We start from the raw sequence: 144,179 nt of genomic DNA, 5'->3' as shown, positions 1-144,179 counted from the left end.
CCAAAAACCTATGTTTGTGGTTCTTAAACAACCTTACCACTGAAAGACCTGGATTATACTCCAGGTTGGACACTTATACTATGCTTCCAATGGAAATGGTTTCTTGGTTATGAATATTGTCTTTCCCTTTCTTCTATAGTCTTGGAAATGTGTAGATTGTGTGAAGTTTTAGAATCACTATTTTCAACACACTTAGCATGGACCCATTTGATAATAGAAGAAATCTATATTCTGAAAAAAAAGGCCCTTCACCAAGGCCTAAAGAAGTGATAAAATAGTCTCTGGAAAGAAATAACAGTCATCCATTAGATTATTTTTAAAAAATACTAAGAATAAGTTTAGTTAGTAATGCATTACTGTACTAGGAAAAGTGATATAAATGCAATTTCAATTTTTAAAGTTGTTTCTGATTACTACAAAGAGAGTATAAAAAGCTGGTTACATGGGCTGGAGTTGTGTCTCAGTGGTAGACTACTTTGCTAGCATGTGCAAAAGCACTGAGTTTGATTCTCAGCAATACATATAAATATTATTTGTTTTATTTTTTAAATACATGACAGCAGAATGCATCGTAATTCTTATTACACATATAGAACAATTTTTCATACCTCTGTTTGTATATAAAGTATGTTCACATCAATTCATGTCTTCATATTTGTACTTTATTTTTTTAAAGAGAGAGAGAGAGAGAGAGAGAGAGAGAGAGAGAGAGAGAGAATTTTAATATTTTTATTTTTTAGTGCTCGGCGGACACAACACCTTTGTTTGTATGTGGTGCTGAGGATCAAACCCCGGCCGCACGCATGCCAGGTGAGCGCACTACCACTTGAGCCACATCCCCAGCCCCATACATGTACTTTAGATAATAATGTCTATCACATTCCACAATCCTTGCTAATCTTTACTCAACACTCCTACACTGGCTACTTCACATAAACTGCCTCAGGGATTTAATGCAGTAATCAAAAAATTTTCTGCAGCCTATGCAGTTCTGTTGGAATGGCTATTATAAAAAACTAAAATTGTCATGCATGGTGGCATATGACTGAAATTCTAGAAGCTATGGAAAATGAAACAGGTGAATTGTTAGTTCAATGACAGCCTCATTAACATAACAAGGCTACAATCAACTTAATGAGAGTCTGTCTCAAAATATAACATAAAAAAGAATGTGGATGTATCTCAGTGATATGCAACTCTGGGTTCAATATTCAGCACCAAACCATATAAAACCAAGCAAATATCTCATAATTAATAGGGATTCCACAGTACACAAATATGTAAAAATGTTGGTGACATTTTTAAATACATTTAATAAATATATTTTAAATAAATTTAATAAATATCTTTTCTAAAAGGGTTAAGATTCTTTAAAAGCCCTAAACAAAAATGCACATAATCCACTAGTAATAACTTGGGGTAGAAGTGCAAGGTCGTACATGCCTGTACTCCCAGTGGCTTAGGAGAGTAAGAGGTAGAAAACTTGGGGTTTATTCTCAAGTTAAAGACCAGCCTCAAGAACTTGGCAACGTCCTAAGAAACCCAGTGAAACCCTCTCTCAAAAATCAATCAATAAATAAAAGTGTTGGAGATTGGGTATGTAGCACACTGGTAAAATTCCCTGGGGTTATTCTCCATTATTTAAATAAATAAAAAAATATAAATAATAATTCTTGGTAAAAAAAAAATGCCATACAATCTGCTAATAATAACTCTGGGTATATATGTAAAAAATTTGGAATCCTTTTGCTAAATATATTGCCACACATCTATTTTTATTGTAACTTTATTCACAGTATCTAATAAAAAGAAACAAATGAAGTACCTTTTAGATAGAAAGTATATCATAAAATGCCTTCCAGTTCCAACACATCCAATTAGTCCATCCCTTCAGAAGCTACATACTTAAAATTCAAACTGGTCCCTAGAATGCAAGACTCAGATAGTGGTGTTTTCTAAATACTCCAAAAAATTTGGAATCTCTGAGATCCTTGTTTCAGATATTCTAAAACTCAGAACTAGGTCATATGGGAAGTCAGAATGAGAACACAACACACAGTAAATTCTTTAATGGGGAATCTTAACTCAGACACTGTCATAACCAAAAGCAGTGTTGGAGATAAAAAATAGAATCTGTTTCACTATTATGTATTCAAATCAAATATATATTAGAAAAAAGTTAAGGCTACTGGTTAAAATCTACCTATAACAGGTATTAAAAATGTAGCAGGGGCTGGGTGTGTGGGTGCAAGCCTGTAATCCCAGTTGCTGAAGAGGCTGAGGAAGAGTTATCAAAAGTTCAAAACCAGCCTTAGCAGAATCGAGGTGCTAAAAAACTCAGTGAGATCCTCTCACAAAATAAAGTAAAAAACAAAACAAAACAAAAATCCTGGGGATTTGTCTTAGTAGTGAAGTGTTCGTGAGTTCAATCTCCAATATCCCCAATAAAAAATGTTCCAGGGGGCTAAGGCTGGAGCTCAGTGGAGCTCTTGTCTGACACATCTGAGACACTGGAATCAATTCTCAGCTCCAGATATAAGTAAATAAAACATAAGGTCTATCAACACCTTTATATATATAGTACCAAGATACTGACATGGACTTTGATCTAATTTGCCTGTACTTTAGCCCTTAAGATTGAAGTTGGCAAGGCATAATGGTGCATGCCTGTAATATCAGCTGTTTACAAGACTGAGAAATAAAATTAATGAATTCAAAACCATTCTCATCAATGGTGAGGCACTAAGCAACTCAGTGCAACCCTGTCTCTAAGTAAAATACAAAATAGGGGTAGGAATGTGGCTCAGTGGTAGAGTGCTCCTCACTTCAATCCCTGGTCTCTCCCCCCCAAAAAAATGGGACTGAGTAAATAATTCAGCTTGCAGAGTTCTTGCCTTCTAAGAATGAGGCCCTGGGGTCAATCCTCACTACAGAGAGAGAGAGAGAGAGAGAGAGAGAGAGAGAGAGAGGGAGAGAGGGAGAGAGAGATTGAACTTGCATGTAATTTAAATTCAAGTTAGTCCCACTTCTATTTTTTCCTGCCACACCAGAATAAAAGCATTTCTTTAAATGTTTGGAATGTTTCTGTGGGTTATTTATTTATTTATTAATTAATTTATTATTTACTTATTTTTATTTGGTGCTGAGGATCGAACCCAGGACCTTGCATGTGATAGGTGAGTGCTCTATCACTGAGCCACAACCCCAGCCCCTTCTGTGGGTTATTTTAATGAAATGGTCTGACCATAAATAAGTAAATAAACAAATTAATTAATAAATAAATACACCCTCAATTGATGACCAATTACAGTTTTAAAAAAAAAATTTAAATGGGACATATAAACCGCATTTAGGAGAGATTCACTCTTTTTAATGTCACCTGATATTATTCTGCTTTTTTCTCATGTAAAAATCTCAGAATGATAAATTAAAATCTTTTAAAAGTGCCCTCCAGTTCTTGAAGAAAAACATTATAAATGATGCATACATTTGAAATAAAACATGGGGAAATAATGATTAATAATGCTGAAAGTGGAATTTTTAGATAAACCAAAATTTCTCAGTTTTCCATGAATCTGGGTGCTTGTTTCATAAATTTTGAAGAAAAAAGATTATTTAAGCAAGAAGAAATAGAATGCCCACCATGTTGTATGAGGATTGATATCAGAAAAAAAAATCATTTTTGTGTGCCATCTTAGAAGTTTACTGATGGTTTTGGGCAGAACATGGAGCATAATGCATTTAAAATAGGCTTTGGAAAAGGCATCCTGACTACCATATGGGTTCACTTTTATTCTTTCTGTGACCCATCCTTTTTCCTTCAAATTCAATAAGGAATCACTCCTGGGACAAAGGACTTTGTAGAAGGTGTTCCCACAAGTGGGATTCAAGGTCTTTTACTTTTGAAATAGGCCTTAATGGTGCTCATTAACATCTTTCAGTTAGCCACCAGGTGTCTTTGAGTGAGGCCCATTATCTGCATTACATGGTCATTATTAAACTTATTCTCTGTGAACAGAGAACCCTAGTTTTGGATATGTCAACAGAGAGCTAGAAAACTAGGGGCTTATTCTGAGACCTATGGAGAGATAAGCTGAAGTTCTGGATTTCAGGTTTTTGTTCTGGATTTGAGATACTGCTTCTGCTACATTTAAAAATCTCAGGACTCATGAAGAGAATGAGTTAAAAGCCAGCATCATCAAATGTGTGAGGCCCTAAGAACTTCAAAGTGACCCTGTTTCTAAATAAAAATATTAAAAAAGGATGGGAATGTGAATCAGTGGATGAACACCTCTGGGTTGAATTTCTGGTACCAAAAAGAAAACAACAAACAAACACGCACACACAAAAAAAATAATAAACAAACAAATAAACAAACCCTCATGAGTAACAAGCACTAAAATCAGCAGACTCTCTCATGCTTGAATACAACAAATGAAGTTGTGGTTCTCTCCTGGTAATTATCTCAGTCTTCATTATGCATTCTGGAGACATGCTGGAATCATGGGACATGGAAGCCCACAAAGGGCTTTAGAAAAAAGCTGGAAACACCTTACAATTATGGAACAAAATGCCCAGGTTTTCAACTGCTGATCTAAGCCTCACTAGACTAGTCAGAGGGAGGTGAACGCTAAGTTACCACAGAGAGACCCTCTGGCCACAAGACTCTGGAGAGGACCATGAGGACTCCCTAGCCATGACTACCAGTTTCCACCATTGCCACTTCTTCAGCTTTAAGCCACCTTCCTACCCAGTCTCAAGATAACAAGGCACACTTACCATTTCCTGGCTCTCAGGGTTCTCAGTGTTCTCCCTGTGATTTGTTTTCAGTTTCTGCATAGCACAGACACCTGGGCTTGGATCCAGGACAGAAGCCTACAAAAAGATTGAAAAAATGGTGGGCTCCAGACACCAAGAGAACAGAAGATTGTGGACGCCCTCCCCCTCATCACTGGCTGCATGAGGGTTGGACAGTTCTCACCTAAGAGACTGATTGGTCAAGGCTTCATGCCCTGCCTCCAACCTGAGCCAAGTGGGTGCAGAATCAAAGGCTGAATGACAGGCTGCTCCATTGTCACTGTTAAAAGACTATAGATCAGGGCTGAGGATGTAGCTTAGTCAGTAGACTGCTTGTTTTGCTGATTAAGGCCATGGATTCAATCCCTTGCACTACGCACACACACTCTCCTCCCCCCCAAAAAATAAGTAAAGGACTTTGGGGACTAGGGTTATGGATAAGAGGTAAAGCACTTCTCTAGCATGCATGAGGTACTGGGTTGAACACCCAGCACTGCATTAAAAAGCCACCCAAGAGAGGATGTGGCTCAAATGGTACAGCACTCCCTGGCATGTGGGGGGCCCAGTTTTGATCCTCAGCACCCCATGTTGTGTCCGCCAAAAACTAAAAGTAAATATTAAAAAAAAGCCAATAAACAAACTAGTAATGACATTTGCCAGAAATGAATGAGAAATAAATCTATATGAATACTCTGACCTCCCTCTCTATATTCATGTGTCAATAAGCAAGAAGGTAAACTTCTCTGTGTCTAATCACTAAAATAAGGGGATAGTGATCGTTTTATTCAGTGGGAAGTGATTAAAAATCATTATTATGTATAAAGTACTTTAAATGTGAAAAATCTATTTTGGACATGTATAATGATTTTGGACATGTATAAAAATATTGTATAACTAACAATAATTTGTAATTTTATTATATAGTAGTTAATAAGAACCACAGAGATGCTATACCTATAAAGAACAGTCATTCTTTTCTTTTAATGAAAAAAAACATCACCATAGTTTGAACTTATAGTTATTATGAAGCTAGTCATACTTAAAATTCTTTCTCCATTCAGTATTACTATTTCAACAATGTTTGTTAGTTTATTTTCAAAACATTATGGTGTTTCTTTTTTTTCTTTCTTTTCTTTCTCTTTATTATTGGTTGTTCAAAACAATAAAAAGTTCTTGACATATCATAATTCATACATTAGATTCAAGTGCATTATGAACTCCCATTTTTAGCCCAAATACAGATTGCAGAATCTCATCGGTTACACATCCACATTTTTACATAATGCCACTAGTAACTGTTGTATTCTGCTACCTTTGCTATCCTCTACTATCCCCACTCCCCTCTTCTCTCTCTACCCCAGCTACTGTAATTCATTTCTCTCCTTGTTTTTTTCCAATTTCCCTCACAACCTCTTATATGTAATTTTGTAAAACAATAAGGGTCTCCTTCCATTTGCATGCAATTTCCCTTTTCTCTCCCTTTCCCTCCCACCTCATGTCTGTGTTTAATATTAATCTTTTCCTCCTGCTCTTCCTCCCTGCTCTGTTCTTAGTAGCTCTCATTATATCAAAGAAGACATTTGCATTTGATTTTTAGGGATTGGCTAGCTTCACTTAGCATAATCTTCTCTAATGCCATCCATTTCCCTGCAAATTAAATGATTTTGTCACTTTTTAGTGCTGAGTAATACTCCACTGTGTATAAATGCCACATTTTTTTATCCATTTATTGAAGGGAATCTGGGTTGGTTCCACAGTCCAGGTATTGTGAATTGTGCTGCTATGAACATTGATGTGGCAGTATCCCTGTAGTATGCTATTTTAAGTTCTTCAGGGAATAGTCCAAGAAGGGCAATAGCTGGGTGAAATGGTGATTTGACCCAGATTTTTTCAATCAAAAATTCTAAAGTATAAATCATCTACTATGACTGTTTAGCCTAAAGCAAGATACTTATTGAATACAGTATAAGAAGAAAGCCATAATTTTTTCAGAAAGACAACACTTGTAAATTCAGGTACTATCTATAGTTACTGGCTTGGTTAGGTATCTAATTGTTACTATCTATAGAAACCAATCAATTGAACAAAAGTTTCAGGCAATTAATACCTGAGTAAAATAGTGCTTTTGTTTATGTAGTAATACTAAGTTTTTATATCTTTCTTTTCTAACAAGCTGAACATAGCATCAAAACCCCAATCTCTCAATATACAGGAATTTAACCATGACTTTTTACTGAACAACCAATTTATTCAGTTAAGTGAGTTTAGTGATTGCTGTCTGAGCCAAAATGTTTTTTCTCTGCATGCAAATCTGGGTCAGCTTCATGTAACATAAGGTCAAATGATTATAGGAATCCTCAAAGTTCAGCACTGCAGAGAAACAGCATGAATAATTTTCTTTCAAAAATGTTAAAAACTGATGTTACCAATCTACCATTGCATTTATTAAAAATCACAATGTTTTACCCAGGAGACATCTAATTTTCTGCACCACAACTCTCTTTAAAAGGCTCCAGTGTAAATTCATTGCAGAATGTATTTCTAGGTAAATAAATAATTTGACCCATGTATGAAATTTTTGAATAGATGCCAATTAAACAGGAGAGAAGAGCTGAAAAAATAAATTGTCATTTTAATTTTAAAGTAGTTGATCTTGAGCTATTACCATTGACAGTAGTTAGAGAGTCGGGCCATTTCTCTATTGAGGGCTCTTAATTTGTGAAAATAGTATCATACTATCAGCACAGTAGAAAACACCTCTTTTGAATTCTCTAAGGCAAAAAATGTATCATTTTCTCAAGTTTCTTTGAGTGAATAATTGTCTCAAAAAATTTCTACTCTAAAATAGTGCTATTATATAGTCTTGCTCAATCCACTGTTTTCTCAATAGACTGAAAACCATTACACATTGTTAGCAGTCTTACTTCAAAATTCCTTTGGTGGTATTCCTGAAAAATATGAATACTGAGACCTTTTACTTCCTACAGGGAAATCCTCTTCCATCATCTTATAATCCTAATAAAGAGTGGAAAGAAGTATCTTGTTTTTCAAGTTTTTATACCTATATATGTTTGTATACAATTATATATAAAATTCTTTAAAGTAATTTATATATATACCCACACATTGCCTACATAAAAATTACTTTAAGGATAATACGTTTAATATACCTGGAGAATTTAACTGCAATGTGGTCTCTTGTACATGAATTCATGTAGCTGGTTTCAGTGGTACACTCCAGAGTCTTGGGATGCTGAGGCAGGATGATTGTGAGTTCAAAGCCAGCCTCAGCAATTTCGCGAGTCCCTCAGCAACTGAACTCAGTGAGATCCTCTTTCTAAATAAAATACAAAAAAAGGGCTGAGTATGTGGATCAGTGTTTAAGCATCACTGGGTCCAATCCTTCGTACCAAAATAAATAAATAAATAAATAAATAAATAAATAAATAAATAAATAAATAAATAAGGAATGCATTCCTGCAATCATGTAGGCATGCATAATGAATAAGTACATGGATTCAAGTTTAAACAAAAATAAACATGGTAAAATTTTACTAAACTCCAATAGTTGGTAAAAAAAAATTAAAGAAACTAAGTGTTAAAATACTTACATATTTACTGGAATACCATGAACTATTATCAATTATGTTGTAAACATTGACAACATGAACATTTAATAAACTATAATGTTATCAGAATAAAATATTTTTTAAACATTACACTTAACATTATCACTTGCTATATAATAACAGGGAGGCATCATTTAATCTTAATGCCTTCACATTTTAGGGTCTAAGTTTTAGATAGAAGAAGACCATCACTAGTCTTTGGCTATGTGGGCCTACAGATACCTAATGTTAAAAAATCTACAGAATTTACAGTTATTAAATGAATTAATTTGGGAGTATTATGACTATGGGTAATTAATTTTTTCTTTGATTTACCTTTTTTTATAGACTTCACAGGATGTTCTACTATTGTAATAAGAATATTCCCTTTCAAAAAAAATTTTAATACAATTAAAAGTAAATTAAGCCTTGGAATAGATTTAGTTTTTAGTAATCAAAAAAAAAAAAAAAAACTTCGGGGCTCAGAAGGGAATATAGTACATGGGTTGAAAGTTTGCATTTTAGAGTTATGCTTTTCTGAGTCTCAATTCTATCTCTGCCTCTACTACTTAACAAGGAACACAGCTCTCTAGACAATGGTGTTGTAAACCTCAAATACAATAGTGCTTGCAAGGTACTTGGCACTCATAGTTAGTTTCAAATGATAGTTGCCTTTATTATTACCTTAAAATCTAATTTTAATAAAATGAACAACCTATAAACTATTAGGCATTTCACACTTTGTACTCTTTTTGACAATAAAATATTTCTAAACCTTTAACTCATACTTGGACCTGGGCAAATACTCACTCAATTTATGTTGTATTTTCCACTTAACATATTATTCTAGGGTAGTGAAAAAGGCAACCAGTTCTCATGGCAATGACAAACATGTCTACCTGGAAGTCATCTTTGATACTGGAAACTTGAAACTAATCATTCCTTTAAATAAGAAACACAACCCTTCATTTGAAATACAAGTTATATTATACTCACAAACATATAGACAAAAGTGTTAGGGAATAATTGGTTCTGGTTGTTTTTCCTTTTCTGTGAAGGTGAGGATTAAACCCAAGGCCTTACAATTGCTATGCAAGTGCTCTACCACTGAGGTATACTCCCAGTCCCAAATATATGTATTGCATACAATCTCTTTAAAAAATCTCTTATGTACGTCATTAGTAACAAAATATGCTTATTACAAGATGAATTTTTTTTTCAGAGTAGAAATTAGAAATTTATAAAAGGACAGCAGAAAAGACTTCTCCCAGAGAAAGAAGGGGACCCAAAAGGTGGGAATCCGTGGAAGGGCTGTTCTTTCCACTTTTTATAGTTTTGGTGATGGAATATAGGTTGAAGGGGTTAGGACACAGGTGGGCCCAATTATCACCTGTTGGGATGGGCTTACATTTCTCTAGGATGGGCTATCTCTGAATCTGTTGGGGGCTGTTTCCTGAGCTCCATTAACATTTCTTTGAGGTGGACTTTGGCCTAGGGCCTTTTCAGGACTTCATTAACATTCCATGAATTGTCCTGCATTTTCCCTGAGTCATTCCCAGCATGGCCTTCATTTTAGATTTCACTGGATATTAAACCCGATTTACCTAACTACACTTACTACCTAACTTTAAATCTGGCTTCATTCCCCCCTCTAATTTGGGAACTCCTTACTGGTGTAAGCAAGGGGGGCGAAGAAAATCTTTCTGGCCTCTTCAGGCTGAAAAGGGACGGTGTGGGGCAAGCAGTTTGGAATCTCCCTTTAAAAATTGGGTCTATCGAGTGGGTCCATGATAGAAGACTGATTGAGAAGTAATAGACTGGAAGGCCATTTGAGTGATGGGTGGTCTACAAGAGAAACAAGAATTCATTAGTACTGGAACCAGATTGATGCAGCAATAAATCCCATAGCACAGGAATATGCCAATGCGTATGATGGCAAAGACAAAGACTAACAATGTTTTCCACCAGGAAGTACCAAGAACCAGCAGCTAAGATATTGTTTCCATGACAAAGTTGCTGAGGACATGGCTTCTATCTGACCAGGTAAATCTTCTAGGATATTCGTCACATTGCCAGAATTGTCAGGGGTGTAAACACAACATTTAACTTTTAGGGTTACAGATGTCCTTTTCCTTAAGATACAGTTTAATATCTTATTGTCATCTGAGCTTGCAAAATCCTTTTACTAGTATGACCTCTGTGTCTAATAGAGAAATATTTAATTCTGTTACTTAGGGCTGGATAACCATACTAGCAAACATTAAGCCTACCTGCGTAGGTTAGAAATAAAGGCCTTGAACTAAAAAGTACTCTGGCAGTTTCTTCTGATAGATATCAGGCATTCCTGTCTGAGAATCTCTTTTGAAGCTTCTTGTTTACTTATTTATAGAAGTAACATTTAACTATTATTATATTTAAAATGCCCAGGAATAGCTGTGTTTTGGCTTTGACTGTCTTTGCTAAGTGTTTAAGATGAAGCAAGTCAAACTGACTTTTGTTTCTATCTATTGTTAACAGTCAGCTGAGTTTCCTTGAGAATATCGGGAACTTGCAGCAGCTTCTCAGATCTGCTAGTGCCATTTGTGCTAGGATGGGTCCAGGCCTTGCTTGACCATGTGGCTTCCCTCGGAAGCATCAGGGATGTCTCCATTTTCTGATGACCCTCCTCTTCACAGCAAATGCACTGATTGGCTTTCTGTCCTCCACTGGTCTCATTAATCTCCCTGATCGGGAGGTTATGTGGCCTAGAGTGGCAAATCTCTCTGGAAAAGTCCCCTATCCCCTGACTTAGACTGACTCAGAGGGCAAGAGCCAAATTTTTAATTTTAAAACTTAATCTTTTCTTAGTTCAATATTTATTTCCAGATAATCATATGAATAAATAAATCATGTATGCTAATTTTACCATATGCAATGTAAATAAATTGAATCATCTTCCAGAATAATTAAGATAAAATCCCTTTGCATAATAGCAATTTTTACCATCCAAATATCTAAAATAATAGCTTTCTTCATTTTCATACCTCTTAGTTTTTAAGTAAGCTCATGTGTTTTAAAATAATACTTAACCTTACTGATTGAATATAAGTCAATGAAAAGTAGAATCTTTTAATTTGGCAACAGTAAGAAAACTTTTGAAATTTAAAGGAAATTAAGCTTTTTAAAGTATTTCTTCAAAATTTCCCAAAATCAATATTACATAAGGTAAAATTTTTATCTTTCTGATTTCCAAAAAATACTAGTTCATCCTTAGGTACATTATACCCTAAAACAAAATCCTGACTCAATCAAATATATTTTTTTATCTTTAAGGGTTCTAAAATGGTAAGATATTTCTTACTGTTCATATAACTGGAAATATAATAATTATGCTTAAACATTTTCACTTTAGATTCTAGATTATAATATCTTGTATTTTCAAAAACTCTCCTAGTAATTGAATTTCTACATTTATCTCAGTTTTTAAATACACATATTAATTAGTAATTCATACTTTAATATGTAGCATGTTATAATGAATTAAATGCTTAAAAATTACAAGAAAATGATAGCGAGGGTATTTTAAATGTTCTAAAGATAAGTATCTCCCATTTATATTGCTTTGCTACCTAATTTAAAAAATGGAATTGCAGACTCAATATAGCAGAGTGAATCTGTGCTACCTCATCATGCACAGATTTTTCTAGCTTCATAAATGACATTATGATCTTGGATTTGGATTTCACTTTTCTGTGCGCTAAAGAACTACATCTTGGGTTAACTGAATCTATTTCACAAGACTGTTGGAAAAAAAAATTCAAAGTGGCTTTATAGAAATATACTAGACAAATTTAAGATACAATCTATTAGAACTTAATTTTCTTTATTTCCAAATGTTACATTACTGGAACTCATATGCCAAAATGCCCCAAGACAATTGATACAAATCCACTGAGAATATGACATTCAGAGAACTGTAATTACTGGTTAGTAATTCAATTTTCCTAAGAGGCAAATACTGGATCACTTGCTCTCCCAGAAAAAAAGAAAGGATAAAAAAGTTTTAAATGAAACTTGAATATGTAACTTGGACATTTTACAAAGTAGTTCATATTTTTTGGTTGTAATTTCTTCATGGATATGAACTTGATCTTAAGAGATAATATCCCTTATAAGCTCATCACATTTATTTCTTTCCTAAGACATACAAAAACAGAATCACTTAAATATTTAAATTCTTAATTTTTTTTTACTGTTAGAAATATGTCACTACAAAGAAGCACATATTAAGCTGCATACTCTTATGTACATATTATATCAATATGAAAAAGCATTTATTTTTCTTTTGCAAATTTATTATGTAAAGCCTAAAACAAAACAGCATTAAATATTTTTTTACAATAACTCAGGACCTTTTCTTAAGTGTATTCTTAAGTTCTTAAAAATTTCTTAAATCATTATTTATCTTTAAAGATTTGTGAATATACTTAGCTATAATTAGAGAAGAATTTAATTTTGCTATACAAAGTTTATGGAAATAATATCATCTCATGGGAAGGCTGGAATATTTCAATCTCTGTCTGACTTTTGTTGTGTGTTTTCTGCATCTGCAAAGGTAAATATAACTCAATAGTTCTTGTTTTATAAGCTAGCCATAAATTTGTAAAATTGGAGAGACCATTAAGTGTATTTCATACAAAAAAAAATAGTTTTAGATCCCTACATATTCTGGACCCTTTATCATGTAGTTTTTGTACTTTGGACTTTTCAGATATTGTCTATTCCATATGATTGTTCAGTCAAGTGTGAAACTTCTTTGAAATTCAAGGTATTACATGATTTCTTCTATATAAAATATTTTCTTTAGAAAATTTTACAAACCCTTATCAAGTCTGAAACCAAGGTTGTAATTTTAAAATGGGAATGAATACTTTATGTTGAATTTATTATCCCACAAAAATAATAATGCATAAATATCATGTTTAAACAATCATGGATAAAACTTCTCTGAAGGCAAATCTTAATGTGTCTACTCATTTGGAGCACAGTCTCTCTCTTGTAAGAAACAATAGAGCAAATGCAGAGATTTTCCTATACAAATCGAGACATGCCTGATTGAACTGTGAGGAAGTCTCAGGAGATGTCTTCCTAAAATATCATCTGTCAAGAAACTTTAGTTTTAAAGACTGGAATTGAAAGATCTCAGACCCACCCGTGAGGAATTCATGTTTACATACATCTGTGCCTGACAGTTGGCTGGGTGTAAGAGCCAGAATTCAAGATAGGCCCAAAGAGGAGCAGATTCATATTTCTGAAATCTCCTTGACAGAAAAATATTTAACTGTAACTTGATATTGTCTATAATGTCATTTCCATATACCTTTTGAAAAAGATACCACCAGAAAACAACTAAACATTCTATAATACATTTCTCTGTTTTTTTGCAACAAGGTGAATTCACCTTCCCATGGCTTTCTCAAGATCATAAATAAGAAGCACTGCATGAGAATACACAAAGAAAGCAAAGTAAACTAAGGACAAGATGAATTTCCTGTCTATTTTCTTCATGGTGGTAATTTCTTAAAATATAATAATGGAATTGTTTAGTTTCATCTTTAAGTATTGAAATTGATGAAAAGAATTTGACAACACATAAAAAATATGTAAGCTAGTATGTGACTAGAGATTGCCATGTAAACTAAATGAAATGATTAAATGTAAAAATGAAAATGTAACAGGACTTATATAGTCTTTGTGTTTTAACAAATTACAATTTTCATTTTGGGTATATGTGGATATTATTGTACGTGTACCTTAAAAACACATTAATTTTCTGAGGGCAGACCATTAATTGGGTCCAATTCACTCTTAACATGAATTGTAAACTCTCTATTATTCAATCTTCCCTCAGTCTGATAGCTGTGAACTCCCAGGTTATCATGAGTATGGCTAAGATGCACTGTGCAGTGCTCATTCAACAATTTGCTGCTGTGGTGCTTGAGTTCCTGTGGTTCTTGATGCCTGAGGTAGTTTTTATTCTTTTGCCCAGCTTACATTCCATACTTTATTCAAAGTTTTAGAGAAGTATTTCAATGCCATCTAGAAACTATCTATTTTCTTAGTAATGGACCCCAACAACACATTGCAGTAATACGTTAAATTTATAAATCCTTCAAAGCTTTTAGTAAGTCTTTCTAAGAAGGACTGGAGATTTGTAAACTCACAGAAATGCAATAATGTATTATTGATTTTTGTTAATGATATGCTCATACTGATTACAAATTTCATAGTGTTATAATTGAATATGACATGTAGTAACAATACAGTTACATAGAAAATGACAAGTAAATCAGTACTATGTATAACTATTTCTAATATACATGGCAAGTTTGAGGCTACATTTATTTGAATTTGCATTTGTCTATCCAATAGATAACCAAATTATTTTTTCAAGCTTTGTGTGTATGTGTGTATGTGTGATGTGTGAATGTGTGATGTGTGTATGTGTGTATATATATATATATATATATATATATATATATATATATATATATATATATATATATATTAAAAATATTTCTATATACTCTCACACTCTAAATAATATTACATAATATTATTGTGGTAATATTTGCTTACAAATGAATAATTAACAACACATATGATTTATATCAGAATATATTCTTGAAAATGTTCTGTAAAATATTTTAGCTGGATAATTTAAGTGTATAAGCAAAGCTGAAATTTAAAATTTAAATTCCAGGTAAGATTATGATACAGTAATTTTAAAAAAATACTATGTTAACAAAAAATATAAAATGGCCCAGGAATTTTTAATGATTTGTGTGCAGACCTTTGTAGTTAACCTCAGAAACACAAATCTGAGCTAGATGTTTTTAAATAGCAGATGATTATTAACCAACTTAAAAGTCTAATGGAAATTTGTTCATAATTGTCTATTATTTAAAAGCAGTGCTCTTCATAGGTTGAATCTGGTGCTACCAGAATCATTACACTAGGAAAAATACTAACAAGCATAAGCTTCTTCTAACCTATAGATATTTTCTGACATGTTGCTCACCATCTCTAGCAGTCAGAGAAATGCAAAGCAAAACCATCCTAAGATTGGCAGCCATTAGGAAGTCAAACAACAACAGGTGCTGGCGAGGATGTGGGCAAAAGGGTACTCTTGTACATTGCTGGTGGGACTGCAAATTGGTGTGGCCAATTTGGAAAGCAGTATGGAGATTCCTGGAAAAGCTGGGAATGGAATCACCATTTGACCCAGGTATTGCCCTTCTCGGACTATACCCTGAAGACCTTAAAAGAGCGTACTATAGGGATACTGTCACATCGATGTTCATAGCAGCACAATTCACAATAGCTAGACTGTGGAACCAACCCAGATGCCCTTCAATAGATGAATGGATAAAAAAAAAATGTGGCATTTATGCACAATGAAGTATTATGCAGCACTAAAAAATGACAAAATCATGGAATTTGCAGGGAAATGGATGGCATTAGAGCAGATTATGCTAAGTGAAACTAGCCAATCCCTAAAAAACAAATGCCAAATGTCTTCTTTGATATAATGAGAACAACTAAGAACAGAGCAGGGAGGAAGAGCAGGAGAAAAAGATTAACATTAAACAGAGACATGAGGTCAGAGGGAAAGGGAGAGAAAAGGGAAATTGCATGCAAATGCAAGGAGACCCTCATTGTTATACAAAATTACATATAAGAGGTTGTGAGGAAATGGGGAAAAAACTTATTCTAACCTATAGATATTTTATGACATGTTGCTAGTATAAACATGGTGGTTACTTATTGCATGAGGATCAGAAAAAATTGGCAAGCACTTTACATTAACTGTTATTATTATTTGCAAAAAGTTAAATACAAATGTCAATACACACACATATATTCTGTGATAAAATTTCTTTGATCTTACATTTATTTTTATTTTCTTTATAATGACATTTATTTTAACATCTTCTATAAATCAGGCAACAGTAAGAACCACTTACCCCCTCGCACGTATGAAAACACTTGCTTGTTAACTGCTAAATACCTGGCACTTAGAATGTACCTCATTCATTTAATGAGCTCAAAAATAACCTTTGCAAGAAATAACTGGTGGGGCTATGGTATTCAGTGATAGGGTTTTAATCCTCAGCACCACATTAAAAAAATAAATAAAAGAAAGGTATTGTGCACATCTGTAACTAAAAATATTTTTAAAAAATAACTGATGATTACATTATAACACTACTTTTCAACTTTATTTTGTTCAACAACCTGAGTTAGCATGCCCTTATCAACCTTCCTGCCTATATCAATATAGTGTTTCACAGATAAACTTTCTTTCTCACATGAAGTTCCCTTTCAGAAGGAAAATGCATCCTATTCCCTGGTTCCTACACTCATTGACTTTTTTTTCTTCCCGAAATCTAAAATTACTGCCAATAATTTTTACAAAGCCACATGAACCCTGAGAACTGAAATTGTAGCAGTCTTGAACTCAGACAGTTAGCATGAAAACCAAAGAAGGCACTGACCTTCTGGTGGACTCCCCAGAAGCACCCAGTTAGGAAAAATGAGCTCTGCTTTACATCACTGACCATCCAGTGTTCCTAGCTAAGTTCTTGAAACCTTCTATTCAATGCCAATAAAACTCCAGAAATTATTCCTTCTAACTATAAAACTATTCCCATTGACAACTTCCCTACCCCTTCTAAATCTTGCCTAACCACTGTTCTACTCTCAACTTTTAGACGAACAACAGGTTTAGAGTTTATTGTTTTTCACTGAGTCTTTTTACTGAAAGTAATGCTTTTACATTTTATTTGAAATAGAGATAATAGATAATAAATCTTGAGAGCTTCTGAATTAGATCATTTAAATAAACAACTCATTTTAAAAACCTAAAAAATGGGTAACAAACAAATAATCTTAGAGAAGATATTACTTTAGATGTGGATACAAATGTGCATGTCCAAGTGTGTACAAATGTTCATGTACACAGTAAAAAAAAGAATTGCAGGGGCTGGGGTTGTGGCCAGTGGTAGTATGCTTGCCTAGCACATATGAGGCACTGGGTTCAGACCTCAGCACCACATAAAAATACATAAAACAAAGGCATTTTGTCCAACTACAACTAAAAAATATTTAAAATAAATACATGAATAAATACATAAATAAATAAAGAGAATTGCAATTCAATACAAAGAAGAGGAATTTTTCAATGAACAAATTTGATTCATTTCAAAATCAAATTGGATCTTGATAACATACCATAATAAATCCCAGATGGATTCAACATTTTTTGGGGGTCACCCCACCAGCTGTGATTACAGGTGTGTGTCACTGCATCCGGAAGACTCAACACTTAGATGACAAAATTAGAATGAAAGAAGTGAAATCAAAGAAAAAGATGTGGATAACTAACATTGGAATAACTAACATTGGAATAACTAATTTTGCAATTGAAAAGAAGGTTGTAAGACTAAAAATAGAGGAGAAATTCACAAGTTTATTATATTTTGCAATATACATAATAAAACATTAGAATCACTGAACAGACTCATATGGAATAAAAGAAATAAAAAAATATATAATATCATATATATATATGAAATTATCTATAACTTTTCCATATATACAACCTATAAATAAATAAATATTTTATATAAATTTATATTTGCATGTGTATGTATATATATATATATATATTACTATTTTAAATTTATATATGTATGTGTGTATATATATATATATATTATATTATATATATATATATATATATATATATATATATATATATATATATATATATATATATAACTTACTAATTTGCTTAGGGCCTTACTAAGTCTCTAAGCCTGGCTTTGAACTTGTGATTATTCTGCTTCACCCTCCTGAGCCACTGAGTAAAACAAGTTAAACTGATATAAGAATTTTCACTTCCTAAACTTTCTGCAGAAAAATTTGCCAAAATTTTGGAGTATGTGTGTACTTTTATTAATCTGTATACTTTTGATCTAGTAATTCCAATTTCAATCATTCTTGATATTCAGGTTAAATATTTATATAAAAATGTGTTCTATAATTTAACTTGTATGAATTATAAATAATAATCTATTGGTTAATATCTTACACCTTATTGCTATGATAATATACAGCAAAATAGTTTCAAAATATATTTGAAGATTATTGATCTGGAGGGACATTTGATTACAAATGCTCAAGTTAAAAAATATAAAATATGTTCATTGGGTGTTTGGTCATATATAGACACATAAGCATATAAGTTTAAATTTACACTATTTTAGTATTTAAAAAGGAGTCTTCATAAACACACCTTACATACAGATGTATGATAAAACACTAAAATACAAGCCATGTTAAACTTAAAATACAGGTGAATTTATTATCATATTTATGGTTTTTGTTTTTCAAAATGCTAATTGAAGGATATTTAAAAACTTCTCCACTTTTAAATAAAAGTATTGTTGGAAGACTGTATGACAGAGGTTGTCTAAGTAATTCTTTCATGATGAATTGAATATACGTTGGAGGCTATGTATGAAAATGGGTTGTCTCTCTGAACTCATGAAGGAATTTAATTACAAAAATCTTATGTCAATGATATTAAAGAAGGTAGAAACTAATTGGACTATGGTGTTTAGTGGTAGGGCCCTTGAAAAATGTTTAGGTTTGATTACTTCATTAGGATGGAGCCCCTTTGATGGAGTTCTGGTGGTTTTTTAAGGAGAAAGAACTAAGATATAGATTTGAGAGATACACAACATGGCCCCTGCCATGTTGTGATGCATCCAAGAGGGACACCTCTCAGAGCCTTAAACCTGTAAAGATCTGAAATATCTGAAAGATGGGATAAATGGCCATGACCAGAATGCTGATAGAAATACAGACAGTAAGGACCATGCTTATGAGAACTCAGATGCAAATGAAGATATTCTACTGGAAACTGGAATCAACAATTGTCACACCTCTGCTGTGAATGTGGCTGAACTGTGTCCATGCTCTGAAGCTTATGGAGGGCCAAATCTAGAAGTGATGGACTATAATATCTAATGGAGAAAATATGTAGTCAAAACAGCATTCAGTCTCCTTCCTGGTTACTTTAAATTGTATTCTATAGAACTTGGAACCAATGGGATAATCTAAAGCTGAAATGTATAATTTTAAAGAAAAATATGGAGAATTCACAGCCTGTTTAGGGAAGGAGTGAGAAAAAGCACATTTGTGACAGAAGGGTAGAGTGGAAAAACCACTTTCTAAATGGAATGTGCTCATTAGTAAGACAATTGGGAAAAAGCCTAATTTCTTGACCACTGAGACACATCTGCAGCCCTATTTTGTATTTTATTTAAAGACAAGGTCTCACTGAGGTCCTTAGCACATTTCTTGTAAAAATATATATATATTCTTTAGTTTTAGGTGGACGTAATATCTTTATTTTTTTATGGTGATGAGGATGGAATCCTGTTCCTCACATGTGCTAGGTGAGTGCTCTGTTACTTGAGCCACAACCCCCACTCTTAGCTCCTCGCTTTTGCAGAGGGCAATTTTGAACTCACAATACTTCTGCCTCAGCCTCCCAAGCAGCTGGGATTTCAGGTGGGCATCACCGTGCCTGGCTTTATCTTATGTTTGAGGCGAGGTCTTGCTTATGTTGACATGGTTGGCTTCCAACTCCTGGGCTCCAGTGATTCTCATTGTCACAGCCTCCTGTACAGCGGGGACAGCGGGGACTACAAGGTCATGCCACCATGACTGGCTTCTTATTTTTTAAACAAGGCTGTTCCAGAGCTGCGTCTGGGGCTCAGTGGTAGAGCTGCTTGCTTAGCTTGCATGAGGCACTGGGTTCGATCCTCAGCAGCACATAAAAATAAGTAAAATAAACATTAAAAAAATACAACAACATGATTTAAAATAGACAAACAAGCAAGATTGTTCTGATGTCCCAATTTAACAGATGAAGCCATGGAGGCTGGGGCTGGGTAACTTGCTGTAGCAGACGCTGTGGGTGCTCCACCCATGACACCCACCTATCCTGCTCAAGGCTCTGACGGTGCAGGGGGGATAGAGAGTCGAGCCATGTTATTGGTAGAGGCTGGGACACATACACTGGCAGAGGCTAAGCCACTTTCCTAAGTTTCCCCACTTTCCCTGGGGAGTCTGTGTCTTGCAGCATGACAGATGAGCCATGTCTTGCAGGCATGGTGGACTGTGTGTGGACAGTCAAGGGGGTGGGACTGGAATGAGGGTGAGCAGGAGAAAATAAGGTCCCTGTGGCCTCCAGTTTTCCCACTGTCATTACTGGGTTTGAGAAGCCTAAGCCATCCTGTGTTACAGAATCAGAGCCCCAAGCCTAGCACCCCAATTGCCATCCCAAGCAATCCTCCCTGGGAAATTTCTTGTGGGGTGTGCTGCCTGGGTTTTTTGGTTTTGTTTTGTTTTGTTTTGGGGTTTGGTTTGGTTTTTCAAACACAGAGCAACTAAAACAAACACATAGCAATTAAAACCTCCAAGTGAGGGCAGCCACTGTCCTCGGGCAGAGGGTGGAGCACAGTCGGCCCCTGGGAAGCTTGACCTGTTGTTCCTCATTGGAACACGCTGGTGGACAGTGGACTTGTCTGTGTTTCGAGTGTCAACAAAAACAAGTTGACTTACAAAGTACTAAAGTCCCAGATGTGGTGTCACACACCCGCAATCCCAGTGACTTGGAAGGCTGAAAATGGGGGATCGCAAGTTCCAGGGTGGCCTGGACAACTCAGTGAGGCCCTGTCTCAAAAACAGTAGGGGCCACACACGTGTGGGAGGCTGAGATGGGAGGATTCCAAGTTCAAAACCAGCCTCAGCCTCGAAGAGGTGCTAAGCAGTCAGTGAGTCTCTGTCTCTAAATAAAATACAAAATAGGGCTGGGGAGGTGGCTCAGTGGTGGAGTGCCCCTGAGTTCAATCCCCTCCCAAATAACAGAAGGGGCTGAGGGTGTGGCTATGTGGTCAAGTGCTTCTCAAGTAGGTGTGGCCCTGGGTTCAAATCCAGTACCAAAACAGAAAGAGGGAAGAGAGAGAGAGAAAGGAAGGAAGGAGGCAGAGAGGAAGGGAAGGAAAGAGAAAGTCCTGAAGTGGTGCTGAATGAACGGGTTTGGAATTGTTACCAACACAGACCACAGCGTGGTGCAGTGACAGGAGGAAGATGTCTGTGTCTGTCACACATGTGGTCGAACACGCAATTGACTATTACCAGGCATCAGAAACTAGAATGGCAGTTTCCTCTGGGAAATGCAGGAGGGTGGCTGAGGGTTGTTTTTAATTTTATCCCGTAAGCACTCATGAGCAGTCAGTGTTTTTAAAAGTGTGTGTGTGTCCTCATTACAACCTCTGCCCCATCCCCACGGTGCCCATATTCCCTTGGGGACAGGGTATTGTGGTGCTCCACCTCGACCCCCACTCTCCAACCTGTCCCTGCTGGGTGGTGGGGCCCTGGAGAAACTCTTGGCCTCTCTCGACTCCCATTTCCCTGTGGTACAAGGTGAGACTGGACCAGGTTTCCCCCAAGACCCCTCCCATCCCAATGTCCCATGTGCTGTGAATTGGTAAACCCAATCCAGGGCCCAAAGCTGGTCTGATGTGCAAAAAACCTCTCAACCCAGCCCACCCCACGACCCCGACCTAGGCCACTGAAGCCTCCCAAGATGTTGGGACAGCACACCCAAACAGCAGCAGTGCTTGGGCAGGTGTCCCCGCCTCCAGGCAGCCTCTGCCCTGCCTCTGCTGCCAGCACCCTGACTGTGCCCTAAGACCCAACTATTCCCTGTGCGGACCTTGAGGGACTCTCCCTTTTAACGCAGGATAGTGCATATGCTTCCCCAAGCCCTTGTTCTGCAGCCCAGGGACACAGCGACACCTGGACAAGGGCCTCTCCCCACGATGGGGTTCCCTGGAGTGTGGTCCATTCCTTAGTCCCCTAGGGTCTGGAGCCAACCAAGCCCTAGTCCTTCTCCCATTCATCCCAGCAGCTCTCCCCGGCCAGGAAATCCCTCTTGGGCCTATGAGGTCACCTCTGTCATGTGCACCCTGAACCCTGAAGGACAGAAGAGCGCCCTGTTACTAAGACAGCCGCTAAGACCAAGCACATCTCCACACAAATCCCACCCAGGAGCTACCTGGGAAGGGTGATCTCAGCAGGCCCGAGAGCCTACAGCCCTCCACTCCGCCCTGGAGAGTCAGGCCCAGGCCCCACCTAGAGGAAGAAAGCAATCTCTTCCTTCCTGGAGGGCTGTGGGTCTCACTGAGAACCCACTTTTTTTCCCTGGAGCCCAGAGCACTCAGGAAGCAGCGAGCACAGGAAGGGCAGCCTGCACCCAAGGACTGGCTAGAGGCTGCCAGGAGTTCCTGGCTGGTTCCAGGCTCCCCCAGCCATTGGGAACCCAGGCCTGGGATGGACAGGGCCTTGGAAAAAGTCACAAGCTGTCCTCAGCAGTTGAGGACATTGGCCAGAGCCTATAACATTAACCTTTACAGATATCACCAGTAAATGGGAGGATTCAGCCCCTTTCCTGAGAGGAGCTGCAGAAGGGATGAGCTGCAGGGGGAGCCTGGCAGAGGAGGTTACACTTGCCCTTTCCATCAAAGGGACACAGGCTGGGAGTGGGAATGGACAGGGGTTCTCCTTTCTCACATGGGAGAACCAAGACTCAGACAGAACACGCTGGGTCCTGAGAACTACAAGAACCCCCATTCTTCAGGATTCTCGTAATAACCATAGCAGTTGTCTGGGCTACAAAATGTGGCTTGTGGAGCTCGGTGAGCAATTGTTACACCTGCAAAGAACCACAAGGGTCTTTTGACTCGATGGGCCTCGTGTGCATCTCCCTATCCCATCCAAGGGCAGCGCAGAGCACCACCGACCCTTGCTGTGCAAGAACTCAGTCCAGGGCTGCCAGATCTTTTGATCACCTGGAGCCTGGGAGCCCAGCCCGGGTCAGCCCTGGGGGAGGTAAGCCTGGTCCTGAGCACAGAGCCTGAGGAGGACTCCCCTGTGTGTGCCGATGGCCTTCAAGGAGGGCTAGTGCAAGAGGTGGCAGGGTCTCCCAGGGCACTGGCCTCCCCTTTGCTGCAGGACACCTCTCTACACCCACCTCCTCCCAAGCCACCTAAGGGACAGAAAAAGTAGTTAGGGCCTCATTGTCTGCAATGACACAAACATGGGCTCTTGGCCACTTGTAGCTCTGTGACCTCTGGCTAGTTACTCAGCCTCTCAAAACTTCACTTTCTGCATCTGTAAAACAGGGGAGGAGAGCCTCTCTTTGTAGGAGAATAATGCTGCTCATCAAATTCCATCATTCCTATCTATAAACACATTATGGTTCCAGAAGCCTTGGCGCATGCCTGTAATCCCAGCAGCTCAGGAAACTGAGGCAGGAAGATCACCAGTTTGAGGCCAGCCTCAGCAACTTAGAAGACCTTGTCTCAAAAATAAAGGAGGTGGAGGCTGTGGATAGAATTCAGCAGTAAAGCACCCTGGGTTCAATCCCCACTACCACAAAAGAAATCAAAATAAAAAAGGTATTGTCCCTTTTCTGTTGTAATACACCTCAAGGCCCTGGCTATGGGGTTAACACAAGTAGTTACCTGGGAGTTTTCCAACCCTGGATAAACAGGGAGTCACCTAAGCAAAATCTGATGCCCAGGCCTAATTCAGAAAGGAGAGAAGGGAGACAAGGCAGCCCACCTCTCAGCCTTGCCTTGGCTTAAAGTGGGAAACCACTGATCTAGTCTATTGGCCTCCAGACGGATAGGGAAACTGAAGCACAGAGAGGTGGTGTGACTGGAGCAAAGTCACACAGCAAGCAGGAAGCAGGGCTGGACCAGAAGTTCCATGCTGACTCCTGCCTGCTGCCCCAGCTCATCTAACCCTTAGTTTGTTAGCAAAACTCAAGGCCTCCAGGGCCAGACACAAAAGGGGCAAAGAGGACTCGACTGCACTCCGGAGTCGTGGAAACTGGCAGGACAGTGCCAGCGATCCTTGCTGTGTAAGAACTCAGTCTGGGGCTGCCAGATCTCCTGGTGACTTTGAAGGACAGTTAGAAACGTGAGTTTTTGTGCAAACTTTCCTGAATCTTAAGAATTACGTTCTAGGGCTGGCGTCGGGGCTGAGTGGTAGAGGGCTCACCTAGTATGTGTGAGGCACTGGGTTAGAACCTCAGCACCACATAAATATAAAATAAAGATATTGTGTCCACCTGAAACTAAAAAATAAATATAAAAAAGAATTGCGTTCTAATTCCAAGCAAATTTTTTAAATATTTATTTTTTAGTGGTAGTTGGACACAATACCTTTATCTTATTTATTTATTTATTTATTTATTTATTTATTTATTTTTAATGTGGTGCTGAAGATCAATCCCAGGGCCTTGTATGTGCTAAGCGATCGCTCTACCACGGAGCCACTGCCCCAGACCCGAAGCAAATTTTAAACCTGAACAACCAACCAACAAAAACCTGTAGCTAGGTGCGCTTCTCTGGTTACCAGTTTGGGACCTCAGTTCAGGATTTCATGGTAGAACCTGGGGATAATTTTTTGTCTACGAGTCAGGATAACATGAGAGGTTCTTGGAAAGTATCTTTCTCTATAAATCAGTGTCTGGTCCTGGTGGCTCATATTCTGCCGTTACCTATTTGCTCCTGTGAGCCAAACAGTGCTCTCCCCGGATATTCTTGCCAAAAGGTTTTGAAGAGTTTATTACAAATATCGTTGTCTAGAGAACAGATTTAGGTACTGTCCTGGACCTGGAAGAACAGAAAAAATTAATGAAAAGTGCACTGCATCCTATGAGAGGGAGGAACAAAAAAGGCTGTGCTGTGGCATCTTCAGCCTCCCTCCATTGCTTCCGTGTGTAAGAGGGTAAACTGAGCCCCCTTGTGGAGCAGACCCTGAGGTCACATATCTATCTCAGAGCCCTAAGACCCTTCTTCCCCACTGGGTCAACAGTGACTTCTGACAGAATTACTGGATGCCTCTCCTGACTCCCTTTGCTTCCTGTGGATGCACCCACCATGCCCTCTGCTCCTTCATCACTGCATCTCCTGGTTCATAGGCTGTGCTCACCTAAAGGGTCCCGGGTGGGATGCTGCTTCTAACGTGCTTCCCCTGTCTTCTCACCATCCACTGTTCTTATGGGTTGGGATCCACTCACTCAGCCTGACTCTGCCTCACCAACTCTGCCAAACAACTAAGCCCCACTATGTCCTCTCCACTTTTTTTCATAGGCTCCACCCAGCATCTGGCCTCTTACCTGCACTGTTCTGCAGAGCCATGCCCACTCCACCCATTTGATCTTCTACATTGTGTCCATGTGGCTCATCTTCCACAGACATATTTAACACTCTGGGAATGCAGGATTTTCTCTCTAGCTCTGGAACCTTTGTAGTATGGCTTGTTTGTTATAAGAATACCTCAATATTGTGATTAACAATGTTTCTCAAAAGTTAAAAAATAACATTAAAAAAATCTGAGGATGAGGCTCAGTCGTTATGTTCCCCTAGTTTGAAACCCTTGTACAAAAGAAAGAAAGAAAAAGGAAAAAAGAAAAAAAAGAAAAAGAAAGAAAAAGAAAAAAAGAATAAAGAAAGAAAAATAGGCAAGTAAGAAAAAAATGTGGTTCCTTTTTCTTATGTTATGTGTTACAAATTTAGCATTCATGTTTACCTGTTGTGGAGGCTGTGAAAAGTCAGTCTTTCATACATACTTCCATGCCCACACGTGACCTTTTGCTGTAAGGCTATTGCTTTATGTCAAGGTCTATAATTTACCTGCCACCTCACTTAAATTGGAATTTTTTTTCAAATCCTAGGTTTCTCTGGTAGCAGGGTTCTTCTTCAGTCCTTGGAACCTGACTTCTTTCTTTAGTGCTCATTTAGTTTCAAGTTTTTTTTTTTGTTTGTTTATTTTTTGTTTTTTGTTTTTTTTTGGAGAAGACACACTTGAAAATCGGGGACAGTAAAGCTTGCTTAAACTCACTGTCCCAATGGCCCATCAGTGCAGAAATGGAGATTGGGACCAGTGTCAGCCTGTTGTGGAATAGTTCTCAGGAGAACCATGGGAGCCCTGAGATTTTGGACTTGAGTGTTGGCATCAAGAGAAAAGATACTCACTCTCTGTGAACATTCTGCAGCAGATGAGGGACCCTGGAGATGACTCAGGCCTAACTCTGTCACAATGGCTCAGATTAGGTACTATAGAGGTTCTGTGTTGTACTTTCCTTCCATCCCCAGAGACCTGAAAAACAATTGGTGACAAAGATGGCTGGTTTTCTTGACCTACATTGTTCCTGAACCTGAAGACAATGAACAGAAAGCAGAACAAGGAGGAAAATCAATGCATCTGTCTTTCCAATACTAGAAAGGTAAACCCATCAAATACTGAAAAATATTTCCTTTTACTTGAAAATCAAGAAGCCCAGTGATTGGTAGTCTGGGCTGCTATGGCTATCCAGCTATTCAATCATGCCCCAGGGCCCTTCCTGTTTTTCATTGTGCCATCCATTTAATACAGCAATCAGGGGAAAAAGAAAAAGGGAAAAAAAAACAAAGAGCAAGAGTCCCAGTTGCTTCCAATGTTATCTCATTGGCCAGCACAAAATCACAGAGACCCCTACCTGCAAAGGATATTGGGGAATGCAGTTGTTTTTCACTTTTACTTTGGGTTTGTTTTTGTATTTGGTTGTGGGGACTGAATCTATGATTGCTTAATCACTGAATAACCATCCCCAACCCTTTTTAAATTTTAGAGACAGATTTTTAGGGCTTTACTAGATTGCTGAAACTGTCCTTATACTTGTGAGCCTCCTGCCTCAGCCTCTATAGTCACTGGGATTATAGGCATGTGCCGTTAGGCCTGCCTGTGTTTTTTTAGGTGCTGGAGTTGGAACACAGAGACAGGCACATGTGAAATTTGTTTACTACTGAGCTGTAATTTCAGCCATAAACTTGTCATTTTGAATTATTAGCAACCCATTTTAAAAAAATATAAGGTCCCAGTGGAATGAATGAGGGATACCTGCCACCTGGACCTTAGCAACCAGTTGTGCTGGTGTTCCTTAGTGCAGGCCCAATGCATACTCACAGGGTGGCATAAAAAGATGGGCATCAAGTGAAGAATGGGTTCGGATGGGCTGTGAAAGTAGAACTGCTGGATAGGTGGCAGACTGAGATACTGTTCTTTCATGTGTTGTGATGGGCATCTCAGGTGGAGAAGGGGTAGAGCGTGAGTGCATTTTGGTGGTTACACACTGAGATACATCCCCATTTTTTAAAATATTTTTTTCTTAAAATATTTTTCCCCTGGGATGTCAGGCCTGCACCACTGAGCCAACTCTTATACAATTTTTAAATTTATTTATTCCATGGTAATATTGATCTATTGAAACTTACAATATAAAAACATACTTACAATATATTCACTTATTATAAATAAAGTTATAAGAAATAGAATATGTCATCTTTATAAAAATAGATGTCACAACACTTGTTCCCAGTGACCAAATATGACCCATAAAATGTTAAACACATATGGACATTTGATTTATATATTTTATTCTTTTTTCCATATTTATTATTATAGACAAGTTCTAAACACTAAATGAGTGAATGCAGAGGTTTATGCCAATTTCCCTAATTACTAATTGAGAATAATATTTTATTTTTCCTAGTAGTGACATTTATTTTCCCACAAATACAGCATGTGGAATTTATGTGTTGAAGCTGAAAAGTTAATTACACAGAAACTGAGAACAGAAACACTTCCCGGATTTATAATAAGAATGAGAAACTGACTGATTGTGTGTAGGGAGTGCAAAAACAATTAAGTCCAGAAAGTAACTCTTAGGTTTTAGAGTACAATAAGGTGATTACATTGTATAATAACTACTTAAATAAATCAAAATAGCCAGAACTTAGAAAGTTTCAAACACAGAATAATAATTTTAATGAGATGAAAATTACCCTGATCTGATAATTACACACTATGTACACATGCCGAGTTATAATAATGGGTCTCATATCCAAGTACAAAGAGTAGATTCCAGGTAAAAATAAAAATGAATAGAAGTAAATTCTTTGATGTTTTAGCCAAATATCTACATTACCTCAGATTTTTAAATGGTATCCTATGTTCATGAATGTTTCACTGTTTTGGTTTTCCTTACTGTCATGTCTTTTAGATCTGCAAGGTCTAAAGAGTCATGGAATGATTTAGACTTATTTACATGGATTTCCCATGACTGTTATTTATTTTCAAAACTGGTTTACACTTTATTTTATTATTTTATTTTTATGTGGTGTTGAGGATTGAACACAGTTCCTCAATGTGCTAGGCAAGAATTCTACCACTGAACCACAATCTTAGCCCGGATGACTGGTATTTTTTAATATGTGGCTGGAAAAAACTAAAATACATACCTACTATTTCAGGTACTTGACTTAAAATACAACATGCCTTGTATAAAAAAAAATATTCCATCAGATTAACATCATTTTTTTTTGTATCAATTTTATGCATGGTTTCTTTACTGGAGAAATGCATCGCTTACTTCAAGCAGATGAATATTGGGACTCTTATGGAAGTTTGTCTTGTAGTCTTGGGTCAAATTCTTGTACTTTAATTTAAAAACCTTACAATGGAATGACTTTGAGTCTATCTGAACTGTGACTTTAATTACACCTTTATTTCAGATGACTAAGGAGAAAACAATAATAATATATTTCGACTGATATTCAATAGCTGGACTTTGGTCACTTGAGATAGTTTTTCTGGTCATGATAATAGCATATATGCAAGGTGGATAGCTACATTGGGGATTCAAAGACAGGCCTTAAATACTGTCAAAGAGCTTTCTACACATATTGCTAGAAAATTTTAATATCATGAAAATAATTTGAATCCACAACATATGTAGCCATTATGAAAAGAAAAGTTTTAAATCTATTAAATCACATAGATGATGAAGTACATAATTGAAAGATAATGGCCAGCATTTCTACTGAGTACTTTTTATTTCAGAAACACATCAATATTTGATCCTTGTTCTTCTTTCATACACAATAGCTCTAGAATATATGTAATAAGACTCCATATATGTAATACAAGATGATCAGATTTAGCACCAACATAACATTGAACTCAATAAAACATTACAAATACAAATTAAAAAATCATCTTAGAGGATATGCTTCTCAGTGTCATCTTAGATGATATATTAAAGGCATTAAGTCTGATAATAAATGGTCAAAAGATAGATCTAAAAAAATACATCTATGTGCACACCTACTACATTGAGATTCATTTTTTGAGAAGGTAGCAATTCTTTACTTTTGTACAATCATTCCATTTCAATTCATTGAAAATTGTAGAGTTTTCAATATATTCCTATTGCTTAATCAAGAAGAGAAAGATGAAATCAACTTAACACTCTACCTCAGAAAATCTCAAAAGAAGATAATATCAAGAAATATTTTGAGAATATATGGTAATTCTGAATCTATAAGAAAGGCTATGTACAGTGGGAGCACAGCTACTATTACATAATCCAGACATGATTTGGTAATAATATTCGAATGGCACCTGGAGAATAGTAGAGAGAGTTGATAATTGAAGTGGGAAAAATGTGTGTTGGGTGAATCCACATATATCCCTAATAATAGGATAGGCTGAGATTGATAAAGATGACACTATTTGAAATAAGGGCTTCTGCTTCATTTTCTCTTGAGATATATACTATTAATATGGAATTTGAAAATAAAGATCAACAAAATATATTATTTTATTAGTATAAGAAACATTTCCTCTGAAGTTCATCTTGAGATCTCAGCTAACACCATAATTTTCTTCTGCAACTTCACGTGCCTTTTCTAGCACAAGTTCTAACCCAAGAACTTTACCATTGGTATCTTGGCCGTAACATATCTAGGGATGCTGATAATGATGGGGTTTATAGTTACAGATGTTTTTGTCTCAGAATTTTGGAGATGACATCAAATATAAATTAATAATCTACTTTCACAGGTTTGGAGAGGGGGCTTCTCCATTTTTACCATCTGCCTGCTGAGTGTTCTCTATGACATACACCTCAGCCCCAGAAGCTCTTGTTTGGCAACGTTCAACCATATATTGTCACATCAGAGCCTGTGGTTCCTTGTTTCCTGTGGGTATTCTGCATGTATGTGACCTGGTGTGATCTTATATATTACTGTATGCTGAATAATCATACAGATGCATTACTTTCTAAGGCATTTATTTTAAATATTTGGGATGTTCCAGGAATTCTTTTTATAGGGTTCATGTCCTCAGGTCTTTCTAAAGTTCAATAAATAGAAAAACCTCTAACTAAAAAATAAATGATGTTATCACTATTAAAATGTGAACATTAATATAAATAAACAATATTTAAATCTCTCACCCCATAGGTATAAGGACTTAGATTACAAAGATCAATTTTTTGGGAGACACAAACTACCAAAATGCATTGTGTCCTTGGTGATCATTGTACTGGGAAGAAACTATTGGTTTCAGCATTGGACTCTCACCAAGCCATGGATTTATTAAGGGTAGGACACTGATGTTTTCTTCTGTAACCATGACATGGTATCAATCATATGTAAAAAGAAAAAAAAAATTACAGAAAGAGAAAATGGTTCCCACAGAAAAAGAAGGCATTACCAGCATTCTGTAATAGTGCAAAGAATATCCAAAATGTGGCCTCTGTCTACTGGGGCATCTACAGAAAGCATGAACTTGTATACTTTCTGGCAGAAAAAAAAAATGTTCTAACCTTCCAAAGAATTGGGCTTTATTACTTGAAATTATAAAAAGTAGCTGTGGATAAAGCAATATTTCTTGCAGGACTGAACATTCAATGTACATTTGCAAGAATATAAAATAGATTCCCAGAGCTATTCAATACAGAAAAATTGTTAATACATAAAGCTCAGGAATAGCCCAAATGTCCATCATTTGTTTAGTTCCAACTTTGGTCTATCTACACCATGAAAAGGTAAGATTTTTGCATATGTGGGTTGTTTTCCAGGTTGTTTCATTGAGTAATAAATAAGGGGCAGACAGGAAATACAGGAGCACTCCCTTTTGGGTAAGAAAGAAATTTACCTAATAACTTATTATTGTTATTGACTCCTACCAGAAGAAGAAACAGTAAGAATATATACTAAAAACAATTAAAACAGATGTTCATGAAGGGCAATGAGAAAAGGTTAGTGGGATGGAATAGAGTTGAGTCTTTAACATGGGTTTATATTTGAACCACATAAACAACAACCATGTTGAAAACATACAATTAAATCAATAAAAAAAATCAAGCCCAAAAGGTAAGAGTCTGACAACCCAATCATGAACCACACTATTCGGTTACTAATATCTTTTTTGTTTTTCTTTTTTTTAAAAGAGAGAGAGAGAGAGAGAGAGAGAGAGAGAGAGAGAGAGAGAGAGAGAGAGAGAGAGAACTTTGAAAAAAAAATATATATATATTGTTTTCAGGGGACACAACATATTTATTTTATTTTTATGTGGTTCTGAGGATAGAACCCAGTGTCCCGTGCTTCCCAGATGAGCATGATACCACTTGAGCCAGATCCCCAGCCCCTAATTAGTTTCCTAAGCTTGCCTGATTTCCAGGATCTTTTTCTCCAATGTGAACAATAGTTTACCTAAATTTTTTACCACATGCTTGTTGCAATGTAATATTTACTGATCAGTAATTAGCCAAAAAGGAGCCCAGGATTCATATGCAATGTTTAGTGTCAGTGCAGCAAGGGACAACATGGGTTTTATGCTTTCTCCATTAGACTGGAGTTTACAATGGAAGGGGCCACTTCTTATCTTGAGTGAGCAGCCTGGTGAATACACAGATACGACTATTAATATGCACTGAAGAATTCTTTGAAAGTTTATTGCCAGGAACACATAGAGGACTTGACAGTTACTTCCAGGTCCAGATTTCAGAAACTTGGCTATACACACTTGGGGCAAAATTACCAGTCCTACACCCTGTGTGAATATGTATTGTAATATTGTGGTAGTTTATCATAAGCCTAGGCAGAAAAAGGTTGGGTCTTGAAGGTTATACAGTCATGTGGGTAGAGCTATGGAATGGGATTAATGTCCTTTATTTAAAGAGAGCTGCAAAGAAACTTCTCAATTTATCCTGTGAGGACACACATGGTGCACTTCCTTACTCTCATCAAGCTGCTATAATAATTTATGGTAGACTGGGTGGTTTATAAGCCACAGACACTCATTTTTCACATTGTATAAGATCAAGGCACAAGGCTATTCAATGCTTGTTGATAAAATTTATAATGGGTAGAAGCTCCTGGCTGTGTCATAATGTGGTGGAAGAAGCCAGCTAGCCTGTAGCACCTGTTCATTAGAGCATTAATTCCACTGATGAAGTCTTCAGCCTCAGAAACTCAACACCTCTCCAAAGACTCACCTTCTAATACCATCACCTTATTGGAGAGAAGTTCAACCAAGATACTCAAAGGGACACAAACCTTCATATTACAGCTTTCTATGAAAAATCAGGATCTCAATAGTCAATAAATCTGTTGGAAAGTTGATCTTAGAAATCTGAGCTTTCAGAAGTCCACAAATAAAATTTGTTTTTTGCTTGTAAAGTATGTAGTTTCTAGAACTCCCTTAGAGCAGTCCAATCCGACTAAAGTATATTTCAAATGATGATATTGTCTTTTCAATTGTTCCTCCATTATGAACAGTTCTCTGATTTTTACACAGGTTATCAACTCTCTGGGCATCTCTCTCTCTCTGTATGTGCCTATGTACATGCACATACAACAGAAAGGAGTTTGGGACTTTCTGCCAAGCCCAATCCTCATATTCTGCATTTCTACATGTCAAATTTGAAAACCACCCGCTTGGCCCCATCCCTGCAAGGCAGGCCCAGGCCTCCTGTGGTGTTATTCTCTGAGCTACCTCTTTATGGTTGGAGTGAAGCCTGCTTCTACCCTGTACTCTGGACTCTGCTCTCTCCTCCTCAGTCTTTGCCTATACCCTGGTTAGAGCCAGGCCTTCCATTGCACCCGTACCTCCTTTTACTGCTCTATAACCTGATCATTATGTGCCAATGCTTTACCATGCTCATTTGTGCATTTCTTCCCCTCTGTTCCCACAGATACAATGAAGCTGCCATTTGCTAGCTGTGTGACCTAAATCAAGTTAACTTGACACAGCTGAGCATCTTTGTCCTGCAACATGAGTGTAAACATGGCTTCTGCTCATGGAGTTCTTATTGCCAGTGAAGAGGGCAGGGATAAAAGTCTCAAAAACAATGTCCAGTACATGGTCATCAAGGGCTCCTGATGTCATTAAATGTTACCACTATTAGCTGTCAATCTCATTTCACAACTTGGGAACATGAATCACTGAAAAGTAAAAAAAATAATAATTATACTTAACTTCACCTGGCCAGTGGGACCAGGTCTGCTCTGACTCTAGATTCTCTGTCCCAACCAGAACTCAGGGCCAAAATGAATACAAAGGTGCCACATTAATAGAGGACTAATGTAAACCTGGTAAAAGCAGTTTCATGAATGGACAAAAGGGAAAAAATTGTGGGAAGGAACCATATCCTATATCTGACACCTGGAGAATCAGGAGATTTTTACCTTCACATTGATTCCCTTCTCTTGAGAACAAAACTGTACTGAAAACAGACCCCAGAAACAGGTTAGTCATCAATGCAGACAATAAAGGACACTCTGGAAGTTACCAGGCTGTTTGGTGCATGTACAAGCAGTAAGAGCCACAGATCGGAAGACCTCAAATGGTTCACATGAGACCTCATTATTCCTGCATCTTCATTCCCTGGCTCACACAGTGGCAGGCTGAGCTTGGAAACTCAAGGTTCTGTGTGCTGGCAGGTGATATACCCAAAAAATAGCATCTACACATCTTTTCACAAGTTTACTCATTCCACTCAGCCATAAACAACAGAGGAATTATATCATTTGTGGGAGATGGAGGAACCTGGAGCACATCAAATTAAATTAAATAAATCAGCTGCAGAAAGTCAATTTTCAAGTGCATTCTCTGATATGTGAAAGGTAAAAAGAAAAATGGAGTGAAAAAAGAAGTGGATCTCGAAAAAATTGGAGAGAGAATAGTTGAGTTTAGATTGATGGAAGAGAGGATAAGAGAGATGATTCAGGCACTGAGAAATGAGACTGATCAATGACGTTATGCCCCTACATGTATATATTACAAAAAAATATACTAATAAATTAATATAATGTCCTAATATAAATGACATTTTTGGCACCTGTGACTGAAATTCAGCATGCTTCACAATTGAGCAACATTTCTTCACCACTCCTTTTATGTATTTTTTTTTTAAATAGGTTTTTGCTAAGTTGTTCAAGGCTTTGCCAACAGACAAAAAGCTGGGTGACCACTTTATGTCTTTGTAAAAATACAAAGGTCTGTCATCCCCCTGGCTTATGGAGCACTCACTAGGCAACAAGTGCCAACTATTTATGACTTCATTTAATTCTCATCATAGTCTTGAGAAGCAAGTGGCATCATCCCCATCTTTAACATAAATAAATAATAGTGGCGAGAAATTAAAGATCCATTCAGGCTGAGTGAGGTGGCACATGTCTGCAATACCAGCAGATTAGGAGGCTGAGGCAGAAAGATTGTGAGTTCAAAGCCAACCCCAGAAAAACTGAGGTGCTATGCAACTCAGTGAGACACTGTCTGTAAATAAAATACAAAATAGGACTGGGGATGTGACTCAGTGGTCATGAGCCCCTGAGTTCAATCCCAAGTACCAAAGGAAAAGAAATCTATTCAAGCCTTAAAAATATATAAAAGCCAGAATACAAATATACAATATGTATTCAAGACCTTGGTCCATTAACATTTATTTTATACTAATCATAACATCTAGGAACCTCCCTGAAAGCTTAATAAATCCAATGCTTGAGAGTACTCTCCAGAGATTTTTGTTTCACTGTTTGGAGCTAAAGTCCAGGTATCAGGATAATTGACTCTAATGCTCACAATTAGGAATGGAATCACTTTTCTATTAAAAATCAGGGAAGCACAGACAAAGAGATTGGATTCACCTGCTCAATATTGTGTGTCAAGTCGACAGGAAAACCAGGGTATGTGTATATACTTCTGTAGCTCTCCAAAGAGCTCTCTGTGGCTCCAAAGAAAAGAAGACTCCACAAAGCTGGAGGCGGAACACAAGCCAAACCCTCTGCCACAACTCACCCCACAATACTCCAATTCTCCTAGACAATAAGTGTGCATATAGGAGACAATTCCAGATGGTACCTTGGTGATCAATGGGCGACATGCAAAGAAATAGGGCACAACCAACTTTAGAAAAGGCAGAGGTGTGGCTGGGCCAGGGTGGGTACTAGTCTAGAGGATAAACTTTTCCAGGGCACATGAAGTCCAGGGCTTCCTCCTCCCCAAATGAGCCTTGCCTTATCACACATATGCTTGTTCAACTATTTATGCCCTTCTCCTATTTTATATTTCTCTTGCACATGGCTTTGGAGGTCTTGTGCTTTGGCATTTCTTATATTTTTTAATGCATCTTTCAAACTATCACAAAATCAACCATGAGGAATATTACCTGTATAGGTTACAGTTTTATTTTATTACCACTTAGCTCAAGTTTCCAAATCTCTCTGAAATACACTTTTTTTAGTTTTTATAATTTTATTATCCCTTTACATATTGACAATGCTTGTGATAAAGCAGTATTCTCTGATTTCAACACTTGGAATATCAGTGACCTGCTTAAACTGATTGTACTTTCTTTTGATTCTTCATCATAAGCCTCCTTTTTATTTTTTTACAGTATATATATCTTTATATATAGTACATAAAAGCCCAAGCTAATATTACATGGTTTCTCTCAGAGAAAGGGCAGGTACCTCCATTAGTGAGTATGAGGGATCATCACAGCTTCCTTAGTTTGGCCTTCCACCATGGGCTATGACTCAGCTCAATGTTCAATCTTCCTGTGATCTCCTCAGCCTGTGGCCTTCAGCTCATCTTCTTCTTTTAAAATTTTAGATTAATTTTAATATTTTACAAAGACCCTGAATGACAAAAATGCCAGTTTGAAAATGGTGGCATACATAAACAACACTACCTATAAATCAGGTGCTTCATGTGGGAACAAGCAAGGGAAGAGGAGCCTATCACACATGATAGAGAGAGGATCCTCAGAGCTATAGTGGAACCATTGGAGGATACAGAAATCCCTCACCTCAAAGTTGAGGCATTGTAAGTTGTTTAATGGGTCTGAACTAATGTTATCATACAATCAGAACAATAGCAACTGTGATTGGTACATGATTCCAATTGAGATGCCTTTCCAAATATGTCCAGAAAAATGTTTGGAGACCAGCTATCCCAGGATTGGTGTTATCAACCAAAAAAGAAAGTAAAATTAAGATACAGCTGACATGTTACACTGGGAAAGCCACAGTTCTGTGTTTTCCAGGGGGATGTTTGTCATCTTTCTATAGACATTAAAATTATAGGCCTGCAGGGAAAGAACTTAAAGATGTCTTTCCTTAAAACATGCAACTCTTGAGGCTATTACCTGCACCACATTCTTCCTGGCCTCATCCATCTGGGTAATTGCCTCTGCATTCTTAGATTCAGAAGTAGTGTGCAGTTGGGTCATGGAAAGGCTGTGGAAGAAGGGAATTTTAGCATATTGCTGAGGTTTCTTGTAGATGAAGAAGAGAGACTTCAGCTCCAACAGTTCAATGCAGCCCAGAAAACTTTGTTCTGTATGATACATTGAGGATATTTTCTTCTAACAATGTTTGCTTTTTAATTCATATCCTCCTAAAATGAGTCATTTTTTAAATAGGGATTGATGATTAATTTTAGTTTCTCATTTGTTCTAAGTTTAATGAGTTCTACTGATACAACTTACATATAGAATGTCATCTAGAGATTTTAAACATTACTTATTTGTATACATATTATAAAAGAAGACATGAGTTTTAACTTGATATTTTATAAACATTTATTTTATTTACATGTGGATCTGAGGATCGAACCCAGGACCTCACACATGCTAGGCTCACACCACTGAGCTATATCATCATCTGTAATTTAGCAAATTTATTTATAAACTTGCTTCTGTAATATTAATAAATAAAATAGAACTACTATTGATGTGATTTCTATAATTTGAGTAATTATAAGTTTTTAAACTTTTAGAAGAAAATGAGATTCTATGTTCAAAACTTCATTTCATAGAGGGCAATATCACAATGCCATAAACTACATATATTTCTTATAAAGTCTTTGGATCCAATTTAACTCAAAGAATTAAAAATTTCCTGACCCTGTACTCTCTCAGTTAGGAAATGTCAAATGAGAGGATCATAATAAAAGTGTTTGGAAGCACACTGAAAATTTTTGAAAATCAAATGAACATACTAGTAATTTCCTAATCCTGGATTAATAATACACAGGAATATAATTTCCAAGTTTAGAGGAGGAATATTGGTGTTGATTAGTTCTTTATGTATTAGTTTTATGTGTATATATATGTGCCTATATACACACATATGTCTTTTCCAATTTCTATTACAATGGAACTGTCTGACTCTAACTTTTCTTAAAGGAACATTTAGGTCAGTAGAATCTCATCCTACCCTGTCACTGTATTTCAATTTCTGATATTTTCACAAACTCAGGTTATTTTTTAGTTGTTTTTTTTTACTTGTTTGGTTGATTCTTTACATGAACAAGTAATTGTGAACCTGTCTCCTTCTCTGGTCACTGAAACACAAAGAACAAGATGACACAGAAAAGCCAAAGTTGTGGGGAAGAAAAGCAGGACTTGAATTTTACATAACGACATCAATCAGAGAGACAGACTGCCCTTTAGGAATCCATGGGTTTCCCAGTAATGAAAGCTTGGCATCTGTGAAAAAGCACTCTCTGGCTTTTTATTTCTTTACTTTAAGATTAAACAGATGTTAACTTTATGAACCATATAAATTTATTGACCATCAACTATGTGAAAAATTTAAGGCTAAACTCTTGGATGAAGAGTTCTTTAAGCCACTGTGCATTTTCTAGCTTTCATGGTAATTGCTCTCTAATTTAGAAACTGTGAAGAACAAGAATTTCTAGACAATTCTATAATTAGAAAGAGGCATATAATTTCAAACTACTCATATAAGCATATATTACATTAATACATCTGAATAAATGAAGCATGTGAGATCACAAAACAAAAACATGGTCCTAAAACTCCCCACACAGTTATGAAAAGTGCTGTAATGACAAAGCAAAATAATTGTCTTTTGGGTCCAAAGCATGAGGTTTCAAAGTCCTGTAGCTAATAAATATCTATACCCTCTTTATTTCAAATTTATTGCTGTGCATGCATTATCATAATTTGTTTGAAGGATCATGTGTTGATCTAGTGTTTCATTTCAAACAACTCTCTTAAAAGTACTAAGATTTTTTTTCTAATATCCATCACTAATAGTATTAGTACCATAGTTATATCGTGATTTTTGAGCCTAAAGGAGAAGTTTACTTAAAATTTAAAAATTATGTGTCACTGAAAAGGTAGAAGATATACTATATTAAAGCTGGCTTTATTGTCTAGGAAATAGAAATATCAAAGGAATTATTTCCAGGTATTTGGTCATTTTTGATGTATTGATCTGTGTATAATAAATAAAATTTAATTATATTTGCAGATTTATGGAACTATGCTTCAAATTAAATGTTCCTTGAGAAAGAATATTAGTGTTTTTAGCTTCTACATCTATGTCTAGAAAATTTACACAATATCATTAAAATTATATGTTTCCTGTAGAAATGCTATTCACTGTGTTGTATTTGGAGGAGATTAATGGATTTAGTATTTTTGCTTCAAATATGTTTTGTCAAAAAAAACCAGAACATGGTTATAAAGCTTTTTTTATATTATATTATCAATTTATGGTGACGTTTTTATTCTCTTTCAAGCACAACTATATATAAAAAATAGTGATTCTTTTTTTGGTGTCATGTTATGTTCCAAAATTCTTATCTTTTGTGAAAAAAAATGATAATTTTGTAGTGCAGAATTACATCCTTATAAAGCCTATTTTATTTCCTCCAATTTTAATCATGGATCTAAATTCATATTAAAATGTATTGAACATTTTTGACTGTGTATTATAAACCCATAAACTAAGCTAACTATTTTACTTAGAGACCTGGATCTTCAAATATACAATTCTATTTTACCCACAATGAATTAAAGTAACAGTAAAATAGAAGCATAAAATGAGATAAACATTCACAATGAAAAGAGGAGGTGATCTCCAGTGACAAAAGACTTCAAAGAACTTCTGGAAAACAGAAAGTATGGAATCAGATGAAGGATGCATTTGAGTTCTAATTAGGGCTCCCAAGGAGGGAGATTAAGACCATGACTAGGCATTTTGGAAGTCTCTAAGATAGGGTGCTTCAGATCAGCACAATGGAAATAAAGGGAAGGGAGCTTGCTTGGGTGCACAGAATCTGGGTTTGTAGTCTTATCTCAAAGGAGGATTTTGCTTACTCCAAATGAAATTTTGGAGTTGTCTTGCACTCTCATATTGGGTCCTAATTGAGACATAGAGTGTGATTTACATGAGTCTCAAACAGTCTTGAGTGTTGGAAGCCTTGAATGGTCATAGCCAGAAAAACTCTCTTCTACTGATGAAAATATTTTGAAAAGACCACTTTCAGCAATTGTCTGGGAAATGAATTCTTCTGTCCTTATGGTGCCATAAAGCACAGGTCCCTATAGTGACACCACAAAAATTCGCTTTTCAGTCAAAGTTCTGTACTTAGTTTATGGTACTGGTGACAGTCTGTTCCTGAAAGAAAAAAAAAAACTTATAAAAAGGAAAACAGGGCAATTAATTACAGTTTTGACAGCTGTGTAGACTGAATGTCAAATTAATGTCATCTTGTGTTTTTTCTGCTCTTCTTTTTAGATCCCCTAAATGGACTTTTTTTGGTCTCTACAACTTAGCTGATTGAGTGAAACTCATACATATGTCCAAATCAATTGAGCCTCCTCACCATGATTTTCTCAAGACACAACTACTTCACTGGTCTTTTTACAATTCCTGTATGGAAAGTGAGTACTAAAAAGAAGAGAATTGGATCATCTGTTTTCAAATTGAATCATCTGAGTTTTTATCTCCATTGCAACATGGAATCAATGTCCTTCTGATAAGGAGAGTGAATTGACCTAGCTAGGAATGTACTTTCTCCTCTTGCTTTCTGTTTTTTTTTTTTTAGTACATAGAATTTTGAGTCCTCAGGTACAGTTTAAATTTTAGTTCGAATCTTGTTAGACATCCTGGTGGAATAGTGTCCTCTTAAATAATTAGGATTTCTAAAACTAGAGGATGCGGAAGCATGGTGTAAGAAAATGTAATTGCCAAGTGGGTTAATGGGAGTGATAGAGAATGAAGAATCTTCAACTTTGACAGTCTAGCTCCTGGACCTATGTAGTCTATCTCTTGGTAGCACAAACTGATATAATGTTATGTAATTTAAGAAGTATAAGCAACATCATCACCTGTTCCAGAATTCTACCAGGCCAGTACCTTTTTATTTATTTATTTTTTGTAGGTGAAAATACAGTGAATAACATGGTCATAGACCCATATAATATCTTTGTTTTTGTTAACAGTGGTCTCATTCACTTTTATGCATGATCCCTTGGCACTTTATTAATGGTGCGTGCTTAGGATTTATTGTCCCTAAAAGCAAAATGTAAAAAAAAAAAAAAAAAAAAAAAGTTTGGGTTTTTCTGGTTAAAATTATTTCTTCATTAAAAGAGGTCCACTTGTTGATTTATGATGAGAGAATGATGAAAAGAATGATGCTGTCACAAGTACATAGAAATAGACCTCTCTTCCTAACTGGCTGGATATTTGTAAGAAGTATTTGATAGATAAAATGCAGTGACTGGAAACCACTATGGTACTCAGTCCTCATTCATCCTGTGCATCATCAGAGGCTGGATAAATAAAACTAGCGAAGTCAAGTTGTCAAGTTGGTTGTCTTGTACAATGTCCATGATATATTTGCTTTGGTATTTGATAGCATGAAATCTCATGATATTTACACTGCATTATCTCTTTCAGAGATCCATCCTGATTACTGTACCCCCCAAATTTTATAGTCTTCAAAAGTTCCTTCTAGACTCTTGAAAAGTCTTAATTTCTTCCTATAAGTTTATGTACCTTCTTAGCTGAGGTAACATTTTTTACAGTGTAATTAAGGATGAAGTGTGCTGCCAAGTATTCTTCTCTTTAGAAAGAGCTTTTTCCACTTTTCATTTTTCAAGGCAAACCCTGAAAGATACTGTACAATGATGCTATTTTATTTCCATTTACCTCTAAATGAACCTAACTCATATTTATTTCTAGTAACATTTTGTTAAAACTTGGCCAATTTCTTCTTCTATATGATTTATAAAGGGACCTTGTCCCAAAGAAGGGAATGAATAGGTGTTGTAGCAATTCTTTGCTCTGAAATTTATTGGAGTTTTCTGAGAAAAGTGTAACTTCGTGATTATCTTCTTGATTAGTTATTTGCCTAGTTATGGTCACACTTGTAGAGTATGAAATGCAAAGGATGATAAAGAGTAAAATAAGTAGAAGCTATACATTTATTATGCTTTTGTAACTGAAGAAAGGTTTGTGAAGTACTTTATGACTTGCATAACTCTCTACCTTCCATTTAAAGTCATAAGATAAAATTCATCTTTATTTTTTGTGTTTCACAAATAAACTTCTAAAAATAAAATTTACACCTATTTTTCCTAATCCTGTTCATGATTTTTCCATTTTCTTGATTATATGAAATTTTCATAACTCATACTAACTTGATAATCTGTGTCATTTCCTGGCTTACAAACAATTATTGATTTTTGTCTCTTTTTATTTATAGTTGGCCTCCAGTGACTAAGAGGAAGACTCCTTCCTGTCTGCTCCTCCCAGGCCTGCTCCAGCCTCTCAGCTTCCCAGACCCTCATGCAATTGGTTGTAAATTCTTCCAGAAGCTTTTTTACTGTCTAATTTTCAGAACTAAAAATAAAAAATAAAATAAAAACTTAAAAAAAAACGTTAAAATGCAAAATGTGGAGGGAGAAAGCAGTATATATATATATATATATATATATATATATATATATATATATATATATATATATATATTTGCAATTAGGCTTTTTTAAAATTTTGAAAATATTTTTCTTTTTTTAATGTGGGTCAGCCACTGATATTTCATCAAAATATAACAGTTTCTTTGTTGAGTTCAGGTAACCAAGGAATAGCCACACCCTCACAACAAAATAAAACACACACATACAAAAAAAAAAAGAAAAAAAAAAACCAGAATCATCTTTAACCTAACGTTTTATAAAATGTCTCAGATCCTCGTAACTTGCACACAAGCTTCTGTGTTCAGTTGAATTGTAACTGCTTTTTGTATTTGGAGAGAGTGTGACCACTGAACTTGAAACCTTTTATTCTGAGGGTCTTGGTGGTTTTTGGTGAGATTAAGTAGGTGACAGGTTGAAGAGAAAGTGGGGAGCTCTTCGCTTTTATAACATGAATTTTTCTCCACAGTCTACTCTCAGCTGCCAGACCTCAAGTTTTTCTTACACTGGTATACTTTAACTATTCTTATTTCCCCTTTACCAATAATTTTTAACAGCAGTTTATCAAACTACACTTATTAAGAACAATTTTAAAAGTAAAGTTATAGTTCACCTCACCAGTATACACTTATTGCTTATGGTTTCACTCACCTGCTATGCCTGTTTTTAGTGTCTGAAAAACATAGATATTATTTTCCATATTTTATCCAGTTTCTTACATGTATATACTGGAAAGAAAATCTGGTCTGGAAATATTCCATTTTGATTGAATGCTATATTCAAGAAAATAATATTTAAACATGCTAAACATATCTACAGAATTTCTCAAGAAGCTATGCTTTAACCAAATAGAATATCCTTAAAAAAAAAACTATGGTCAGCTTCAATAAAGCAAGAATAGAACCCAAGTATTTATCATTAATGATAGATTATAGATGATACATACAGAATAACCACAAGATTTAAAGAAAAAATCATATTCAACCTGGAATTCTAAACTGAAGCAGACAGTCAATTAATGAAAAATAATAATAGATTTTCATTAATGATAAAATTCTAAAAAAGCAATTTTCTGTGCCTCATTTCAAAGAGAGTTACTCAATATAAAAAAAAATAAAACAAAAAGAGCACAGTTTGTGGACAGAAATAGTGGTTCTAATTACAGAGCTCAAGAAAGTTATGCTGATTCTGCAGTAGACCTTGAAAATAGTTTTATTAGCTTACCTCAGTCATACCTTTAAAATGATGCTTTAATAGAAATATTAGCTAGTAAGTAATCAAATGATTGAATACAGCAAAAGTTAGAAAATTCTAGTGATCTATTTTTCATACCTCACACACAAAAAAAATGAGTATTGGAAAATACAGGAAAAACAAAGTGATAAAAAAGAAAGCAAAAACCCACTAAACAAATAATGGAAAGTCAAGTTCTGCATATGAAACACAGTAAAATGTGCACTCTTTGTAACATTTGATGAGATAGAAGAAAGTAGTACTGATTGTTCTTGATGGTAAGAACATCCCTCCATGAGCAGCATTCATGTCCTGATATTGGATGTTAGAAAGGCTAATAAATTAGAGAAAGAAAGCATTCTTACTTCTTGTGTGTGTTTTGTGATGAAATCTATTTTAAAGTCAAATTTGTGGAAATGCTTACTGGTTTTTAACCTTCATAAATTTTCTGTAAACAATGAATGCAACACATAATTATTTTTAAAAGGGAATAACTAACTGACGAAGCATGAACACAGGTACTTGTAACTATTGAAAAATAGAGTGGGGTGTGGTGGTGTGTACAGATGCTGATACTCAGAAACAATAAAGTTTCCAATGTAGATTAAGCAAGAAATCACAGAATGCATATCATTCTGATTTCATTAATGATAATCAATTAAACACTAAAGCCTTTTAATATTTGATTCATTAGTCCTGAAAAGAAACAAGTGGCCCCATAAGCTAAATTGGTTTTCTTCGCTCTCTAATTGCCATTGGAAAAAATAATGGCAACACCTAATACATTGTGAAGGGTCTTCTATGTATATATTTCAAGATTATGGTCAATATCAGACAACTAGTAGTATGTATGGCTAAATTTATTGCGTTTTAGAACTTTACATAGTTGCAGATAGAGTGGAGGATGCTGATTTGGGTCTAAATTTTAGAAACTACTGTTTTATATGGTACTGGGGATTGAAACCAGGGGTGTTTTATCATTCATATATATTCACAATTCTTCAATATTTTATTTTGAGAACTGGTCTCTTTTAGTAACCAAGGGTGGTCTTGAAGTTGCTATCCTTCAAGGCCTCAGCCTCTATGATTTTTCAGATTACAGGTATGTACCACCACATCAGGCCAGGACACTACCTATTAATTTTTACATGCATCTAATAATCAAAACTATTTAAAATATTCCTGCCTTTTCTTTTATTTAAAATATTCAATACTAACTTTCTGACATTGTTGGAGAGCATCTTCTCCTTCCCTCCTCCCACTCTGCCTGGGGCACTCACAGAAAGAAACCAGAAAAACTGGTCTGAAAATATACTAAAATTCACTCTACAGTCATTCATTTCTAAACAGAACAAAAAACAAACAAACAAATATACTGAAGCCAGAGACAGTGGAACAGGCCTGTCATCACCAACAACTTTGGAGGCTGAGGCAGGAGGACTGCAAATTGGAGGCCAGCCTCAGAATCTCAGTGAGAGTCTGTCTCTAAATAAAATATAAAAAAGGCTGGGGATGGGGCTCAAGAGTTCAATGTCCCTGGGTTCCATTCCTGGTACCAAAAAAATAAAAAAAAAAATGCAGACTTCTTGTGCTCATGCTGGACATACCTGGAAATGGATGATTACAGCAAAGACAAAGATGGAGGCAATGAGATTCCTGAGATAGAGGAGATTCTGGTGCGAGAAAACCTCTCTAAGGGCTTGGACTTTGTCTGTGTTCATGGCCCAGAGATGGAACAATACAAGATGGCAACCTCCAATTCCATGTCTGTTGGCAGAGGAGGACACAAACGTGAAGGGAATAACAAAGGGCTGGACTCCGCTGGGTCTTGGGCCTCCTCCTGGCCAAAGCAGAGGCAGGAGAACAGAATCAGCCAGGAGACTCAGCCAGGAGACTCACGGCACCAACAGTCACAGGGTCACAATCTGGATTTTTTTGGCACCAAGGATGGAACCCAGGGGCCCTCAGTCACTGAGCCCCACTCCCAGCCTATTTGTATTTCATTCACTGACAGCATCTCACTGAGTTGCTGAGGCTTTGCTGTTGCTGAGGCTGGCCTCCAAGTTGATATCCTCCTACCTCAGCCTCAGCAACAGGCAGAAAGGGGCCTGGCCTGAGGAAAAGGCAACAGACCAGCCAGGGACACTGAAGCACAGGGCACCAAGGTCTGAGCACTTCAGAAATGGCATGAGACTGACTTTAGAACAAGAACACAGTGGGAAACACTGTCACCATGGCCCCTGCGGCCCAGATCGGTGCTTCACTAAACGTGGCATCTGTGGGCAGAGTGGCTAACAGCTGGGGACTCAGATGTCCCAGTCTCTCCCTCGGACTGCATTTTCCTGTCACCCCAGAGTTAGCACAGCAGGACTCATGTCACCTTCTGGATGGCCACTCAGATGGGCCATTTGTCCTGTAGACCACATGGACAGGATATCTGTGACAGAAACGCTGTCCTAGCTTTCCCTGGCCCCCTGGCATACCCGTGGTGGTCTTCTTACAGCCCCTCTCCCTGCCACTTGTGGCTGTGTAGGACAACCGCTGATGTTTCTATGGTAAAGAATCTGGAGACATGAAACCTTAAGCATTTTGTAAAGGAGGAAGTTCAGCAATCTCAGTGGGAGAGAGTAGGGACTTGTCCTGGCTCCTCTTGCCACCAATGACCTCTCTGAATCCCTGCACTTGCTGCGCTGAGCCATTAGAGGACCCTCAAACAGACCAACTCATCTCTGCCCCAGGGCCTTTGCACCCGCCAGGTTCTCTAGATGGACCTGTATCACTCTTCCCGAGTCACCCCATCTTCCTTCTCTGCTCTATTCTGACCCCGGGGGCCCTGGGATGACACTGACGCTCACACACCTTACGTTCTATCCCTTTGTATTATTAGCACCCACAGAAGCGCCTAGTGCTTAACAGCACCTTACTGACAAATGTCTGGAATGAAAGGTGGGTGACATCAATGGCAGGGTGTGGGCCTTAGAAGCTTTCTGAATGTTTAACATGGTCATTTCTTGCGAATCACTACCCTCTGATCTCTAGGAAATGGGTTGTTTCATGCACTAGTGTGATGGGGACAAGAGCCATGTGACATCTGTACTGTCCACCTCCCTCCCAGCCTGGACTGTCCCAAACCTCAGGGAAGAAGGACCAACTGCACTATCCACTCTAGGGGCCCTTCCACACCCCACTTTCCAGGTCACAAGCTGAGCCGTGGTGGCACTCCTGCTAACAGGAAAGCCTTTCAGCTAAAAGCTACCTGAGCCTGCTCCACCATCCTCTTGCCCGTCCTGGGGCTGTCCCCGTGGCTCCACCATTTTGGCTCCTTACAGCACCACTCAAAGCCCCCCAGGTAAGATCTCTGCCCCAACGAAGTACCAGAGGTGGCCAAGGCAGCCACCTCCATGTCTCAGTTGTCTGTGGCCTTCATCTCTCCCTAAGTCCTAAGGCCGTCACTCTGATGTCACACTGGCTGACTCAGGCTGAATGGCTGTGCCACCTTGCCAGACATTTTCTCAGCCTGTCTCCAAGGGACAGCAAATCATTCCTTCAAAACTGTCCCCTCACTCACCATCCTGCTCCAGAGCAAAGTGATCCTCTGGCTGGCTGCCACGGCCCAAGCCTTCACTGACTGGTCCCCTGTGGTCACCACTGCTCCCACTCTTTTTGAAGGCAGCCCCCCACCAAAGCCAGGAGGTCTTGGCAGACTCCTTAACTCCTACCCAGATTTCACCGCCACATCCACAGCTGGGGCCCAGCTGCTTTGCCCCCAGATCCTCAATTCACCTTAGATTTTCTGAAATTCTAGGAAGAGTCTTGTGTCACCTTTGCCTACTCTTCTGTAAGTGTCGCCGACACTCCTACCTGGGGTCCAGTCTTTCCCATGGGATCTTTCAGGCACCCTGCAGGGACTCATCTGCAGTTTCCTCAATTTGATGTCATGGCACTGAAAGCCAAGAACCAGCTTCACTGTCAATTCCAAAAAAACACAAAAAATGCACACAAATATTTTCCATGAGAGACTTCCCAGCAAAAATCAGATTCAGGGATCAGAGGCCAAAAGAAAAAGAAAAGAAAAAAAAAGTCAATTTCCCTCTTCTAAGAAGTCTCACATGTTTTTCAATTTTTATTTTATTAAGATTTGTAAGCCAGGTGTCATGGTGCATGCCTGCAATCCCAGTGGCTCTGGAGGCTAAGGCAGGAGGATTGCAAATTGGAGGCTAACGTCAGCCAAATTGGGGCTCTAAGCAACTCAGCGAGACCCTGTCTCTGAATAAAATACAAAAGAGGGTTGGGGACGGGGCTCAGGGGTTAACTGTCCCTGAGTTCAATCCCCAGTGCCTTCCTCCCCAAAATGGCAATACTGTGGGTTGAACCCAGGAACAGTCATTGTACCCATGACTGTTTTGAGACAGGGTCTCACTTCTTTGCCAAAGCTGTCCTTGAACTTCTAATCATCGAACTAACTGCTCCTTGCCTGAACAAGTGGTTTGGTGTAGAAATTTCATTTTTAGAATCTTATTCGCTAAAAACAACTGCTAAAATATGTGCAGGTGATTGCCCAAGGATATTCACTTTGATGCTAACTGTGACTGAGAAAGAACTGAAATGTCCACCAGAAGACAATTGACTAAAATCAACACTTCTTTATCCTTGCAGTGCAGGTTCCTGCTAAGAAATTTGAGGCAGGATTACTCTGTGGCATGCTAACTGTCCTTGAAATATTCTTATAAGACATGAAAGTTTAGATATCCTTTTGATTGTAAGTGTTGTTGTTGTTATTGTTATAATAATAATAATAATAGTAATAATAATTATTATTATTACTATTATTATTATTATTATTTGGTACTAGGGATTTAACCCAAGACCACTTAACCCCTGAGCCCTGTCCCCAGCTCCTTTTATATTTTATTTAGAGACAGGGCCTCACTAAGTTGCTGAGGCTGGCCTCCAGCTTGTGATCCTCCTGCCTCGGCCTCCTGAGCTGCTGGGATGATAGGCTTGAGCTTCTGCACTCAGCTATAATTTTAAACATTTGCACACTGAAAATTCAGAAGAAATGATTCTGAAACAGTTATTTTCCCCCAGAAAAATACTCTGCATACATGAAAACTTCCTGCAGATGTGCCCAACGGGAGGCAGGGCCCTTACCTTGGTCGGTGTTGATGGTGGTGGGGTTGAAGACCTTCCCCAGGATGGTTTCACAAATGTTGCTTGAGATGGAGAGGGAAAAGCGAGAGCCCAGGCCGTTCCCTTTATAATGAAACTCATCCAAAAGGAGGACGATCAATCCTGCCACAAAGAACTGCAGAATTAAAATAAATTAATAAATAAAAGTGAACTCTGTGTTACTGGCCCCAGTGCCCTGGTTCCTTCCATCTTCAATGACAGGGCTCTCTGCTATGAGGGCCAAATAAGAGACCCTTCTCAATCTGCCTCATGGGAATTCAGAAGCCAAAGCCAGGGTCTTTCAATTCACTATTATTTTTTTTTAAATCTATTTTTTAGTTGGAGGTGGACACAACCACTTTTTTTTATTTTTATGGGGTGCTGAGGATCGAGCCCAAGGCCTTGTACATGCCAGGTGAACCTCTGCCACTGAGCCCCAGCCCCAATATTTTTTTTTTTGTTTCTTAATTGTTTTTGGGTTTGCAGGTGGACAGCAGGCCTTTATTGATTTCAATATTTCTCATTGTAGATGGGCGCAGTGTCTTTATTTGAATGATTTCTTTTTGGGCGGTGACCAGCCTCCAACCCAGGGCCTTACCCTGCTCAGGCCAGTGTTTAGCCTTGAGCCTAGCCCTGAGCCTGGCATGGCCCCAGGTCTGGCTGAGTACTGCTGAGGAGGAAGAGGGACAACAGGGTCACTCAGGAAGCGGGGTGAGAGTGGGGGTTCACCTGAGTGGTGATCAGAAGGCAGATCCCAAAACCCATCTTTGAGGGGGTCCCTGTCCATGCCTGTCATCACATCCATAATGGACTGGCCGATGGTGACAATCATGCCAAACACTAGGGTGCTAAGAAAATCTTGAGAAGAGTGTGGCAGGAATATAGATGACAAATACTGACACTGCCCAAAGGCAAGTGCTTTACTAAACTTCAGACCAGTCATCCTAAATTCCTTTTTTAAAAAATCATCTTGAATTCTTAATATGGAAAAACATATTTAAAAAATTGTCAACGATAAGGAGAAAACTTCTGAGGCTGTAGCTCAGTGGTAGACGCACTGAGTTCCATTTTCAGGTTTGCAAAAAAAAAAAAAATATTAAAAACAAAGAGAGAAAGAGAAAAAAACACCCAATTTGGGCTTTAGAAAAATAATGCAAATTTTTTGTTTGTTTGTTTTGATTTTGGTACTAGGGATTGTACTCAGGGTCACTCAACCACAGAACCTCATCCCCAGTCCTATTTTGGTTTTATTTAGAGACAGCGTCTCACTGAGCTGCTTAGGGCCTCGCTGTTGCTGAGGTTGGCTTTGAGTCACAATCCTCCAGGATCAACCTGAGGACTGAGCAGACGTGCTTCACCTCTGAGTCTCATCCCCAGCCACTTTTTATTTTATTTAGAAACAGGGTCTCACTGAGGGCCTTAGGGCCTCACTAAGTTGCTGAGGTTGACCTCCAAATAGTGATCCTTCTGCCTCAGCCTCCAAAGCTGCTGTAATTAGAGGCATACTCCACAGCATCTGGCTTTGATTGAATACTTATGACAGCTCTGAAGTAGATGTCACCTCCTTCGTGAGGTATGGAAATCATGGCTGGTGAAGGGGTGACCTCCATGCACTGATCCTTCAAATCCATCCTCTGGTGCATTCCTGCCCTCCCCTGCCCTGCCTGGCCTTCCCCCATTCCCAGCACCTCCCAGAAGTGCTCTCTCACTAACAGGCCATGGAGCACCTACAGGGTCAGCAGGCAAAGCACACAGGCCAAACTGGGCTGTTTAATGCCCCCAATTTTAGAGCCAATTCAAATTCTCAACTAGACACCAGAAATTTACCCATGATCTTTCTTAAACTTCTGGGCTCACGTTGAAGAAAGCTTGGTCTTTTGGGGTGTCACCCACTTCAATCATCTTGGTGCAAGCCAAGAGCTGCATGATGAGGCCCAAGGTGACCATTGCAGAGATACTGAGCTCCATGAGTGTGCCTAAGAAAACGGGCAGCCACAAAGCCCCTGTGAGCTCAAGAAAGCAAGACATTATTTAATAAAATGAACCTACAGAATTGAATGTGATCCCTTTTCCACATTGGATGGGCTTCAGGTTGCTGGCAGCAATTATAGCATAACACCCCAAAACCAAAGATAAGAACACAACTGAGTCCCTCTGTCGAGCCCACCAGACACCATGTCATTCTGTTTGGAAAGTCACGTACCCCTCAAGAGCCTGCTGCATTCCCATCCCCATGGACAGATCCATTCTGGATGGACAGAGGACAGAGAGGCTCATCCTTCATCAGTTCATAAAACTGGAGAACATTCCAATCATTTCCTGAGTCTGCAAATGGGGCTGGCACATTTGGATCTAGTTGGGAATCAACCTTCCCTTTCCATCATGTTCAGATGAGCTCTGATTCTGAGTGACTGGAACCTTTTTGGAACCCCATTTTTAAACCGTGTCCATCAAATGCACCATCAACATACACAAGAAAATCATTTCTAGACCCACAGGTGACTGGTTAGATTTGACCCTCCACTGTCACTCATGGTTTTGATCCATATATTTCACCTGTAGATATGAAAAAGATGCAGGTGAGAAACCACTAGAGAGTTCTAGAGAGTGTTCTATGTCTACTCACCATCTCATTTCAGGATTTCAAATACTCTAGTTTTTTTAAGTTTTCAGAAATTCTCAAGCAGAGACTTATCTTGCTCTTCCAGGTTTTGTATTGCATTCAAACCTAACTCTAAAGAAGATGGTGTTTCCCAGGATGAATGCACCATTGATCAGGCTATTTGACGTGGCACATGCAGACTTTCCAGGCCACAGAGCTGCCCATTCTCTTAGCTCCACAGAAAGGCTGTAGTTCAACTAAATGGTGCTGGTCCAGCAGAAAAGAGGCACAGTGAGTCTGAGCCTCCCTCTGTTGAAGGCCAGAATCCCTCACATCCAGTAGAAAGGGTCCACAGAATCTGAGGCCATAATACCAAACAAAGGATCTGGAAACAAGTAGAAACCAAAGGAGTGGCACATGGTCCCCCCCTCTCCCCCTTGCCCCAACAACAGCACAGGAGACCGGATTGACCTGACAGCAGACTAAGAAGATGAAAAGGGGGATGGCTCGCCACAGCACCTTTGCCTTCAACTGGATGTGCAGAAGAGGTAGAATCAGAGGACATGAAGTTTCCCAGTAAGTCATTAAAAATAGAGTCCAACAGACACTTTCTCTGATCACCAAGAAAGGCCAAGGTGGGCTGGGGGCACAGCTCCATGGGGAAGCACTTGCCGAGCATGCATGAAGTTCTGGGTTTAGTCTCCAACAGAAAACCTCCACCAAAAAAGTGAAGAAGCCAAACCATGCACCAAGCAGAGTCCTGAAAGGTGAGTCTCATGCTTTCTGTGAACAAAGCCAATGCGAAGATGTCCGTAGGTGTCACGTCTGGGAATGCTCATATTATACAGCATCATGATCTTCCCACTGCTTAAGTGAGTTCAATGGCAAAGCTGTACTCTTAACCATTGACATGAACAGTTTAGATCCTCAAGGAGGGGCAAGAGGAAGGCAAGTTCAAAGACAGCCTCAGCAAAAGTAAGGCAGTGAGCCCCTCTATGGGACCCTGTCTCTCAATAAAAAACAAACTAGGTCTGGAGACATCTCTCAGTGAGTGGTTGCTTCTGAGTTCAATCCTAGGGATAAGTAAGTAAGTAAGTAAGTATGTAAGTAAGTAAATTCTTTCTGTTGTTGATATTTTTAAAATAATCTGTAATCTTTATTTTATTTACCTCTTCTCTGATGTTTAGTATTTTTTCTTCTACTAGCTTTGGGTCAGGCATGTTCTTGATTTTCTACCTCCTTGAAGAGGAAGTCTTGGTTGTTTTCTTTTTTGATATAGGTATGTACTGCTCTAATCTTAAAATTGCCTCTGCTCTATGATATAGGGTTTTTTATTTTGTGTTTCTATCATTTTTCTCAAGAATCTTTAAAAATTTCCATTCTGTTTGTCATTGACTCTGCTATTTGAGAGCTTTTTGTTATAATCGCAGACATGCAAGATGTTTCTGAAGTTCCGCCTGTTGTAGGTTTCCAGTTTTATTACATTGTGTTCAGAAAAAAAGTTATTTCAAATGATTTTTAGCTTTTAAAATTTGTTAAGGTTTTTTTATGACTTAATCTGTTGTATATTCCGGAGAACGTTGTTGGTACTGTTGTGAAGAATTTGTCGTCTTTTGTTTTTTGTTGAAAAGTTCAGTTAAGCCTATCTGCTCTGCAGTGTACTTTAAATTCTGTGTAAAGCAAGAAGAGACAGAAGCAAGGTGTTGTGTATGTTTTATTTCTGATGAGAGGATCAAGTCTGTGAGATTTTCCAGAGTACTTATGGTTTTGTTTTTGTGACTTCTGGTAACAAATAGGGTTTTGTGTGTGTGTGTGTGTGTGTGTGTGTGTGTGTGTGTGTGTGTAGGGGTGTTGTATGTTGTATTTCTGTGTGCATGCATACTCAGTGTTTGGTTATATCATGTGCATGCCTTCAGGAAGTGTAGAGTATATAGGAATGTATAAGCCTGCATTTGGAAAGTATACATTATTATTGCATGTCCGTCAGTACACCTGATAACAGGCAGGTGTATTTGTGGGTATGTATATATTTTTTTAGAAAGGAAGTGGTGGTGTGTGTATTTGGGGAAAGCAGGGATAAAGGTGATTTATGCATCTGTGTTTTTGTTGGAATGGCAGTGAGTTGTGGGTCATGCACCTGTTTCTAAATGTGAGGTGTTTTAATGATATCTGTGGTGAAAGGGGTTTTAATGAGTGTGCATCTTTCCATGTATGTGCCTCAGCAAGAGGTGTTCACAGGTCTCTGTGGCTGGGTGGCATGTGTGCATAAAAATGTCTTTGAACTTCCCTAAGATTAAGTGGAACCAGAAATACCCTGATTACAAAAATGTAACATTCTTAACCCTAAATGACACAGATACAACCACCCACATACACACATAAACATGAGTCCATATTCCCAGAATCACTTGATACGCAAACACCAACTCCAAAAAACACATAAAGTTTCTCAACCTTCTCCAAATGTACACAACAATGATATCACCTACAATCTCCTCATTGTCAATTCCCAAATACATACATAACACATGTGTTGCCTTAATACACATATTTTACCCTGCACTCTAATGTCACACCCTTCCCTAAATAAAAAATAAAATACAATTAAAAAATCAATATTTTGTGAATATCAAAAAGTATTCACCAAAATACTCCATTCAAACACTCTTCTTAATAATTATTCACAAGTCCCACCATGTCATAATAACCCATATACACTGTCAGTACCTAATCCTCCTAACTTGTATTCCCATATAAATATAACTTCTATATTATCTCAGTGGAAACACATACTACCCATCTACTATTTGTGAATGAATACTCAGCCATCACACTTCCTAAATACTTTCACAGTCCTAGATTATACAAGTCTGGGAACACACGTGTCCATCTGAATCTACAAACCCACAGTACTCCCACAGACCTAAAGTACATGCAGTCACTCTCTCACTATTAAAGGGCACAGAACTCACTATTAATGTACAAAACTGCTCATTCTTTCTGATATACTCAGTTAACAGCACACAACACTGTGGAGCTCTAAAATTCTCAGTAGCATAAACTTCCTATCTTCTAGATGCCTGACTCTAAACCCAGAGTTCCTCATGCCCAAATTAATACAAATACACAGCAAAATCCAAACAATTCCAATCAATAACCTTCCTTACAAAGTCTCACACATATTCCAGTCGCCTCCATGAAACACTTAAAATATATATGAAGTAGGACTGAAGATTCTGGATACCACAGGAATTTTCAGAAAGCAGGTTTATTGGATGTTGCCAATCAGTCCAGAGTGTGGCTCATGCCTGAAACATTCTAGGGACAGATAATTTCAAAATATTTTGACTTTTATGTCCCTTGGGGGAAAAGGGCTTGAAGATTCACTTGACAAGTGTTTTTTATTCCATTCTCTAGGCCAGACAGAGGTTTCACACGTATTTACCAAAAAAAAAAAAAAATCTGGCATTTACAAGAAAGAGGAAGCTCCCAACAACAGTAACCTTTGCATTCTTGCTGCTGATCTGACAAGAGAAGAAGCTTAACTATGGCAAGGTTCTTTTGGTTGAGAGTATCTGGTGTGCTTCAGATACACTCATCTTCAGACCACACATCAATCAGTATCACCCATAAAGCAATCATACAAACACTCCCTCAGTAACTGAATGGAGCAAACAAATTACTTATTAACATGACAACAATTTGTATTCTCAAATGAAAACATTTACAATCACCTCTATGTTGCAAACATGCACATACACAGAATGCCTCAGAATATGAAGTTCAACAACAAATCTCAGATGTACAGACACTGCTAACTCCTCCTACATACTCACAAAGGACACCCCTCCATTCCCAAAAATAACATGATCACCTCAAAGCCCTAAACAAGAAAATATACAGCAGTCCACTTGAGACATTATCAACAGAATCTATAGACATCTATGTGCCACATATACATAATTCTAAACACCCCAACATACCCCACGATTCCATTCTCTCCAAATCTCTGAACACCAAAGATTATGTCCCTAAATTCTGACCTGGACATCAACATACACATACATTCTAAAATCTGAAAATGCACAGATCCAACACATAATAGTAAGACAACATCCTAACTCCTCTCAAATGCATTCACAATAGTCATGTTCACAATAGTCCACAATGCCAACAACACCTACAGACGCACCACTAAAACCCTAAACACATGTTCTGATAGAAAGGTACTCAGCCAACAATGACCAAAGAAATCACTCAGAAAATATTTACACACGACAACCAAACAGTCTCACACAGGAGAATTTATGGTGTCTTGTTTGATATCCTTTCCATACCTATACACATGAAACACATAAAAGCACAAAGTCCTGGTGCTAGAGAAACAAGTTCTTGTGTTTTCTCTCTCTCTCTCTGTCTCTCTCTCTCTCTGTCTCTTTTTCTCTCTCTTTCTCACACACACACACACACACATAAACAAACACACACACACACACATACAGAACATTACATACATAATCTGAACACTGACACACCCAGTTCAAGGATATTATCTTGTGGGCCCTGAACACAGAGGTAGAGGGGTGAAGATGCAGATTTCAGGCACATACCTTGCTGTTGAAAATGTAAGAAAATATAAAAGTGCAAAGGAAATAGCACATTCCCTCCCATAAAACTGAAAGGTACTTGCCAGCCACTCAATAACTCCTCAATATAGAGAAAACTCTTCAAATAATAAGAGAGTACTCTCAGATAATGCTTCTGGAGATGAAGGTACTCTGGGATATTTAAGGGGTTTCAAAAAGAGAGAATCACCCCAAATAGATTCTTTTGAGTATCCACCATCAGCCCAGATGGATATCTTCTAGCTAGAAAGCCAGACCATTGTGCAATGTGTGTTCCAATGCCAGGGCTTGACTTGTTCACCTGGGCTCCCCCCTAAGACACATCAGCTCCAATTTATGAGTGGGGTCTGCAGTGTTCTCACACAAGAGGCCTTTGGCATCCTTACATGTCAAAATTATAATCTGAAGATATTACTGGCATTTTTGTTGGTCAAAAAATTAGTGAGTAAATTGTCAGCTTTTCTGTGTTACCTTCAGACAGAAGAGGTGAATCTGGTTAGAGGAAGGTCTGGGGCCTCTTATATTTTGGACAGCAGCTGTCCTAATCACTTTCCAAACCTGTGATAATATACCTGAGATCACCACATTCAAAGGTGCAGAGATTTATTTTGGCTTATGGCTTCAGAGATTAGAGTCCATGGTCACTTGGCCCTCTTACCTCTGGACCTATAGCAATGCAGAACATCTGGCCAAGAGTGTATGGCATAGGAAAACTGACCACCTCATGGCTGCTAGGAGGCAGAGAGAGACAGAGACAGAAGTGCATTAGGGTCCCAGTACCCCATCAGTGGCACATCCTCAATGAGGTAATTTTCATCAAATGGGCCCCAATTTCCACAGGCTTCCAACACCTCCCAATAATGACTTCAGCTGGGAACCAGATGTTTAAGAGGTGAGCCTTTGAGGAACACCAAATGTTAATGCCAGAACATCTATCCCTTTTCCCCAAAAGCTCATGTCTGTCTCACAGCAATAAATAATTAAAAATAAGTAAATAAACAAGCATTTGGACTCCAAGAGTCCACAAATATCAACAGTGCATTCTCAATAGTTTTTGCCCAAAGTCTCTTCTGAGACTCAAGGGAACATAGTGACGCTGAACCCTGAATTGAACGTTTTTTTTTTTCTGCCATTCTCTTCTTTTTAATTCATGAGTATAGCTTTCTTTTCTCCCCACACCCTCAACCCTATCTTAATGACTAACCATAGAGTCAGTTAAAAGCACGAAAGTCAGTTAAAAGGGCCCTTGAACTGGGCACTCCACCTTACTATGTCACAGGAAATGTCCAAATTAAAAGGTATTGGCAGAAGTGTACAGAAGACACTGACTAGGAGGGAAGCCAGACACACACACCTTCAGAATTGCAAGCATATAAAAAATCACATTATCTTAGATTCACAGGTCTGGGATGTGTCAGGGTCCACTGGACCCAGATATAACCCACAGAATCCCAACTACTTTAAATAACAGTTTTTTAAAAGAGAGAGAGAGAGAGAGAGAGAGAGAGAGAGAGAGAGAGAGAGAGAGAGAATTTTCTAATATTTATTTATTAGTGTTGGGCAGACACAACATCTTTATTTTTATGTGGTGCTGAGGATCAAACCTTGCACTGCACACATGCCAGGCGAGTGCGCTACCACTTGAGCCACATCCCCAGCTCCTTAGTGACATCTATTTTTAGTTGTCTATCGATATTTATTGATTTATATATGTTTCTAAGAATTGACCACTGTGCCTCACACATGCCAGGCACTCTGTCTACCACTGAGCCATGACTCCAGACCCCTCTAAAGGACAGTCTGTCAACACTAGTAAACTGTGCTTGTGTCCACCTGCCCAAGACTGCGAGAACAATTCCACATAACACACTGTATACACTTTCACTCAGCAGTACTAAGCAAGATGAAACCAGGAGCTAGCCATTCATCTCTGAAATGCTGAATCGTTGCCAATGAAGCCTTTTCCTCTCCCACCTCTCTGCCTCTTCACTTACTGACTTTCATGCGTGGAAGCAAAGCAGAAGAATCAAACCTTTTGTAGCCGCATTTGCTGCAATCCTCATTAATAATCAAAAAAATGTTAACTCATTTCAAAGATACATCTACGCAGGGGAAACACAACTAACCCAAAGGGAAGAAGAGGACAGTAGTAAGGAGGAAACTGAAAAAGCACAGCAGGCACACGTTAAGTCTAGTGCTCCATTAAGTCTAGTGCTCCAGGTGTAAAACTAGGGCACCTGATGGTGTAATATGGGTGCCCTAGAACTTGAGCATCCTTACCCCTCCAGCTTGGTCTGATGTGGGACCACTCCCTTGAGCTTCTGTGCTCACTGACTTTCACTTACCTGAGCAGGTGTTCATAGGCCTGCCACTGCTAACCTCCACCACAACACTGGCTCCACTCTCATAGTTTGATAAATCACTGTTTCTGGGGTTACTGGGTTGCACTCTGAATGTCATATGCACATCCTGGTCACCAGCGTTTCCTCTGAAGTATGAATGCAAACCTTCACAACCCCTCAACTCTTCACTCTGTAAGCCTGATAACCAGCATCACAGGGACAATAACAAGGTCAGCTTAGAATGAGGACACTAGCCAGACCCACGTAGACCATGGCCTCTGTGAGCCCATATGATGTTAGTTACACAGCAAAATGAATCTGGACATAGGATTCTGAGGCTGCCTTTTGTACGCAGGGCACCCTGATAATCTCTCCACAAGTCATTGAGCCTGCTAAGGGTGGTGTCCTTCCCATTCCTGAGATGCCTAAAGGTGGCTTCTGTGTAATGGAACTAATCTCTTTACCAACCACACCATTTTTGGCCCCAACATTACAAAGTTTTCTTTTCTGGAAAACCTGCAAGTATTTTAAATCTTTCTTCCCTGGCTTTTGCTTCTGATCCCGATGTTATATAAGGCTGAAAGCAGATAGAAATACCCAGGCCATATCTCAAATGCTGTACTGCCTTTAATATTCCCTGCTGGATAAATTAGTCTGTGTTTTTAGTTGCCCTTTACATCACTGTGACCAAAAAAATCTAACAACAACAATTAAAGCAGGACAAGTTTATGTAGCTCATAGTTTCAGGTCTCACTCCACTGACCACCAACTGCATAGCTCTGGGGCCAATGTGAGGCAGAACATAGTGGGGAAAGTGTAGGGAGTCGGAAAGCAGCTCAGCATATGGCAATGAGGAAGCAGAGAGAGAGAAATCTGCTCACCAGGGACAAACTATGAACCCTAGATCCGTTTCCTCCACTTGATCCTCCTCTTTGTCCTCAGCCTGGGTGGGCTTATCTATCTGACTGTGGGTGACTGGGAAGCGAGAATAGGCCGATGGCGTGGCTCAACCTTTTTATTACACCGCCTTGGGCCAGCTCGGGTTTACTCTGTGCCTAAGGCTAATGAGCGGAGCTCAGAGTCAAGAGATCTTGATTCTTTTAGAAGTTGGATGTGTTCCCGTCTCTGTTGGAGAGACTTGCGCAAGGGAGCCAGGTTAGGCAAGGTAAGTGGAGAAAAAATATCTGATGGGGCAGTTGGCCCCTAAAGGGCCAGAGCCCAAAAGGCAGGAAGGATATAGGAGGGAGGTGGATGTGTAAGTCCTATAGGCTGTGGCAGGGTCCTGAGAGGTGGCGGGTCTTCTGAATGGTAGCGAGCTGCTTCCTTCTCCAAGGTAGCCTCCTCCCCAGGGGTCAATGTGTCTCTGGGATTTAAAACTGGATAAAGGCGGTTGGTAGCTGTTGGAGCCTTATTCATTAGGGTGGGATTTTGAGGGGGTTCAGGAAGGTTCCCAGGGTCCTAGGGAGACTGAGAAGGATGTATGTCTATACTAACTGAAGGGCATGCTGAGGGGGGACGAGAGAGACGAGAGGTCTTTTGCATAGCCTCTTCCCCAATCCTGACAAGTTTTAAGGTACCATTGTCAAAGAGCAAACTTTTAAGAATTTCATTAATTAAGTTCCAGTAAGAAAAGGTGGCAACAGGCACCTTTTCTGGGCCAAAGGATTCATAATAATCTTTTAAACAGTCTCCTACTCTAAGCCATCTTTTAACATCAATGGTCGCTTCAAGGGAAAACCATGGACACAATTCTCCTATGTATGAAAAGAATAATTTTAAGTCCTTTTTCTTAACACATGCCACCCGTGTCTTGAGGGCCTCCTTGAGGCCTGACAAAAACAAATCATGTGACAAAACTGCTTGTCCCATGGTGGGTCACTCACTGTGCGTCGTCCCCACTCTCCTCCTGGATCTGTCTCTTGGTCGTGTCTGCCAAGGCGATCGCGAGCTCCTCTTGGCCATGTGTCCCTGGAGGATGGTGTTCCTTCTCAGTCAAAGGCTCCAGCCCCAATCTTTGGGCGCCAAATGTTCTGACCCACAGGACACATCAATGTGGGTGGTGAACCTAGGTGGGGAGGAATGAAGGGACAAGAGACACGAAGGATGAAAGCAAGACAGGAGTTCTGATCAAGCTGCAAACTTTTATTGTTCACACAGGGGTATTTATATGCTGGGGATGGAGAAGCTCTCTAATCAGCAATTGCTGGATGTGGGTGGTAAAACTGGCAGCTGCAAGATGTCTGATGTTCCTGATAGCCACTGGATGTTTCAGGGAGATAGGTAGCTGCAGGATGTCTCCCAGGCAGGATGTCACCCAGGGGGCTGTTTCTTGTAAATGTCAGGCTATTCTTTGAAGGAGAATTTCCTTCTATCCCCTGACACCGTACCTCCCACAAAAAAGAAAATGAATTAACAGAGAAGAGTTCACACTGATCCTCACTGAAGTTCCCCACCCCACTCCCCCCACAACATCCAAAAATGGCCTTAATAGTCATTGCAGCCACGTTGATGCAGCACCTCCTATGTGCTAGGGACTGCTCTGCATTAAAAAACCCCAGGATACACACCAGTATCTCCATTTAAGAAAGAAACTGAGGCACAGAGAGATTTATTAACTTACCCATGATCACACAGCTCAAGAGAGGCCCAGAGGGGTTTTAAACCCGGGACATTTGGTTTTACTCCAGACCCCTCAAACCAAAGATGCAGTAAGTGGGAGGAGAACATCAGACATATGATAAACCTATGGCAGGAGGTGACTTGGGTGAGTGGAGCCTTCTGTGACACAGACAGTGTCCCCCCGCGGGGGCTTCCTCACCTGGTCCTGAGAGGCCCACTCAGCCTGGGGGAGAAGAGAGCCCCCTCCCAGCCTTTTGGTTTAAGAGAATGTTCACTTACCTGAGCTGCAATGTCCCCACTGCACTGAGGAGGCGGGGCCACGTCCTGTCAGAGATCCTTAGAGGTGACCTCATTTTAAGGAAACAAGCCTGTGGCCAATTGTCCGAGATTGATTAATTCAGGGGCCAGCACAGGCAGCCAGCAGAGGGGACACCATTGAAGAGATGAGCCAGAGCAGGGTCCAGGGGCCTGGGGCACGGCCTGGGCACGGCCCAGTGGCTCCCAGCTGACATCCTCCCTGCCCGGGAGATCCTGGAAACTGCCTTCATGGTAATTTTCAGGTGCATGCGTGGGAGGCCCTGCTTGCTCCAGCCTCAGGGTAGGACAGGGAAGATTTCAGGCCTCATCAGAATATGGGCATGAGCAGAATGGTGACCAGCAGGGGAAGACATCAAGGGCCTCCATCTCACAGCAGTTTATGCATTGTTTGTTGAGCCCCTACCATGCATCATATGGATGTAGCTGGAAAGTGGATTTTTAGCATGTGTAAAGGACCTGAGGCAGCAGTGGGCTTGGTACATTTGAGGCTGTGTGGGGAGTTGACGCTGGCCTGTGCCGCAGTCTCTCGGCTGGGCACAAATCACGAGTCTCCACACAGCTTGTAGATTCAAACAGCAATTCTTTATTCCCGAACTCACACCGGCCGTCTACAAACACGTTCTGGGGGAATCCAGGTTCTCTGCCGAAATCCACACTCTGTTCTCTGCCCAAATCCTCTCCTGCCTAAATCCACACCGCATGGGCTTCTGTCTCTCAAAAAATACTGTTTGACCCTAAGCACTCAAGAGGAACTCAGCAGCAGGATACGCCCTATTCCAAAAGAGGAACACCCTAATCTCCTATTATACTAAACCGCCCTATTCTAAAGGGGAAACACCCTACTCTCCTATTATGCTAAACTGCCCTATTCTAAAGGGGAAACACCCTACTCTCCTATTATGCTAAACTGCCCTATTCTAAAGGGGGAACACCCTAAACACGGATCCTGCCCTGGTCCTTGAGCAAGGTCACCTTTCAGAAGTCCTTCCACTAGACAGCATGGGAGTAAGCTGGCAAGGAATTTGTCATACCTACTTGGCTGATGGCTCCCAGCATCTCCCCCCTTCTGATTAATTAAACAACAAGTAATGTGGCTTAAGGACCGTGCCTGGTAGGTTGTCCAGTTCAACATATGGCTCTTACCCGTCATTGGAAAACTGACCTTTAGGTAACTGACCTTTAGGCGTCAGCCTCCTGTCTTAGGTTGATACCATTGCAACTGGATCATACCCGTCACTGACTACCGGTCCAGCATACAGCCATACTTGTGGATAGGTCTATGCACCAGTGGGGGGGTGAGGTTCTTTGCCTCACCTCTGTTGGCCCCCAATTTTGGCCTTGGTGCCAGTGGGGGAGTGAGGTTAATGTGGCTTAAGGACCGCGCCTGGTAGGTTGTCCAATTCAACATATGGTTCTTACCCGTCATGGGAAAACTGACCTTTAGGCAACTGACCTTTAGGCGTCAGCCTCCTGTCTTAGGTTGATACCATTGCAATTGGATCATACCCGTCACTGACTGCCGGTCCAGCATATAGCCATTGGCCCCCAAATTTAGACCATCACTAGCAGAAGGGAGGAGGATACAGAAATGCCACGACACCAAGCCAATTGACAGTTCCTTTGGAAAAATTGCATCATTGGTGACACCATCAGCAAAGATCACTGGTGACACCATCAGCAAATATATGCCAGCATTACCACAATAGCTGCACTAAACATAGTTACATAGTCCAGGCAAGTTCTGCAAGCGGTTCAAAGTGGAGGAATCTATGAATCTGTCCGTCTCCTCCCAAAGTCCGTTGCCTCCCAAAGTAAGTTGACTCCTTGATTGAGCATACTTGTTGAGTTATATTCATTGGGATGAAGATAAGAATTCTAGCAATGATGCTAAAAAGACATTAACCTGAAAAGAATTATTAAATATAATGAAAAGGAAAGGTGAAAGTAAACAAACAGATCTGTTAACCTCCTTAAAAAACAATCCTTAACAGCTGTTTACCTGATTTAAATTAGTAAACAAGCAGATATGTTAAGCACCTTTAAAAACAATCTTTAACAGCTGTTTACCTAATTTAAATTAAGCCATTTAAATCACGTGAATAAAAAAAAAATAATAATTTGGATCCATTTTTCATGAGCGCTCCTCATATATGAAATATGGACATACGCACACACAGACATATAACACAAAACACAAATGTGCAAACAAACGTACAACACATAAGATAATAATAAAGGCCTTGTAGCTTTACCTAGGTGAAATCTCCATTGCAATGTTTAAAAACTCCACAGTCAAAAAATAAAACTGATCAGAAAAACATTAACCTAGGTTTGTATGAGCTCAAAAAATAAAAATAGAACCTTATGATGTGGGAAAAATGCAATAATAAAATAGATATTGAAAAAAGCATCCTGGTTAATCACAGTCGCAGATGTAAGAATGGCCAAGCTGGAGTTCTGGATATCAGCTGTTATGGATTTGAGTCAAATTATCTTCTTTTTGATCTGTAGAAATCGTTTTGGTTAGTCTTTCTGGAATCCAAATCGGCTGCTGTTCTCCCTGTGGAAACACACAAACAGAGCCCCGACTCCAGACAATCACTGGGTCTGGACCTTTCCATTGTCCTGTTAGAATATCTTTCCAAAGAACTTTAGGCTTATGCACATTTTTTGGATACATATGCCTTTCCGCAGCACTAAGTCCTGATGAATCCAAATTTAAAAAGTTTAGAGTAAAAAGTGTTATTTTAAGTTTATCTTTGGGGGATATATACCCCTTTCCAATTCCCTCTTTTTGTTTTAGTAAGTACGTTTTAATTTTATCTTGAATGTCTGTATCTAATAGTTGTCTTAGCTTTTTGCATTTTCTATCTGAAATACCTTTACTTTACATTTTTAACCATTTTCTATCTTAATTCTATCTTCTAGTTTTTTTTTTTTTAAGGTTTGTACATTCACCCTTAGTTGCTTTTTTTTTTTTCTTCCTAGTTTTCTTTTGTTCCCTATTTTGTGGGTTTAAAATTCTTGTCTTCTTATCTTTTTTATCTTCCTACATCTTCTCTTTTTTCTTACCTTTCTGTACTTCTGTCTTAAAGTTTTCCACTTAAAATTTTTAATCTTCTTTATCTAAATATCTTTTATCCTATTATCTTCCCATTATCCTGGTTTTTTTTTTTTTTTCCTCTGTCATGAAGGCATCTTAACCACCTTCAATTTAACCTTTTAAAGCCTTTTAATTATCATCTATACTGTACTTTTAAATGTACTTTTTCATTACCTACAGCTTCGCTCTTTTAAACGAGGCTTAGACTCTGTTTAAATCGCTTTCATATTAGTTTACATGGCTGCCCTTCAACCAAAGGCCTTTTTTACTCCATTAAGAAGCTTTGTCTCAATCTGCCATGTACAAATACTTTTTTTTTTCTCCTTTCTCAAGCTTTTAAAGTAAGTCTAGTTTCCTCAAAATCTTTTTAAATGGCATTTACAACTTTTTACTTTACCACACAGAGATTATCTCATCTAGAAACATTTCTTTTTCTATTAACCTTTTATATTAAAATATATTTTCACATCTTCAATCTTAATATCTCTTTTCTAGCCGTTAACCCTTTTTATAAATTCACATTCTGAAATAACCCTTATAAAATTTCTGATTTAGACAAATTACTCCACTTTAATAAGATGAAATACTTTCATGTTTTTTATGGTACTATAATACTGTAATTGAAACCCAACTGAAACTTCTTATACTCTTTGTATGTAAATTACACCTGATAGAATCTTAACACTTAGTAACCTTGTTTCAGCAAAGACATAGACCAAAGCAATATTAAACATTTTTTCCATTTACCAATTTATGAAAACACACATAATGATTAAATATATTACCTTATGGAACTTAATAAGTAAAGAGTACTTGATTTCATATTTAGTGGTTGATATTTTAACACTTCAGCTTTGTAAATTAATTAGATGTCTGTAAAAACCAAGATTTTAGACAAGCGTAGTAAACAGAACTAGCCATCTCTTTCTTGTTGAAGAAAAATCCTTCTACAGGATACCATGATGGTCCCATTGATATATTTAACAACTTTTCGTTTAAAAGCCATGAGCTACATTTTTGTATTGTATCAACATACGCCCTAGTTGTTCTTGGTCTTACTGGGGGGCCTTTTTTCTCTAAAAATTTCTCTCTCTTGCTGGTGAACAACTTCAAACCTTGAGTTAACCATTTTCCCCAGTTTGCCTGAGAAAGTTCTAGGAACAGGCAACTTGAAATAAAAACAAAATAAATCAAAAGAAGAACACATTGTTTTCTGAAATGGTCACCCATTCTCTCGCCTTCCCTCAGGGGCGAGCAATTTCACTTACCTCCAAGTTTCAGACGTTCCGAGTACGAGCCACCAGATGCCGCAGTCTCTGGCTGGGCACAAATCACGAGTCTCCACACAGCTTGTAGATTCAAACAGCAATTCTTTATTCCTGAACTCACACCGGCCGTCTACAAACACGTTCTGGGGGAATCCACGTTCTCTTTCCAAATCCACACTCTGCCCTGATCCACTACTCCCAAATCCACACCGCATGGGCTTCTGTCTCTCAAAAAATACTGTTTGACCCTAAGCACTCAAGAGGAACTCAGCAGCAGGATACGCCCTATTCCAAAAGAGGAACACCCTAATCTCCTATTATACTAAACCGCCCTATTCTAAAGGGGAAACACCCTACTCTCCTATTATGCTAAACTGCCCTATTCTAAAGGGGAAACACCCTACTCTCCTATTATGCTAAACTGCCCTATTCTAAAGGGGGAACACCCTAAACACGGATCCTGCCCTGGTCCTTGAGCAAGGTCACCTTTCAGAAGTTCTTCCACTAGACAGCATGGGAGTAAGCTGGCAAGGAATTTGTCATACCTACTTGGCTGATGGCTCCCAGCAGGCCTGAGCCAGGATATGCCTTGGGATAGCTGCACCAGATGAGGCAGTTTGGGAACTGATTGACTTCTTTTCCTTGTGCTCCACCTGTCGAACAAGCAAGGCATAGAGATGAAGATCTTTCACATGACAGATGAAGAGTCTGAAGGTCAGAGTGGTAAAGGCATTTCCAGGTCCTGAAGGTAATACATGGTAGAGTTGGAATTCTCACCCAGGTCTGCTTCTAGAGCAGTTTACATGTCCCTTCTAGCATGACTTTCTGACAAGTCCAGACGCACCCAAACTCAACCTCCTGTATCTGGTTTGGAGAGTCTCAGGTACATGAGTCATATAAGGCCCTGATAAGTCCTTCTGCAAAAGAAGTTTCTAATATTTCTTTAACCCAGCACTTGCAACGTTCATTTGAACATAAGATCCTTATAAGTGTGACTAGAATGAAGACATTTCAGAAGTGACCTTGGGAGACACTGGTCTTGGTAACCCACAGAAGTCTCAATTAGTCTTTCTGATATTGGGGAAGAGAATTCTGGGTATATTTTGTAGACTCAGTAAGATGGTGAAGCGATGGAGAGAGATTCAAAGACTAAGGGGGGTATTTCAGAGCGGGAAGGAATCCCTAGGAGGACCCTAAGTGGGACTCTGGAGAGATTTTCTCCCTCACTTCAGAGAACAGAACCAGGGCCCGTGAGGGAAGGAAAGGGGTTGGAGACTGTACCTGAGGTGGGCCATCTTGGTTGGGAGTGAGCTCCCCACCACCAGCAGTGTGCAATTAGAAACTGTTGCATTAACCTACCAGCAGAACAGGCCCAGTGGCCCGCCATCCCCCCGATTGGGGAAGGTGCAGAGTCGCCTCCAGCACCTGCTAGGTAGACAGACCTGTAACCAACAGACAGAACAGGCCTAGCGGCCCGCAGAGGGACAGAGCCCCTGCTCGCGCCTGCAAGGTAGGCGGACCTGTGACCACTGAAAGAACAGGCCCACCGAAAGTACAGGCCCAGTGGCCTGCTGGTGTGGTAGGCATATTGCCCCAAATGGAGGAGGGGCAGAACAACCGCCAAAGCCTGCGAGGGAGACTCTGCAACTATGCAGAGCAATATAAATATATAGGGGAAAAAATCAATAAAACAGTTTCACCAAGCAGAAAGAAACGCGATCAGTATGAAAAGACAAAGAAAGAAAGGACCACAAGCAATGCAGGTCAACTCAACTTTAGAAGAGGTAATATCTGCAGCAGATGGAATGTCAGATAAAGAATTCAGTATATACATGCTTCAGATGATCTGGAGTCTCAAGGAAGACATTAGACAGCAAAATCAGACAATGAAAGACCACTTCGACCACTTCGATGATGAATTACATAAACAAATCCAAGAAGAAAAAGATCAATTATACAGGGAGATAGAGGTTATAAAAAACAAGCAAACAGAAATCTTAGAAATGCAGGAAGCAATAAACCAACTTAAAAACTCAATTGAGAATACTACCAGCAGAGTAGAACACTTAGAAGATAGAACATCAGACAATGAAGACAAAGTATTTCAATTGGAGAAGAACATTGACAGCTCAGCAAAACTGTTAAGAAACCATGAGCAGATCATTCAAGAAATATTTGATAACATAAAAAGACCAAACTTAAGAGTCATTGGGATACAGGAAGGTATAGAGGTCCAAACCAAAGGAATGTGCAATCTATTCAATGAAATAATACGAGAAAACTTCCCAGACTTGAAGAATGAGACAGAATCCCAAATCCTAGAAGCCTACAGGACGCCGAATGTGCAAAATCATGAGAGATCCACACTTAGACACATTATAATTAATATGCCCAACATACAGAATAAGGAGAGAATTTCAAAAGCTACAAGAGAAAGGAAGCAGATTACATTTAGGGGTAAACCAATCAAAATAACAGCTGACCTTTCAACACAGACTCTGTAAGCTAGAAGATCCTGGAATAACATATTTCAAACACTGAAAGAAAATGGGTTCCAACCAAGAATTGTGCATCCAGCAAAATTAAGCTTCAGGATGGAAGATGAAATTAAAACCTTCCATGATAAACAAAAGTTAAAAGAATTTGCAGCTAGAAAACCATCTCTTCAAAACATCCTCAGCAAAATATCACAGGAAGAGGAAATGGAAAATATCAATGAAAACCAACAGCTGGAGGTAGTACAGTAAAGGGGGGGGGAATAATCAAAGAGGAAAACAAACCATGTTTAGTAACATAAATAAACAAATATGGCTGGAAGAACAACTCATATCTCAAAAATAACCCTAAATGTTAATGGCTTAAACTCACCAATAAAGAGACACAGGCTAGTTGAATGAATCACAAAACAAGACGCAACAATATGCTGCCTTCAGGAGACGCATTTGATAGAAAAAGACATAAATAGACTGAAGGTGAAAGGTTATGAAAAATCATATCACTCATATGGACTTCAGAAACAAGCAGGAGTGTCCATACTCATATCAAATAAAATAGATTTCAAGCCAAAGTTAATCAAAAGGGATAAAGAGGGACACTACATACTGCTCAAGGGAACCATACACCAACAAGACATGACAATCATAAATATATATGCCCCAAACAATGGTGCAGCTATGTTCATCAAACAAACTCTTCTCAAGTTCAAGAGTCAAATAGACCACCATACAATAATCATGGGAGACTTCAACACACCTCTCTCACCACTGGACAGATCTTCCAAACAACAGTTGAATAAGGAAACTATAGAACTCAATAATATAATTAATAACCTAGACTTAATTGACATATATAGAATATACCACCCAACATCAAGCAGTTACACTTTTTTCTCAGCAGCACATGGATCCTTCTCAAAAATAGATCATATATTATGTCACAGGGCAACTCTTAGACAATATAAAGGTGTAGAGATAATACCATGCATCTTATCTGATCATAATAGAATGAAATTGAAAATCAACGATAAAATAAGGAAGGAAAAATCATGCATCGCTTGGAGAATGAACAATAGTTTACTGAATGATCAATCGGTTACAGAAGACATCAAGGAGGAAATTAAAAAATCCTTAGAGATAAATGAAAACACAGACACAACATAACGGAATCTATGGGACACATTGAAAGCAGTTCTAAGAGGAAAATTTATTGCTTGGAGTTCATTTCTTAAAAAAAGAAAAAACCAACAAATAAATGATCTAATACTTCATCTCAAAATCCTAGAAAAAGAAGAGCAAAACAACAGCAAAAGAAGTAGAAGGCAAGAAATAATTAAAATCAGAGCTGAAATTAATGAAATCAAAACAAAAGATACAATTGAAAAAATTGACAAAACTAAAAGTTGGTTCTTTGAAAAAATAAATTGAATCGACAGACCCTTAGCCACGCTAACGAAGAGCAGAAGAGAGAGAACTCAAATTACTAGCATACGGGATGAAAAAGGCAATATCACAACAGACACCTCAGAAATACAGACGATTATCAGAAATTATTTTGAATCCTTATACTCCAATAAAATAGAAGATAGTGAAGGCATCCATAAATTTCTTAAGTCATATGATCTGCCCAGATTGAGTCAGGAGGATATTGACAACCTAAACAGACCAATATCAATGGAGGAAATAGAAGAAACCATCAAAAGACTACCAACTAAAAAAAGCCCAGGACCGGATGGGTATACAGCAGAGTTTTACAAAACCTTTAAAGAGGAACTAATACCAATACTTTTCAAGCTATTTCAGGAAATAGAAAAAGAGGGAGAACTTCCAAATTCATTCTACGAGGCCAACATCACCTGATTCCTAAACCAGACAAAGACACTTCAAAGAAACAAAACTACACACCAATATCTCTAATGAACCTAGATGCAAAAATCCTCAATAAAATTTTGGTGAATCGGATACAAAAACATATCAAAAAAAATTGTGCTCCCTGATCAGGTAGGATTTATCCCTGGGATGCAAGGTTGGTTCAATATATGGAAATCAATAAATGTTATTCACCACATCAATAGGCTTAAAAATAAGAACCATATGATCATCTCTATAGATGCGGAAAAAGCATTCGACAAAGTACAGCATTCCTTTATGTTCAAAACTCTAGAAAAACTAGGGATAACAGGAACATACCTCAATATTGTAAAAGAAATATATGCTAAGCCTCAGGCTAGCATCATTCTGAATGGAGAAAAACTGAAGGCATTCCCTCTAAAATCTGGAACAAGACAGGGATGCCCTCTCTCACCACTTCTGTTCAACATATTTCTCGAATCACCGGCCAGAGCAATTAGACAGACGAAAGAAATTAAAGGCATAAAAATAGGAAAAGAAGAACTTAAATTATCACTATTTGCAGATGACATGATTCTTTACCTAGCAGACCCAAAAGGGTCGACAAAGAAACTATTAGAGCTAATCAATGAATTCAACAAAGTGGCAGGATATAAAATCAATACACATAAATCAAAGGCATTCCTGTATATCAATGACAAATCATCTGAAATGGAAATGAGGACAACCACTCAATTCAGAATATCCTCAAAAAAAATAAAATACTTGGGAATCAACCTAACAAAAGAGGTGAAAGACTTATACAATGAAAACTACAGAACCCTAAAGAGAGAAATAGAAGAAGATCTTAGAAGATGGAAAAATATACCCTGTTCATGGATAGGTAAAACTAACATCATCAAAATGGTAATATTACCAAAAGTTCTCTATAGGTTTAATGCAATGCCAATCAAAATCCCAACGGCATTTCTTGTAGAAATAGAGAAAGCAATCATGAAACTCATATGGAAAAATAAAACACCCAGAATATCAAAAACAATGCTAAGCAGGAAGTGTGAATCAGGCAGTACAGCTATACCAGACTTCAAAGTATACTACAGAGCAATAGTAACAAAAACAGCATGGTACTGGTACCAAAACAGGCGGGTGGACCAATGGTACAGAATAGAGGACACAGAAACCAATCCACAAAATTACAACTATCTTATATTTGATAAAGGGGCTAAAAGCATGCAATGAAGGAAGGATAGCATCTTCAACAAATGGTGCTGGGAAAACTGGAAATCCATATACAACAAAATGAAACTGAATCCCTTTCTCTCACCATGCACAAGAGTTAACTAAACGTGGATCAAGGAACTTGATATCAAATCAGAGACATGGCGTCTGAAAAAAGAAAAAGTTGGCTATGATCTACATACTATGGGGTCCGGCTCCAAATTCCTCAATAGGACACCCATAGCACAAGATTTAATAACTAGAATCAACAAATGGGACTTACTCGAACTAAAAAGTTTTTTCTCAGCAAAAGAAACAATAAGAGAGTTAAATAGGGAGCCTACATCCTGGTAACAAATTTTTACTCCTCACACTTCAGACAGAGACATAATATCCAGAATATACAAAGAACTTAAAAAATTAGACTATAAGATAACAAATAACCCAATCAACAAATGGGCCAAGGACCTGAACAGACATTTCTCAGATGAGGACATACAATCAATCAACAAGTACATGAAAAAATGCTCACAATCTCTAGCAGTCAGAGAAATGCAAATCAAAACCACCCTAAGATACCATCTCACTCCAGTAAGATTGGCAGCCATTAGGAAGTGAAACAACAACAAATGCTGGCGAGGATGTGGGGAAAAGGGTTCAGTTGTACATTGCTGGTGGGACTGCAAATTGGTGCGGCCAATTTGGAAAGCAGTATGGAGATTTCTAGGAAAGCTTGGAATGGAACCACCATTTGACCCAGCTATTCCCATACTCGGTCTATTCCCTAAAGACCTAAAAAGAGCACACTATAGGAACACTGCTGCATCCATGTTCATAGCAGCACAATTCACAATAGAAAGACTGTGGAACCAACATATATGTCCTTCAATAGACGAATGGATAAAAAAAAATGTGGCATTTATACACAATGGAGTATTACTCTGCATTAAAAAATGACAAAATCATATAATTTGCAGGGAAATGGATGGCATTAGAGCAGATTATGCTAAGTAAAGCTAGCCAATTCCTTAAAAACAAATGCCAAATGTCTTCTTTGATATAAGGAGAGTAACTAAGAACAGAGTAGAAACGAAGAGCATGAGAAGAAGATTAACATTAAACAGGGATGAGAGGTGAGAGGGAAAGGGGAGAGAAGGGTAATTGCATGGAAATGGAAGAAGACCCTCAGGGTTATACAAAATTACATACAAGAGGAAGTGAGGGAAAAGGGGACAAAAATATAAGGGGGAGAAATGAATTACACTAGAGGGGGTAGAGAGAGAAGAGGGGAGGGGAGGGGGGTTGTAGAGGATAGGAAAGGCAGCAGAATAAAACAGACACTAGTATGGCAATATGTAAATCAATGGATGTGCAACTGATGTGATTCTGCAATCTGTATACAGGGTAAAAATGGGAGTTCATAACCTACTTGAATTAAACTGTGAAATATGATATATCAAGAACTATGTAATGTTTTGAACACCCAACAATAAAAATTAATTAAAAAAAAGAAACTGTTGCATTACACTTCTGAAGGTCACTTCCTCTAGGATTCTGGGCTTCAGGGTAAAGAAAGCCACCCCACCTGGGCCATGCTCAGTCCCCCCTTCTCTCCAGAGTGGGCACAAAGAAGCCAGGCATGGCACATTCATGACATTAGGAAAATCCTTATAAATAAAATAGTTCCTTTGAAAGCTGAGCTCTCCACAGTCCATCTCCTCTGGACAGGAATAAAGCCAAGCCCATGACTCCAGTGTCACCTCCCTCCATCGACTAGAGGAAACGCTCATTTTAAGAAGTATAACAAGAAAAGTGAGTGACAGTCTATTGACATTTTAAAAAGTGTGTGAGCAGTGGGGGCACGACTGGCTGGAGAGACCCAGAGAGAGGAGGAGAGAGAAGCCACACCAGTCCCTTTAATCTCCGCTCAACCTGGAGGGCTCAGGCTCCTCTGTTGCCCAAGGGCTGCAGCTCGGTGTTCCCTTCACCAAACAGGAGGTCGAGGTGGGAAGAGGCGGGTGGGGGGCAGGGCCATGAGCCTGGAGTGCCCTGACTCCTAAATCAGGTTCCCAACTGGCGGGGCTCTGGTGTCTCTGGGGGACTGTCCTGGGAGGGCAGGCATGATATCTGGCCAAAGGAGACCAGGGATCAGGTCCCCTCAGCTTTCCAGCCAAGCTGTTTCTCAGGGACACACATGGACCTGCCTCGTGCTGGCACCACTGCCACCTGCCCCCACCATCACCTGCACCTCTGGAGTGAGCGCAGCCCGGGGTGGGGTGCAGAGGCATGGGACGGATGTCCATGGAGACCATTCTAGGGAGGACCTGGGGCCACCTCTACGCTCTCTCCAAGGTGAGGGGCGAAGGTGCTGGGCCTGGGGACTCGCTGGGCACTGAAAGGGACAATGCCCTGGAGATTCGTGGGCTCCAGGACTGAAGCCAGCCTCGGGCCTCCACCGTGTCGGCCTCTCACACTGTCCTCTTAGTGCAGCACGCACACACACATGCATGTGTGTGGGCCAGCGCACGCTCACTAGCGTGGATGTCACACCCCTGCACCAGCATTACTGCCCGAGCAGAAGGGACTGGCAGGGTCAGTTCACCTGCACATGCGCAGACCATGTGCACCCGCCCCATGATGCATGCACCGCCCCCCCCACACCCGTTCTGTCTTACTCAGGAGCCCACTTACGTGCACACAGGTGGACAGACCCTCGTTCTGCCCCACGTCCCACACTCCCAGCAGGTGCCCATCCAGCACAGGCCAAACCCACGGGGCGTAGCGCACCCAGTGACGGTGGCCTACCCACCTCCCAGCACCCCATCTCATGGAGCCCCACTCCCTGATCAGTGTTTGAACAGCTGTCCTTTGTCCCCTGAGCGCTGGGGGAGCAGGCCATGGGCGGCCTCGAGGGAGAATGTCACCCTCTCCAGTCCCTCCTGCCCCCAGCCTGCCTTTGTCAACCAGGACAGTGCTCGGGGGGAACCTGCTGTCCTGCCCTCCTAGCTGGTTTCCCCGCCAGGGCCCTGGGCAATGAGTGAGCCTCGGGCATTTCTCCTCGCCCCGTTGCCCTTGCCCAGGACTTATCAGTGGACGTGAGTAGAGAGGACAGGGGCTGCCACTCCGTGAGGCCTATTCTAGAAGCATCCACCCGTCCCTCCCCTTCCTCTCCACACGCCCAGCCCTTCACATCTGCTGGTGGCCCCACCTCTCAGACTTTTTCCAGGCTATTCTCCGCCCCCAACTCGCCCCTTAGCAAGGACCCCTAGCCTCCCTCTCCAGGAAGCCCTCTGGGTTCTCTTCCCTCATGGCCTAGAGGTGCCTGCACCTCACCCCTACCACACCAAGATGTCCATTTCTTGCTCCCTGAACATGACCATGAGATGGGGAAGTGTGGAGTCGTGGGGAAGGTAGACAGCTGGGTTCCCATCATCCTGGCACCCCCAGAAGTGGGGGGAAGCCCTGGCCAAGGGCAAGACCTCTGCAGGAGGAGGGTGGACGGGAGGGAGAGACCCAGGGAGTGCGGTGCCTCTATCCTCAGGCCTCCAGGAGTGAATCAGATCCCTGGCCTTCATTCAAGAGTAAAGGATGCCACCACACACATGAGGAAGTTAGTAAATTTCCTCCCCTCCCCTTCTCACCCAGAAGGCTGCCAAATTCTAGATGGTAATGGTTTGCGCGATAGTGAAATCAGCATATCCATCAACACACTCCCTGCTCATCATGTACAGGGAAGGGCCAGTGGCTCCAGTTCCACATCATCATCCTCTGGAGGCTTCCTGAGCACCGGCTCCCAAATACTCAGAGGGAGGGACAGCCCCCCAGCCCCCTCCTAGGTGCCACCAGGCAGCCCCTGGGAGCTCTGAGGGACCATCATGAAGGGGACTCCTTTCTACACAGACTGCCTTTGCTTTGGAGGACAGTGAGTGGGACCTGTTGGTTGAACTTGGTGTGACAAGGGTGGGCATCCTGGGTCCACCACCATAGCCGGAGGCCTGCTTAGGAGCCTCTCCAGGGTTCCTCCCACTTTTCAAGTGAGCATGTCCAGACATGGGGAAGTAGGATGTGCTCCTAAAAGCATGTCTGAGGAGGTGAGGCTGAAGTGCAGGGCCCTCTGCTCATAGGAAGGGACAGACAGCACATGGCTTAAGAACTGGGGATTAGACTCAGGGGCACTCAATTATTGAGCCACATTCCTAGCTCTTCTTATATTTTATTTAGAGATAGGGTCTGGCTAATTTGCTTAGCATCTTGCTATGTTGCTGAGGCTGGCTTTGAACTTGCAATCGTGCTGCCTTAGTCCCCAAAGCTGCTGGGATTCTAGGCCTGAAGGACATAGCCTTTTTGTTGGGAAAACCTGGGTTGTATTCCCTGCCCTGCCACTTGCTACCTTGGAGATCCTGGACATGTGACTTGGCTCTTCTGAGTCTCACTCTACCTATTTGCAAAATGGGGGTGATATCTGTAGCCCCTCTTGCAAGACTCTATAAAGATTCCCATGGATTGTATGCGGTGACTATATCCCACATAGCAAGCACTGGACTAATTCATGTCTTTTCATAAACGTATTTCATATTCAAAAAAACACATTCCTGGTAATCCCAGTGAATCAAGAGGCTGAGGTAGGAGGATCAAAAGCTTCAGGTGAGCTTGGGCAACTTACTGAGATCCTCAAAATAAAAAATAAAAATAAAAAATTATAAAGGGCCAGGGTTATAAGGCTCAGTGATAAAGGCACCTGTGGGTTTGATCCAAAATTCCACAAAATAAAAAAAGAAAATGATTTCATGGAATGTCAGGCATATTGCAGAGATGCAGTAAATATTCTTTGGGTTGATGCTTGGCTTTCAGCAAGAGTCAAGTTGCAGCTGCCTTGAGTCTGAGTATTTTGTAGGTGCTCCGTAGTAGCCTAAGGTTTACCTTGTTTCCTGGGCCCTGGCAGCCTGGACACCCTTTGCCTCTTCACTGGAGGGCCAACAGGGGTTTTTGAAATGACGCTATGGATGGGGTAAATGGAGCAGGTTCTGTCCAGGGTGAGGTCCCTGGGAAGCTTCTAGCACGGTGTGTTAATGCAGGCTGGGAGGTCAGGAGCCCCATGCCAGCCAATGAGACCTGAAAGCTTAGTCCCAGCCTGGAAGAAGGTTAAGGGCAATGTGCCAACATGAGGCTGACCTGAGCTTAGTTCAGATGTTGCCATTTACTGGCTGTGTGACTACAGGCTCCTCTCTGGTCTGTGAAGTCGGGCTCATGTTGTCTTCTGTGCTCATCAACAAGGTTGGGGTTGAGGATGCAATGATATAGAAAGAATGTATAGATACAATGGAGTGTGGGACACAAGTGTCCTGGGAAATTAAATGAGAACTTTTAACATCTTTTACAGAAGGCAGCAGAGTAAAGAGGAAACCTTGAACCAGCGCTAATATCTTGGTTCTGTAACTTTGGGGCTGTGTGACCTTAGGTAAGTTAGTGAACATCTCTGAATCTGGTTCCTCATGTGAATGCATACTCTATTATCATGAAGGCATAATAGTCTTTCCCACCCTAGTGCCCACCTGGGACTCGCTGTGCTCCAGGAGAAAACTCCTCTGGCCAGAGCCTGCCACCACAGAACATGGTCTGTCCTTCTCTGACCCCAATCCACAATGTCACTTAAAGCAGATGGAATGAGAGGGGCAAGCTAGGGAAGAGCTGTGAAAGATTGGTTGGATGCCAGGGAGCAGTGACAGTAAAGTGAGGTCCTGCCTGCCCTCCTGGTGGTCGTGCTCTGGCAGAGGGGTGCATGTTGGAACATATGCTACAAAGGGCAAACAGGCACGGGAGGGGATAGGTGTGGCAGGAGGCTGTTCTGGTTTGGATGTGAGGGGTCCCCAAAAAACTTAGCTGTGAGACAATGCAAGAGGGTTCGAAGGACAAGTGATGGGGTTGTGAGAGTCTTAACCCCTCAGTGAATTAATCCCCTGATAGTGATTGACTGAGTGGTGACTGAAGTGGTGGGGTTTGGCTGGGGAGGAGGGTCATGGGCCAATTATTTGGGATATATATTTGTATTTGGCAAGTGGAGCCTCCCTCTGCTTCCTGATCATCATGTGAGCCCCTTCCCTCCACCACACTCTTCCGCCATGAGGTTCAGCTCACCTCAAACCAGAGGAATGGAGCCTGCTGTCTGTGCATTGAGACCTCTAAAACCCTGAGCCCCCAAGGCAACTTTTCCCTCTCTACAATTGTTCTGGTTGGGTCCTTCCATCGTGCAGCAAAAAAGCTGACTAAAACAGAGACTATTTTCAATCAGGTGGCAAGGAAATATTCCCATATGGTGGCACATGATACAGAGAAACAGACTGACCCAAGGTCAGCCAGCAAGGTTCTGGAACATTCCAGGGGTCTGCCCCTTCTCTCTGCACCACGCTGTGTCCAGGGTCCACTCACACTTTCTCCATGGCCTTGTCCTACTTGTGCCCACACCTCGGCATGGACAGCCCAGCTGGCTAGCCCTTTCTTCTCTCAGGCAGCTGAAGCTGCTGGGAGGATCTGAACTCCAGCCAGCCACGGCACTCTCGGGTCCGTCCCTGCCCAGTCGTGGGGAGGAGGCTCAGGACCCTCTCCTCGGGTAGGGGGGGGCATGTTGGGGGCCAGGAACTTACAAAGGCAAATAATGTCTGGGTAAACATTGGCTGCTGATAGCTCCAGCTGTGAGGGCCAACGATGTCCCCTTGGTCCAGATGTTGGCCTCACCCACCTCCCTCCTGTGGCAGTACATTTGAAGAGGACCTTGGGGGCCAGCGGAGAGCAACACAGAATGCGGGGTGTGGAGGGGGCTGGTAGGCCACCCAGCACAATCCGTGCACAGCTAGCCAGCATGGTCCTCTGCCTCCAGGGTTGTCCGGACAGCAGGGGTCACTCCTGGGCTGAGAGTGTACCAGGGAAGATGGAGCCACAGCCTCCCCTGTCCAATGTCTCAGATTTCCTGGCAGGGAATGAAAACTGAATCCAGAGGTGAAATCAATGCCTGGACCCTACGCTCTCCCAGGATAGAGTGAGCTCCTTGTCCCCGGAGGTTTGTCAGCAGGGTCTGCACCTTCAGAGCTGGCGAGAAGCAGGCTACTCAGGGCATTGGAGAGGGTTGGGACCAGAGCCTTCTCTTGGATTCTCGCCAATTGCCCAACCCTTGATCCTGAAGCCCACAGGGTGCCCACTCCACACTCCCTTCCAGCACCAGGAGAGTCTAGAACTTCCTTCCTCAAATCTCCCTTCCCTGAGTGGGTCAACGTCTTGATGGGACCCTCCCCTGCCCCAGGTGCACACCGACACTTCTCCTAATGCATCCTGGCTGGCCGGCTGGGAGCCACACACGGCACTGTCACATAAGGGGACATAAGGGGGCTCTCACATTTCTCACGCCTGGGCTCCTGGGCCCCCAGCATTCATGATGGCTGATTTCAACATGAAAGGGCACCTTGGGAAGGAGAGCCACCCTCTTTTTTTCCCTCACCTCTGCTAAGCCCCACTCTGCAGCTAACCACTGTCTGAGCCTCCCTCCCTCTGGAGCACCCTCTCACTCACCTGCCAAGCCTTCCTCAGACTGCTGCAGCCTCACCTCACAGCCTCCGCCAGCCAGAATGAGAATCCCAAGGTGGGGTGGGGGGCTCAGGGCTCCATACTGCAGAGGAGGAGGGGGGGCCTGTCTGTTTTAAAGGTATAAGCCATTTGGCCAACCATAGGCCAGAATGACTGAATAAATCTTTGTGGGTGCTTTAATGCTCTGAGGACAGGAGGTCTCCCAATCTCAAATCCAAAGACAGGCAGAGCAGTGAAATTTCCCATGAGGCCTTCCAGGCATCTGCCCTAAATTTTCAATGTGGCAACTTTTTAAAACTTTTATTTTGACCTAATTTTAGATTTACAGAAAAGTTGCAAAAATAGAACAGATAGCTTCAGTACACCCCTCACCTAGCCTGCCCTAATATTCACATCTTACATAATCTTAGTAAATGATCAAGCCTGAGAACTTATCCTTAGTTCAGTACTATCACCTGAACTTCACATCTTATTGGATGCTGGGTACAGTGGTGCATGTCCGTAATGCCAGCAGCTCAGGAGGCTGAGACAGGAGGATAGGGAATTCGAGGCCTGCCTCAGCAAATTAACAAGGCCCTAAGCAATTTAATGAGATGCAGTCTCAAAATTAAAAAAAATGAAAATAAAAAAGGGCTGGGGATGTAGCTCAATGGTAAAGCAGTCCTGAGTTAGACCCCCAGTACCTAAAACAAAACAAAATAGCTCTTATTGGAATTTCCCATTTTTCCACCAAGATCCTTTCCTTATTCCATCACCCCATTCTGGACCCCACACTGCATTTAGTTGTTATTTCTCTTTTGTGTCCCTGATCGATTGGTTGCCGCAGTCCGGCTGCAGCAAAATAACCAGGGGGTGACGAACAACTTGTGTAGATTGATACAGCAGGAGTGGGAGCCATTTATTGTAGGACAGGAGGGGTATATATACATTCCACACAGCTTATCTTAATTAACATAAACTAGATACAGCAGTCAACCAATAAGAAATCTCCACAGTTAATGGCTCACTGGCGCCACCTCACAAATCACTCCCTCTGGCAAAATGCCAGGTGCCATCCCGACTTGTTTACAGACCTTAACATTGGTGACATTCCCTCAGCCTATACTCATCTTTCATGATCTTGACAGCACTGAGGAACAAGTGTTTTGTAGAACTGTGGGTTTCCTTGTGTTTTCTCTAGATCAGAGGGAGGCTCTGCAGTTTTGGCAATACCACAGAAATGGTGCTGGCTCCTTCTCAGCTCACCATTTCAAGAGGCTCATGTCTTCAACATGTTTGATTACTGGTGGTGATGACCTTGATCACTTAGTTAAGTTGATGTCTAAAGGGTCTATCCACTATAAAGTTACTATATTTTTGTTTTGAATTAATACATATCTTGGAGAAAATACTTTGATATATATGTGCAACTATTCATAACTTTACAATTTAATTTACACATATATCTTTTTTAATTTCTTTGTTTAGTTGTAGAAAATTGTTATATCCTTATTTATTTTATGTCATGTTGAGGATTGCACACAGTGCCTTACACATGCAAGGAAAGTGGTTATCACTGAGCCACCACTCCAGTCTGACACAAGTATACCTTTATCATACAATATAGTAATTTGACACATATATTAATAATAATGGTGTAATTATCATTTTGCCTCCTCAAATACTTATCATTTCTCATTTTGTTTATCACATTTACTTTCTTCTAGTAATTTTGAATCATATCATATATTGTTGTATATATAGAATAGAACACAAGAACAAGTTAATCCTACTGGTGTTTGTGCCCATTTAAAAATGTGCCTACAACTAAAGATTCCAAATGTTCAGCACGTTTTTTTAAATATTCATAAAATGTCAAATTATTTAAACATAATGAAAATAATGCCTGTAATCCCAGAAGCTTGGGAAGCTCAGGCAGGAGGATCATAATTCAAATCCAGCCTCAGCCACTCAGAAATGTCCTAAGAAATTTAGGGAGATTCTGTCTCAAAATAATAAAAAAAAAAGATAAAAGGGCTAGGGATGTGGCTCAGTGATTAAGTGCCCGTGGGTTTCATTACAGGTGCAAAGGAAATAAATAAATAGAATAAATAAAATAAGTAAACTGCTTATCCACAGAACAACATGGAAGAATCAAAACACTCTTTTAAACAAAAACGTAGACATCAAAGTGACTATCATGAGAGACTGGGATTTTTCCTCAGAGGTAGAGTGATCAACTAGCACATGTGAGGCACTGGGTTAAAACCTCAGTGTCACATATAAATTAAATAAAGATATTGTGTCCACCTACATCTAGAAAATAAACATTTAGAAAATAAATATTTTTAAAAGTGTATATCATGATTGTTTTCTAGTTAAAATGTTTCATTAGTGATTATATTAATACTTTGATCAAAATCAAAGCAAAGTTGCATATGGTCAATGCAGTTGAAAATTGTACTAGATTTTTTTTCATTAGTGAATATGACTCTCATGATGAGGGTGTTGAATCCTGCAGAAGAGAAACAGTTACTGGTTTGGTTTGGTCCCAGATAAATTCTGGGATGATCCCCTGGTTTATGTTGTAGCTAGTGGATCCATGGTTACTTTGCAGAATCCTGTGGTAAATAGATGCCTTGGAGGACCTAAAATTCTCTGTGGAGATTGAATTTAGGCTAAAGTATTACAAGCTTAGTGAGTTTACACTGAATTTATTTTCTCCCAATAATCTGAGGCAACAACTCAGTTGTTACAACCTCCATAGAAGATGTAAGTAGGCCCACCTATCATCAATTTATTGGTATTTTTTTCTTACTCAGCATAGCTCCATCAGTTGACTTGTAGGTATGATGTGAAAAGCAGTGTGAAGAAAAGTAAAACCTTCTGCATAGATTAAAAGAAAAAAAGGAACTCATGGACAAGCTGAATCCTGCTTAAAATAGTATGAAGGAACTGTCATTCTTAGAAAATGGCAGGATACAGAAAGTTCTTTTCATTATCTCCACCCTAATAAATGCTTAAAGAAAAGCAAAAATTACCCAGTCATTTCTAATGGAAGAATAACCTTCTCTGGTACAAAGAGAAAGTGAGTAAATATCCAAATATTGAACATGTGGTGATGGAAATGCTAAACATACTGACATTCATTAGAGGTCAGGAGAGTCACATTACAAGAATTTTTTTGAACCTTCAAAAAAAAAAAAAAGACAAATGCTATGTACTGATGTTTATGTGGGCTCTTTCTGGTCCAGCAAGGGGTTTCACGAAAAATTGTAGAAGAGGCTGTGTCTGTGAAGTCACTAATCAAGACCTCTGGACATCAAGCAGGAAGCAGGTCTCATTTTATTGTGAAGTTACCATGTATATATACTCAGGCAGTAGCTTAGCAGATTACAGGCAGCCACCAATGCAATTTCTGCAGTGACCAATCAAGGAGTGAGCAATGGAGTAAGAGCAGGGAATTTAACACATAGCCTCATGCCCAGGGTTGTGCCTAAGGGGTAAGTAGTTTGCTGTTCACACAACCTAGCATGGGATAGTGTGTTGCCACTCAGGCACTCTTAATGTATGCTATGAAGGCAGTATTCCATGAACTTGACTCTAAGACATTATTGTGGCCTTACCTCTCTAAGATTTCTTGAGGTTCAAGGTTCTGCCATACTTCTGGTCTCTTTCAGATGAGATCATTGTGGTCAGGTGATGCAGGGGTGCATCAATCTCATGACAGGAGTTTTGCTACCTTTACATGGGGACACAGCAGCAAGTCTGCTTATAAATAATTGATGCTTGAAGTCTCCTTGGACTTGCATTCTTTAACAGCGATCATTAAGTTATCACTTTCTGGTAGTAAAATCTCATTCTATCAGCAATAAGATAAATATGGTGTATTAAAGATTAAACACTTTCATTCAAAATTAAATTTAATTAAACTATGTCAAAGATAGCATTTTGTAATTATTAGTTTTATTAGATGTATTATTTGGTAATTTATGATATATATTCCCCCCTTGTGACAGAACAGCTAGTTCAATGACCTTGTGGGCCTTCTTTGCTCAGGAGAATCCAAGTTGGGTGCAGCTCTGACTTGAGATCATGTCAGCAGGAGGAAATCTCCTGTCTGTTCTTGAAGTCTGTGAAGGGTCTTCGTCTTTGCCACAGCTTCATTAGAATTTTATGTTATAATCTAGCAAAAAATTGCTCACATTCTGTACTGTTCCCAAGTTGGTTGCTCTTTACTTCCTCAAAAAATATTTCAGAAAATATTCTTTTAAAAAACTGTTTATCATTGAGGGGTTTATTGGGCAGAAGCCATATGGAGATGTGATAATTTTTAAAAATTCAAGGTCTTTTTTAGAGAAAAATCCCCACATAAATGTAGAGGGCTTTATGTTATTGTTATTGTTGTTGGTGGTGGTTGCTTTTCTCTTATTTCAGCAGCATTCCCAGCTTATAACTAAGTGGGCTTGAGTCATGTTCTACTAGGACCTGTTATAAAAACAGAAAATTACTAATTTTCTAAGTGTGGTACCAATGCCAGCAGCTTCATACTCCTAGGATGGCTATGAATTCCCATGCACAATAATTATCTGGAGTGGCGGGGGTAGTGGTTTATTGATTGGCTAGTTTCCTCATAAGCCTAGAAGGTAAGAGGGATTCTGACAAAGGACACCATAAGAGTCAATGGCCTTTACCAGAATGTGAGGGGGCCTTCAAGAGAGGTGCTTGAAATCCTGTGATTGGAAGAGGCCAGGTAAAACCTGGTGGATGCTCGAGAACAGAATTCATAAATGTAGCTCCTGATAGCTGTATCCACACCATTCTATTTTATTTATTTATTTATTCTTTTTAACAAAAAATTTATATTGAAACACATTTAGCAAGGTATTTGTTGAAAGGTACTAGATTTGAACTCCAAATAGGTCATATTATCCATAATATTTGCTCCTGGTGATTTATAGAGCATCATCATTCAATAATTTTTGCGATTATGGAAATGTTCCATGTCTATCCTGCCTAATTCAGTAGCTTCAAGCACATGATATTTTGGCATATAGATCCTGTGACAGAAAAAGCTGAGTTTGTCAATTTTATGAATTACATGGCCAATGGCCACAAGATTGGGGAGCACCATTCTAGGACACCAAGGCAGAAAATGGAAGCATTTCCTCTAAAAACTGGAAAAAGACAGGGGTGCCCGTTTCCACAACTTCTATTTAACATATTTCTTGAAACACTGGCCAGACCAATTAGACAAATAAAATAAATTAAAGGGATATGGATAAGTAAGGAAGAACTCAAATTAGCACTATTTGCAGACAATATAATTCTATACCTAAAAGACTCGACATATTCCATCAGGAAACTGCTAGAACTAGTAAATGAAGTCAGTAAAGTAGCAGGATACAAAATCAACACCCATAAATCAAAGGCATTTCTGAATATCAATAAAAAATCTTCTGCAAAGGAAATGAGAAAAACTACTAACTTTGAATAGTATAAAAATTATAAAATCCTGGGGAATCAACCTAACAATAGCTGAAAGATCTCTCCAATGAAATCTACAGAACCCTATGGAAAAAAGATAAAAGATGACATGAGAATATGGAAAGATCTATTTTTTTCTTAAATAGGCAGAATTAATATTGTCAAAATGACCACACTACCAAAAGCACTATACAGATTTAATGTAATCTCAATCAAAATCCCAATGACATTTCCCAGAGAAATAGAAAAAGCAGTCATGAAATTTATCTGACAAAATAAGAGACCCAGGATAGCTAAAGCAATTTTTAGCAAGAAGAGTGAATTAGGTGGCATCTCTATTCTAGAACTTAAACTATGCTACAGATCAATAATAACAAAAAACAGTATGGTATTGGCAACAAAATAGACTTGTAGAGTAATGGTATAGAATAGATAACACAGAGACCAATGCCCATAATTAGAGCTCTCTTATATTTGACAAAAAGCATAAAAAATGTACATTGGAGAAAACAATATCCTCTTCAAAAAATAATGATGGTAAAATTGGAAATTTATATACATTAAAATAAAATTAAACCCCTCTCTCTCACCAGGCAAAAAACTCAACCCAAATTGAATCAAGGACCTAAAAATTGAACCAGAGACACTGTGTATATTAAAAGAAAAATAGGCCCAAATCTATCTGGTTAGTGCCTTACTTTCTTAATAAGACTTCAGAGCACTATGATTTATATTAAGCAACAATAAATACTATGGATCTAAATTAAAAAGGTTCTTTTCATCAAAAATCCTGGATTCAACAGGTGGTGATTCTCCACCCCTTGGCCCAAGTGAATAGGTCAGAGGACATAACTTATTAAGGCTGTGTTAACCATGTTTATACTTACTGCATAGGTAAGTTTCTCCTCCCAGAATCTGGATGTCACACCAGCCTCAAGTCTAGTGAGGCAACTAGAGAAATTACACACTCATCACAGAGTGGACAAGACAAAGAAGTTGGCTATAGGTCTTCTTGTACACATCCTTGGGATGGCTCTCGTACTAGGACCAGGTCCCTGTAACATAAAACCATCTACTCATGACATAGGGACCCTCTTCTAGCCTATGCATATAATAAAAACATCACTGTTCATCTGAGTGTGTGCATATATGTATTTGTGTGCACCGTTATAAAGTGTGTGCCCAGCTGTGTCTCCCATCATGGCCTCATGCCCTCCCCCGACCCTACATGACCTTTAAAAATCCTGCTACAACAAAAGCAATACCTATGTTTAGCATAATTTTCTTAGTTTGAAAGAAATGTTCTCAGTTATCCTGTCAATAGAGTATCCTTGGGGCTCAACTATATCTACATGTATGGCTTTCTAATTTTGTTTTCAAATTAAATGATATAATAACAGAAAGGGCCTCATTAATTGAAAAAAGGCTCACCTAGATCTCAGTGAGTGAGATGATTCTTGGAGTCTTGACCTTCCTCTGGAGAAATGTGGAAAATTGGATCAACAAATGGTTGCTTTAATGTGTGGTGGGAGAACACTTCCCCCTTTGATACGGGAGGGAAGTCCCCAGTTAGAAGAAAGTACACACTGAGTTGATGGGTAAATTCTCCACTATGCACTGCAAATGTGCACGGTGGAGTAAAATAGTTGTAGCAGAGGTTATAATGAGGAGGAGGAAGAAGATGGTGATGGTGATGGTGATGGTGATATACACACAGTTGAACTGCTGTGCCAGAGCAACAGCTGTTCTGATGACATTTCTACTATTGCTATTGGAGCAGAGGAAAGCATCAGTCTTGATTCCAGCATAAAATGTGAAGGTGGTCAATGCACCAAAATGTGTCACAAAAGTTTCTGTAGCCTGGACACATTAAAGAATAGCTATAGTTTATTCAATAGGCTCCACTTTCGATTAAAACACAAGGCTTAGAGACAGATTTTCATACTAAGACTCAGTTACAGGAAATACACCAGTGTCCCTCCATGCATGGGACAAAAGCTGCCTCTCTGTGCTGTGCAGGACAGGGTGCAGCTGGCATAGCGAGGCAGTACTCCTGTCCACATTATTTCAGGTGACAGAGGCTTTTGGTGTCATCTAGAAGAAATGGCAAGCTCTTGGCCTCGTCTATCAACAAATAGCAGAAGAGGTACTACTCCAGGTCAGAGGATAGAGTTGCCCAGAAAAGACAAAGAAGAGGCTAGGGTGGGGGTTCAGGACAGAAGATTAAGAGTCAGGCATTGAACTGGAAGTCAGAACAGTTCATCCTATGCCCTGGACTGTAACCTGAGTCTGAGGGCTGAATCTTTGGGTCTCTCCAGGACATTCAAAGAAGCCCAGGACATAGAACAAGACTCACCTAAGAAAGGTCCTGGGGGAACCTGGCCTCAGGTAGCAGCCTGAGTAGATTTTGTAGGGCTGAAAATCACACAAGAACCAAAGCTGAGGTGCAAGTACCTTAGAAGGGATCTCTGGAAGGTAGGTGTATAAATATCCAGTGTGAATTCTGTTCTGGCAAATAAGGGTTGATATTTGAGTAAAAACTTTGTTACATACTTTGCATTTGTTAGGCTTCACTCCAGTGTGAGTTCAGTTGTGGCAAATAAGGTGTGATTTTTGACTGTAAGCTTTTCCACATTCATCACATTTGTAGGGCTTCTCTCCAGTGTGAGTTCTGCTGTGCCTAAAAAGGTCTGGTTTTTGACATTATCAAGTTATTTGGTAGAAATATCAGTCATAAATATCATACATGCCTAATACAGAAACCTCATCTTTGAAAGCATATAGATTTTGTTTTCTAAATAAAAAATTACTATTTTCATTTTTGAATACTGGAGAAAAGAATTATATGAAATCTTTTTTTATTAGTTTTAACACTAAATTGTAGCATTTTAAACTGTATTACTTTTTTGAATGTCAGTTTATATTTAGGGATTTTTAAACACTGAGCCACATTCCTAAGTCCTCTCCCCACTTTTTCAAATTTTAAGACTGTCTTGCTAAGTTGCTTGAAACCACACTAAGTTGCTGAGGCTGAATTTAAACTTCTGAAAGTACTCAGTTTCCCAATTTTCTTGGATTACAAGCATAGACCATCCTGCCCAACTTATAGTGCATTTTTTACCTATATGACTTGGGTGAATACATGAGGCTTAAAATGCAGCTACATGAGTTTGAGTCGTTTCACTGGTAAAAAAATACTATAATTTGTACTGTAATAGGAGACTCAAAATGGTACTAGACAAACCTATTTTTTTAATTTGCCTCTTTATTCATGGTATTCTAATGATTTTAATCTAGTCAGTTCAGACCATTTCTGATTAATGAGTATCATCAAGATGGACCCATGTATTCAAATTCCCTCTATGATCAATAGCAATTCTTCCCATTAAAACTCAAAACATTTTCATAGAGTCTTTGTTATATTTTAGGGAGCCACTATTGCTTTTGTTTAGCAAAACAGAATCAATTCCACACTGTTGAGTCCCAAAGTAAATGGCAAAACATTAACCTAAGCACCGTGAGGAATATAAGAAATACAAGATATCACCTTTGAAATATAAAAAAATAATAATAAGAATCTTAAATGCTCAGCCATTACCATCTAAACTATACCAGGGCTTATAAAATGTAATCTTGGATGTTCTACTCACTCTTATAGTAAGAAGCCTTAGACTCAAAGTCATTTTTTTGTTGTTATAGTCTATTTTATAATGCTATAGAAAAATACCAGAAACAGGCCAATGTATAAAAAGAGATATAAATGCATAAAAATATTTTCTGAGGGGCTGGTGTTTCGGCTCAGTGGTAGAGTGCTTACCTAGCACATGCAAGAATCTTGGTTCAATCCTCAGCACCACATAAAAATAAATAAATAAATAAAATAAAGGTATTCTGTCCAACTACAACAAATAAATAGATAAATAGATAAATAAATAAATATTATTTGAGTACATACTTCTGAAGGTTTAAGTGCTCTGTACCAGAATCTTCGCAGCTCCTGTTACAGCCCCTTCACCAGCATTACACATGAGATGGAATTATGGTTAGGTCTTATTTGAGAGGTAGAGAGAACATAAGGACACATGAAGTCAGAGAAATCCAGTAAGAAGACTTGCTCTTTTTGTAACAATCTGCTTTAATAGGAACTATCTTGTGTCCCATGAAAATTTTATTAACTCTTTCAAGGGCATCTCCCCCAGTGATCTAACCACAATCTACTAGATCTCACTTTTTACACATTCTACTATTTTCCAACTCTCTCCCCTAGGAAACCAAGTTCCCAACACATGAGTACTTGAGGGACATACTCAATTCATAATGAAAGTTATATGAGAAAGACAATGGTAAAAATGAGACACAGAATGTCATTTCTTTGTACTTATAAAGATTCTATATACTACAATAAAATGCTTTAAAATATAGAAATTACTTTAGGTGGAGAATTTATTTTAAAGACAATAGGGAATTCAATTAAACTACTTCTTGAAGAATGAATAAATTTAAATATGACAAGACTAATGGGCTAAGTATAATAAAAGAAGGGAAAAGTCTGTGCAAAAACTCAGTGGATGTATAGTAAACCATGCCTAGGTTTATAAAGAAAATGGTGGGCTTTCTGAATATGCTATATCAAGCCAACTGTGTACTGGCTAGATGTGGTGACCCTCAAAACCAGAGCAAATATTCATAAGAAAGATGCAGTGGACATCAGTCTTAAGAGCTTCCTATTAAAATATCTGCTTCCAAAGACTACATGATTATTAGTAAATCTTGGGAGTATTATCTTTCTTTCAATTTTAATTTTAAGCTTTCTATATAGTTGCTGCACCATCTCTTGACCAGACCAATATTTTCTTGAACATCTTCATATATTAATCTACACACTGTCTCACATGTTTGTTTCTAAGTTGTCATGGATCCCTCCTAGTAAATTCTGAGATATATGAGAGGTTTAACAAGTATAAAAATTTGCTTATGAAAATTAAGCCATGTTGTAGGTGGGAAGTAAATGGAGAAAAGATGCAAAAGTCCTCATCCAAACTTGTATATGCTGATACTACACAAGGTTATTTCAATGATGTCTGGTCTGTGGTAGAGAAGCATCTTTTCTTATACACTATGCCACAAATTTCATCAAATATGGTTGTTATAGACTTTGAGAACACCCAGAGTTATCTTAGTAATATCTACATTGAAAAACTACTGCTACATTTAAGCAAAACTATTCATTGCAAGAAATCTGAAATAGTTCTTTAATATTGCAGAACAGAAAATTGGTGGCATTATTCACTAAATGCCAATATTTTCCAATAACACCTATAGGGGTACTTAACAAAATGGATCGATAATTAAAGTAAAGAGTGAAATGAGACCCAGAAACAACTAATTATGGTAAAAATTATTATTACCTTATTTCAAATACTAGTGCACACTTTGGCTTTTTTCCCAAAAGTTAATTTTTTTAACATTTTGGTATGATATTTCACTTCATTTATGTAACATGATAAATACTATGGTTTTTTCATATGCACTCTCTGATGCATCACAAATATATTTGCATACCCCAAGACCTTAACAGATTTCTATACACATTATTCACTAGAGAAACAGTAGTTACTTCTGAAATCTATATTGCCCTTTTTAAATGAGGTCTTGCATTTTTTTCAAATTTCTGAAATAATTAGGATGATCTTAGTTCTAATTATCATATAGTTAATTCCTGATAAATATTTGTGAAAAGGATGAAGAAATAATAAGAGCATTTATATAATCTGTACAATAGGTTATGTGGTATTTCATGTTTTTAGCTACAACTTATTGAATATTATAGCAATCTTACTATGTGGGTAAGATATGGGTATGATGAACCAATAATAAATAAAAATTGCATGCTGCATTGTTAGTAATTTACCAAGAAATTTTTTTTTCAAAAACAGACACTCTGATGTGTGGTATTTATCAACTATGATATTATGAATGAATGAAGTAAAGTAAATGAATAATTGGAACTACATACTTGCTTAGGGTGCCTATAATTCATTGTTAAAAAAACTTTAGCTATGTAAGATTTTAATACTGTATCTCAAATTGTGACTTAATGGAATTTTGATAAAATGTGCATTAATAATGCTGAAGTCATTCATTGAATCTTATATCAGTTTATGAAATAAATATGCTATAAGTGATTTCCTCAATTCTAAGTGTCTTATGTTTTAAGAAACTGTATGGACAATTCAAATTAAAGTTAACATAACTAATATCAAGAGCAGAAGCACCACAGGAAAAATGAAAACAAAGAAATGGGAGATTCCACCATTATAGATGTAATTTTCTCAACATCTTTTCAATGTACCTAAGCCAGTATTGATACCAAAATTAATGAGCAACCTCTTCTCATGCTGGGTGTGCATGATGCTGTTATATAAAATGAAAATAACTGCAGATGTTTCAGAGTTACATCTTACAACAGTATCTCACTGTGTTTGACCGCAGCAAATAGCTTCTCAGTGTTCAAATGGGTAAAAAAAAAAAAATTTCAAGTAAAATTCATGTTAAACAATAACAACTGTTTTTTCATAAGAAAACTGTAAATGATTTTTTTTGAAACAACATGACAATAAACTGTGTCCTACCACATAAAGGAAAGCAACAATTCTTCATTTTATTCTTTGAATATGCCAAATATTCTTTGGCAAAATGTCATGTTTTAATTTCACAGGTGTGAATTATATCTGTTTTTCTTTAAATTGCTACTTATTTAATAAAAATTTGTTAAAAAATTATTTTTGCATGTGCTAATTAGTGAAATATAGTGAGGAATGAAAGTCATTTAAAGCTCTATGAATTGCAATCTCAGAATGGTAGGAGGAAGCTGTATATAATCATCAGAAACATATTGAGTACTATTAATTTGTTCCAGATATTTATTTCCCTTAGTATCCAGATTTCACATAAACTAGTTCTTTTAAATTGAGCTGACTACTATATATCATAGGAAAAGCCATCAAAGCAATCAGAATAAGAAATTTAAAAGGGAAACAATCAAATCATAAACATCTGGTTGAAACAACTAGCCAACTGTTGGATCTTACCTTTTGACTTTACTAAATTCCCTTCTTTTTTTTTTTTTTTGATAATGACTAAGAGTAAGGTACTTCTATTATGAGCATAACCAGGACAATTTATGGCAATTTATTTTTCTGAAACATATAAAATTGACTTGCTAACTCAGAATACAATCTATTGAGTATACCTTTTGGGGTAAAAAAAATGTACAACTACACAACATGAATATTGGCCTTTTGAAAAAAAAATGTGATGGTGAAAACCAATTTGGAAAGTTAGTATTGAATATTTTATATCAAAGAAAAAGCAGAAATATTTAAAATACTTTTGATTATTAGATTCGTGTAAAAAAATAAAAGGAAGTGTCCAGGTTGATGTGGTGGTACATACCTGTAATCTCAAAAATCATAGAGTATGAGGCTGAATGATCACAACTTCAAGGCCAGGCTTGGTAACTGAGACCAGGTCTCAAAATAAAATATTGAAGAATTGTGAATATATATGAGTAATAAAGCACCCCTGGGTACAAACCCCAGGACTATATAAAACTGTAGTTTCCAAAATTTACACCCAAATCAGCAGCCTCCACTCTATCTGCAACTATGTAAATTTCTAAAAGGAAACTAAATTTAGCCATACCTACTATTAGTTGTCTGATATTGACCATAATTTTGAAATAAATACATGGAAGTCCCTTCACAAAGTATTAGGGGTTCCCATTATTTTTTGAATGGCAATGAGAGAGGGAAGAAAACCAATTTGGCTTATGGGGCCACTTCTTTCTCTTAAGGCCAATGAGTCAAATATTAAAAGGCTTTAGTGTTTAATTGATTATCATTTATGTAATCATTATTATGTGATTTTCTGCTTAATCTGCATTGGGCAGTTTATTATTTCTGAGTATGAGCATCTGTACAGACCACTACACCCCAGTCTATTATTTAATAGTTACAAGTCCTTGTGTTCATTCATCATCAGTTAGTTATTCTATTTTAAAAATAATTATGTGTTGCATTCTTTGTCTACAGAAAATTTATGAAGGTTAAAAACCAGTAATCATTTTCACAAATTTGATTCTAAACTAGTTTTCATCGCAAAACACACACCAGAAGTAAGAATGATTTCTTTCTCTAATTTATTAGCCTTTCTGACATCCAATATCAGGACATGAATGCTGCTCATGGAGGGATGTTCTTACCATCAAGAACAATCAATACTACTTTCTTCTATCGCATCAAATGCTACAAAAAGTGCACATTTTACTGTGTTTCATACGAAAAACTTGACTTTCTATTATTTGTGTTTAGTGGGTTTTTACTTTCTTTTTCATCACTTTGTTTTTCTCTATATTTTGTAATATTCAATTTTGTGTGTGTGTGTGGTGAAGAAAATAGACCACTAGAATCTTCTAACTTTTGCTACATTCAATCACTTGACTACTCACTAGCTAATATTTCTATTAAAGCATCATTTTAAAGGTAAGACTGAGGTATGCTAACAAAACTATTTTCAAGGTCTACTGCAGAATCAGCATAACTTTCTTCAGCTCTGTAGTTAGAGCCACTGTTTCATCCACAAACTCTGCTTCCTTTGTGTGATTTTTCTTCTATATTGAGTAACTCTCTTTGAAATGAGGCACAGAATACAGCTTTTTAGAATTTTATCATTAATGAAAATCTATTAATATTTATCATGAATGGACAGTCTGCTTCAGTTAAGAATACCAGGTTGAATACTAGTTTTCCTTTAAATCTTGAGGTAATTCTGTGTTTATCATCTATAATCCATCATTAGTGATAAGTACTTGGGGTCTATTCATGCTTTCTTGAAGCTGACCATGGTTTTTCTTTTCAGGATATTCTCTTTGTTTTAAGCATAGCTACTTGAGAAATTCTGGAGATATATTTAGCATATTTAAATTTTATTTTCTTGATTATAGCATTCAATCAAAATGGAATATTTCCAGACCAGATTTTCTTTCCAGTATATACATGTAGGAAACTGGGTAAATTATTGAAAATACAATGTTGGTTTTTTAGACACCAAAAAAAGGCATAGCAGATGAGTGAAACCATAAGCAATAAGTGCAGACTGGTGAAGTGAACTATAACTATATTTTTAAAATTGTTCTTAATAAGTGCAGTTTGATAAAGTGCTGTTACCATAAGTTTTAACTTATGGGTAAAGGGGAAGTAAGAATAATCAAAGTATACCAGTGAAAGAAAAACTTGAAGTCTGGCACCTGGGAGCAGACTGTGTGGGAAACTTCATGTTATGATACAAAAGAATCCCCCACTTTCCCTTCTCCCTCTCACCCACTTAACCTCACAAGAAACCACAAAGACACTTAGAATAAAATGTTTCAATTCAATAGTCACACTCTATACAAATACAAAAAGAAGTTAAAATTCAACTGAACAAAGAATCTTGTGTGCAAAGTTACGGGGATCTGAAACATCATATAAAATGTTAGGTTAAAGATGATTTTGTGTTTTATTTGTGTGTCTGTGTGTGTGTGTGTTCTGTTTTTTTCTTAGGGTGTGGCTATTCCTTGGTCACCTGAACTCAGCAAAGAAACTTTTTTTTGATGAAGTATCAGTGGCTGACCTACATTAAATACAGACAAATATTAAAAAAATTTAAAATGCCTAATTATGAAAAAATATATTGCTGCTTTCTCCCTGCACATTTTTCTTTTTAAAGTATTTTTTAAAGTTTTTGATTTTTTTTAATCTTGAAAAATAGTGAAAAAATTTGGCAGAATTTACAACCAACTGCATAAGGGTCTGGGAAGCTGACAGGCTGGATCAGGGCTGGGAGGAGCAGACAGAAAGGGATCTTTCCCTTTGTTACTGGAGGCCAACTATAACTAAAAAGAGGCAAATATCAATAAGTGTGTGTAAACCAGGAATTGATACAGATTATCAAGTTATTATCAGTTATAAAAAATTCATATAATCAAGAAAATAGAGAAATCATGAACAGGATTAGAAAAAAATAGGTGTAAATTTTATTTTTAGAAATTTATTGATGATACATAAAAAATAAAGATGAATTTTATATTTTCACTTTAAATGGATGGCAGAGAGATATGTAAGTCATATAGTAGTTCAAAAACCCTACTTAAGTTTCAAAAGCATAATCAATTGATAGCTTCTACTTATTTTACTCTCTATCTTTCTTGGCGTTTCCCCTGAGGTCACACTTGTAGAGTGTGACCAATCACTAAGCAAAAAACTAACCAAGAAGTTAGTCACTGAACCTACACTCTTTCTCAGAAGACCCCAATCAATTTCAGAGCAAAGGTGTGATACAACACCTTTTTATTTCCTTGTTTGGGAAAAGGTCCCTTTTGCAAATCAGATAGAAAAGTAAATTGGCCAACCTCTATCAAAATATTACTAGAAATAAATATGAGTTATCTTCATTTAGAAGTAAACTGAAATAAAATAACACCATTGTACAGCATCTTTCAGGGTTAGCCATTAAAAAAATGGAAAAAAAAACTCTTTCTAAAGAGCAGAATACTTGGCAGCACACTTCATCCACACTTTCATGTAGAAAAAGAAGTTACCTCAGGTAAGAAGGTACATAAACTAATAGAAAGAAATCAAGACTTCGTCAAGGGTCTAGAAGGAACTTTTGATGACTATAAAATTTAGGGGGTACAGTAATAAGGATGCATCTCTGAGAGAGTCAATGCAGTGTTAATATCATGGAATTTGATGCTATCACATACCAAAGCACATACATCATGGACAATGTACAAGACAACCAAGTTGACAACTGGACTTGGCTAGTTGTTTTTATCCAGCCTCGGATGCTGCACAGGATGAATGAGGACTGAGTACCATAATGGTTTCCATCACCACATTTTATCTATCAAATTCCTCTTCCAAATATCCACCAGCTAGGAGAAAAGGTCTATCTCTAGGTTCTTGTTAGAGCATAATTCTTTTCATCATTCTCTCATAATAAATTAACAAGTGGACCTCAGAAATAATTTTAACCAGAAAACCCCAAACATTTTTTTTTTACCTTTTGCTTTTACAGATAATAAATGCTAAGCAAGCATCACTAATAAAGTATCAATAGATCATGCCTAAAATTGAATCAGACCACATTTAACAAAAATAAAGATATTACTATTGTCTATGACAATGGTATCCACTGTATTGTCATCTACAAAAGAAACAAAAAGCTACTGGCATGGTAGGATATTGGAAAATGTGATGGTGTTGCTAACACTTGTTAAATTTCACATCATTATATCAGATTTTGCTACCAAGAGATAGACTACATAGATCCAGGAATCAGTGTGTCAAAGTTGAAGAGTCTTCACTCATGATCACTTTGATAAATTGGCAATTATATTTTCTTACACCATTCCTCTGCAGCCTGCAGTTTTAGAAATTCTAATTATTTAAGAGGACACTTTTCCAACAGGATGTTGAACAAGATTCCAAATAAAATTTAAACTGCACCTGAGAACTTTAAATTCTATGTACTTAGAAAACACAAAGGAACAGAAATTACAATCCTAGCTAGGTCACTTCACTCTCCTTACCAGAAGGAAATTTATTCCATGTTGCAATAAAGACAAAAATCAGATGATTCAATCTGAAAACAGATGATCCTATTTTCTACTTTTTAGTACTCACTTGCCCTACAGGAATTGTTAAAAAAAAACAGTGTTGTAGTTGTTTCTTGAGAAAATTATGGTGAGCAGGCTCAAATGATTTGGGGAAGAGTATGAGTTTCACTCACTCAGCTAAGTTATAAAGATCAAAAGAAGTATTTTTAAGGGATTTAAAATGAACAGCAGAAAAGACATAAGATGACCATTAATTTGATATTCAGTTTACACAGGTGTCAAAACTGTAATTAATTGCACTGTCTTCCCTTTTTATAAGGAATACAGTCTCACTAGTACCATAAACTACGTACAGAACTTAGACTGAAAAGTAAATTTTTGTGGTGTCACTATAGGGAACTGTTTTTTTTTATGGCACAATTAGGACTGAAGAATTCATTTCCCAGACAATTGTTGAAAGTGGTCTTTTCAAAATACTTTCATCAGTAGAAGAGAGTTTTTCTGGTGATGACCATTCAAGGCTTTCTACACTAAAGACTGTTTGAGACTCATGTAAATCACAGTCCATGTCTCATGTAGAAATAAAAATGAGAGTGCAAGACAGCCCCAAAATTTCACTTTGAGTAAGCAGAAGCCTCCTTTGAGATAAGACTGCAAACCCAGATTCTGTGATGCTTCCTTCTCTTTATTTCCATTGTGCTGATCTGAAGCACACTCACTTATGGACTTCCAAGATGCCTAGTCATGGTCTTAATCTCCCTCCTGGGGAGACCTAATTAGAACTCAAATGCATCCTTCATCTGCTCCCAGACTTTCTGTTTTCCAAAAGTTCTTTGAAGTCTTTTGTCACTGGAGATCACCTCCTCTGTTGATGTGGTGTTTATCTCATTTTATGTTTCTCTTTGACTGTTACTTTAATTCATTGTGGGTAAAATAGACTTGTATATTTGAAAATCCAGATCTCTAGGTAAAATAGTTAGCTGAGTTTATAGGCTTATAGTCAAAAATATTTAATACATTTTATTATGAATTTAAATCCATGATTAAAATTGGAGGAAATAAAATACTTTATAAGGATGTAATTCTGCACTACAAAGTTATCATTGTTTTTCACAAAGGGTAAGAATTTTGGAAGATAACATAGCACCAAGAAAGAGAATCACTATTTTTTATCTATAGTTGTGCTTGAAAGAGAATAATAATGTCACCATAAATTGATGATATAATATAAAAGAAAAACCTTTATGACCAATTCTGTTTATTTTTGTCAAAATATATTTGAAGCAAAAATTCAAAATCCATGAATCTCCTCAAAATACTATAAAGATACAGTTAATAGCATTTCTTCACAAATCATGTAATTTTTTTGATATTGTCTAAATTTTCTAGACATAGATATAGAAGCTAAGTACATTAATATTCTTTCTCAAGGCACATTTATTTTGAAGCATATTTCCTTAAATCTACAAATACAATTAAATTTTATTTATCATACACAGATCAGTGCATCAAAAATGACCAAATACCTGGAAAGAATTCCATTGGCATATTTCTATCTTTTAAACAATAAGGTCTAATATATCTTCTACATTTTCAGTGACACATAATTTGTAAATTTTAAGTAAACTTCTCCTTTAGGATCAAAATGCACATTCAGCATCCTGTAGGCTTCTAGGATTTGGGATTCTGTTTCATTCTTCAAGTCTGGGAAGTTTTCTCGCATTATTTCATGGAATAGATTGCTCATTCCTTTGGTTTGGAGCTCAATACCTTCCTGTATCCCAATGACTCTTAAGTTTGGTCTCTTAATGTTATCCCATATCTCTTGGATGTTCTGCTCATGGTTTCTTAACAGTCTTGCTGAGCTGTCTATGTTCTTTTCGAGGTGAAATACTTTGTCTTCATTGTCTGATGTTCTATCTTCTAAGTGTTCTACTCTGCTGGTAGTATTCTCAATTGAGTTTTTAAGTTGGTTTATTGCTTCCTGCATTTCTAGGATTCCTGTTTGTTTGTTTTTTATTACCTCTATCTCCCTGTATAGTTGTTCTTTTGCTGCCTGGATTTGTTTGTGTAATTCATTGTCGAAGTAATCTTTCATTATCTGATTTTGCTGTCTAATATCTTCCTTGAGACTCCAGATCATCTGCAGAATGTATATCCTGAATTCTTTATCTGACATTCCATCTGCTGCAGCTGTTACCTCTTCTAAAGTTGATTTGACCTGCATTGCTTGTGGTCCTTTCTTTCCTTGTCTTTTCATATTGCTTGCGTTTCTTTCTGCTTGGTGAAACTGTTGAGTTTTTGAAAAAATTTTCCCCCTATATATTTATATTGCTCTTGTATAGTTGAAAAGTCTCCCTTGCAGGGTTGGGCGGCGGTCTGCCTACCTTGCAGGCGTGGGCAGTGCCTCTGCTCTGCCCATACTCCAATTGGGGTGATGTGACTACCGCTCCGGCGGGCCGCTGGGCCTGTCTCGGGCGCGGGCAAAAGCCACTGGGCCTGTTCCACTGGTAGGTTGCAGGTCTGCTTACCTTTTGGGCGTGGGTGGCGGCTCTGCTCTGCCCCTACTCCAATTGGGGTGACGTGTGTACCACTCCAGCAGGCCGTTGGGCCTGATCCGCCGGTCTGTCGCAGGTCTGCCTACCTTGCAGGCATAGGCGGCAGCTCTGTTCTGCCCCTCGTACCACACCCGAGGACCGCTGGGCCTTTTCTGCCGGTCGGTCGCAGGTCTGCCTACCTTGCAGGTGTGGATGGTGGCTCTGCTCTGCCCCTACTCCAATTGGGATTACGTTACTACCACACCACCGGGCCGCTGGGCCTGATCCGGGCGTGGGCGAAGGCTCTGCTCTACCCCTACTCAAGTTGGGGTGACGTGTGTACCACGCTGGCAGGTCACTGGGCCTGATCTGGCGGTCTGTCGCAGACCTGCCTACCTTGCAGGTGCGGGCGGCGGCTCTGTCCTGCCACTCCTACCACACCAGCAACCACTGGTCCTGTTTTGCCAGACGATCGCAGGTCTGCCTAACTTGCGGGCACGGGTGGCGGCTCTGCTCTGCCCCTCCTCCAATTGGTGTGACTTGTCTACCACACCCGCAGACCCCTGGGCATGTTCCAGGTGCAGGCAAAGGCTCTGCTCTGCTCCTACACCAATTGGGGTGACGTGCCAACCACCCCGGCCGGCCGCTGGGCCTGTTCCACCGGTCAGTCGCAGGTCTGCCTACCTTGCGGGAATGGGCGGTGGCTCTGCTCTGCCCCTACTCCAAGTGGGGTGACGTGTCTGTCTGTCATGCTGGCAGGCCACTGGACCTGTTCCTCTGGTCGGTCGCTGGTCTGCCTACTTTTGGGCCCGGGAGGTGGCTCTGCTCTGCCCCTACTCCAATTGGGATGTTGTGAATACCACTCCGGCAGGTCACTGGGCCTGTTCCGAGTGCGGGCGGCGGCTCTGCTCTGCCCCTACTCCAATTGGGGTGACATGTGTACCACACTGGCAGGCCGCTGGGCCTGATCTGCCCATCTGTCACAGGTCTGCCTACCTTGTCGGTGAGCGTGGTGGTTCTGCTCTGACCCTACTCCAATTGGGGTTACGTGACTACCACACCAGCGGGCCGCTGGGCCTGATCTGGGCACAAAGGCTCTGCTCTACCCCTACTCCAGTTGGGGTGACGTGTGTACCATGCTGGCAGGTCTCTGGGCCTGATCCACTGGTCTGTCACAGGCCTGCCTACTTTGCGGGCGCGGGTGGTGGCTCTGCTCTGTCCCTACTCCATTTGGGGTCATGCCGGTGGGCCGCTGGGCCTGTTCCAGGAGTGGGCAGCAGCTCTGCTCTGCCCCTCTGGCTTGATGACAAAGTGAGAGAGACTCGGGTGTTTGTGACTCACTTTCTTTACCAGGAGACCAACTGTTTGTGTCGCCGCTGGTATCGATGAAGTTCTCTCCTCCGCCGCTTTCTGATGACATCAGATCTCTGCCGTGTTGGTATCCCACGCGAATGGCAGCATTTTGTCTCCTTTGCCGGCTGACCAAAGCAACGGGTGAGTCCTGACCCGTCCTCACAAGCCCCGTCTTCTGCGATGGAAATCCTTCCTCTAGCTTTTGGAACACCCCAATTTTGCTGGAAATTCCTAACAAGATAGCTTTTAGCCTTTCTAACTCATCATTCTCCCAGCACAAAGATGCGGTACACGGGGGTAATGCACTCCCTTCGCCGCCATCTTCTATTCTGTCAAGTATTGATATTGTGATATCTCCTGTAGTTTTATTGCATGGAGTAGCTGATTTTTTCTTAACTGGATCTTTAGTTCTTTGTATGTATTTTTAATATGATTTTTAAAAAGTGGTTTATAGACTTGTGTACATGTTCTAAGTAATATCACCCTTCTTTCTTAGTTATTTTTGCATGGATCAGGAATCAATAAGTCCTTACTGTTCTAGTTTTATCTTCTTGACAAAATACAAATGCGCTTATAGGAAATGTTTCTCTTGAAACTGAAATAGCAATCAATTCATCACCTCTTCATGTGTTCCAAATGGTAACAAGATATCTGCATTGGTAGCAAATCATAATTGATTATATAAATTTAATTTAGAGTAACATGTTTACATAAACTTTGTGAGAATAGCCAAGCTTTCTGTGTTTATTAATTTCTCCTACAATAACAGTAAGGGTGGTGATTAATGCATAGGAAGAAAAACTCTGATATTCAATCATTCTTTTGGGTGATAACATACAACTGAATTTTTAACATGTTGTAATTTCCTCACAGGATAACAAAGAAGAAATAAATTTATAACCTGCACTTTATTGAAGGTAAAGCTTTTCTACAAGGGGTGAAATATTTCATTTTGTTTTTATTTACTTAAAATGGCACAGACTAATTCTGAGAAAGTAATTAAGCACTTTATTTATTTATATATATTTTTGGATGTTGATGGGTCTTTATTTTGTCTATTTTGTTTATAGGCAGTGCTTAGATGAAACCCTGTGCCTCAAACATGCTAAGCAAGTGTTCTACCATTGAGTCACAATCCCAGATCCAGGCACAGACACAGGTCTTTCAGCTCTTTCTTGATGTGTAGAATTTCTCACCCATGCCTCTGCTGTCTTGATCTAAGTATCCATACATTTACTTCACACTGATACAGTGATTTGATGCACATACAGAATACCATTTACTGCAACAAAACAGCATGGTTTACAACTTCAATCAATTTTAAGCATTTAAGCTAATTAGAGTCATAAAGCTGTAAGAATAGGGCCTTTTAATCCACTGGTATATTAAACTATTTAAGATGGTTGGGCTTTTTATACAAAAAATCCTGAAGTAGTCCTGAAGAATATTTGGATTGAAACAGGTGAAAAATAATGGTTGAGGCCCACTGCTTTTTTGTGTTTCACTAATATTAATTCAGAGACCATTAGGAGCAGCACACTAGCTGAGCTGAATAAAGATGGCCAATTTCAAAGAAAATCATATTTTATATAATACAGGACCTTTTAGATCACATCAGGTTGACTCTTTTGGAAAGCAAATGTGTAAGCCATGCAGTTCACAAGACATGACATGGATCATCCAAATTCCACATGGCTTGTGAGGCCTCTGTTTGGCAGCAGAAGAACCTCAACACTGGCTCCCACAAAAGAGATTCCTGCAGTCCAATATTGGGATTAGAAAATTGTAGTAAACTATGGTGAAAGTAATTTTGAAGACAGATGCATTCTGTTTGTTTCCAGAAAAAAGAGTAAGAAAAATATGAGTTAAAAACTCCTTTTCCATGAAATCCTATTTGTTTTGATTTGTGAGCATACCCTATAGAAGAAAATAGAATTCTGACTGTGAGGGGAAATCTGGACCTCCAGTGATTGTTATAGAAGAATAGGAAATGTTGACACCGAGGGTATGCTATCAAATACTTTGCATAGGACTGCCTACTTCTTTGAGAGAAGGCTCTGTGGTAAATAGAAAATGCTGATAAAATCTTTTCTTTTGGTTTCATTAAGCCAAAAGTTTTATTTGATGTTTGAGATCCATTGTGCTTTGAAATATAATCTTCTTAGCATCCCTGCCATAGGTTTTTATGAAAGGTGATTTAGCGTACTGTGGTGGGCTAACATCCATTTCTTCTTTTTATGGGAAACATTTTCTAATTAAAAAAAAGATAATGGCCAATACTCTTTAATAGGGAATTTTATTCATCATTGAGTGGAGGGTTTCTTAAAATATTTTTATTCAAACAAATTTTTTTTTCGAGAGAGAGAGAGATAGAGAAAGAGAGAGAGATTTTTAATATTTACTTTTTTAGTTTTTGGCAGATACAACATTTTTATTTGTATGTGGTGCTGAGGATCGAACTCAGAGGCGTGCGCATGACAGGTGAGCACACTACTGCTTGAGACATATCCCCACCCTCCTCAAACACACCTTTTATTTAAAATATAGAAATGACTGGCTTTACAAAGCCAGTTATGTAAAAAAAAATTCAGACACTTTAAAATAAACAAATCACTCACATTATATTTTCTACAAAAATAGTTTATTTACCATTATATTTAGAAAAATATAAAAGAATCAAATTATTTCACATACATATAAAAGTTAACCTCAGATAAAAAATATATACATTTATACATAGTGTTCTAGAGTGCACATGCAAATACATATTCTAAAATATATATAAGATTTCATCGACTTGGAGAAAAATTTCAGGAAGTATCTAGTATTGATATTATTTAATACACTTTCATGAATAAGTAATTACAAAATCGTGTCTAAACTTGTGAGAAATAGTTTCATATGTTATCTTTATCCAAAAAAAATAAGTATTCATATATTTATCAGAGGATACATAATCTGTCATTCCTCACTGTCTTATCATGCATTCACTTCTTTTCTTATTTTTAGCATGGATTCTCTAGTACGTTAAGACTTCTTTCTTCATTTGTATATTTAGTTGTTCACTTTTACCTATTTTGTTTTACTTTCTTAATCACTCTTTGTATTCTGTCTTTCTGCATCTCACTCAAAGAATAGATTTAAATGAGACAATATATTATTTTTTAATAAATGAATATATTTTTGTTGCTTCAAAAGTATTTGCTTTTTTTCATAATATGTTATAGTTATTCTTGAGTATTACAAACTCCACAATGGAATATATACAACATTTCAACATATATAAACATGCTTTTTTATTTTTGTATTTAAATATTTGATTTCCTCTGAATTTGCTCACAATCTTTTATGACATAATTTTTAGGTTTTATTCTAATTTATTATAAAAGACAGTAGAATGCATTGTAATTCATATTACCCAAATAGAGTACAATTTTTCATATCTCTTGTACACAACAGAGTCACACCATTCATGTCTTCATACATGTACTTAGGATAATGACATCCATCTCATTTCATCACTTTCCTATCCCCATGCTCCCTTTCTTTCCCTTCCTCCACGCTGCCTTATCTATAGTTTTTTCTGTTCCTCCCATGCTTCTCACTCCTTTCCATTATGTATCAGAAATTTTATGTCAGAGAAAACATTCAATATTTGGTTTGGGGGATTGGCTTACTTCACTTAGCATAATATTCTTCAGCTCCATCCATTTACTTGCATATGCCATGATTTCATTCTCTTAAATGATGAGCATTATTGCATTTTGAATAAAAAAAAACATTTTCTATATCAATTCATATACTGAAGGGCATCACAGCACACTACATTAATGCAGCTACAACAATGTTTATACTACCACAATTTAAAAAAATGATTTTAACTATCAGATTATAAATGCTTTTTCTAAAAATCTGATATAAAGGTATGAAAACTCTACATGGTTTCTATTGAACATTGTAGATGTTGAAGGTTTTGAATATTTTCTTATATATGTATCATCAGAAATACTATGATTTCTACTAATAAAATATTTCTAAAATAAAAATATTAAATGTAGAAGCCAATAAATTAATAGCCTTGCCTCATAATGTATTAGGTGTAAGACTTTGTGAATATTATAGTATTTTTTAGGTGTAAAACCTTAACTAGATTTCATTAGAATCTTAGCTTTTCTCATTTAGTAACTTTATAAACTATGATATATCACTTAACTCGGGGATTCTCAGATTGCTTATCTGTCAATCATTAATAATTGCTCTCAGATTTTTCTGGAAAATTTGAACATGTCCAACATTGTTTTCTTTTTCTTTTTTAAAAATATTTATTTATTTATTTATTTTTTAAAGAGAGAGAGAGAAAGAGAGAGAATTTTAATTTTAATATATATATATATATATATATATATATATATATATATATATATATATATATATATATTTAGTTTTTGGCGGACACAACATCTTTGTTTGTATGTGGTGCTGAGGATCAAACCCAGGCCACACACACTCCAGGCAAGCTCACTACCTCTTGAGCCACATCCCCAGCCCTGTTTTCTTTACTTATATGTTATAAAAGAAATTTTCAGAGTTCTCTAAAGTAAAGTAGCCCTGAAAAAAAGCAAGCGCTCTATACAATGTAGACATGCAGTGGTCATAACTTTTGAGATCAGAACTACATGAACCTTGGTTTCGTATACCCCATCAATTCAAGTTTTGTAAACAAGGGATTAGACAATGTTTTTGTACCATGAAGAAGACCTCATAGCAGGACAGGTAGACACTGCAGTCATGTATCCCCATGAAGTTCCAATATCACATCCACTTATCACTTGGACCATATTTTCAAAAAACATCTCATTGCATCAAAACTGGTATATGAGATGTAACCTCACTAAAAGTCTCACAAAGCTCAAAAAAATTTGGACACCATACATCGGAGGGAGGAAGCCAGGACCAGATCAAACAGAAACTGCTTGCATTAAGACCTGTAGCCACCTTGGTGATGTAGCTGAACACAAAGAAAAATGAAAGCATGAGTTTTGGGGTTTAGAGATAAGTGTGCAAAAGGCATATTTGTTCTAGGACAAGGAAGCAATGTAAACCATAATTGTAACTATACACTTATAAATCACAATTTTAAACAAAAGGACAGAAAACAGACAGAAGTATCAAATTAAAGAACAGGATATAGTTTTTAACTCATAAAAGAAGACTTGACAATCCTTACCAAAGGGGTGAAAATGTCCAGAAATTTTCCTTTATGAAGGTAATTTGTGGAAGGAGTGAGTTTTTCATTTCTGAAGAAAATTTTGGCAGAAAGTATAGAATAATAGAAGGAATAGCAAAAACACAAAAGTCACAGAAGGAAGCTAGATTCTAGTAAGATGTTCAGTTATAGGGTTGGGGATATAACTCAGTTGGTAGAGTGCTGGCCTCACATTCACAAGGCCCTGGGTTTAATCCCCAGTACCACCAAAAAAAAAAGTTCAGTTACAAATTTTTATTGTGTTTATCATGATGTCATTTAGAACTATTATTAGTATTATTATTTAAATCAGGATTTGAACCCACAGATGATTAACTACTGAGCCAAACCTCAGCTCTTTCTTTTCTTTTTTCTTTCTTTCTTTTTTTGTTTTTGAGACTTAATCTTGCAGAATTTCTGAGACTGGCTTTGAGCTTGCAATTCTCATGCCTTAGTCTCTAGAGCCAACCAAGATTACAGGCATTCGCCACCATGCCCAGCTTGGAATTTTTTTAAGTTATTTTACTTTTATATATCAGGACTTCATCTGACAATGATTGTATTTTTTTTTGCTAATGTTTTGAATAGAATCTATGCCTTATACCACAAATAACCTAAAAACTCACTCTTTATGTAAATATGATATCATCTTGGCGTGAGTGGAATGACTCTACAGTTCTTTAAGTGACTCCCTAAGTATCATCAATCAAAATGTCAAATCTTTGACATTGTTCCATAAGAAATTTGGAAAAGAATGTGGCACATTAAATGTATATTCTAATAAAATTAAAAAGCCTTGAAAAATATGTCCCAGATACTTGTGCTTTAATCTATTAGGACTAATGTTTTAGACTGTATAGCTGAGAAAATAAATGTTGTTTAGAACCCCACATCTCAGTGATTTATTTAATCAATGTTTATTTTCCACTCTAAAAGTTCTAAAGTGAACAAAATCTAATGGTCAGGAAGGTATACTGTGTGGTTTACATCTGAGATAGTTTTCAGAACTCTGGGGTTCCTGCATTTCATGGGTTTTATCAATCATTTTTTCTCTGCAATTTGTTAGTATCACAAGAGTATGTGTTTCCATCAAAAATATCCACCTTAGTCTCCCAGACTTTAGAAATCTTCACTTTGTGATGGTGTGCTGTGGGATAGGCATTAGCTTTCAGAATCAGTTTCAGACTTCAGCACACTTCTTTGTGCTACTTGCCATCTTGAAGTATTTTTTCCATCAAAAATTATGCTTAGAGAGTTATTTTGAGTATGGAGATAAACTTGAATTTTTATTTAACTTGCCTCTTGGCTGACTCATGTCTCTTAACCAGTGATGAATTTCTATTAATAATTTTACATGAATAATAAATGAAAAGGCATATTTAATAGAATAAAATTATAAGTAAAAATAGAATGAGCCATTACGTCTTCATTAGGATTGCCAAATGAGAAAGAAATTTAATGTAGTTAAAATATTTGTAATTTAAAATTATTGTACTTAAAATATTATAGCAAATACGGTAACTTTAAAACTGTTTCTTTATCTTAAAATATATAATTGAAACTTTATAACTTAAAGATTATTTTTTCAAACCTGAACTCAATGAATCACACCTCACCAGGTGCAAAACTCAAAAATGAAGGCAGAGAATTTGTATATTAAGAACAAGTTTAAATTTTTTTTTAAAAAAAAATAGATGGCTATTACAAAACCTGAAAGATAATGTTGAAAAGATCCTTCAGAATGAAAACAGAAGATTAGACAAGGACATTAAATTTTCCTAACATGATTCTAAAATGAGAGAAATTAGATATGGAAAAGGGGAGATAGAACATGAAAAAATAAAATTTGGTTTAATACTAAACACACAAGCCAGTTAAGCTTTCTTTAAACTAGGAGCTAAACATAAAGACCATGGTGTCTACACAGACTTTATATCCTGTGATATTACTGTGTCTGTGTTTTAAACAATTTCATCTGTTGCTTTATGAATTTTTAAAAATGACCGAATTCTGTAATGGAGTCCTTTGTAAATTACCTGATAAATGTTGAATAAGAAAAAGTTATCTACCATATCTAGAAAGGCATTAAAATTAATTAATCTATAGAACTAGAAGTAAAAGTGTCCCAGAAATGAATGTAAATTTGCTAGTTTACATTTAACTTCTGGATTCTTACCATGTATCCATTAAATTATAAGATTTGAAGAAAAATATTTTAAGACAATTTGTACTAGTTATTTGTCTTGGCTAAGGGAAGTCAGACCTCTTAAGACCAACTCCATTCCTCTTTGATATACCCCTAAATGCTGTGTGGTCCTGCACTGGCTTTGGCCTTGTTTTTCAGTTCCTACTCTTCTGTAGCACTTTTTGTTCTGACATTATTTAAATAGTGCTCTCATTCTGGGTGGTTCTACACATTCTGTATTATCAGCAACAAGCACAGGGTAATCATTAATTATTGAAGAAATACGAAGGCAAATTACTTCTAAAAATAGATAAAGAGAGCTAATTATTTTCTTTAACTTTTTTAAGACTTAAGTATAATTACTCAAAAACTTGTTCTTCACTTTTTTTGGATGTCACACTGGAAAGACATGAGAGAGACACATGGACAGACACAGGGGATGTATAAAATTTTCTGAGGTTAAACCTTGTTGTGCACACCCATTTCTCATGTATTTGCTTAAAATTCTGACTTCTTTTCTCTAATATATAAAATCATTAAGATTTGGTAAATTAGAATGCTTATTAGTTTTGACTTTACATCAAAATTGATTGATATTTTCTACCAAGAATTTATTTATTTCATGATCCTCAGATTTTTGAGGCTTACTTAATATTCTTATCATCTTTCTCTTATGCTTGCATTACTCAGAGACAGAATTGCTGTATTCTTTCATATGTATTTCTTAAGAGCAAAAACTTCAGAGTATTTGTTTGGGTATCAAAGGTATTTTAAATTAATCTCATGGTAAAACAACTCTAAATACTCCTTTCTATGTTTTTACATTTTCAAATTGAGGTTTTCTTCAGAGCATATTTTATTGAATATTTGTGTTTCACATAACAGACTCAGAAATTTCAGTCACTAAACGCCATTTATTTACTGATATATGTACAATTTGGATTTTTAATTTTGTGCAGGTACAATAATATTTGATAATAATATTTATGATGCTTTCATGAACAAAAGTATATTACAAAAATAGATGTATTTCACTATACCTTAATAAAAATGGACATGTATATGTATCATTATTTAAATGTTTATTTTCACCTCTGGGTATATTTTACCAATATTATTATAAAATAAATCATATAACATTTATTAATTTATGTTTATTTGTTTGTACCATATTTATTTATTATGTTATTGTTGTATACTTATTGCTGGTTAATACATTCTGTTTTTTTAAAGAGAGAGAGAGAGAATTTTAATATTTATTTTTTAGTTTTCGGCATACACAGTATCTTTGTTTGTATGTGGTGCTGAGGATCGAACCTGGGCTGCATGCATGCCAGGCAAGTGCGCTACTGCTTGAGCCACATCCCCAGCCCCAGGTTAATACATTCTTAAAAAGAAAATGCTATTTAATAACCATAGCAATGGTATATTAAAGAGCTTTTTAAACTACTCTTAAAACATATTTTCTTTTATCTTTCTAAAATCTTCTAGAATGTGTAAATTAATAAATATACACATTGAGAAACAATAGATCCTATGGCAATAAGTAATATATCAAAGTGTCAAAACCTGATAAATTCAGTGCTAGAATTAACAGGTTTCCGGAACTGCAGGTCAACGATGTCTCTAATGCAGACAGTAAGCAAAACATTAAAATAACTAAATAACTGTAATTGAAATGATTCAGCAAACTATTTGGCAGGGCCATATATGTCATCAATTTTAATCAAATATATATTAGATTTATTTATAATATATAGGTTAATTTATTCCTTTATGATCACTATCTCTTCTTTGAGAAATGACCTCTAGTAAACAGCCTCATTTGGCCTCAGGATGTGTGTACAGTAAGAAAAAAAGTCTCAAGAGTTCTATTATATTCATAATATACTCACATATTCCCAAGGACTTTAACATACTGGTCAGTCACACACAGCAAGCAATTTGAAAGTTCATGAAGTTTTGCAATATAACATTGTTATCCTTCCAAGCCATTTCTAAGAATTCTGTGTGATTTATTGAAAACATCAAGGAAAATGAATATGTCTTTTTAAACCCAGAACTTGAAATGACACTGGACTCAAGAGATCAAGTTTATGAAGACAGGAGTTATGTGTTATGGCTTCTGTTTATCTGCAGAAGAGCTGTCAAGGTGAAAGGGGTTGTGTGAGAATGGCCTTAGGCCTGAACCTAAGCAACTCCTGTAATGCCAGATTCATGAGACCCCAATAGACCTCCAGGAGCTGAATCTGATGCAGTCACACAAGAGTGTTTATTGTAAGCTCAAGCCTGGACTCACAACCATTTCAGATTTAGTGGTCCCAAAGAGTGAGTCTTGACACTTAATTCATTGAGCATTAATAGATTTTGTGGGATATTGTATGCATCACAACATCACACAGCCAATCATTTCACATCACAGAAAAGTCAAACAACAACTCTTAACATTGATTAGCACATTCATTGGCAGAAACAAGTTGTGTAAAGGTGATTGGTTAGTTCAAGTTGTGGATACTTTTGAACCGATTGGTTTAGGCCATGAGAGGTTGCAAGAGTGTATATGATAAACTTGCCTAATCATGTTACCAATCAACAAAACTACTGGGAAGGTCACCTGGTGTTTCAGGTATTTTCTGTGTCTCATGATTTTTGTGGTAGCTAGGGGGTTGCTGTGGGTCCTAACCTAGTGTAACTGAGTCAGGATCACTTGGCATGGAAGATCTCTCCAGTTATTTACAGACAAACAACTCAGCAGGGTTGGTATATGCCTAGGAGCACTAGGAGTTTTTCCATGGACAAGGGTAACTCCCCCTTTTGGACAGGCTTTGCTCTGAAGTGGCTGGTTTCTCAAAAATGGAGTCACATCAGTTTCTCACTCCATTTAAAAAACTCCATTTTGAAACCTGAGGTCATTAATAGAGGTCACTTTTCACCAGGCACACCCACAGAGCCCTCTAATATGGTCTCAGACAAATTACTTGCCCTCACCCTGATAAGCTGAATAAAGCCTCTGGCAGGCTTTCCTCTCCTGATAAGAGTGAAAGGGGAGAATATCAGGATGGAGACCACCAGACCAGATATTTCTGACCTCAGGGTAAATGAGAAATCTGGTGGCACCTGATAATTACAAGGTGTGGTAAAAAAATAAAAAAATAAAAACAAAATTTAGTATAAAAAATAGAGCTAAAAACAGGGATTTAGCCAGCCTAAACGAGTATGTACTCCAGCTGGAGAGCCTGATGAGGACCTACACTGACATGCCATCACTTGCCATCATTTTCCTATTCTCTGTGTGATCCTCACTGCTCTCAAACTCTACCGCCTTGTCTGGACTTTTTTGAGAGCTGCAACTTCTCCCTGTGACCCTCTCCTCAACTGGTCATCCACTCCCCACCAGAAAAAGCCTGTTTTGGTTTGGGACCTGATTACTGCTGTCTGAGTGAGTGTGCATCTGCAGGACATAAAGCCTAAGGTTTGAGAGTTTTGAACTTAGCATTCAGAGGAAATGTCTGTCACTAGCCTGTCATGATTAAATATGTTTTGCAATGTTCAGAATTAATCTAAAATTTCTTTCTGGGAATTAATTAATCTAGAATTGCTTGGTGTTATTTGATTATATCCACTGCAGAGCCTATCATTAAGGATTGTTTTTTTCTTCATTAGGAACCTATAGAATGAAGTTGTATTAAGAATTTGAGTGAATAAAGAATTGAAAGGGGCAGAAATGCATGGATATTCTTTATTTCTCCCCTTGACTGCAATGTCACAAATTTGCTCCCTGGAAACATGTTGTCATTATTTTTAAAGTATTAAATTAAGGAATTCTTATCACTAAAGATTATTATTATCTTCAATTCTAAATGTTGAATTTACTTTTGGCATTATCTCTGTCGTTTGACTGTTATTGTTATGGCTATTTACTGGTAATGAGGCCTTGCTTTTCCAATGCTGAAGTATAACACCAGAGAAGCACATCAAGACAAGTTTAGAGTGGAAAGTTGAAGCTTTATTAAAGGACAGCAGAAAAGACTTCTCCCTGGAGGAAGAGGGGGACCCAATGAAGTGGTACCCCCTTTTTCCACAGAAAAGTCCACTTCACCATGGCTGATTTGGGAGCTGTCAGCCAAAGATTCTCTGCAAAATAGTTCAATGTAGATAAACTTTCTATTTTTGTGTTGCCCTGTTTACTTGGCCACTGGCCAAGGTGCTGGACACCCCCTTACTATTTTCACAAATATATCCAGTATAGTACTATGAAGAAATTGCAAACAAGGCCTCTGGCCTTGAGCTAGGCTTCACAGAGATGTCTACATTTTTAAGATAAGTTACAAATTGACTCCATGGTAACAGCTGGCAGAGGGAGGAAGAAAGGATAGAAGAAGTTCTCCTCTTCTCAAGTGTTGTCCTTGAAGGGTTAACTTGCCCAGACAGTGAAAGAAAAAGCTGCTTTTATGTGAACTTCTGCAGACTGTAAACTTCTGAGCCCCTCTACTTACATGCTGGGTATAAAACTCTGAAATTCCCTGAACTTGGAGGGATTGATTAATAACAGCAAAAGCTGTGCTCTCTGAACCTGGATGTAGCCAAATGAAACTGTTTCTTTCTATCTTCAGTGCCTTGCTTCATTTGTCCCTACAACAAACTGGGAAACAGCACTGGAGGGAGTACTGTCACATGTGATGAGTCAGGTTTTGAAAGAGAAAACACCAACTGGGCTGCTATCCCATACATCTTTCCTACTTAGAGTAGCAATCTGACTCTGATTATCACCCCCAAACCTCTCCCCACAACAAGAGGCCTTTACATATAAGGGTCTGCTGACTGTCCCATGTCAGTCACATGTTATTTGGAAGCCAATGACAGATCCACATGGCTCCACCACAGATGTTTTATCAGACTCCTGCACTCCACTGCTCCAAGGCCAGTTCCCAGCAGCCTCCAACTCAATGGCATCGCTGTTCTACACCATTTTTATGAATTCCAGTCAATAAAGGAACTATCTTGTTCAGTAATGATGAGCAACAGGAGATCGGATGGATCTCCAGTTCAGAAATTCCTGGTCATGAGAATTTCAAATATTTCACTGTATTGGTCTAGACATCATTCAAGGATGAAGTAGGTGGCACTGTGGGTCTTGATTCATTCAGAAACTATTAAGGGATGAGAAAACTCCATTCAAAGCATAATATATATGAGAGAAAGAGAGAGAGAGAGAGAAAGAGAGAAATATATATATATATATATATATATATATATATATATATATATATATTAAATACATGTAAAAGTAGCAATAGATATGCAAATCCAAATTCTAAAAAGAACATATATCATTCAAAGATCACAAAAATATTCATTTGACTCATACAAAATAGGGGTAGGAATGTGGCTCAGTGTTAGAGTGCCCCTGACTTCAATCCCTGTTCTCTACCCCGTCAAAAAAAATTGGACTGAGTAAATAGCTCAGCATGTAGAGTGCTTGCCTTCTAAGTATGAGGCCCTGGGGTCAATCCTCAGTACAGAGATTGAGAGAGAGGGAGGGGGGGGAGAGGGAGAGAGAGATTGAACTTGCATGTAATTAAATTCAAGTTAGTCCCACTTCTATTTATTCCTGCCACACCAGAATAAGAGTTTCCTGAAATGTTTGGAATGTTTCTGTGGTTATTTATTTTATTATTAATTTATTTATTATTTACTTATTTTTATTTGGTGCTGAGGATCGAACCAAAGACCTTGCATGTGATATGTGAGTGCTCTATCACTGAGCCAAAACCACAGCCCTTTCTCTGGGTTATTTTAATGAAATGGTCTGACCATAAATAAGTAAATAAACAAATTAATTAATAAATAAATACACCCTCAATTGATGACCCATTATAGTTTTTAAAAATTTTTTAAATGGGACACATAGACCTCATTTAGGAGAGATTTATTCTTTTTAATGTCACTTAATATTATTCTGCTTTTTTCTCATGTGAAAAATCTCAGAATTATAAATTAAAATAATTTAAAAATGCCCTCCAGTTCTTGAAGAAAAACATTATAAATGATGCATATATTTGAAATAAAACGTGGGGAAATAATGATTAATAATGCTGAAAGTGGAGTTTTTAGATGAACCAAAATTTCTCAGTTTTCCATGAATCTGGGTGCTTGTTTCATAAATTTTGAAGAAAAAAAATTATTTAAGCAAGAAGAAATAGAACAGCCACCATGTTGTAAGAGGATTGATATCAGAAAAAAAAATCATTTTTGTGTGCCATCTTAGAAGTTTACTGATGGTTTTGGGCAGAACATGGAGCATAATGCATTTAAAATAGGCTTTGGAAAAGGCATCCTGACTACCATATGGGTTCACTTTTATTCTTTCTGTGACCCATCCTTTTTCCTTCAAATTCAATAAGGAATCACTCCTGGGACAAAGGACTTTGTAGAAGGTCTTCCCACAAGAGGGATTCAAGGTCTTTTACTTTTGAAATAGGCCTTAATGGTGCTCATTAACATCTTTCAGTTAGCCACCAGGTGTCTTTGAGTGAGGCCCATTATCTGCATTGCATGGTCATTATTAAACTTATTCTCTGTGAACAGAGAACCCTAGTTTTGATATGTGAACAGAGAGTTAGAAAACTAGGGGTTTATTCTGAGACCTATGAGAGATAAGCTGAAGTTCTGGATTTCAGGTTTTTGTTCTGGATTTGAGATACTGCTTCTGCTACATTTAAAAATCTCAGGACTCATGAAGAGAATGAGTTAAAAGCCAGCATCATCAAATTTGTGAGGCCCTAAGAACTTCAAAGTGACCCTGTTTCTAAATAAAAATATCAAAAAAGGATGGGAATGTGAATCAGTGGATGAACACCTCTGGGTTGAATTTCTCGTACCAAAAAGAAAACAACAAACAAACACGCACACACACAAAAAAATAATAATAAACAAACCAACAAACAAACCCTCATGAGTAACAAGCCCTAAAATCAGCAGCCTCTCTCATGCTTGAATACAACAAATGTAGTTGTGGTTCTCTCCTGGTAATTATCTCAGTCTTCATTATGCATTCTGGAGCCATGCTGGAATCATGGGACATGGAAGCCCACAAAGGGCTTTAGAAAAAAGCTGGAAACACCTTACAATTATGGAACAAAATGCCCATGTTTTCAACTGTTGATCTAAGCCTCACTAGACTAGTCAGAGGGAGGTGATTGCTAAGTTACCACAGAGAGACCCTCTGGCCACAAGACTCTGGAGAGGACCATGAGGACTCCCTAGCCATGACTACAAGTTTCCACCATTGCCACTTCTTCAGCTTTAAGCCACCTTCCTACCCAGTCTCAAGATAACAAGGCACACTTAACATTTCCTGGCTCTCAGGGTTCTCAGTGTTCTCCCTGTGATTTGTTTTCAGTTTCTGCATAGCACAGACACCTGAGCTTGGATCCAGGACAGAAGCCAACAAAAAGACTGAAAAAATGGTGGGCTCCAGACACCAAGGGAACAGAAGATTGTGGACGCCCTCGCCCTCATCACTGGCTGCATGAGGGTTGGACAGTTCTCACATAAGAGACTGATTGGTCAAGGCTTCATGCCCTGCCTCCAACCTGAGCCAAGTGGGCGCAGAATCAAAGGCTGAATGACAGGCTGCTCCATTGTCACTGTTAAAAGACTATAGATCAGGGCTGAGGATATAGCTTAGTCAGTAGAGTGCTTGTTTTGCTGATTAAGGCCATGGATTCAATCCCTTGCACTACACACACACACTCTACTCCCCCCCCCAAAAAAAAATAAGTAAAGGACTATGGGGACTAGGGTTATGGATAAGAGGTAAAGCACTTCTCTAGCATGCGTGAGGTACTGGGTTGAACACCCAGCACTGTATTAAAAAGCCACCCAAGAGAGGATATGGCTCAAATGATACAGCACTCCCTGGCATGTGGGGGGCCCAGTTTTGATCATCAGCACCCCATGTTGTGTCCGCCAAAAACTAAAAGTAAATATTAAAAAAAAGCCAACAAACAAACTACTAATGACATTTGCCAAAAATGAATGAGAACCAAATCTAGATGAATACTCTGACCTCCGTCTTTATATTCATGTGTCAATAAGCAAGAAGGTAAACTTCTCTGTGTCTAATCACTAAAATAAGGGGATAGTGATCGTTTTCTTCAGTGGGAAGTGATTAAAAATCATTATTATCTATAAAGTACTTTAAATGTGAAAAATCTATTTTGGACATGTATAATGATATTGGACATGTATAAAAATATTGTATAACTAACCATGATTTGTAATTTTATTATATAGTAGTTAATAAGAACCACAGAGATTCTATACCTATAAAGAACAGTCATTCTTTTCTTTTAATGAAAAAAAAACATCACCATAGTTTGAACTTATAGTTATTATGAAGCTAGTCATACTTAAAATTCTTTCTCCATTCAGTATTACTATTTCAACAATGGTTGTTAGATTATTTTCACCACATTATGGTGTTTCTTTTTTTCTTTCTTTCTTTTTTTTTCTCTTTTTTATTGGTTGTTCAAAACAATAAAAAGTTCTTGACATATCATGTTTCATACATTAGATTCAATTGGGTTATGAACTCCCATTTTTAGCCCAAATACAGATTGCAGAATCACATCGGTTACACATCCACATTTTTACTTAATGCCATTAGTAACTGTTGTATTCTGCTACATTTCCTATCCTCTACTATCCCCCCTCCCCTCTTCTCTCTCTACCTCAGCTACTGTAATTCATTTCTCTCCTTGTTTTTCTCCCATTCCCCTCACAACCTCTTATATGTAATTTTGTTAAACAATGAGGGTCTCCTTCCATTTGCATGCAATTTCCCTTTTCTCTCCCTTTCTCTCCCACCTCATGTCTCTGTTTAATATTAATCTTTTCCTCCTGCTCTTCCTCCCTGCTCTGTTCTTAGTAGCTCTCATTATATCAAAGAAGACATTTGCATTTGATTTTTAGGGTTTGGCTAGCTTCACTTAGCATAATCTTCTCTAATGCCATCCATTTCCCTGCAAATTCAATGATTTTGTCATTTTTAGTGCTAGTAATACTCCACTGTGTATTAATGCCATATTTATTTATCCATTCATCTATTGAAGGGCATTTGGGTTGGTTCCACTGTACAGGTATTGTGAATTGTGATGCTATGAACATTGATGTGGCAATATCCCTGTAGTACGCTCTTTTAAGGTCTTCAGGGAATAGTCCAAGAAGGGCAATAGCTGGGTGAAATGGTGATTTGACCCAGATTTTTTCAATCAACAATTCTAAAGTATAAATCATCTACTATGACTGTTTAGCCTAAAGCAAGATACTCATTGAATACAGTATAAGAAGAAAGCCATAATTTTGTCAGAAAGATAACACTTGTAAATTCAGGTACTATCTATAGTTATTGGCTTGGTTAGGTATCTAAATGTTATGATCTATATAAACCAATCAATTGAACAAAAGTTTCAGGCAATTAATACCTGAGTAAAATAGTGCTTTTGTTTATGTAGTAATACTAAGTTTATATATCTTTCTTTTCTAACAAGCTGAACATAGCATCAAAACCCCAATGCCTCAATATACAGGAATTTAACCAAGACTTTTTACTGAACAACCAATTTATTCAGTTATGTGAGTTTAGTGATTGCTGCCTGAGCCAAAATGTTTTTTCTCTGCATGCAAATCTGGGTCAGCTTCATGTAACATAAGGTTAAATGATTATAGGAATTCTCAAAGTTCAGCACTGCAGAGAAACAGCATGAATAATTTTCTTTCAAAAATGTTAAAAACTGATGTTACCAATCTACCATTGCATTTATTGAAAATCACACTGTTTTACCCAGGAGACATCTAATTTTCTGCACCACAACTCACTTTAAAAGGCTCCAGTGTAAATTCATTGCAGAATGTATTTCTAGGTAAATAAATAATTTTACCCATGTATGGAATTTTTGAATAGATGCCAATTAAACAGGAGAGAAAAGCTGAAAAAAATAAATTGTCATTTTAATTTTAAAGTAGTTGATCTTGAGCTATTACCATTGACAGTAGTTAGAGAGTCTGGCCATTTCTCTATTGAGGGCTCTTAATTTGTGAAAATAGTATCATACTATCAGCACAGTAGAAAACACATCTTTTGAATTCTCTAAGGCAAAAAATGTATTATTTTCTCAAGTTTCTTTGAGTGAATAATTGTCTCAAAAAAAATTTCTACTCTAAAATAGTGCTATTATATAGTCTTGCTCAATCCACTGTTTTCTCAATAGACTGAAAACTATTACACATTGTTAGCAGTCTTACTTCAAAATTCCTTTGGTGGTATTCCTGAAAAATATGAATACTGAGACCTCTTACTTCCTACAGGGAAATCCTCTTCCATCATCTTATAATCCTAATAAAGAGTGGAAACAAGTATCTTGTTTTTCAAGTTTTTATGCCTATATATGTTTGTATACAATTATATATAAAATTCTTTAAAGTAATTTATATATACCCCCACACATTGCCTACATAAAAATTACTTTAAGGATAATATGTTTAATATACCTGGAGAATTTAACTGCAATGTGTTCTCTTGTACATGAATTCATGTAGCTGGTTTCAGTGGTACACGCCAGAGTCTTGGGATGCTGAGGCAGGATGATTGTGAGTACAAAGCCAGCCTCAGCAATTTAGCGAGTCCCTCAGCAACTCAACTCAGTGAGATCCTGTTTCTAAATAAAATACAAAAAAAGGGCTGAGTATGTGGATCAGTGTTTAAGCATCACTGGGTCCAATCCTTGGTACCAAAATAAATAAATAAATAAATAAATAAATAAATAAATAAATAAATAAGGAATGCATTCCTGCAATCATGTAGGCATGCACAATGCATAAGTACATGGATTCAAGTTTAAACAAAAATAAACATGGTAAAATTTTACTAAACTCCAATAGTTGGTAAAAAAAAAATTAAAGAAATTAAGTGTTAAAATACTCACATATTTACTGGAATACCATGAACTATTATCAATTATGTTGTAAACATTGACAACATGAACATTTAATAAACTATAATGTTATCAGAAAAAAAATATTTTTTAAACATTACACTTAACATTATCACTTGCTATATAATAACAGGGAGGCATAATTTAATCTTAATGCCTTCACATTTTAGGGTCTAAGTTTTAGATAGAAGAAGACCATCACTAGTCTTTGGCTATGTGGGCCTACAGATACCTAATGTTAAAAAATCTACAGAATTTCCAGTTTTTGAATGAATTAATTAGGGAGTATTATGACTATGGGTAATTAATTTTTTCTTTGATTTACCTTTTTTTTATAGACTTCACAGGATGTTCTACTTTTGTAATAAGAATATTCCCTTTCAGAAAATTTTTAATACAATTAAAAGTAAATTAAGACTTGGAGTAGATTTAGTTTTTAGTAATCAAAAAAAAAAAAAAAAAACTTCGGGGCTCAGAAAGAAATATAGTACTTTGTTGAAAGTTTGCATTTTAGAGTTATGCTTTTCTGAGTCTGAATTCTATCTCTGCCTCTCCTACTTAACAAGGAACACAGCTCTCTTGACAATGGTGTTGTAATCCTCAAATACAATAGTGCTTGCATGGTACTTGGCACTCATAGTTAGATTCAAAGGATAGTTGCTTTTATTATTACCTTAAAATCTAATTTTAATAAAATGAACAACCCACAAACTATTAGACATTTCACACTTTGTACTCTTTTTGACAATAAAATATTTCTAAACCTTTAACTCATACTTGGACTTGGGCAAATACTCTCTCAATTTATATTGTATTTTCCACTTAACATATTATTCTAGGGTAGTGAAAAAGGCAACCAGTTCTCATGGCAATGACAAACATGTCTACCTGGAAGTCTTCTTTGATACTGGGAACTTGAAACTACTCATTCCTTTAAATAAGAAACACAACCCTTCATTTGAAATACTAGTTATATTATACTCACAAACATATGGACAAAAGTGTTAGGGAATAATTGGTTGTGGTTGTTTTTCCTTTTCTGTGAAGGTGAGGATTAAACCCAAGGCCTTACAATTGCTAGGCAAGTGCTCTACCACTGAGGTATACTCCCAGTCCCAAATAAATGTATTGCATACAATCTCTTTAAAAAATCTCTTATGTACGTCATTAGTAACAAAATATGCTTATTACAAGATGAATTTTTTTTTTTCAGAGTAGAAATTAGAAATTTATTAAAGGACAGCAGAAAAGACTTCTCCCGGAGGAAGAAGGGGACCCAAAAGGTGGGAATCCGTGGAAGGGCTGTTCTTTCCCCTTTTTATAGTTTTGGTGATGGAATATAGGTTGAAGGGGTTAGGACACAGGTGGACCAAATTATCACTTTTTGGGATGGGCTTATCATTTCTCTAGGATGGGCTATCTCCAAATATGTTGGTGTCTGTTTCCTGAGCTCCATTTACATTTCTTTGAGGTGGACTTTGGCCTAGGGCCTTTTCAGGACTTCATTAACATTCCATGAATTGTCCTGCGTTTTCCCTGAGTCATTCCCAGCATGGCCTCCATTTTAGATTTCACTCGATATCACACCCGATTTACCTAACTACACTGACTACCTAACTTTAAATCTGGCTTCATTCCCCCCTCTAATTTGGGAACTCCTTACTGCTGTAAGCAAGGGGGCGGAAGAAAATCTTTCTGGCTTCTTCAGGCTGAAAAGGGACGGTGTGGGGCAAGCAGTTTGGAATCTCCCTTTAAAAATCGGGTCTATTGAGTGGGTCCATGATAGAAGTCTGATTGAGAAGTAATAGACTGGAAGGCCATTTGAGTGATGGGTGGTCTATAAGAGAAACAAGAATTCATTAGTACTGGAACCAGATTGATGCAGCAATAAATCCCATAGCACAGGAATATGCCAATGAGTATGATGGCAAAGACAAAGACTAACAATGTTTTCCACCACGAAGTACCAAGAACCAGGAGCTAAGATATTGTTTCCATGACAAATTTGCTGAGGACATGGCTTCTATCTGAGCATGTAAATCTTTAAGGATATTCGTCACATTGCCAGAATTGTCAGGGGTGTAAACACAACATTTAACTTTTAGGGTTACAGATGTCCTTTTCCTTAAGATACAGTTTAATAACTTAATGTCATCTGAACTTGCAAAATCCTTTTACTAGTATGACCTCTGTGTCTAATAGAGAAATATTTAATTCTGTTACTTAGGGCTGGATAACCATAGTAGCAAACATTAAGCCTACCTGAGTAGGTTAGAAATAAAGGCCTTGAACTAAAAACTACTCTGGCAGTTTCTTTTGATAGTAATCAGGCATTCCTGTCTGAGAATCTCTTTTGAAGCCTCCTGTTTACTTATTTATGGAAGTTACATTTAACTATTATTTTATTGAAAATGCCCAGGAATAGCTGTGTTTTGGCTTTGACTGTCTTTACTAAGTGTTTAAGATGAAGCAAGTCAAACTGACTTTTGTTTCTATCTATTGTTAACAGTCAGCTGAGTTTCCTTGGGAGTCCTCAGGAACTTGCAGCAGCTTCTCAGATCTGCCAGTGCCATTTGTGCTAGGATGGGTCCAGGCCTTGCTTGATCATGTGGCTTCCCTCGGAAGCATCAGGGATGTCTCCATTTTCTGATGACCCTCCTCTTCACAGCAAATGCACTGATTGGCTTTCTGTCCTCCACTGGTCTCATTAATCTTCCTGATCGGGAGGTTATGTGGCCTAGAGTTGCAAACCTCTTTGGAAAAGTCCCCTATCCCCTTACTCAGACTGACTCAGAGGGCAAGAGACAAATTTTTAATTTTAAAACTTAATCTTTTCTTAGTTCAATATTTATTTCCAGATAATCATATGAATAAAGAAATCATGTATACTAATTTTACGATATGCAATGTAAATAAATTGAATCATCTTCCAGAATAATTAAGATAAAATCCCTTTGCATAATAGCAATTTTTAGCATCCAAATATCTAAAATAATAGTTTTCTTCATTTTCATACCTCTTAGTTAATAAGTAAGCTCATGTGTTTTAAAATAATACTTAACCTTACTGATTGAATATAAGTCAAGGAAAAGTAGGATCTTTTAATTTGGCAATAGGAAGGAAACATTTAAAATTTAAAGGAAATTAAGCTTTTTAAAGTATTTCTTCAAAATCTCCCAAAATCAATATTACATAAGGTAAAATTTTTATCTTTCTGTTCTCCGAAAAAATACTAGTTCATCCTTAGTTACATTATACCCTAAAACAAAATCCTGATTCAATGAAATATGTATTTTTATCTTTAAGGGTTCTAAAATGGTAAGATATTTCTTACTGTTCATATAACTGGAAATATAATAATTATGCTTAAACATTTTCACTTTAGATTCTAGATTATAATATCTTGTATTTTCAAAAACTCTCCTAGTAATTGAATTTCTACATTTATCTCAGTTTTTAAATACACATATTAATTAGTAATTCATACTTTAATATGTAGCATGTTATAATGAATTAAATGCTTAAAAATTACAAGACAATGATAGCGAGGGTATTTTAAATGTTCTAAAGATTAGTATCTCCCATTTATATTGCTTTGCTACATAATTTAAAAAATGGAATTGGAGACTCAATATAGCAGAGTGAATCTGTGCTACCTCATCATGCACAGATTTTTCTAGCTTCATAAATGACATTATGATCTTGGATTTGGATTTCACCTTTCTGTGTGCTAAAGAACTACATCTTGGATTAACTGAATCTATTTCACAAGACTGTTGGAAAAAAAAATTTCAAAGTGGCTTTATAGAAATATACTAGACAAATTTAAGATATAATCTATTAGAACTTAATTTTGTTTATTTCACAATGTTACATTACTGAAACTCATATGGCAAAATGCCCCAAGACAATTGATACAAATCCACTGAGAATATCACATTCAGAGAACTGTAATTACTGGTTTATGTAATTACTGGTTTATAAAGTTTATGGAAATAATATCATCTCATGGGAAGGCTGGAATATTTTAATATCTGTCTGACTTTTGTTGTGTGTTTTCTGCATCTGCAAAGGTAAATGTAACTCAATAGTTTTTGTTTTATAAGCTAGCAATGAATTTGTAAAATTGGAGAGACCATTAAGTGTATTTCTTACAAAAAAAAATAGTTTTAGATCCCTACATATTCTGGACCCTTTATCATGTAGTTTTTGTACTTTGGACTTTTCAGATATTTTCTATTTCATATGATGGTTCAGTCAAATGTGAAATTTCTTTGAAATTAAGGTATTACATGATTTCTTCTATATAAAATATTTTCTTTAGAAAATTTTACATACCCTCATCAAGTCTGAAACCATGGTTGTAATTTTAAAATGGGAATGAATACTTTATGTTGAATTTATTATCCCACAAAAATAATAATGCATAAATATCATGTTTAAACAATCATGGATAAACCTTCTATAAAGGCAAATCTTAATGTGTCTATTCATTGGGAGCACACTCTCTCTCTTATAAGAAACAATAGAGCAAATGCAGAGATTTTCCTATACAAATCGAGACATGCCTGATTGAACAGTGAGAAAGTCTCAGGAGATGTCTTCCTAAAATATCTTCTGTCAAGAAACTTTAGCTTTAAAGACTGGAATTGAAAGATCTCAGGCCCACCCGTGAGGAACTCATGTTTACATAGATCTGTGCCTGACAGTTGGCTGGGTGTAAGAGCCAGAATTCAAAATAGGCCCAAAGAGGAGCAGATTCATATTTCTGAAATCTCCTCTCTCCTTTACAGAAAAGTATTTAACTGTAACTTGATATTGTATACAATGTCATTTCCATATACCTTTTGAAAAAGATACCACCAGGAAACAACTAAACATTCTATAATACATTTCTCTGTTTTTTTGCAACAAGGTTAATTCACCTTCCCATGGCTTTCTCAAGATCATAAATAAGAAGCACTGCATGAGGATACACAAAGAAAGCAAAGTAAACTAAGGACAAGATGAATTTCCTGTCTATATTCTTCATGGTGGTAATTTCTTAAAATATAATGATGGAATTGTTTAGTTTCATCTTTAAGTATTGAAATTGATGAAAAGAATTTGACAACACATAAAAATATGTAAGCTAGTATGTGACTAGAGATTGCCATGTAAACTAAATGAAATGATTAAATGTAAAAATGAAAATGTAACAGGACTTATATAGTCTTTGTGTTTTAACAAATTACAATTTTCATTTGGGGTATATGTGGATATTATTGTACGTGTACCTTAAAAACATTAATTTTCTGATGGCAGACCATTAATTGGGTCCAATTCACTCTTAACATGAATTTTAAACTCTCTATTATTCAATCTTCCCTCAGTCTGATAGCTGTGAACTCCCAGGTTATCATGAGTATGGCTAAGATGCACTGTGCAGTGCTCATTCAACAATTTGCTGCTGTGGTGCTTGAGTTCCTGTGGTTCTTGATACCTGAGGTAGTTTTATTCTTTTGCCCAGCTTGCATTCCATACTTTCATCAAAGTTTTAGAGATGTATCTCAATGCCACCTAGAAAATATCTATTTTCTTAGTAATGGACCCCAACAACACATTGCAGTAATACGTTAAATTTATAAATCCTTCAAAGCTTTTAGTAAGTCTTTCTAAGAAGGACTAGACATTTGTAAACTCACAGAAATGCAATAATGTATTATTGATTTTAGTTAATGATATGCTCATACTGATTACAAATTTCATAGTGTTATAATTGAATATGACATGTAGTAACAATACAGTTACATAGAAAATGACAAGTAAATCAGTACTATGTATAACTATTTCTAATTTACACGGCAAGTTTGAGGCTAAATTTATTCGAATTTGCATTTGTCTATCCAATAGATAACCAAATTGTTTTTTCAAGCTTTGTGTGTATGTGTGTATGTGTGATGTGTGAATGTGTGATGTGTGTATGTGTGTGTGTGTGTATATATATATATATATATGTATATATATATATATTTTTTTTTTCCTTTCCTCTTCCTGTAATGTTTTGCCAAGGATGTTTTGAAGAGCTGGTTTTCTAGCTGCAAATTCTTTTAACTTTTGCTTATCGTGGAAGATTTTTATTTCATCTTCAATCCTGCAGCTTAATTTCGCTGGATACATGATTCTTGGTTGGAACCCTTTTTCTTTCAGCGTTTGAAATATGTTGTTCCAGGATCTTCTAGCTTTCAGAGTCTGTGTTGAAAGATCAGCAGTTATCCTGATTGGTTTACCCTTAAATGTAATCTGCTTCCTCTCTCTTGTGGCTTTTAAGATTCTCTCCTTATTCTGTATGTTGGGCATCTTCATTATTATATGTCTTGGTGTGGATCTCTTATGATTTTGTATATTCAGTGTCCTGTAGGCTTCTAGTATTTGGATTTCTTTTTCATTCTTTAAGTCTGGGAAGTTTTCTAGTATTATTTCATTCAATAGATTACTCATTCCCTTGGTTTGGACCTCTGTACCCTCTTGTATCCCAATAACTCTTAGGTTTGGTTTCTTGATGTTATCCCATAATTCTTGGATGTTCAGCTCATGATTTCTTAACATGCTCGCTGAGCTGTCTATGTTCTTTTCAAGTTGAAAAACTTTGTCTTCGTTGTCTGAAGTTCTATCTTCCAAGTGTTCTACTCTGCTGGTAATACTCTCATTTGAGTTTTTAATTTCGTTTATTGTTTCCTGCATTTCCAGGATTTCTGTTTGTTTGTTTTTTATATCCTCTATCTCCCTATAGAGTTGATCTTTTGCTTCTTGTATTTGTTTATGTAATTCATTGTCAAAGTGATTTTTCATTGTCTGAATTTGATGAATAATGTCTTCCTTGATACTCCTGATCATCTGAAGCATGTATATCCTGAACTCTTTGTCTGACATTCCATCAGCTGCAGATATTACCTCATCTAATGTTGAATTGACCTGTATTGTTTGTGGTCCTTTCTTTCCTTGTCTTTTCATACTGCTTATGATTCTTTCTAGCTTTGTGAAACTGTTGAGCTAATGTTTTTCCCCTTATATATTTGTATTGTTCTTGAATAGCTCCAATATCCCTCTTTTTCGGAGAAAGACAATGTTAACAGATCCCAATATCAACAGTACATTATCTATGGACAAGTTTTCATTATTAATACATTTATAGTTAGATTTTAAGACTATAGATATTGGATTTAATTATTACTTAAGAATATATTCCTTAGTTTCATAAAAGGTGTACCATATCTGGTGGCATATAGAAAACTTAATTTCAGATGAAGGATGTTATACTTAAAGAGAAAGTAGTGAGGGAATGAGGTTAAACTAACTTAGCACCCTTGGAGAACTCTAACCACTCGACTGGTAATTTATGGAAGAATGTATAGACTCAACCTCCTATTTAGATAGTTACCCTATGTATAGATAGCAAAAGTTAGGAGATTGAAATTGGTATAGAGAGAATATGAATTAAAAAAAGAAAAGAAAAGAAAAGAAATAACAAGGAAGAAAAGAGAAATAAGAGAAGGGAAAGGGAAGTAAGATAGAAATACAGAAAAAAAATGGGGGGGAGGTGGGATATATGCAATTCCTTTATATTATATTACTTTGGTAATTCAGTTGTTTATGCTCAGTTCTTGGTTTCACATATGCTGAAGTTGTGGAAGAGAGAGAAGAAAAGAGAAAGAGAGGAAAAAAAAAAGTCTCTCAGAACACTGTTTTCCTTGCTTCCAGTAGGTGGCGTTGTCTATTCCTAGTTTGAGCCTCTGTATTCAGGGTGGTGGGTATAGCCAGTGTGAAGGGAAATGAGCTTCCACCTGTATCTTCCCTACTCTAGTCTCTGAGGTAGAAAACAGGTGCCTCTACAGTTGTTGTTTTGTGTTGATAGCTACAATCCCCAAAAGCTTGTGGGAAATATTTTGAGTTATCGCAGTTAAGGGTGGGGGAGTTGGAAACTGGGTACCTGGATCAGCCACAACTGTGCTGGTAGCCAACCCACTTTGATGGGTTTTAAGGGTTGATGGGCTTCCTGGAGACTAGCGCTCGGGGCGGGACCGGACTTCCTCCTCCGGTCTGGCTGAGCGGCTGGCGCCTTCCTGCTCCGGTCTGGCTGGCGGCTGGTGTGGCTTCCTGCTCCAGTCTGGCTGGGCGGCTGCCGTGGCTTCCTGCTCCAGTCTGGCTGGGCGGCTGTCGCGGCTTCCTCACACTTCAGATAGAGCCCTAATATCCAGAGTATACAAAGAACTCAAAAAATTAAACAATAAGAAAACAAATAACCCAATCAACAAATGGGCCAAAGACCTGAACAGACACTTCTCAGAGGAGGACATACAATCAATCAACAAGTACATGAAAAAATGCTCACCATCGCTAGCAGTCAGAGAAATGCAAATCTAAACCACCCTAAGATACCATCTCACTCCAGTAAGATTGGCAGCCATTATGAAGTCGAACAATAACAAGTGCTGGCGAGGATGTGAGGAAAAGGGTACTCTTATACATTGCTGGTGGGACTGCAAAATGGTGAGGCCAATATGGAAAGCAGTATGGAGATTCCTGGGAAAGCTGGGAATGGAACCACCATTTGACCCAGCTATTGCCCTTCTCGGACTATTCCCTGAAGACCTCAAAAGAGTGTACTACAGGGATACTGCCACATCGATGTTCATAGCAGCACAATTCACAATAGCTAGACAGTGGAACCAACCCCGATGCCCCTAAATAGATGAACGGATAAAAAAAATGTGGCATTTATACATAATGGAGTACTACGCAGCACTAAGAAATGACAAAATCATGGAATTTGCAGGGAAATGGATGGCACTAGAGCAGATTATGCTAAGTGAAGCTAGCCAATCCCTAAAAAACAAATGCCAAATGTCTTCTTTGATATAATGAGAGCAACCAAGAACAGAGCCGGGAGGAAGAGCAGGAGGAAAAGATTAACATTAAGCAGAGTCATGAAGTGGGAGGGAAAGGGAGAGAAAAGGGAAATTACTTGGAAATGAAAGGAGACCCTCATTGTTTTACAAAATTACATATAAGAGTTTGTGAGGGGAATGGGAAAAAAATAAGGAGAGAAATGAATTACAGTAGATGGAGTAGAGAGAGAAGATGGGAGGGGAGGGGAGGGGGATAGTAGAGGATAGGAAAGGTAGCAGAATACAACAGTTACTATCATGGTATTATGTAAAAATGTGGATGTGTAACCGATGTGATTCTCCAATCTTTGTAATGTTTTGAATAACCAATAAAAAAAAAAAAAAATATATATATATATATATATATATATATATATATATATATATATATATATATATATATATATATTTAAAAATATTTCTATATACTCTCACACTCTAAATAATATTACATAATATTATTGTGGTAATATTTGCTTACTAATGAATAATTAACAACACATATGATTTATATCAGAATACATTCTTGAAAATGTTCTGTAAAATATTTTAGCTGGATAATTTAAGTGCATAAGCAAAGCTGAAATTTAAAATTTAAATTCCAGGTAAGATTATGATACAGTAATTAAAAAAATACTATGTTAACAAAAAATATAAAATGGCCCAGGAATTTTTAATGATTTGTGTGCAGACCTTTGTAGTTAACCTCAGAAACACAAATCTGAGCTAGATGTTTTTAAATAGCAGATGATTATTAACCAACTTAAAAGTCTAATGGAAATTTGTTCATAATTGTCTATTATTTAAAAGCAGTGCTCTTTATAGTTTAAATCTGGTGCTACCAGAATCATTACACTAGGAAAAATACTAACAAGCATGAGCTTCTTCTAACCTATAGATATTTTCTGACATGTTGCTCACCATCTCTAGCAGTCAGAGAAATGCAAAGCAAAACCACCCTAAGATTGGCAGCCATTAGGAAGTCAAACAACAACACATGCTGGCGAGGATGTGGGAAAAAGGGTACTCTTGTACATTGCTGGTGGGACTGCAAATTGGTGCGGCCAATTTGGAAAGCAGTATGGAGATTCCTGGGAAAGCTGGGAATGGAATCACCATTTGACCCAGGTATTGCCCTTCTCGGACTATACCCTGAAGACCTTAAAAGAGCATACTACAGGGATACTGCCACATCGATGTTCATAGCAGCACAATTCACAATAGCTAGACTGTGGAACCAACCCAGATGCCCTTCAATAGATGAATGGATAAAAAAAATGTGGCATTTATGCACAATGGAATATTATGCAGCACTAAAAAATGACAAAATCATGGAATTTGCAGGGAAATGGATGGCATTAGAGCAGATTATGCTAAGTGAAACTAGCCAATCCCTAAAAAACAAATGGCAAATGTCTTCTTTGATATAATGAAAGCAACTAAGAACAGAGCAGGGAGGAAGAGCAGGAGGAAAAGATTAACATTAAACAGAGACATGAGGTCGGAGGGAAAGGGAGAGAAAAGGGAAATTGCATGCAAATGCAAGGAGACCCTCATTGTTATACAAAATTACATATCAGAGGTTGTGTGGAAAATGGGAAAAAACTTATTCTAACCTATAGATATTTTATGACATGTTGCTAGAATAAACATGGTGGTTACTTATTGCATGAGAATCAGAAAAAATTGGCAAGCACGTTACATTAACTGTTATTATTATTTGCAAAAAGTTAAATACAAATGTCAATACACACACATATATTCTGTGATAAAATTTCTTTGATCTTACATTTATTTTTATTTTGTTTATAATGACATTTATTTTAACATCTTCTATAAATCAGGCAACAGTAAGAACCACTTACCCCCTCGCACGTATGAAAACACTTGCCTGTTAACTGCTAAATACCTGGCACTTAGAATGTACCTCATTCATTTAATGAGCTCAAAAATAACCTTTGCAAGAAATAACTGGTGGGGCTATGGTATTCAGTGATAGTGTTTTAATCCTCAGCACCACATTAAAAGAAATAAATAAAAGAAAGGTATTGTGCACATCTGTAACTAAAAATATTTTTAAAAAATAACTGATGATTACATTATAACACTACTTTTCAACTTTATTTTGTTCAACAACCTGAGTTACCATGCCCTTATCAACCTTCCTGCCTATATCAATATGGTGTTTCACAGATAAACTTTCTTTCTCACATGAAGTTCCCTTTCAGAAGCAAAATGCATCCTATTCCCTGGTTCCTACACTCATTGACTTTTTTTTCTAAACTAAATCTAAAATTACTGCCAATATAAGTTTTAGAAAGCCACATGAACCCTGAGAACTGAAATTGTAGCAGTCTTGAACTCAGACAGTTAGCATGAAAACCAAAGAAGGCACTGACCTCCTGGTGGACTCCCCAGAAGCACCCAGTTAGGAAAAATGAGCTCTGCTTGACATCACTGCCCATCCAGTGTTCCTAGCTAAGTTCTTGAAACCTTCTATTCAATGCCAATAAAACTACAGAAATTATTCCTTCTAACTATAAAACTATTCCCATTGACAACTTCCCTACCCCTTCTAAATCTGGCCTAACCACTGTTCTACTCTCAACTTTTAGGCGATCAACAGGTTTAGAGTTTATTGTTTTTCACTGACTCTTTTTACTGAAAGTAATGCTTTTACATTTTATTTGAAATAGAGATAATAGATAATAAATCTTGAGAGCTTCGGAATTAGATCATTTAAATAAACAACTCATTTTAAAAACCTAAAAAATGGGTAACAAACAAATAATCTTAGAGAAGATATTACTTTAGATGTGGATACAAATGTGCATGTCCAAGTGTGTACACATGTTCATGTACACAGTAAAAAAAAGAATTGCAGGGGCTGGGGTTGTGGCCAGTGGTAGTATGCTTGCCTAGCACATATGAAGCACCGGGTTCAGACCTCAGCACCACATAAAAATACATAAAACAAAGGCATTTTGTCCAACTACAACTAAAAAATATTTAAAATAAATACATGAATAAATACATAAATAAATAAAGAGAATTGCAATTCAATAAAAAGAAGAGGATTTTTTCAATGAACAAATTTGCTTCATTTGAAAATCAAATTGGATCTTGATAACATACCATAATTAATCCCAGATGGATTCAACATTTTTGGGGGGTCACCCCACCAGCCTGATTACAGGTGTGTGTCACAGCATCCGGAAGACTCAACACTTAGATGACAAAATTAGAATGAAAGAAGTGAAATCAAAGAAAAAGATGTGGATAACTAACATTGGAATAACTAATTTTGCAATTGAAAAGAAGGTTGTAAGACTAAAAATAGAGGAGGAATTCACAAGTTTATTATATTTTGCAATATAAATAATAAAACATTAGAATCACTGAACAGACTCATATGGAATAAAAGAAATAAAAATTAGATAATATCATATATATATGACATTATCTATAACATTTCTATATATACAACCTATAAATAAATAAATATTTTATATAAATTTATAGTTGCATGTGTATGTATATATATGTATATATATATCTTACTATTTTAAATTTATATATGTATGTGTATATATATAACTTACTAATTTGCTTAGGGCCTTACTAAGTCTTTAAGCTTGGCTTTGAACTTGTGATTATTCTGCTTCACCCTCCTGAGCCAGTGAGTAAAACAAGTTAAACTGATATAAGAATTTTCACTTCCTAAACTTTCTGAAGAAAAATTTGCCAAAATTTTGGAGTATGTGTGTACTTTTATTAATCTGTATACTTTTGATCTAGTAATTCCAATTTCAATCATTCTTGATATTCAGGTTAAATATTTATATAAAAATGTGTTCTATAATTTAACTTGTATGAATTATAAATAATAATCTATTGGTTAATATCTTACACCTTATTACTATGATAATATATGGAAAAATAGTTTGAAAATATTTTTGAAGATTATTGATCTGGAGAGACATTTGATTACAAATGCTCAAGTTAATAAAATATAAAATATGTTCATTGGGTGTTTGTTCATATATAGACACTTAAGCATATAAGTTTAAATTTACACTATTTTAGTATTTAAAAAGGAGTCTTCATAAACACACCTTACATACAGATGTATTCTAAAACACTAAAATACAAGCCGTGTTATACTTAAAATACAGGTGAATTTATTATCATATTTATGGTTTTTGTTTTTCAAAATGCTAATTGAAGGATATTTAAAAACTTCTCCACTTTTTAATAAAAGTATTGTTGGAAGACTGTATGACAGAGGTTGTCTAATTAATTCTTTCATGATGAATTGAATATACGTTGGAGGCTATGTATGAAAATGGGTTGTCTCTCTGAACTCATGAAGGAATTTAATTACAAAAATCTTATGTCAATAGATTAAAGAAGGTAGAAACTAATTGGACTATGGTGTTTAGTGGTAGGGCCCTTGAAAAATCTTTAGGTTTGATTCCTTCATTAGGATGGAGCCCCTTTGATGAAGTTCTTGTGTTTTTTTAAGGAGAAAGAACTAAGATATAGATTTGAGAGATACACAACATGGCGCCTGCCATGTTGTGATGCATCCAAGAGGGACTCCTCTGAGAGCCTTAAACCTGTAAAGATCTGAAATATCTGAAAAATGGGATAAATGCCATGACCAGAATGCTGATAGAAATACAGACATTAAGGACCATGCTGATGAGAATTCAGATGCAAATGAAGATATTCTACTGGAAACTGGAATCAACAATTGTCACACCTCTGCTGTGAATGTGGCTGAACTGTGTCCATGCTCTGAAGCTTATGGAGGGTCAAATCTAGAAGTGATGGACTATAATATCTAATGGAGAAAATATGTAGTCAAAACAGCATTCAGTCTCCTTCCTGGTTACTTTTAATTGTATTCTATAGAACTTGGAACCAATGGGATAATCTAAAGCTGAAATGCATAATTTTAAAGAAAAATATGGAGAATTTACAGCCTGTTTAGGGAGGGAGTGAGAAAAAGCACATTTGTGACAGAAGGGTAGAGTGGAAAAACCACTTTCTAAATGGCATGTGCTCATTAGTAAGACAATTGGGAAAAAGCCTAATTTCTTGACCACTGAGCCACATCTGCAGCCCTATTTTGTATTTTATTTCAAGACAAGGTCACACTGAGTTCCTTAGCACCTTTTTTGTAAAAAAAAAATATATATATTCTTTAGTTTTAGGTGGACATAATATCTTTATTTTTTTATGGTGATGAGGATGGAATCCTGTTCCTCACATGTGCTAGGTGAGTGCTCTGTTACTTGAGCCACAACCCCAACCCTTAGATCCTCGCTTTTGCAGAGGCCAATTTTGAACTCACAATACTTCTGCCTCAGCCTCCCAAGCAGCTGGGATTTCAGGTGGGCAACACCGTGCCTGGGTTTATCTTATGTTTGAGGCGAGATCTTGCTTATGTTGACCAGGTTGGCTTCCAACTCCTGGGCTCCAGTGATTCTCATTGTCACAGCCTCCTGTACAGTGGGGACAGCGGGGACTACAAGGTCATGCCACCATGACTGGCTTCTTATTTTTTAAACAAGGCTGTCCCGGAGCTGGGTCTGGGGCTCAGTGGTAGAGCTGCATGCTTAGCTTGCATGAGGCACTGGGTTCGATCCTCAGCAGCACATAAAAATAAGTAAAAAAAATTAAAAAAAAATACAACAACATGATTTAAAATAGACAAGCAAGATTGTTCTGATGTCCCAATTTAACAGATGAAGCCGTGGAGGCTGGGGCTGGGTAACTTGTTGTAGCAGATGCTGTGGGTGCTCCACCCATGACCCCCACCTATCCTGCTCAAGGCTCTGACGGTGCAGGGGGAATAGAGAGCCTGGCCATGTTATTGGTAGAGGCTGGGACACATACACTGGCAGAGGCTAAGCAACTTTCCTAAGTTTCCCCACTTGTCCTGGGGAATCTGTGTCTTGCAGCATGACAGATGAGCCATGTCTTGCAGGCATGGTGGACTGTGTGTGGACAGTCAAGGGGGTGGGACTGGAATGAGGGTGAGCAGGAGAAAATAAGGTCCCTGTGGCCCCCAGTTTTTCCACTGTCATTACTGGGTTTGAGAAGCCTAAGCCATCATGTGTCACAGAATCAGAGCCCCAGGCCTAGCACCCCACTTGCCATCCCAAGCAATCCTCCCTGGGAAATTTCTTGTGGGGTGTGCTGCCTGGGTTTTTTGGTTTTGTTTTGTTTTGTTTTGGGGTTTGGTTTGGTTTTTCAAACACAGAGCAACTAAAACAAACACATAGCAATTAAAACCTCCAAGTGAGGGCAGCCACTGTCCTCGGGCAGAGGGTGGAGCACAGTCGGCCCCTGGGAAGCTTGACCTGTTGTTCCTCATTGGAACACGCTGGTGGCCAGTGGACTTGTCTGTGTTTCGAGTGTCAACAAAAACAAGTTGACTTACAAAGTACTAAAGTCCCAGTTGTGGTGTCACACACCCACAATCCCAGTGACTTGGAAGGCTGAAACTGGGGGATCGCAAGTTCCAGGCTTGCCTGGACAACTCAGTGAGGCCCTGTCTCAAAAACAGTAGGGGCCACACACGTGTGGGAGGCTGAGATGGGAGGATTCCAAGTTCAAAACCAGCCTCAGCCTCGAAGAGGTGCTAAGCAGTCAGTGAGTCTCTGTCTCTAAATAAAATACAAAATAGGGCTGGGGAGGTGGCTCAGTGATGGAGTGCCCCTGAGTTCAATCCCCTCCCAAAATAACAGAAGGGGCTGAGGGTGTGGCTATGTGGTCAAGTGCTTCTCAAGCAGGTGTGGCCCTGGGTTCACATCCAGTACCAAAAAAGAAAGAGGGAAGAGAGAAAGAGAAAGGAAGGAAGGAGGCAGAGAGGAAGGGAAGGAAAGAGAAAGTCCTGAAGTGGTGCTGAATGAACGGGTTTGAAATTGTTACCAACACAGACCACAGCACGGTGCAGTGAGAGGAGGAAAATGTCTGTGTCTGTCACACATATGGTCGAACACGCAATTGACTATTACCAGGCATCAGAATCTAGAATGGCGGTTTCCTCTGGGAAAGGCAGGAGGGTGGCTGAGGGTTGTTTTTAATTTTATCCCGTAAGCACTCATGAGCAGTCAGTGTTTTTAAAAGTGTGTGTGTGTCCTCATTACAACCTCTGCCCCATCCCCACAGTGCCCATATTCCCTTGAGGACAGGGTATTGTGGTGCTCCACCTCGACCCCCTCTCTCCAACCTGTCCCTGCTGGGTGGTGGGGTCCTGGAGAAACTCTTGGCCTCTCTGGACTCCCATTTCCCTGTGGTACAAGGTGAGACTGGACCAGGTTTCCCCCAAGAGCCCTCCCATCCCAATGTCCCATGTGCTGTGACTTGGTAAACCCAATCCAGGGCCCAAAGCTGGTCTGATGTGCAAAAAACCTCTCCACCCAGCCCACCCCACGACCCCGACCTAGGCCACTGAAGCCTCCCAAGATGTTGGGACAGCACACCCGAACAGCAGCAGTGCTTGGGCACGTGTCCCCGCTTCCAGGCAGCCTCTGCCCCGCCTCTGCTGCCAGCACCCTGACTGTGCCCTAAGACCCAACTATTCCCTGTGCGGACCTTGAGGGACTCTCCCTTTTAATGCAGGATAGTGCATATGCTTCCCCAAGCCCTTGTTCTGAGGCCCAGGGACACAGCGACACCAGGAAAAGGGCGTCTCCCCACGATGGGGTTCCCTGGAGGGTGGTCCATTCCTTGGTCCCCTAGGGTCTGGAGCAAACCAAGCCCTAGTCCTCCTCCCATTCATCCCAGCAGCTCTCCCCGGCCAGGAAATCTTTCTTGGGCCTATGTTGTCACCTCTGTCATGTACACCCTGAACCCTGATGGACAGGAGAGCGCCCTGTTACTAAGACAGCCGCTAAGACCAAGCATATCTCCACACACATCCCACCCAGGAACCACCTGGGAAGGGTGATCTCAGCAGGCCCGAGAGCCTACAGCCCTCCACTCTGCCCGGGAGAGTCAGGCCCAGGCCCCACCTGGAGGAAGAAAGCAATCTCTTCCTTCCTGGAGGGCTGTGGGGCTCACTGAAAACCCACTTTTTTTCCCTGGAGCCCAGAGCACTCAGGAAGCAGCGAGCACAGGAAGGGCAGCCTGTGCCCAAGGACTGGCTAGAGGCTGCCAGGAGTTCCTGGCTGGTTCCAGGCTCCCCCAGCCATTGGGAACCCAGGCCTGGGATGGACGAGGCCGTGGAAGAAGTCACAAGCTGTCCTCAGCAGTTGAGGACATTGGCCAGAGCCTATAACATTAACCTTTACAGATATCACCTGTAAATGGGAGGATTTAGCCCCTTTCCTGAGAGGAGCTGCAGAAGGGATGAGCTGCAGGGGGAGCCTGGCAGAGGAGGTTATACTTACCCTTTCCATCAAAGGCACACAGGCTGGGAGTGCGAATGGACAGGGGTTCTCCTTTCTCACATGGGAGAACCAAGACTCAGACAGAACACGCTGGGTCCTGAGAACTACAAGAACCCCCATTCTTCAGGATTCTCGTAAAAACCATAGCAGTTGTCTGGGCTGCAAAATGTGGCTTGTGGAGCTCGGTGAGCAATTGTTACACCTGCAAAGAACCACAAGGGTGTTTTGACTCAATGGGCCTCGTGTGCATCTCCCTATCCCATCCAAGGGCAGCGCAGAGCACCACCGACCCTTGCTGTGCAAGAACTCAGTCCAGGGCTGCCAGATCTCCTGATCACCTGGAGCCCGGGAGCCCAGCCCGGGTCAGCCCTGGGGGAGGAAAGCCTGGTCCTGAGCACAGAGCCTGAAGGGGACTCCCCTGTGTGTGCCTATGGCCTTCAAGGAGGGCTAGTGCAAGAGGTGGCAGGGTCTGCCAGGGCACTGGCCTCCCCTTTGCTGCAGGACACCTATCTACACCCACCTCCTCCCAAGCCACCTAAGTGACAGAAAAAGTAGTTAGGGCCTCACTGTCTGTAATGACACAAACATGGGCTCTTGGCCACTTGTAGCTGTGTGACTTCTGGCTAGTTACTCAGCCTCTCAAAACTTCACTTTCTGCATCTGTAGAACAGGGGAGGAGAGCCTCTCTTTGTAGGAGAATAATGCTGCTCATCAAATTCCATCATTCCTATCTATAAACACATTATGGTTCCAGAAGCCTTGGCGCATGCCTGTAATCCCAGCAGCTCAGGAAACTGAGGCAGGAAGATCACCAGATTGAGGCCAGCCTCAGCAACTTAGAAGACCTTGTCTCAAAAATAAAGGATGTGGAGTCTGTGGATAGAATTCAGCAGTAAAACACCCTGGGTTCAATCCCCACTACCACAAAAGAAATAAAAATAAAAAAGGTATTTTCCCTTTTCTGTTGTAATACACCTCAAGGCCCTGGCTATGGGGTTAACACAAGTAGTTACCTGGGAGTTTTCCAACCCTGGATAAACAGGGAGTCACCTAAGCAAAATCTGATGCCCAGGCCTAATTCATAAAGGAGAGAAGGGAGACAAGGCAGCCCACCTCTCAGCCTTGCCTTGGCTTAAAGTGGGAAACCACTGATCTAGTCTATTGGCCTCCAGACAGATAGGGAAACTGAAGCACAGAGAGGTGGTGTGACTGGAGCAAAGTCACACAGTCAGCAGGAAGCAGGGCTGGACCAGAAGTTCCATGCTGACTCTTGCCTGCTGCCCCAGCTCATCTAACCCTTAGTTTGTTAGCAAAACTCAAGGCCTCCAGGGCCAGACACAAAAGGGGCAAAGAGGACTCGGCTGCACTCCGGAGTCGTGGAAACTGGCAGGACAGTGCCAGCGATCCTTGCTGTGTAAGAACTCAGTCTGGGGCTGCCAGATCTCCTGGTGACTTTGAAGGACAGTTAGAAACGTGAGTTATTGTGCAAACTTTCCTGAATCTTAAGAATTACGTTCTAGGGCTGGGGTCGTGGCTGAGTGGTAGAGGGCTCACCTAGTATGTGTGAGGCACTGGGTTCGATCCTCAGCACCACATAAATATAAAATAAAGATATTGTGTCCACCTGAAACTAAAAAGTTAATATAAAAAAAGAATTGCGTTCTAATTCCAAGCAAATTTTTTTAAATATTTATTTTTTAGTGGTAGTTGGACACAATACCTTTATCTTATTTATTTATTTATTTATTTATTTTTAATGTGGTGCTGAACATCAATCCCAGGGCTTTGTACATGCTAAGCGATCGCTCTACCGCGGAGCCACAGCCCCAGACCCCAAGCAAATTTTAAACCTGAACAACCAACCAACAAAACCTGGAGATATGTGCGCTTCTCTGGTTACCAGTTTGGGACCTCAGTTCAGGATTTCATGGTAGAACCTGGGGATAATTTTTTGGCTACGAGTCAGGATAACATGAGAGTATCTTGAAAAGTATCTTTCTCTATAAATCAGTGTCTGGTGCTGGTGGCTCATATTCTGCCGTTACCTATTTGCTCCTGTGAGCCAAACAGTGCTCTCCCCGGATATTCTTGCCAAAAGGTTTTGAAGAGTTTATTACAAATATCGTTGTCTAGAGAACAGATTTAGGTACTGTCCTGGACCTGGAAGAACAGAAAAAATTAATGGAAAGTGCACTGCATCCCATGAGAGGGAGGAACCAAAAAGGCTGTGCTGTGGCATCTTCAGCCTCCCTCCATTGCTTCAGTGTGAAAGAGGGTAAACTGAGCCCCCTTGTGGAGCAGACCCTGAGGTCACATATCTATCTCAGAGCCCTAAGACCCTTCTTCCCCACTGGGTCAACAGTAACTTCTGACAGAATTACTGGATGCCTCTCCTGACTCCCTTTGCTTCCTGTGGATACACCCACCATGCCCTCTGCTCCTTCATCACTGCATCTCCTGGTTCCTAGGCTGTGCTCACCTAAAGGGTCCCAGGTGGGATGCTGCTTCTAACGTGCTTCCCCTGTCTTCTCCCCATCCACTGTTCTTATGGGTTGGGATCCACTCACTCAGCCTGACTCTGCCTCACCAACTCTGCCAAACAACTAAGCCCCACTATGTCCACTCCACTTTTTTTCATAGTCTCCACCCAGCATCTGGCCTCTTACCTGCACTGTTCTGCAGAGCCATGCCCACTCCACCCATTTGATCTTCTACATTGTGTCCATGTGGCTCATCTTCCACATACATATTTAACACTCTGGGATTGCAGGATTTTCTGGAACCTTTGTAGTATGGCTTGTTTGATATAAGAATACCTCAATATTGTGATTAACAATGTTTCTCAAAAGTTAAAAAATAACATTAAAAAAATCTCTGAGGATGAGGCTCAGTTGTTATGTTCCCCTAGTTTGAAACCCTTGTACAAAAAAAAAGAAAGAAAGAAAGAAAGAAAGAAAGAAAGAAAGAAAGAAAGAAAAAGGAAAAAAGAAAAAAAAGAAAAAGAAAAAAAAATAAAGAAAGAAAAATAGGCAAGTCAGAAAAAATTTGGTTCCTTTTTCTTATGTTATGTGTTACAAATTTAGCATTCATGTTTACCTGTTGTGGAGGCTGTGAAAAGTCAGTCTTTCATACATACTTCCATGCCCACACGTGACCTTTTGCTGTAAGGCTATTGCTTTATGTCAAGGTCTATAATTTACCTGCCACCTCACTTAAATTGGAATTTTTTTTTAAATCCTAGGTTTCTCTGGTAGCAGGGTTCTTCTTCAGTCCTTGGAACCTGACTTCTTCCTTCAGTGCTCATTTAGTTTCAAGTTTTTTTGGTTTTGGTTTTTTTTTGGAGAAGACACACTTGAAAATTGGGGACAGGAAAGCTTGCTTAAACTCACTTTCCCAATGGCCCATCAGTGCAGAAATGGAGATTGGGACCAGTGTCAGCCTGTTGTGGAATAGTTCTCAGGAGAACCATGGAAGCCCTGAGATTTTGGACTTGAGTGTTGGCATCAAGAGAAAAGATACTCACTCTCTGTGAGCATTCTGCAGCAGATGAGGGACCCTGGAGATGACTCAGGCCTAACTCTGTCCCAATGGCTCAGATTAGGTACTATAGGGGTTCTGTGTTGTACTTTCATTCCATCCTCAGAGACCTGAAAAACAATTGGTGACAAAGATGGCTGGTTTTCTTGACCTACATTGTTCCTGAACCTGAAGACAATGAACAGAAAGCAGAACAAGGAGGAAAATCAATGCATCTGTCTTTCCAATATTAGAAAGGTAAACCCATCAAATACTGAAAAATATTTCCTTTTACTTGAAAATCAAAAAGCCCAGTGATTGGTAGTCTGGGCTGCTATGGCTATCCAGCTATTCCATCATGCCCCAGGGCCCTTCCTGTTTTTCATTGTGCCATCCATTTAATACAGCAATCAGGGGAAAAAGAAAAAGGAAAAAAAAAACAAAGAGCAAGAGTCCCAGTTGCTTCCAATGTTATCTCATTGGCCAGCACAAAATCACAGAGACCCCTACCTGCAAAGGATATTGGGGAATACAGTTGTTTTTCACTTTTACTTTGGGTTTGTTTTTGTATTTGGTTGTGGGGACTGAATCTATGATTGCTTAATCACTGAATAACCATCCCCAAACCTTTTTAAATTTTAGAGACAGATTTTTAGGGCTTTACTAGATTGCTGAAACTTTCCTTAGACTTGTGAGCCTCCTGCCTCAGCCTCTATAGTCACTGGGATTATAGGCATGTGCCGTTAGGCTTGCCTGTGTTTTTTTATGTGCTGGAGTTGGAACACAGAGCCAGGCACATGTGAAATTTGTTTACTACTGAGCTGTAATTTCAGCCATAAACTTGTCATGTTGAATTATTAGCAACCCATTTTAAAAAAATATAAGGTCCCAGTGGAATGAATGAGGGATATCTGCCACCTGGACCTTAGCAACCAGTTGTGCTGGTGTGCCTTAGTGCAGGCCCAATGCATACTCACAGGGTGGCATAAAAAGATGTGCATCAAGTGAGGAATGGGTTCGGATGGGCTGTGAAAGTAGAACTGCTGGATAGGTGGCAGACTGAGATACTGTTCTTTCATGTGTTGTGATGGGCATCTCAGGTGGAGAAGGGGTAGAGCATGAGTGCATTTTGGTGGTTACACACTGAGATACATCCCCATTTTTTAAAATATTTTTTTCTTAAAATATTTTTTCCCCTGGGATGTCAGGCCTGCACCACTGAGCCAACTCTTATACAATTTTTAAAGTTATTTATTCCATGGTAATATTGATCTATTGAAACTTACAATATAAAAATATACTTACAATATATTCACTTATTATAAATAAAGTTATAAGAATTAGAATATGTCATTTTTATAAAAATAGATGTCACAACACTTGTTCCCAGTGACCAAATATGATCCATAAAATGTTAAACACATATGGACATTTGATTTATATATTTTATTCTTTTTTCCATATTTATTATTATAGACAAGTTCTAAACACTAAATGAGTGAATGCAGAGGTTTATGCCAATTTCCCTAATTACTAATTGAGAATAATATTTTATTTTTCCTAGTAGTGGCATTTATTTTCCCACAAATACAGCATGTGGAATTTATGTGTTGAAGCTGAAAAGTTAATTACACAGAAACTGAGAACAGAAACACTTCCCGGATTTATAATAAGAATGAGAAACTGACTGATTGTGTGTAGGGAGTGCAAAAACAATTAAGTCCAGAAAGTAACTCTTAGGTTTTAGAGCACAATAAGGTGATTACATTGTATAATAACTACTTAAATAAATCAAAATAGCCAGAACTTAGAAAGTTTCAAACACAGAATAATAATTTTAATGAGATGAAAATTACCCTGATCTGATAATTACACACTATGTACACATGCCCAGTTATAATAATGGGTCTCATATCCAAGTACAAAGAGTAGATACCAGGTAAAAATAAAAATGAATAGAAGTAAATTCTTTGATGTTTTAGCCAAATATCTACATTACCTCAGATTTTTAAATGGTATCCTATGTTCATGAATGTTTCACTGTTTTGGTTTCCCTTACTGTCATGTCTTTTATATCTGCAAGGTCTAAAGAGTCATGGAATGATTTAGACTTATTTACATGGATTTCTCATGACTGTTATTAATTTTCAAAACTTGTTTACACTTTATTTTATTATTTTATTTTTATGTGGTGTTGAGGATTGAACACAGTTCATCACATGTGCTAGGCAAGCATTCTACCACTGAACCACAATCTTAGCCCTGATGACTGGTATTTTTTAAATATGTGGCTGGAAAAAAGCTAAAATACATACCTACTATTTCAGGTACTTGACTTAAAATCCAACATGCCTTGTATAAAAAAATATTCCATCAGATTAACATCAATTTTTTTGTATCAATTTTATGCATGGTTTCTTTACTGGAGAAATGCATCGCTTACTTCAAGCAGATGAATATTGGGACTCTTATGGAAGTTTGTCTTGTAGTCTTGGGTCAAATTCTTGTCCTTTAATTTAAAAACCTTACAATGGAATGACTTTGAGTCTATCGGAACTGTGACTTTAATTACACCTTTATTCCAGATGACTAAGGAGAAAACAATAATAATATATTTCTACTGATATTCAATAGCTGGACTTTGGTCACTTAAGATATTTTTTCTGGTCATGATAATAGCATATATGCAAGGTGGATAGGTACATTGGGGATTCAAAGACAGGCCTATAATACTGTCAAAGAGCTTTCTACACATATTGCTAGAAAATTTTAATATCATGAAAATAATTTGAATCCACAGCATATGTAGCCATTATGAAAAGAAAAGTTTTAAATCTATTAAATCACATAGATGATGAAGTACATAATTAAAAGATAATGACCAGCATTTCTACTGAGTACTTTTATTTCAGAAACACATCCATATTTGATCCTTATTCTTCTTTCATACACAAAAGCTCTAGAATATATGTAATAAGACTCCATATATGTAATACAACATGATCAGATTTAGCACCAACATAACATTGAACTCAATAAAACACTACAAATACAAATTAAAAAATCGTCTTAGAGGATATGCTTCTCAGTGTCATCTTAGATGATGTATTAAAGGCATTAAATCTGATAATAAATGGTCAAAAGATAGATCTAAAAAAATACATCTATGTGCACACCTACTACATTGAAATTCATTTTTTGAGAAGGTAGCAATTCTTTACTTTTGTACAATCATTCCATTTCAATTCATTGAAAATTGTAGAGTTTTCAATATATTCCTACTGCTTAATCAAGAAGAGAAAGATGAAATCAACTTAACACTCTACCTCAGAAAATCTCAAAAGAAGATAATATCAAGAAATATTTTGAGAATATATGGTAATTCTGAATCTATAAGAAACGCTATGTACAGTGGGAGCACAGCTACTAATACACAATCCAGACATAATTTCGTAATAATATTCGAATGGCACTTGGAGAATATTAGAGAGAGTTGATAATTGAAGTGGGAAAAATGTGTGTTGGGTGAATCCACATATATCCCTAGTAATAGGATAGGCTGAGATTGATAAAGATGACACTATTTGAAATAAGGGCTTCTGCTTCATTTTCTCTTAAGATATATACTATTAATATGGAATTTGAAAATAAAGATCAACAAAATATATTATTTTATTAGTATAAGAAACATTTCCTCTGAAGTTCATCTTGAGATCTCAGCTAACACCATAATTTTCTTCTGCAACTTCACGTGCCTTTTCTAGCACAAGTTCTAACCCAAGAACTTTACCATTGGTATCTTGGCCATAACATATCTAGGGATGCTGATAATTATGGGGTTTATAGTTACAGATGTTTTTGTCTCAGAATTTTGGAGATGACATCAAATATAAATTAATAATCTACTTTCACAGGTTTGGAGAGGGGGCTTCTCCATTTTTACCATCTGCCTGTGAGTGTTCTCTATGACATACACCTCAGCCCCAGAAGCTCTTGTTTGGCAACGTTCAACCATATATTGTCACATCAGAGCCTGTGGTTCCTTGTTTCCTGTGGGTATTCTGCATGTATGTGACCTGATGTGATCTTATATATATTACTGTATGCTGAATAATCATACAGATGCATTACTTTCTAAGGAATTTATTTTAAATATTTGGGTTGTTCCAGGAATTCTTTTTATAGGGTTCATGTCCTCAGGTCTTTCTAAAATTCAATAAATAGAAAAACCTCTAACTAAAAAATAAATGATGTCATCTCTATGAAAATGTGAACATTAATATAAATAAACAATATTTAAATCTCTCAGCCCATAGGTATAAGGACTTAGATTACAAAGATCAATTTTTTGGGAGACACAAACTACCAAAATGCATTGTGTCCTTGGTGATCATTGTACTGGGAAGAAACTATTGGTTTCAGCATTGGACTCTCACCAAGCCATGCATTTATTAAGGGTAGGACACTGATGTTTTCTTCTGTAACCATGACATGGTATCAATCATATGTAAAAAGAAAAAAAAAATTACAGAAAGAGAAAATGGTTCCCACAGAAAAAGAAGGCATTACCAGCATTCTGTAATAGTGCAAAGAATATCCAAAATGTGGCCTCTGTCTACTGGGGCATCTACAGAAAGCATGAACTTGTATACTTTCTGGCAGAAAAAAAAATGTTCTAACCTTCCACAGAATTGGGCTTTATTACTTGAAATTATAAAAAGTATCTGTTGATAAAGCAACATTTCTTGCAGGACTGAACATTCAATGTACATTTGCAAGAATATAAAATAGATTCCCAGAGCTATTCA

Source organism: Callospermophilus lateralis, unplaced genomic scaffold (assembly GCF_048772815.1).
Source record: "Callospermophilus lateralis isolate mCalLat2 unplaced genomic scaffold, mCalLat2.hap1 Scaffold_1018, whole genome shotgun sequence".
Classification (NCBI taxonomy): domain Eukaryota; kingdom Metazoa; phylum Chordata; class Mammalia; order Rodentia; family Sciuridae; genus Callospermophilus; species Callospermophilus lateralis.
The sequence above is the reverse complement of the archived record's forward strand: the minus strand, read 5'-3'. Positions refer to the sequence as shown.